Consider the following 121896-nt stretch of genomic DNA (forward strand, 5'->3'; position numbering starts at 1 on the left):
TTCTGCCTGCTCCAGGGGTAGAATGTAATTAATGCTGAGCATTACATTTGAAGGTTTTGTAATTTCATATTGCACAAGCATCTTGCCATGTTCACACCTGCTGTCGAATAATTACATCTTTAGTTTCAATCAGCCTCTGATTGCCATGCTTATTGAGAGGCAGCAAGGTTAACATACCGGTGTAATTATGTTTACTGTTAATAACACAAATTGAATTGACTTAATTGCTTGAATCAGACATCACCTCCCTTTCCCCAGATCATCTTCACAGCTGTTTCAGCAGCTGCTGGTAAACTGGTGCCCTTGGGTGGCACCTCTGCAGCTGATTATAGGAAAGAAAGCTGATAAAGGTAGTGAATGACACAAATATAGATCCAAAGAACCTATTGCAAGAGATTGTTTGACTGGGAGGGAATGGGCTCCAGGTCCAGTGGGGAAGAACCTCTAATAAGTACATCCAGAATGGAATAACTTCAAAATGGCTAAAACCATTTAGAATGTAGATATTTCTCACAACCATAAATAGATTGGTAGATTCAGAGTCTTGAACAAAGTAATTGTTGTATATTAGGCTTTAGAACAGAGCTATGTAACAGAACTGTTATCCTAGTGTCTATTATCACTGGATAACATTGCACTAGAGATGGGCACAAACCAGGAAAATTCTGAACTGTGCGGTTTGTGGTTTGTCACGTTTCATCACGAACCACGGACCATGAACTTTCACAAACTTGCCCTGGTTTGTGAACCGGTTCGTTTGGTTCGTAAAAATGTCACTTCTGGGTCAGCAGAAGGTCTACAGAGAGCCCATCCCCCCATTGCCTAGGAAACTGATTGATCAGCGCCAAGCTGTCTGCAGTGACAAACCAAAATATGAACCAAACAAATTGGGCTAAAATTTGTCACAGTTTGTGAGACATGAGCTCCCACGAACCACCAGTTCACAAACCACAAACCGGCCCAGTTCATGATGAGCTTTGGTTCGTATTTCAGTTCGTGCCCACCTCTACATTGCACATATAATGGAAGTTGAGTTACAGTATTTTTTCCTCCTGCTGTGGCATATTTTTTAATGAGTGCCCTGTGCTTCCACTGGTCAGCTTTAGTGCAAACTAAGTGTCATTTCCCCCCTGGTTATTAGAGTGTGGAGTGATGATAGGTGATGAATCTGTGAATTTTGCACTATCATTTTCCATTGGAACTAAATTTAATGTGATTATGCTAGGAATTTCATTTTCAGACAGTATCGAAAGTCAAATGAAAGTCTGGTTGAAAGGATGTTACTAACAAACTTCTCCCTAAGGTTGCCAGCATACAGGTGGTGTCTGGGGATCTCCTGAAATTACAATTGATCTCCAGATGAGAGGGATCAGTTCCCCTGGAGAAAATCGCTGCTTTGGAAGGTGGACTCTGTGACATTATACCCTGCTGGGGTCCCTTACCTCCCCAAATAACTGCCTTCTCCAGGATCTACTCCAGGTTGGCAACTCTACTTCTCTCTCTCAAGATTAGTTGAAATGGTCTGTTCTTATACACACACCACTTTGTTTTGGTACTAACAAAATGTTTATTGTTATGATAGGGGTGGGGTATGTGTAGCAGGAGGGTCGAGGCAAAACATACTCCTCACAGTTTTGAGGAGGTTGGGGGGAGTCCTGAGAACAATGGCAAAAGGCCCCTCATATTACTGGTGACAGGGAAAAGTGCATTCATTGTTGGAGTGGCCAACTAGTAGGTGGCAGAAGCAGCCACAATAACAGCCATATTCCCTTTCTTCAATAAATCTTCAAGAATAGTACAGTCTCATTTTCCTCCTCTGCCCATCTAGACTGACAGCAATATGATACAGGAATTAAATGCCTTCATTTCAAATTAGCTTTGTTTATCCTTGGTGATATAGTAATAATATCATGGGCTATTTGATGTAGTGATGTTACTAGTTTTCAGTTTGAGCTCTTAGTGGCTGTGAACAGCCCACAGAGATGTAATTCAGGGCGCAGGGCAAAATGTGGTCTTGGGGCTTTCCTCTTTGCCCTGCAAATGTTGCCTGTAGATAACAGTGCACACACAAATACTGCTGCACCACATGGAAATCCAACGATGTCTGAGAAAGAGGGCAGATTTGTATGCTCACCGTAGTGTTTTCTGACTTTCTCCTATCCACAACACATGTCCATTTAATTTGAAAACTCAACTTGACTTTCCCTCATAAACAGCATTTTTAATCTCCCTCCATTTTCTTCTTCAGTCCCTTCCTTCTAATTAATTTGAAAGATAGAGTTTACCACGCACTACCAGTCTACTGATACACAGTTTTCAAACGCCCTTTGATTTTGAATGTCAGGCTTAATTAAGTGTCTTTGATGCAGCTTTTACAGAGGGTGGTCTAGTTTCCAATCATCATCTTAGGGTCCAAAGTAAAATTCATTTGATTCCTCACTTAGTACCCCAACCTAACATCGCCACAGCCACGATTAATTCCAAGTAATGCCCAGTCTCATCAGAAAGAGATTACTAGGAATGGGCTCAGGGATGATTGATGTGCCCTGTGCTAACTTTTTCTGAACTGCTCAGGAAATTTACATGTACGAATGGACTACATTGTAAGTTTTCCCAGTGGGCAAATAGTGGCTCCCTGGGGCGTTTCAGGTTGAGAAAACAACTCGGGGGGGGGGGAGTCTTAAGTCCTTTCCCCCCATGCACCTTTGAGAATATAAGCTTACCCCGTGTTCTTTTTTCTTGCTCAATATGGGAATGTAGAAGACAACACTGGAGAGACGGATCTTGTATTTGCCACAGATATCCAAGTTTCAGGTGTGGGTCTATCATGGGGAGATGCTGTGCATTATATTAATGTGGGGCTTTGGGAGTGGGATCCTGGCTACAGTTTCCATGGGTGCAAGGATTTCTGCCCATTGGGCATGATTACCTTCCCCCTGGATCCTTAAATGCCGCTCAAATCCTGTTTCTGGGAGGAACCCCCCAGGAACAGGATTCCAGGAGACATGGATTGCTGCAGGACAGGAAAGTGGGAAAATTTTTTGCTGGTGGTGAAAATCTTCAAGATCCCTCTCCTCATCTGCCCTCGTCCTGATTGAATTAGTTCTGCACGTGCCTGGGAATAAGCATGGGACTGCCAGCATACATCTGGTCAGCAGGACTGGGGTGGAATATGAAGGACATGGGGACTATGTACCAGTCAATAACATTATGGTCAGCCTTCCAGTCATGGTTTCCAGGACTCATTTGGAGGGGGAACGCACCAGAACGGCGTTCCTGTAGATCTGAAAGGAGGTCACATGGGTTTTGGCCCTGCCCACGTGATTCCTTTTCCTCCCCCCTGCCTCCGCGCTGCCTGTGTCTTTAGCAGCAGGCAGTGGCGGAGGCGGCAGCAGCTGCAGCTGCAGCACCACCACCACCCCATCACCACCTCCTGGATTCCCTAGTAGGAACCCGGGAGGGGAGGCGAGTGGGGGAGCTGAGCGGGGGGTGCGGCTGCGTGGCCCATTCTCCAGGCCTGCAAGAGGTGAGGGCTCTGCAGAGGAGGGTAAGCTGCTTTGAATTCATTCTGCTGCTTTATTTTCATTTGTGACTCGTCAGTGAGTGAGTGAGTGAGTGAGTGAGTGAGTGAGTGAGTGAGTGAGTGAGTGAGTGAGTGAGTGAGAGTGCAAGCCAGGCTACTGGGGCTGGCTCTTCAAAGGAGGGTAAGCTGCTTTGAGTTCATTCTGCTTTACTTTCATTCGAGACTCATGATTGAGTGAGAGTGAGTGAGTGAGTGAGTGCATCCGGACTACTTGGGCTGGCTCTCCAAAGGAGGGTAATCTGCATTGAGTTCATTCTGCTTTACTTTCATTCGAGACTCATGATTGAGTGAGTGAGTGCATCCGGACTACTTGGGTTGGTTCTCCAAAGGAGGGTAAGCTGCTTTGAGTTCATTCTGCTTTATTTTCAGGAAATACCTGGAGATTTTGGGAGAAAGTGGTCTGAGGGGTGGGTGTTGCCTTCTGACACACTTCCGGTGATGCCAGGGGGTATGGCATATGCTAATGAGATATGCTAATGAGTTGTATTAATGAGTTCCTGCAGTTCTTTTTCTACGAAATGACCCCTGATGGTTTCTATGAGAAAAAGGCAGGGGACAGAGGCCCTTTCTAGGCCTGTTTTGGCCTTCAACCAGGCCCAGAAGTAACCATCAGGATACCATGTGACTTGCTTGTTTCTCCCAGGGGTGGCTGCTGGCTGTTGTTCAAAGGCAGTCACCCCACAAAAGCCAGTGTGTTGTAATGGTTAGGGTTTGGGATAGGGTTTCCAGTCCCCCAGTGGGGGCAGGGGATTCCCCACTCCCAGCATCCTCCCCCTGCCACCACTCATCTGGCCAGTAGGGGAAAAGGCATGGATACGGGCCTTCTGGGGCACGCTTCCAGTGCAGCATGATGACATCACTCCCAGGAGTGCTCCCAGGGCCTGTGCAACAATGTCACTCCTGGAAGTGATGCCATCACACTGTGATGGTAAGTGCTAAGTCTTCCCCTTCTGCCAGGAGGGTAAGGAGACCTGACAACCCTAGTTTGAGACTAGGATCTGTGAGACCCATGTTTGCATCCCCTGTCACCCATGATTTTGAGCCAGCTACACCTGCTTAATCTACCTCACAAAGTTAACAAAATAGAAGTGAGGAGAATGAAGTAAGGTGCTTTGGGTCCCCATTAGAGTGAAAAGTGGCATATAAATTAAGTAAATATTTGATTAATATAGCTGAAGATAAGGGGAGCAGATAAAAGTTGGTTACTTAGTGGGTGGGAAGGATAAAGGGATGCAGGAAAGGTGAAGATATGGGGGTTTGCCAGGAGAAGGAAAAGCGGAAATAGCGTGGGGAGTGGGATACAGGTGAAGGTGAGGTGTCCCCCACAAGTTCTTGCAGGTTCCCCACCACAGACTGGACCCAGTTCAGTGGCTGGCATTGCAAAATGGGCCATAGTTTTCCCAGGCAGAAGCTGCCAGAAGGGAAGGAGGAAAAGCTAAGACGAGGGGAAGATAAAGTTAGGTTAGCTAATAGGTGGGAAGGAAAGAAGGAAGCAGGACAAGGGGAGAGTGTATAGGGGCTTTCCAGGAAGGGAAAGAGGAAATAGTGGGGGGAGAGAAATTAGATGTCCCCCCGCAAGTCCTTGCAGGTCCCCCAGTTGTGTTTTGTGTGTGTATACTTTGTGAAATGTCACACACATCTTTATTGGATTACCTTCTTTCCTCAATTTAAAATATTCCTCCCCCTGTTTTTCTTCTTGTACCCATGTGTTTGTACCCATGGGTACAAATTCACTTATGGGTATGTACCCATATTTCTACCAGCTGGAGATGACACTTCATGCATCTGATGATGTGCATTCAGGCTACAGAAAGCTTACACCACAAGATATGTGCTAGTCTTTAAGATGTAACGAGATTCTTTCCTGTTCAGCTGTAACATGGAAATGTGACTTCCTCTCTCAAATATGTCCTGAAAAAAACTAGCAATTTTTTGATCATCCTGCAATTTTCTGATATAGAATGGAACCACTTTACTGCTCAAAAACAGAAATGACAGGAGAAAAGTTACTTTGTGGTGACTTTTTGATCTCAGTTGTTTAAATTCACTTATGGGTAGGTACTCTTTGTTCTCTATGGCTACTATCAAGCATAATGAATAACATTCACCTCTATTCTCTTTTTTTATTATCTTCAAAAACTGTTGTTCCCAAATATATTTTCTGAGAAAAGGTGTTTACAGAAGAGTGCTATAGCTGATGTTACTACTTTGCAAGTTATATTTGGCTTTACCACTTTGTAAATTGCTCTAGGAAATTCAGCATAAAAGCTAAACTATAAGATGAAGAGGCTTTCACTGAAGTGATGAGCAGAAGGCAGACGTCCACCTCCTTAAACACATTTCTAAAATACAGTTCCTAGTTAATAGTTCTATCAGCAGGCACGGTGCAGAGAATGAAGGCTTTTAGGAAGAGGATTTCCCTGCACACAGTAACTCAAAGGAGCATTCATAGCAATCTCGGGCCATTATGTTTAATGGAACTAAAGCCGAGGCTTCTTTGGAAAGGGGATTGTCTTACCATGGTGTGCATAGAGGAAAGAGGCACATATTTTATACTCTGAAAATCTGGGAAGAACCGGCCTGTAGATGTGAGAGGCTAATCAAAGGAGGGGGGGGGGGAGGTATTTTTGGTTATTCTTTACTGAAGAAACTGAACGTGGAAATTTTTTTTGCCATAAATCACTAGGGAAAAGCAATGCAAAGCAGCAACCACTGTGTGCCCCCCATTCCTAAGTCCTTCTGCAGTTATAAGGGGGGGGGTTCCCCATCACTGACTGAAAGTGTAACCCTTTTCTAGCTTTCTCATCATACTTTCCTCTTTCATACTGCTGCCCTTCATCAAGCCCCACCACTGGCCTGTTGAACTCCATGCTTTCTACTGCAGCTGATAGGAATGCTTCAGGAGCAGAAAGTGCTTGGACTCATCCTGAACTCCCTCCCCTTTTAAAACAACAATGGTAGTTATGGTTGCCAAATCCAAGTTGGGAAATTCTGGAAGATTTGCAGAGGGGAGGGCTTGGAGAGGGGAGGAACCTCAGTGGGATATAATGCTAAATAACAACAACAACAGTAATACAGTCCTCTCTCCAAAGCAGCAATTTTTTTTCCAGGGGAACTGATCTCTTTGATCAGAAGATCTGTTATAATTTCAGGAGAACTGCAGGTCTCACCTGAAGGTTAGCAACCCGGGTGTTTAAAACTGTTTATAATGTTTTGTAAGCTGTCTTGGGTGCAGTATTATAGAAAGGTGGGATAGGAATGCTCTACGTGAATAAATGAGTTCCAGTAGAAATTTTTCCCAGGACGGCTACCTGAACTTCTTTTAAGGGGAGGTACTGAATCTGGAATCTTTAGCAGATAAACCACATACTCAGCCACTAAATTGCAGTCTTCAGGCACCATAAAGAGATTCTAAAGCAACAAAACACAATGACAACAGTAGGAATTGCTTGACACCAGAATGTGTGTGTTATGTGCTGCCAAGTCTCCTTTGACCTAGGGCCACCCTATGAATGAAAGATCTCCAAAACGTCCTGTCATTTACAGACTCGCTCAGATCTTGCGAACTGGAGGACATGGTTTCTTTTATTGATTTCAGCCATCTTGCTTTGGGTCTTCCTCTTTTCCTATTGCCTTCATGTTTTCCTAGTATTATTGACTTTCCAGAGAGACTTGTCTTCTCATGATGTCAGGGCCAAACTAAACATGACAGTGTCCATGTAACCACTTTCAGGACAGTGCTGCCCTTTTAAAGCCATTTAAAAATCACTGATAAGCACAGCATTCTAGCCCCCTCCCTGCACCTTTTCAGGTGCTGAAACAGCCATTGGAGTGGGGAGCCATATTGGTGGGGATGATAGGAGAAGAACAAGAGCACCTCAGCCTGCTGCGCTGCAGGCCCAATCAACTTCATGACCTTGCGGCATTTAAAATGACTTTAAAATGGAGGCACCATTCTCATGGTGGCCACATGGACACTGTAACATGTAGTTTTGCCCTCACTTGCTGAATAATTAGCACTGTGAGTTAGTCAGCACTTGGTGGGTAGATCAACGCAGGGCTCTTTTCTACCTCAATTCCGCAGGTGTTGTTTGAGTATTCACTGTTCTCTTGTAGGCTGCCTATTTACATAGGTCAGCACAGTTCAATGCCATTGTCAGCTACCAGGGTGAAAATTATCATGACAATATTCCATGGCAACTCATTAGGGATCAGATTATTTAACCCATGTTTTTCATACAGGCAATAGGTAAATTACAGCTGTGCACTCTTTATTTGTTATTATTAAAATATTTATATGCTGCCTTTTCCCCAATGAGTACCTCACTTCAAGAGGTGTGGAATGAAATATGGATTTATTTATTTAGTTTAAAAACATTACAACCTGCCTTTCCTCATGTTTCAGGGCAGTTTAGAATAATAAAAACATGTAGTTGAAATCAAAATAAAATACTCTCCCAAACCTTCCATGGAGGGATAAGATAACTTTTCATTTATGATGTCTCAAATGTTCTGATAAGGTCTCTGAAAATTTGTGAACATTTTTGTTCTATGTTAATGAAAATCCTGATAGTGTTTGACTTATTGCAAAGATGGATTTTTTTGGGACAGATAATGTTACTTGTTAACTAGAAATATCAAGTGTTTAGAAGTTTGTGTGTGTGTTCATGTTTTAAATTATAGTTGTATAAGCATTATATTGTGTATAATTTACTTCACAGTATTTTAATGCTCTTGCTTATTGGTTTATAGACAATATTTCCTTTGTTATATACTTTATTTTAATTGTTCAGTTGTTGCGTTTCTGTTTATATTTATTTTGTTTTACTTAAAAGCTCCTAATATATGTTTTTTTACAGTTGGAAGTACATTTTACTCCCTTACTAAACAAAATCTGTAGATATAAGTTGTCACCAAATTCGAAGTAATTGTGAGTGAGTACAAAGTGACAAAATTCAGTGGCGAGGTGTGCTGTGGTTTTGTCTGGGATAATATTCCTTATGGCTTGCAGTCCATCTGCATGTGGCATATTGGTGTATAAAGCCTCCACATCCATGGTTGCTAGGATGGTGTCATCTGGTAGGTTGTCAATGGACTGTATTTTCCTGAGGAAGTCAGTGGTGTCCCATAAATAGCTGGGTGTGCTGGTGGCATAGGGCCTGAGGATAGAGTCCATGTATCCTGAGACTTCTACTGTGATAGTGTCTCTTCCTGAGACAATGGGGCATCCTGGGTTACCCGGTTTATGGATTTTGGGTAGTAGGTAGAATTTTCCTGGTCGTGGTTCCTGGGGTGTGTCCGTATGGTTGCATTCTTGTATGTCCACGGGGAGAGTCTTTAATATTTTATTGAGTTCTCTTTTGTATTGCTCCGTAGGATCAGCAGGTAGTATTTTATAGAATGTTGTATTGGAGAGTTGTCTTTCTGCTTCTTGTAGGTAGTTCTGTTTGTCCATGATGACCACTGCTCCGCCTTTGTCAGCTTCCTTGATTACGATGCCAGAATTGTTTTGGAGGCTGTTTATGGCATCTCTTTCTGCATGGCTGAGGTTCTGCTTTAGGTGTTGTTGTTTGTCAATTATTTCAGCCTGGGTACGTCGACGGAAGCATTCAATGTAAAAGGCCAATGAAGAGTTCCGGCCCTCAGGGGGTGTCCATGTGGAATTCTTTTTTCTGGAGTTTTGTAACGATGATTGTGTATTGCTGGGTTGGGAGGGTGATGGCTGCTGTGATGGTGTCTGTTCAGTGCTTTGTTCCTCATTTTGTTCAGCAGAGTAGTTGAAGAATTCTTTCAGTCTTAGGTGTCTGAAATAGGCCTCCAGGTCTCCACAAAGTTGTATGGTTTGTGTGGGTCTGGCTGGGCAAAAAGATAGTCCACATGAGAGGACAGATTCCTCTGCTGGGCTCAGTTCGTGGCTGGAGAGGTTGATGATTAGGGATGTGCATTTCGGCTTTCTGAAAGCCGAAAGAAAGCCGAAACAAAAGTATTTCGGCTTCTTTCAGGTTAGCCGAAACGTTTCGGGCTAAGCCGAAACGTTTCGGCTAGCCGAAAGAAAAAAAGCCGAAACGTTTCGGCTTTAGGCTTTTTCAATGGGAAAATGCCTCCGGCGTCTTCCCGGACGTCTGGGGGAGGCATTTTCCCACCGAATCAGCCCAAAATTGGTGGGGACCTTCCTCTAACCCCTCTCTACAAACCCCCCACGTTTCAGACCGATTGGACTTTGGGGGGCCATGTTACGGCCCCCCAAAGCAGGTCCCCCTATCCTCCCATAAGAAAGCGAAGGAGCAGCATATTGTTAGCATGCTGCTGCTCATCTTCTTCATTATTTCCTATGAGGAAAAATGAAGAAGCAGGCTTCCTTTGCCAGGGGTGGCATTTTGCATGCAAAATGCCCCCTCACCCTCTGGGGCCCTTCTCCCACCCCTCCTCCCACCCCCCACCAAGGCTCAGCCTGCTCCCATTTGGGGGGGCCATTTCATGGCCTCCCCAAGTAGGTGCTCTAAGTAGCTGCTCTAAGTAGCTCCAAGTAGCTGCCACTGACAGCTGGGGGAGGCTTGTCTTGCCAGGGGTGGCATTTTGCATGCAAAATGCCCCCTAACCCTCTGGGGCCCTTCTCCCACCCCCCACCAAGGCTCAGACTGCTCCCACTTGGGGGGGGCATTTCATGGCCTCCCCAAGTAGGTGCTCTCATCTCTACCACTGACAGCTGGGGGAGGCTTGTCTTGCCAGGGGTGGCATTTTGCATGCAAAATGCCCCCCAGCCCTCTGGGGCCCTTCTCCCACACTTCCTCCCACCCCCCACCAAGGCTCAGACTGCTCCCACTTGGGGGGGCCATTTCATGGCCTCCCCAAGTAGGTGCTCTCAGCCCCCAAAGTCCACCCCCTACAGCCCCACACAAACCCAATTCCCCCCAGCTGCCACACACAGACCCAAATCCCCACATTAGCCCCTCACAGACCCAAATCCACCCCCACCTGCCCCCCACCCATAACCCCAGGAACAGGCTGGCAAAGGCCAGCCCTCTCCCTTTGTTCCCTATGCTGGGAACTTCTAAACTCTCTTTCCCTGGGCAATTCTGCACAGCCCAGGGGTGCCACAATGGTGGGCACACTTCTGAGTGCCAGCTGGTCCCTGTGAAAGAGCACCTGAACCACAGACACCCTCCCTCAAATTCCCCCACCACCTACAGAGATGGCTGGCCAGCCAGCCCCATTGTTCCCTATGATGGGAACCAACTGCACAACAAAGAATAAAACAAGAACAACACAAAATAAAGTTTTTAAAAAATTATTTTCTCTCTTCCAAAGTACAAGTAGGCAAAGCATAATGACACATTACACCAGCAGTCCCCCACACAGAAAAATAACACAACTCACTTAACATCAGAGAATCACAAAGCACGATTCCTGTCAAAAACACTTTATTTCTTGAACAGCTTTAGGTTACACAGGAGGGGGCAACACCAAAGGGCATGGAAGCAGTATCTTACACAAAAATAACACAACTCACTTCACATTAACTCACTTCACATTAAAGAATCACCCCAAAAAATTGCTGTCAAAAGCACTTTATTTCTGTAACTGCTTTAGGTTACACAGTAGTAAGGCACAACAGAGCAGGAAAGCAGTGTACTACACAAAAATAACACAACTCACTTCACATCAGAGAATCACACAAACACAATTGCTGTCAAAAACGGTGAAGTGGGTTGTATTATTTTTTGTAGTACATTGCTATCATGCCCTGTTGTGCCCTCCTACTGTGTAACCTAAAGCTGTTCAAGAAATAAAGTGTTTTGCCAGGAATTGTGTTTTTGTGATTCTCTGATGTTAAGTGAGTTGTGTTATTTTTGTGTAAGATAGTGCTGCCATGCCCTTTGGTGTTCCCCCCCTGCTGTGTAACCTAAAGCTGTTCAAGAAATAAAGTGTTTTTGACAGGAATCGTGCTTTGTGATTCTCTGATGTTAAGTGAGTTGTGTTATTTTTCTGTGTGGGGGACTGCTGGTGTAATGTGTCATAATGCTTTGCCTACTTGTACTTTGGAAGGGAGAAAATAATTTTTTAAAAACTTTATTTTGTGTTGTTCTTGTTTTATTCTTTGTTGTGCAGTTGGTTCCCATCATAGGGAACAATGGGGCTGGCTGGCCAGCCATCTCTGTAGGTGGTGGGGGAATTTGAGGGAGGGTGTCTGTGGTTCAGGTGCTCTTTCACAGGGACCAGCTGGCACTCAGAAGTGTGCCCACCATTGTGGCACCCCTGGGCTGTGCAGAATTGCCCAGGGAAAGAGAGTTTAGAAGTTCCCAGCATAGGGAACAAAGGGAGAGGGCTGGCCTTTGCCAGCCTGTTCCTGGGGTTATGGGTGGGGGGCAGGTGGGGGTGGATTTGGGTCTGTGAGGGGCTAATGTGGGGATTTGGGTCTGTGTGTGGCAGCTGGGGGGGAATTGGGTTTGTGTGGGGCTGTAAGGGGTGGACTTTAGGGGCTGAGAGGACCTACTTGGGGAGGCCATGAAATGGCCCCCCCAAGTGGGAGCAGTCTGAGCCTTGGTGGGGGGTGGGAGGAAGTGTGGGAGAAGGGCCCCAGAGGGCTGGGGGGCATTTTGCATGCAAAATGCCACCCCTGGCAAGACAAGCCTCCCCCAGCTGTCAGTGGTAGAGATGAGAGCACCTACTTGGGGAGGCCATGAAATGGCCCCCCCAAGTGGGAGCAGTCTGAGCCTTGGTGGGGGGTGGGAGGAAGGGTAGTAGAAGGGTCCCAGAGGGCTGGGGGGCATTTTGCATGCAAAATGCCACCCCTGGCAAGACAAGCCTCCCCCAGCTGTCAGTGGTAGAGATTAGAGCACCTACTTGGGGAGGCCATGAAATGGCCCCCCCAAGTGGGAGCAGGCTGAGCCTTGGTGGGGGTGGGAGGAGGGGTGGGAGAAGGGCCCCTGAGGGCTGGGGGGCATTTTGCATGCAAAATGCCACCCCTGGCAAGACAAGCCTCCCCCAGCTGTCAGTGGTAGAGATTAGAGCACCTACTTGGGGAGGCCATGAAATGGCCCCCCCAAGTGGGAGCAGGCTGAGCCTTGGTGGGGGTGGGAGGAGGGGTGGGAGAAGGGACCCTGAGGGTAAGGGGGCATTTTGCATGCAAAATGCCACCCCTGGCAAAGGAAGCCTGCTTCTTCATTTTTCCCCATAGGAAATAATGAAGATGAGCAGCAGCATGCTAACAATATGCTGCTCCTTCGCTTTCTTATGGGAGGATAGGGGGACCTGCTTTGGGGGGCCATAACATGGCCCCCCAAAGTCCAATCGGTCTGAAACTTGGGGGGTTTGTAGAGAGGGGTTAGAGGAAGGTCCCCACCAATTTTGGGCTGATTCGGTGGGAAAATGCCTCCCCCAGACGTCCGGGAAGACGCCGGAGGCATTTTCCCATTGAAAAAGCCGAAAGCCGAAAGTAAGCCGAAAGCCGAAAGCCGAAACGGCTGGCCGTTTCGGCTTTCGGCTTATATGAAAGAGAATCCTCTTTCGGCTTTCTGCTTTCGGCTTTAGCCGAAAATTTTTGGCTTGCACACCCCTATTGATGATGTTGCTTGGTGGATCCAAAGTGTTTTTGTTCCCTGTTGCATGCAGGAGTTTTGAGAATTTCTTCTCCTTCTTGTTCTGTAATTCAGTAAATAGAGTGCAATAAATAGTTCCTCTGGTTTTGGTAAACATCTGCCAGTTCCTGGTCTGTGCAGAGGGATTGTTTTTCATGGAAGAGTCTAGTTCAGAGATCTCTTGTTTGATCCATTGTTGAGATTCTTGTGAGTGGGGAAAATGGAATGCAGGGGTGGGGGGAAGTAAAAGCTCCCGTTTCATGGCCCTGATCCAAATCAAGCATGCGTGATGTTTGAAAAATTAGTTCCCCGCAGCTGTCATCTGGCTGCAGGGAAAGAAAGTTGGTTCCAGGAAACCTCGGCCTGACTTGTTAAAAAAAGGTATCGTCTAGTTTGGGCCTCAGCATTATAACACGGGCACTCAATACGCAGCATTACTGGAAGGCCATGGTTTCTATGCCCTACTGGTTGATCCTGCAGGGCAACTGGTTGACCACTTTCTTAAACAGGATGCTAGACCAGAAAGTCCACTAGTCTGATCCAGCAGGGCTCTGCCTATGTTATTGTGACAATAGGCCCACTCCAAATTCAGCAAGATTAGTTCTCTTTGACAGAGCCATGGAAATAAAGCCATGCTACATAATTTATTTTATTTGCCTTATATAATTTAGGCACAGAATTTACTGCCATCACTGCAGAACCTGGATGTTTTTCTTTGGTGCAGAACCCAAAAGATGAGTATGTGCATGTTTGTTCATTTACATTATTTATAGTCTGCCTTTCTCATGACACTCAAAGCAGATTATACAGTGTGAGTCAGTACAGTCAATTTCAAGAATATTTTAATAAGCAACATAATGGGGTCTATAAACATCAATTTGCAAGGATTTAAAACCAGCAGAAATATAGTACAGAGTTGGAGAAATGCTGAAACAGAGCATAAGCAATTTTAGGAACGATACATTAAACAACATAAAACAACCTAGAACTACCTGGTAGGATCATACACAAAGCAACAGATAGCAAACTGTAGTACATGGCTGTAAAGTCTATGATCCCTATCCCTCGAATGATGTTTCCCCCTGAGACCACTTCCTTACAGTACTGAATGTTACAGAGTTGTGTGGGGTCACCAGTCCACATCTCCCCACAATAATGTCTACTAAAAGAAACATGATGTAATGTCATTGTGCTCAGTATTTCTCTGCCCCCATTTAATTGGTCTGTGCTTGCAGGAACTGGGGAGATGTGTCAAGTTTCTGGTCTGCTACAGGTCAGTTGTGTAGGAATCTAGAATGTACTGTGGTATCAAAGTTTTGATCTGCAACATGCAAGCAGAAAAATAGCACAATTGTGTTTCCATAAGATCTTATGCAATGCCTAGTGCTTTCCTTCCTATACCTAATTTGTATGCACTTGCCATCAAGTCACAGTAAGCCAGTAAGGGGCTTTCAAGACAAGTGAGAAGCAGAGATGGTTTGCCATTACCTTCCTCTGCAGAGTCCCTATATCTAATAGTGTCCAGTAATTTCTTACACAATGTCTTTCACAATGTGCAATACTAGCACAAGAGGCTAGTATTAAGTATTGAGCCTTGTCCTCATAGTGATTTCAGCCAGGCAGTGATTTCAGCTTGTGTAACTTTATTGCAAATACTATATACACGCGCTCCCAAAGGAGCCAGATATATACACCCCAAACGAAGCCCCCTTTTAGTAACCCCCCAATGAGAACACAGACAACTAGGCAACAGCTCTCCAGGATCTTAAGGAGATGTCTTTCATATCATCTACTGCTAGATCTTTTTAATTGGAGGTGCTGGGGATTGAACTCGAGGTCTTCTGCATGAAAACCAGATGCTCTGCCAGTGACCCACGGCTCCACCCCATGATATGCCAAGATAGGCCATCCATGTCACTTCAAACATGATGCATGTAGTGGTAATCACCAAGAATATAGCAACTAAATGTGGAATGTGTGATGTAGAATGGTGTGAAATAGGCTTGAAGTATGAAAGAAACTGCTCAGGTATGACTGTCACCCATCCTTGTTCTGGCAATGTGATTTCCTATGGGGTTTTTTTTTCAAGCACAGATGGTTGGAGAATCAGATCATCCTGAAGACACATCTGACCGACCCAGATGGACTGAAAGAACACACCTTAGCCCTGCTGAAGATCCCCTCAAATAAGCTGACAACCATACTTAGCCCATAGTCCCAAACCAGGCACTCGTGAGCACAGAAGAAGGTAGAAAGCTTCAGCAGAACTCACAACCAACCCACTCTTGATATGATGTCAGGTCAGAGGCAATGCCAAAAACCTGTTGAGCGGGGAAGAACAGGGGGATGGAAAGACACCTCTGAGCTCCCCATTTTCCTTATCAAAGAGATTACAAGGGCTGCCTTTGAAATGGAAAGGACAGTATGAGAAGCCCTGTGCTGGAAGCTGGGAGGTCCATCATCACCAGCAGCCAAGAGAGCTTTTGTTCTTCCACTGTTCAGCCTTTGTCTCCAATATGATGTTGGCAGTGGCATTCAGAAAGAAAAGATTCACCTGTTTAATTTTTGCATTAGCGGCAGATATTAAAGGCAAAGGAGCAGAGACCTGACTTCTTTACAAGGACTGCTATAGTGTTGTGGTTAAGTGGTTGGGTTGCAAATCAGCACTCTGCTGGTTCTAATCCCACTTCTGTCATGAGCTTAGGTGGCTTTGGGTAAGCCACTCCTCTCAGCCCCAGTTTCCCAGGTGTATTGTGGGGATAATGATAGCCCTGGCATTGTTCTCTGCTCTGAGTAGGGCACTAATCTGTCTAGAAGAGTGGTATATAAGTGCAGTTATTTTGCTGGATCAGAACCATGATATTTCCTCCTTCTATGTCTCCCTTTTAAATGATTGTACCCGACCTTGGATTTTTTTACTGGGTTTGTTATAGCATTTCTAACATTAATTTACAAATCTTCTGAAGTCACAGAAATTAATTTCTCCCTTGTTGGGGAGACTGTTTGATCTGAAAGCGATTTTCACAGTATCTTGAAGTGTTTTATTTGAGTGTTCAGTTTAATCAAAACTATATCCATGTGTTCTCAGCTGAAAAAAATGCACACGGTGAAATAATTTACTGCAAACCATCAGGTATTTTTTTAATAATGAGATCTGAAGGACAGGTTTGTTCATATATTCACCCCTTGATCTTCCAGGATTTTGTAACCATTGCCATAGAACATGTGGACTCACCAAGAGTGTCAAGGATTTATTAGAACCTTTATCTGCTAAAATAACTACAAGTGCTAGCAAAAAGCTTGATGAAAATGCTCAGGCATATAATGGATCTTACAGGTGGCTTCCCAGGTCAAAGAAAAAAAAAATCCCAGTCTGAAAAAAATGTTTTCTTCCTCTGAACTTATACCATGCAAGTGATAGATTGACACAGAATATCCTCAAATAAAATCAGTTGCACTTATTAGCTTTGTAGAATGTTGTGTCACCAATAAAATATCCCATTTTCTCATAAAAATAATGATTTGTCTCTTTTATTCTGTTCTAACCCTCGCCTCTCATGCTGAGATAAAGTTCTGACTATATCTAGCCTAATCACATGGCCTGGCTAAATTCATATGAAAGTACAATAAGCCATTTAAAAAACCCGTAACAGCACAGCACATTGTTTTCAAGAAGATGGGAGGGTACAGAAAGTTCTAGTTTCTTTCTCAACTCATACACACATTCATAACCCCATCATACAGCTCAGGGTAGGATTTTTTTTCAATTAAATAATATTTTGATCTATGTTTCAATTAAAATGACAAAGTTAGTTGTAGATTTTCTGTCAGTGCTACACCTCTGAAGATGCCAGTCACAGCTGCTGGCGAAACATCAGGAACTACAATGCCAAGACCACGGCCATACAGCCCGGAAAACCCACAACTAACATTCTCCTGCCGTGAAAGCCTTTGCCAATATAAAGTGACAAACATGAAACACATCATAGGTAAAAGCAACAAACAGCCAGTAAGATTCCACAGCTCACTAAAACAGCAGGAATCAACAAAATTCCTTCAATTTAAAGATCCAGAGGAGTTAGCTGTGTTAGTCTGTAGTAGCAAAATAGAAGAGTCCAGTAGCACCTTTAAAACTAACCAACTTTACTGTAGCATAAGCTTTTGAGAATCACAGTTCTGTTCATCAGATGCATGGAGGGGAAGAAGAAACTGGTCAGATATATAAATGGAGAGGGGAGGGGGGAGTAGATGCAATCAGTAGCTTCTGATAATAGGATCAGTTTGCTTCTGATAATGAAATCAGTTAATTCTGATAATGAGATAACCATTCATAGTCCCTATTCAATACAAGCCTGACTCTGTCAAATTTGCATATGAATTCCAGCTCAGCAGCTTCCCGTTGGATTCTGTTTTTGAAAGGTTTCTGTTGAACTACAGTGACCTTTAAGTCCTTGGTGGAATGTCCTGAATCCTGATAGATTGAAGTGTTCTCCCACTGGTTTCTGGATGTTGCCATTTTTAATGTCAAATTTGTGTCCATTTATTCTTTTGTGCAGAGGTTGGCTGGTTTGTCCAATGTACAGAGCAGATGAACATTGTTGGCACATGAGGGCATATATCATGTTGGAGAATGAGCAGCTGTAAGAGCCAGAGATAGTGTAGTTGACACCATTGGGTCCTGTAATTGTATTTCCTGGGTAGATATGAGGGCAGTCTCCCACAAGAAAAGTGTTTTTGCCATATATCAAAGGAATCACTGATCAGATGGGAAAGCTTATGAAAAAGCACAGCTTACAAACGGTATTCAGACCCACCAGAAAAATACAACAGATGCTACGTTCAGCAAAAGACACTAGAGACCCCCTTTCCTCTGCAGGAGTATACCGTATACCCTGCAGCTATGGACAAGTTTACATTGGGACCACAAAGCGTAGCATCCAGACAAGAATAAAAGAACATGAAAGACACTGCAGACTTGGCCATCCTGAAAAATCAGCAGTGGCTGAACATAGCCTCACTCAAAAAGGACACAGTATCCTATTCCAGGACACTAAAATACTTGACAACACTTCCAACTACTTTGTCAGACTGCACAGGGAAGCCATTGAAATTCACAAGCATAAGCACAATTTCAACAGGAAAGAAGAGACTTTAAGAATGAATAGAGCACTGTTTCCAGTCCTGAAAAACACCAGGCTAACAAAACACTCTATACCCGACAATAACCCTGCAGAGAAGATTAGCACATCAAGCACCAATCCATATGCAAAAGAACTTCCTCAGGATACAGTGAAGCCTCCTTCCATTAGCATTCCACACCCTGGGAAACTCTTACAGGATGACTCAGCCCAAGCACAACCCTCCTGAGTAGATATAAATGACCTGCCAACATCTTTTCCACACTGTGACACAGAGATCTCTGTCTTTTGGTGCTACACCTCTGAAGATGCCAGCCACAGCTGCTGGCGAAACATCAGGAACTACAATGCCAAGACCATGGCTATACAGCCCGGAAAATCCACAACAACCAGTCCTTTGACGATATCCAAGGTCCAGAACGCCTTGTATTCTGACCACGGGGTTAATGTAGTTTCAGACAATCACTCCAGTCGACCGTAAAGATCACAGAATATGAATAGTCCTTTTATATTTCTTGCAATACAAGCCAATTTTTCTGTGATGACAATTCCTCTAACGGGTGGTCTAGATCCTTATCAAGCCCATTTCAAAAATTTCTTTTTCAAAGAATACAGTCACTGGGAAGAAATACAGCAAATCAATAATAATATCTCACATGTGGTCTTGATAAATTACACTATGTACAATATACACAATAATACCATAGTTACAAACATAAAGACACTTACTTGAAATACATTCAATCATATCTCTTGAGTATCCAATAATACATCCATTTCCTGTGCCACTACTATGATTGTCCTTCTCACTTAACTGTTATATACGAAAACACCCGACCACACCTTCTTGCTGTGGAGAGTCTCCATTTAAAGTGATCGCTACAAAATTGCTGAATTACCCCAAGAAGCATGAAAAATCATTAGTCATGTTTAAACCTCTGGGTATCAGACTGTTCAATTTATAAATCCAAAAGGTCTCCTTCTTGCAGAGTTCCCTCATGGCAATTGCTGGGACCCTCGTATTCACCCTAAATAATACAGTAAATCGCATGTCCATTTCTCCATGCTTTTTTCCTACATAATGTTGTACTAGTGGAGCTTCTAATACACAGTTTTTAATTCTAGACTGGTGTTAATTTAACTTGATCCTAATCGAACGAATGGTACTGCCCACATATAATAGCCCACACGGACACCTTAAGAGATATACTACACCTTCCGTACTGCAATTAACAAAATCACGTGTGGTCCAAATGCCAAGATGTTCTACTTCGTCCTTTGTCATGATTAGGGAACATTGTTTGCATCTTCCACATCTGTGTAAGCCTGTGGGGAGACCTGTATCATCATTCTTATTATTATGGTGGAGATCTGAGTGAATGATAACATCCCTGATATTGCAAATTCTTCTGAAAGCTATTAACAGAGGTGCCTGGCAGCCAGGAATATCATTAACAATTGGCCAATATTTTAGAATAGCTCATCTGATGGAATTAGCCCTATTGCTGTAATCAAAGACTCCTACCAAACGTTCCGTTTTTGCACGTTCCCTAGATGTTAACAGATCCAATCTATTTGTATTCGTTTGCACGTTGTTTTGCCCTACTCAAAACGCTACTTGTATAACCCCGTTCCTTAAAGTCCTCCAGCATTCTATTGCTTTCAATATCAAAATCAGCTACATTTCTTTTAACCCAGAGAAATTGACCAAACGGTAAATTAGATCTCAAATGTCCGGGATGGAATGATCTATAGTGCAAAACAGAATTTTTGTCAGTTTTTTTCTTGTAGGGATGCACTGCTCATGTGCCATCATCTGCACGGTAAACTGTTACATCTAAGTAGTTCACCATTTGCCCATTTGATTGCCAGGTGAATTTTATATTTGGATGAATACGATTCATCCAATCCCCCAGTTCAGCAATATTTATGGTTTCATTCACCACCAAAAATAAATCGTCAATAAAACAAACAAAGATAAGGATGCCATTCCAATTCGGATTATTTGCAGGATTACAAAAGTAAGCGCGTTCTAATCTGCCCATAAATAGGTTCGCGACGCTCGGTGCCACAGAGCAGCCCATAGTGACGCCCCTTACCTGTAGAAAAAATCTATCCTCAACTCGAAAGTAATTGTTTTCCAGTACTATCTCCAAAAGAGATATCCAAAAAAAGGTAGGTGGACTTGAGTCTTCCCTTTGTTCTAGTGTTTCCATAACCACTGCTCTTGCCTCCTTATGAGGAATGTTAGTGTACAATGAGGAGACATCGAGGGTAATGAAATTTGCGCCACAAGGTAGCTTGAAGCCCTCAAACCTTCGTATAAAGTTTCTAGTGTCCAGCAAAAAAGTTGGTAGTTTCCTTACAAAACCCTGTAGGAAATAATCCAAATATCTGGACAGCAGCTCCAAAATCGAATTACTCCCAGAAACTATTGGGCGTCCCGGTGGAGGAAAACCCTCCTTATGAATTTTTGGCAAAATATACAGAACTGACGTTCTTGGGGACAGATTAATTAACCCCTTATGTATAGATTCTGTAATATACCCTAAGGCCAAAGCCTCATCCACTGTAACCTTAATTAGGAAACTGATCTTCTTGACTGGGTCTGAGGGGATTGGTTTATAATTATCCTCATCCGTGAGCCGTTTGTTTATTTCTGCCATGTAATCACATTTGTTCATTACTACTATGGCACCCCCCTTATCCGCTTCTTTAATAATGATGGAATCATCTAATGCCAAATTCCGTAACACTGTTCTCTCTACTCCTGGCATGTTATTAAACTTAGGTCCCTCTCTGGCTTCAATTGATGTTATTTTATTTATTTTATTTTATTTTTTCAAAAGTCTGTATGTGGATATTATTGACATTTGGGGTGAAAGTAGAGTGAGTCCGGAGACCCATATCCTGTCATGCTGTTGATGTGGTCTCTCCAAAGAAGGATCTCAATTTAATCTGGTTGAACACATCAACCCTGGTTTGAAAATCATTGTAATGTTCAGTGGCTAGGTGTGCTGTGGTTTTGTCTGGCATAATATTCCTGATGGCTTGCAGTCCATCTGCATGTGAGATATTGGTGTACAGAGCCTCCACATCCATGGTTGCTAGGATGGTGTCATCCGGTAGGTTGTCAATGGACTGTGTTTTCCTGAGAAAGTCAGTGGTGTCCCGTAAATAGCTGGGTGTGCTGGTGGCATAGGGCCTGAGGATAGAGTCTGTATATCCTGAGACTCCTACTGTGATAGTGCTAATTCCTGAAACAATGAGGCGTCCTGGGTTACCTGGTTTGTGGATTTTGGGTAATAGGTAGAATGTTCCTGGTTGTGGCTCCTGGGGTGTGTCCGTATGGATACGTTCTTGTATGTCCATGGGGAGTGTCTTTAATATTTTATTGAGTTCTCTTTTGTATTGCTCCATAGGGTCAGAAGGTAGTGTTTTATAGAATGTTGTGTTGGAGAGTTGTCTCTCTGCTTCCTGTATGTAGTTATGTTTATCCATGATGACAACTGCGCCGCCTTTGTCAGCTTCCTTGATTACGATGCCATAGCCTCTCCCGATTTCCTTCTTTTCTATCCTTCCCTCCCATCAGCCAACATACCTTTATCTGCTCCCTGTTTTTTCAGCTTCCCCTCCTTCCTTCCTCCTGACAACTCCTACATGGGAAAACTGGCCCACAGGTATACTGCCATCCGCCAGACTAGGTTCAGTTTTATCCTCACATCAACCCTTTGAGAAAGGTTAGGCTGAAAATGTATAACTGGTCCAAAGTCATCCAGTGAGCTTCCATGGCAGAGTGGTGATTCAAACCTGAGTCTTCCAGATCTTATTCTGAAACTAAGTCTGCTGGCTTTTCTGAGGTGAAGGCTATTAGACAATAGCAAGCCAGTGCTGGGTGAATAATGCAAGTTGCATGGTATCAAGTTACCAGTGGTTGCTGCCAGGCATGGCCCCAATGAATCTTCCCTCAAAGGCCAAAACAGCCTTGAAAAGCCTCCTCTGCCCCAACTTTTACTGACAGAAACTGAGGCCCAAAGGCTGGCATACTGGTATGGTTGCCTAGCAACCCCCATTATGGCTGCTGCAGAGAGCATTTGTTTCTTAAATGTACAGGCACTTTTTCTGTTATTTCTTGGGGGCAGTTAACTCTGATTTTTTTTAAAAAAATTCAGGTTTTTCTGCAAACCTGGGGCTTTTCCTAGGCTTATAGAAATATATGTCTTGACTGTCCATGGCTCCTGTCTCTAGAAATATGTATCCCCAGATGGGGCCATGTTGAGAATTACGTATATTGATGGACTGGATGATATATTTGTTGCAATGTTGTTATTTTTAATTTCTGTGACAGTGATTGCATTGAATTTTATATGTATAATCCCTTTGAATCTGTCTGGAATTCTTGTTAATGTTTGCGTAAAAGACTATGAACTGGATATTAAATTTTTGCAGTGGTCATATTTTCTGTAATTTTATTCAGAGCTCAGAGAGAGAAATGATTATTGGAATCCACTGGTTCCTTCCAAATTATAAGAATAATATAGGATATATCCAACCAAAAATGCTATTATTAGGGTTGCCAGGTCCCCTTACCCTTCTGACGGGAAGAAGGGACCCGGTACTTACCTTTTTGTTTTTTCTTCACATGTGTGCCCCCAGTCCTGCACAATGATGTAACCAAATTGGCCTGGTGTGAAGTGGGCCTGTTCCCCTACCTTCCCCCCCCCCCCCCGCCACTGACCAGGTGAGTGGTGGCAGGGGGCAGAGGGTGAAAGCAGGTAATCCCCTGCACCCTCAGGGGGAACAGCAACCCTAGCTATTATGGAATCATGGGACCCACATATACAAAAGCCATGTGGATAGTAGGGGCTGTAGTTAGGAGGGGAACTGAGTGACATTGAATGAAAAAGCTGGCTATATTGAATCCACTGAGGTTCTAAAGCAATAAAGCCAGAATAATGTTGGAGTAAGAGAATATAAATTGCCACTCAGCTTTACGTATGTTTCAGATGTTTTAAGTACACAGTTAAGATTTTTCATATGTGTATTGAAATTGTTATATAGGAATCTATAGGTTAGGAAAGACCTGGTATAGGAAGGGTTAAATGGCTAGTCCTGCATCCATGTAGGGAGACCCTTTTTAGAATCTTGAGAGAAGGAATAGCAGGAAAGACAGTTAAGAAGCTGACAGTTAAAGTCTGACAGTTGAGAAATTATAGTTGGAGATATGACAGAGAGATGGTTTAACAGCTAGTGCTGAGGGGAGTTTGTTACAATTCTAAGAGATTAGATAAAGTTAGAACTCTAGGAGATTAGATTAGATAAAGGCAGCAGTGGGGGTGGGTGGTAAGATAGGGGTCAATGAAGCTCCTACCTAGACTCGCAATCTAGGCAAACAGGCAGTAGCAGAATGAATTATTGCTGGCCCTGTTTTGCTGCAGGGGCATTGAAGGTTTATTCATAAAACGTGGCAGGGTCTCCTCTATTCCCTCCTATTCCTTGCAATTATGAGTTTAACAGACTACAGACACTGGCCAAACAATGGATGACACAGTTCAAGGGTTCTGAGATGCCAGTATTACCAATATTAAAGCTCTCAAACCCAGCATGTCTCCAATGCAGATATCTGTATAATATAGTTGGAGGTCACATGATGCAAGCAACTTGTTAAAAGAGGTTGAGATCCAGTCAGTATCTGGATTGGAGACCTTCATAAGCTACCACGAATTCCACAACAGAAGACAGGAAACAAATGAGACTAGACAAACAAACAAACAAACAAGATTTGAGTCTAGTAGCATCTTTAAGGTGCTACTGGACTTGAATCTTTTTCTTCAGCTGCAGACCAGCATGGCTATCCACCTGAATCTAATAACAAACAATATCCAATGCTGAAGCGCTTACATTATATTACAGATTGACGCTGGATACCCATCTGTTTCTAGGCACAATTCAAAGTGGTAGTTCTTATCTTTAAGGCCTTAAATGGTTTGGAGCCAGAATACCTGAAGGACCATCCCCTCTTGTATTATCCAGCCCACCAGACAAGATCCTCTACTTGCAGAGGTGAGAAAAGTGGCAACCTGTAAGAGGGCTTTTTCAGTGATGGTGCTTGTTACAACCCCCTTTCTTTCATGTAGTTAGATTCTGCCTTCAACCCTCTTCTTACACCCTCTAGGTAGATTGCTGCCACCAGGAATTATATTCCAAAATAGTTAATTTAAATTTCCCCTTTAATAACGCGCCCAAACATCAGGCTCCTTCATGGGACTATGTGGCCCATGATGGGATATAGGAATGAGATATAGGAATAACATATACTCTGGGATGAACAAAAAACCCCAAAATAAATGTTTATTTTTAGAAGAAGCGTATCGGTTTCACACTATTACTTAAGCACGATGGTTTGGTTTCAAAGATAATTATCCATTCTTAAAGTTGCTTTACATAGGCTCAGTCACACAGATATATATAACTTTCTCTCTCAGGTGCACATACAGTTTTCCTGCTTTAGATAGAATGAATGTTTTCTCTGAGACGCATGAAGTTCAGACTTCCACACAGGCTGTATTTCTCTCAGAAATTCATAGACACTCTCAGGATGCACACAGCTTGCCTGTCTAAACCAGAGTGCCTCTTTTCTCTCTGCCCAGTAACTAAAAACTGCAGTTTACTCTAGAGCACTGCTACTGTCCAATCAGATTTCACTCCAATCATACTTTTTAACTCCACCCATACTTTCAGTCATCAACCAATCATCTCACTCACTCACCCCTTTCTTTCACTCCCACTCTTCATCTGTATCACACCAAGCATTTAAAAAAAACATACACACACTTAAAATTATTACAGAGCTTTACTGCTGGAATGCCCTCCCAGCTGACATTTGCCCGACTGAGTAGCACCTACCTTATCTTTCTTTACGTATCATGCCAAAACACTTCTTTTTAACCAGGTGTCCAACTCTGAGATGACCTTCCCTGTTCTTGAGCTCAGAAGGACCCCGGCACAACTGGCGGGAGACTGGCATGGACAACGAGGAATGTCACACCAGGCTTTTAACTAAAAGAGTCCATCTTTTTTAGCCATTTTAATGGTCTGCTTGTAGCCTGAAGACTCTTACGAATATCATTTTAGACTGCTCAATGTCTGCTAATGTTCTTTTATGCCCCCAGCTTGTTTTTAATAATATTTTAATGGATTTTCTTTCATTGTTTTAGTTGTGAGCTGCTTTGAGCAGGTCTGTGGAGAGGCAGCTTATAAATTGTCTAAATAAATAAAGAGATTGCATGGAGTACCCTTGAAACACATTAGGTGTGTGCCAAAATTGTAATGCATAATGAGACTGCACCTCCAAATCTTCTATGACATCTCCAGGGTTCTGTGGTAAATGCAGTTCATGCTAAGACAGTTTTGCTTAGGGCAACAACATTTGTGCTAGCCTTGGCTGCAGATAATGTGTATAGATCATAGGACTGGATGGTGTGGAGAAATGTCATCTAACCCCATAGAAAACTTGCATAAAAATATAAGAGGAATGTTTGGATTTTGCACTGTGTTAAGGCTCAGATATAAATCTAAAACAGATTTTCTACCACAGGCAGATCAAACCCTTTAAGATCAAGTTTTTCTAGCTAGCTGTCAGGCTACCAGAGTGGGGAGAATGGCAAAAGATAGGTGTGAGGTGAAACTTACCAGAGTCTCAATTTAGGAAGACACCAAATACTGGATTCAGCACTCCATTAATCAAGGCAGAAACACTGGCAAAATAAAAGAAAGTTCATTAAAGTTTGCATTCCCAAATAAATTGATGCACAGCAGATTATCTCTGACAATGCATGCCACACAAGGCATGCCCACTATCTTACATATGAACAAATAATCAAAAAAATATTTAGAATATCAAGTTACTTCTACAAGAATAAAACATCTATTCAGAAAACCTTTAAAAGACTGGCCATTTCCACATGTCCTCAAAGGGACAACCCACTCACTGAACATTTGTGTGGCCCCTATGAGGTAACTAGTTTAGCCCAGTAGGGAAGAGTCAGTAGTTGGAGCCAGGCAGTTGAAGAAGAAGCTGGTTGCTGGGGAGCTGAATAATAATTAATATGCTCTCATCACCTTGAATAAGGTAATCAGAAATGCTGTATGTGAACAATATGACTAAAAGTAGTGTTTGTGTATTCTGTTTGGTTGTTGTTACTGGGATTGTATTATTTTTGCAGGGCTGTAATTCCCCAAGAAGAGGACAGAAGCCTGGGTTCAAGTTGCTTCAAACTGGAAGGATAGTGAATAAGGACTCTATCAGTGGGATCCGACAAGTTGAACTACCTTTTCAAAGACAATGTTGACTGAAAGTTTCTGTATGGTTGCGCTTAAAAGTTTAATTAAAGAAAAAAATAGTTGTATTGTATTAATTGTTTAAAAGTGTTTTTAAAATGTCTTAACTTATAATTGTGTGAAAGTTTGCTTCCTAAGCTCCGTAGAACCCATACAAAGAGAAGGTACACTTGTGGCCTTTCTCCTTCACTCTAAACGCCTCCAATTTCAAAGCGATAGCAAGCTGTTTGGCTTCCTTTTTTTTGGTGCCTTTTATGAGAACACAATTTCCTGCACTTTCCTACGTCCCTGAAAAGGCGCTGAAAAAAGGAAGCCAAACAGCCTGCTACCGCTTTGAAACTGGAGGCATTTGAAGTGAAGGAGAAAAGCCGCCAGCATTCAATGAGTGAGCCATCCCTTTAAGGATGTGTGGAAACAGCCATTGACAAGTAGTACAGTCTACTAAGTGATATTTTTGACACTTCTATGGCACTTCCTGTTATCTTATTGAATCCCAAGAGGGGTATATTCGTGAGAGAGAGTGAGGAGTGCTGTTGAATCAGAGTCACAACATTCAGACACTTTCAAGGCCATCTCTTGCTGTAAGTCATGGTGCTCCAGAACACCCCCATCTCCCACTATCCACAACTAAACTCCTAATTTTGCAAGGCCATTACATGAAGATGAAAAGCAAAGCAAAGCAAAGGAGGAAAGCAGCCAAGACTCAACCCAGCATGCCTTTCAGCAGAACCAAAGTAAGGGTCTAAGTAAAACCATATAATGGAGAGAAATTTTTGCTTGGCAATAGGTTAATGGGGAGTTCCCACAAGACAAGACAATGCAGGCAAAGAGTCATGTAACCAATTCGAAGTTTTTTGAGAGTAGAGACCTTCTCCCATGCTGGGATGCAAAGGGGGGGGGTGTCTAATGGTGCCTAAAGGATGAAGGGATCCTTTTAAAGGCCAATCGTGCATCTTGGATAGTCGAGTTTATCTGTAAGAATCACCCACACAGTAGTTGTGTCCCCCCCGCCCCCGGTGTGCTCACTGCTGCTGCAAATGCAGAAGAGTATACAATAGGAATGGAGTGTCCACATGGAAGTACTCTCTGGGCATTTCTCAGGATCTCCTCATACCCATTCCCCCTGACCCCATGTCAACCAGAGGGCTTCTAAAAAATCAGTAGTAGCTACTTCACAATATAGCAACTACTGATATTGTTTAAAAGCCAGCAAAAAACCCCACCAGGGATATGGGAACAAGATGTTAGGTGGAACGGGATACCAAGGAACAGTGCTGTCAATGTGGGTTGAAAGGTTAAAAAATCCACACCATCCCACCACATGTTGGTGGCCATACTCCCTTTGACTATGATCTTTCCAGAAAGAATATACCAAGGCAGGTTGGGAAAACCCATAGGGAAGCAGGGGAAAGGCAGAAAGTGGACAATTGTATGGCAATTTTGGGGGAAAGCTTTCATCTGGGAGGTAAGGTAGACTTGCATGTTTGTACGGATGCAGCCTTGTCTAAACATGAGGAAAACCTGTGGTGCCAAGATGAGTGCTGCAAACTGTAGCCAACAGGCATGTATGGGAGAAGGAAGTAGGTCAGCCGTCTGAGAGAGAACAGGAGTTATTATGAACTGTCTTGCAAAAAAGGAAACAAAACTTGCAGGAGGTGAAGATGAAACCTTGTAACATCTATGTGTCATCTTTTGTACAAGGAAGGGGGAGAGGGAATCTGAGGTAAAATTCTGGCTCCAAACAGAGGCTCACATCACTGTAGTTGTGATAAGTAATGTGATAAGTATTTTAATTCTATGACTCAGCTTTAGTTCTTTATCTGGTTTTCTTTCTCCTACTTACAGGAAAAGTATGTTACAGCGTTTCCCGAGGCAGAAAAGCCTAAACATTAACTTGCCCCCTCTTCTAATGTCAGTTTAATCAGTTGGTTTTAAATGTAAATTAACTGTGAACGGCAGCCTGATATGGTTGAAAGCTTTGAATTCTTTGAGAAGGGGGGGGGACATCATATAGTGAAGCAGACTGCTGCTCACTGCCTTCTGAAGATGTCATACTGCCTCCCACCAAGTTGCTAAGCGACAGCTTGAGGGAGTTTCTGTCACGTTGGCCTAAGGGGGAGAGAGCTTGGACTCTTTAGTTTGTGTCAGGGAGGGAGAGATCTCCAAGTGAAACAGGGGAGGTGTATGAGAGAAAAATCCTCTGCCACCATATGTGGTGCCGGCCTGGAGCCCATGCTACACACATTGCACTGTCTCCAAGTTCAAAGTTCTGTTCACAACTACAGAGCACTTGTACAATCTATGTACAGTGTACACTTGGTTTTTCTTTTTACGTGCATTGGGTACTTTTCAATGCAAGTCCAATGCATTTAAGCAGGTACTGTTCCCCAGTTTCATTTGCAAAATGAACACACATCCACTCACAAATAGAGGCACACATGTACATACAGGATGTATGTGCATTCACTGTAATGTGTGAACAGGGCTTTAAAGGGGACGTGAGCTGTGTACATATGACTGTGATTGCACAGCATGGAAAAGAGAATGGGGAGTTTGCTTCCCAACTCCTTTCTAGAAATAACATTTACTGCAAATACATCCTCGCTCTATATCCTACTGGGGTCCTTACAGCAGCAGCACTTCACACTTACTAGAATCCCCTCAGATCAGAATATACAGATTTATGTTGGTTTAGTTGACGCATAGGAAAAAACATGAAGTTGCTGACAAACAATAAAACATTTATTTCTAAAGATAATAGTTGTCCTAGAGATGAAAGAATAGAGAAGTAGTTTATACTTTACCTTGTTATTGGAGATCAATACCAAGCAGAAATTGGACCTTCAAGTCCTTCTCCCTTTCCTTAGCCGGAGATGTATTGTGGAATTCAATGCACATAGCTCTTGCTAGCTCCTTGTTAAAGACACCATACAGCAGCTTTGATTATGTTTTATGGGTAAAACTGCGTTACCATTTTCCAGGACACTGCTGCTCAGAGGTAGGAAGTTTTCACAGCCTACTCTGACCACCTTAGAGAGTCCCCATTGCCTCCTGCAGCCAACCAGAGCCAGTTTGGTGTAGTGGTTAAGAGCGCAGGACTCTAATCTGGAGAATCGGGTTTGATTCCCCACTCCTCCACTTGAAGCCAGCTGGGTGACCTTGAGTCAGTTACAGCTTCTAGCTCTCTCAGCCCCACCCACCTCACAGGGTGTTTTGTTGTGGGGATAATAATAACATACTTTCTAAACTGCTCTGAGTGGGTGTTAAGTCATCCTGAAGAGCGGTATATAAACCAAATGTTGTTGTTGTGGTCCTTTCAGCCACAGCCATAACAGATGATTATATTGAATTGTATCTACCAGTTATGACAGAAGATTCTGACTCTACACAAGATTTTCATGTACCCTAGGATCAATTTTTACACCTGCGCTGTCTTTTTAGACCTCTCGTGTTTGAGGTTTGCCCTGTTAAGGCAGAACAGCATAACATGATTGCCTTCATTGAACAACCAGTGTCATAACTTTCTTCACAACCACAGGGGCTAGCAGCCCCAGCGCCAGGGTTACCGGCACCTGAGGCCATCCTTGCGCGCAGAGCGCCCCCCCCAGACTGCACGATGACATCATCACGTGATGACGTCATCACGCAGTGATGCCGGGGGCATTGGCCGGCAGGTGGCTGGGGTGGCATGAGGATGCTGCCCGCGCTCCGCATACTGCCCCGGCTGCCTGCCGTCCCTGGCCCGCAGCTGCTGTGCCTGCCCAGGGGCATGTGGCGGTGGTGGCATGGGGCTGGCCAGCAGCGGTGCTGCATGCGCCTCTGCCCCCAGCACCCTCTCTGGCACCCCCTCTGGCCCTGCAATGCCTGTGGCCCCCGCCTCACTGCCTCAACGGTGGCGCCAGCCCTGGGGGCTAGAACCCTTAAAAACCTGGGTGTCTGAATATGTGGTCAGCCTGTTAAAAAATCTCAATGTATAACCTGTGGGCTGTCACATTTGTGGCCCAGCAGACCCAGTCCAGCACCACCAGTCACAGAAGCAAGGGTGAAGCAAGGATCTGTACAGGAACTGTCCAAAGGAACTTTTCAGCTAGGGAAGAGTCAGGATCTAGAGAGCAGGAAATGAGTCAGCAAAGGCACTGTCTAAAGACAATCATTAACTAAGCATTGGAAATATTCATAGGAGTGATCATAGTGAGCTTCATGCCCCAGCCTTCTTGCTGTCCTAGGGTGGGGGCTGATTCTGGCATTACTCAGATCTTAGTTCCCTCTTCCCAGGTACAGCTCTGTGATAGAAAGCCCTGAACAGATAAGGAGGCATTCCATCTAGATTCAGTTCTGCATGGACTTGCCTCATGCCCACATCTGTAATTTTTAAGGATTGTAGGGGGGGCATGCCTAGAGATTCTGGAGAGCCTGAATTCTGGTGATCAGGTGGTGAGATCTTCTTTGGAGGTGGTCTTGGAGCAGATCTCGACACTGGTGAGGATGTGCTCAGGAAATCCCAACTTGGCAGACTGCTGGCATTGTTGGCTTTTCATAATCAATCGTGCATTAGACTGGTGAGAGGAAGCATGGATTGGTTCCTTCCTTCCCCAACACATAACCAGTACTATCAGAGCTGTCTATCGAAACCAGTACCGATCAATTATTGGAACAAGGAGGGAAACCTAACTTCTACCACCACCATCACTTTCACAGTGGTCAGCGCTATTAAAGAACAAATAATCTATTGAGTAAATCATAAATCATCCCAATTTATGTGCAACCCCCATTATAGAAGACAGCATGGGAACTATGCACACTCCATGAAGTAAATAAAAAATGAAATAAAGTATTCTACCCATGTGAAACTATGGCTGAAAGTAGCACAGTGGATCTGAGATTCTCTGCATAGAATAATATGGAGAAATATACTAATTTTGATATCTGATGAAAGGAGCTTGCCGCAGCCCTCAGCAGTTGTCGTTTCCCATGCCATTGGAGGACTTTCCCAAGCTTAAAATCAACAATGGCCAAATCGCTACAATAGCATTACAATGAAACATTGCCACAATCTACAAGCTCCTCTGAATTCCTGGCTTTCATTTTTGTAAAGTAAGTCTAGGCCATTTTGTTCCAGAGATATATGAGGAATGTTTACACTGAGAAGGGCAGAAAACTTACCTTAAAAAAAGAAAGCTGTGAAGTCAGAGGAGCTGGTAAACCATGGCAACAGATTGTTATAATGTTATTATGCTGAAACAATGTGGCAATTGTCATTTTTTTAAAAAAGCCCCCTTTCCCTGCTCTGGTGGTAGTGGGGAATGCCAGATGCAGGGAAAATTGCCATCTTGACACTCCATTACTGTTGCAAATGCCTCTGTATTTGGAGCGGTAGCAAGAGCTGCAGAGAGGATTGTTGCTATGTGAAAGCAGCCTAGACTGGATTTATTATATTTGTTGAAGCCAGTGGCAATAGCAATTCAATTTGTGCAGTAAAAACAGCTTTGTACCTATGAGAAGCTTGACATGCCACATGACTACCAGTACTCAGAGTTGGTACTCTCTTTTGGTTTTCTTCAGTCATTGACTCCAAGAAATATAATTGTTTCCTGTTTTTCCACACTCATAATTCTAGGAGGTCCTGCTAGGGCAGAGAATGGGCTGTGTTTCATCTGAACTGGAAGCCAATTGTGGACAGTGCTAAAAAGAAGACAAGGGGCTATGTTCAGATCTCCAAAGGAGATGCGTTGTTTGCCCTGGAACCCTCCTACTGTATTCACTGTATGTATGTCAAGACCGGTTGTCGTCGTCGTCGTCTTCTTCCCCTGTTCTTGGACCTAGGTATTGAACAATAAGGCTCAAAGAAAACTTACATAGAACCTGTGTCTAGAAACTCCTCCCTTCAACACTTCTCTGCAGCCTCTAGAAACTGAGCAACAAAATAAGTGCATTTGGAATCAGAATCCTATAAGAGGAACTGGACCTTCTGCTCTGATGTCACTAAAGGAAACATTATCCATATATCAAAACATGGCCTAATCCATTTTAGCCTAAACTGAAGCACATAAGGGCATTGCAGGAGAATATGTACAAGAGAGCCTACCAACTGGAGGGGACAGGGACATAACTGATCTGAAAAGTGGATCCTGCAGACAGCCCCATAATACCAGTGAACAGGGGCAGTTAAATCGTACATGCATAAAGATCCTACATAACTTTGGTCTAACCAAGGATTCCAAACTGGAAGGGTGTTTACTCTTAGATGGAAGGCCCAAGTTCAAGCGGAGAGCATGTACGCCGAGCATCAAAATGGGTATAGCTCTTATCTCTAGCATAAATCAGTTTGGTCACCTGTTTTCTACATTGATTTACCATGGAAGAAAAAATATCTTCCGCCTGAAGATTTATAAGAGATAACTTATAAGAGATAACTTCTATTCAAAGAGCCTGGAGCCACAGAAACTGATAGGAGTCCTTGAGGGTTAGGCTTACCAAGCTACCCTCAGGGGCAAGACTGGTTGTAATTATTCATGGAAACATATTCTGATCTCATAGCCTACTTGTATTGATAAACTGAAGAAAATTTGAGAAAACATTCTCCAGCAGACCCATCCAGCATAACATGCCTGAGCCCTTCCCATGGACCAGTTCAGCTAAACTGCAAATAATGGCAGTTTAAATCCCAGAGCAGTGCTTAAGTTCTAAAATAGAGGATGCCAAGGTCCAATCCTTCCTGAAGTAATATTCTCTCTCATGGAAGCTTGCCACCTTTGTCCTAATTCAGCTGGCAAGGCAGCTTCAGCCCTTGCTGGGCAGGAAAAAATCTTGCCAATGTGGTACATGGCCTGGTAACATCTAGATTAAACTTCTGCAGTGCACTGTATGTGGGGCTCCCCTTGAAGAATGTCTTGAAGCTACAGTTGGTACAAAATGCTGGGCCATAGAGACCACATAATTGCAGTCTTGTTCCACTACCACTGACCCTCAATTTGCTTCCAGGCCCAATTCAAGGTGCTGTTATTGATCTTTAAAGCCTTGTATGGCTTGGGCCAGTGTATCTTAAGGACTGTCTTCTTCCATAAGAAGCTGATAATCAATTCTGGTCATCTTTGGAGGCTTTACTTCAGGTGCCCCCACCATCTGAGGCTAGATGGACTGCAACTCAAGAAAGGGTCTTCTTGGACATGGCACCAAAATTATGGAATTTCCTCCCTGGAGAGATTTATCTGACCCCTTCAATCATGTTTTAAATTTAAAAAATTACTTTACAAATGCACAAAAATATCCAGTTCTTAGTTAGGCACTTTGGCTATATTCTGAGGTGCCACTGTTCCAAGCACAGTGATACTTGCAATACATATAAATAAATGTTCCAGAGTTGAGTTTTAGCAGCATCTGAATAAGGTGTAACATAATCCTCAAAGAATAAGCTAGCATTGCATTCCACAAAGCACTTCCTCAGGCTGAATGTTGAACAAGTCAAAATCAAAATCAACCGGTCAGTACTCTTTGAATAAGGAATGTTCCTATGGCCAAGAATTCTGGGGCTTTTGGAGAATAATATCTCCTTGTTCAATCTCCATGCTACTTTGAATATTATTATTAAAACTTAATCACATAAAGTTGTCAAGCAACTACACTATAATCAGTGTTTAATATTTTATCAGAATTTCTGCAGAACTGGACTGAGGAACTTGTGAGAAACAATAGCTAAACATTTGGCATGATGTAGACATTTAAGGAATGCTTTTTAAAATCTTCTTGGCTACAAAATTATGTTAAATTTGCCATATTGTTGATATGAATTTGTCACTGAAGGGCAATGAATATCCCCCCTGCACAGGATATGTTTCCAATTACTTCTGCTTAAGAAAGAGCATGGAAGGGTCCTACTAGTTTATACTTTACCCAGGGTCCACTAGTGTCTTAACATGACCTTTCCATAGGTGCTCAAATCTGAACAGTCTGAAATTGAGCTTTCTAGGAACAGCTTTGCTCTTTTATTCTGCTCAGTGTATAAACAGGTACAGTGTTTGGGGTGGGGTGGAGAGTAGCACAAGAACATACTTTTCTTGTTTTGGAGTATGCATTTGTTCTTGGCTTGACATGTTCATAACATGTAACTTAACTTTGTAACCAGCCAAAATAAGCCTAAGTAAGGCCAATTCTCACTACAGGTGAGGATCATTTTGACATGCAGTCATAGGAGAAGGAGGAGCCAGATACTAGATTAGGACAGTTATGGGAACTGCATTTGTTTGCAAGAGCAAATGCTACTCGATGCAGGCTCAATGGCAGCCATGTTGTAAATATGCTGGGGACAATTGCTGCCCAAGACATTAATGAAAGAAGAACTATTGCTCAATATGATTGTAAGCCTAAAGCTAGGTGTGGCTTGTACATTATAGTGATCTGTATCAAAGCAAATCATTACTCAAATTCAGATGATATCTAATGGAACTTTTCAGTTGTAAACTCACACCATGATGTAGATCGATATAACCTGGTATCCCAAAGTCTATAGGAAATGTAAAATGTGATTTTTGGTAGAATGTTCTGCTACAATTTTGTTTAAAGCTCTTTATGTGAGTGCCTGTGTGCACCCTGATACTGTCTCTGTCATTGTATTTTTTGGTTTACTTGTGAGGAAGTGCCTGCATGCACCCTTATACTGATATTACCCCTTTGTCATTGTATTTTTTTGGGATTACTTGTGAGGAAGTGCCTGCGTGCACCCTTATATTGGTATTACCCCTTTTGGTGCCTGTGTGCACCTTGGTGTTCATTGGACTTGCATTTATTGGCATGGTTGTAGTTTAGGTATATACAATTTGACGTTTAATTAGTATACACCAATTGTGATATTTATTATATTCACACTTTTGATATATTTCTGTTTCTGTGGCTTCATTGTGTGCTCATTGTATGCTTTTCATTTTGAAGCTTCAGTTTTCTTTTTTCCTAAAGCTCTTTAAGGCAAGTATTTTCACTGCCAAACTCAGCAGCCTCAAGTAAAAACCAACTAGAGATGTTGTAATATACTCCCCCCTAAATCAATGCACTTTTGAAGATCAGCCACTGATTGTTACGTGCTAGCAAAAAGGTGTGGTGTCCACTGACATGATCAGCTTCCAGTGTGGAAACATCCAGACTAGACTGGCTCCAGCAAATCACTAAACACATACAAAATGAGAAATACCTGGACAGCTTCTAAAGTAATTTCTTTGGTTCAGTCTCCATCCCACCCTGCATCTCAGCATCCAGGCATACATGAAAATTAGTTGACTGCTATCTCATCTTCTGCCCACTGTGAACAGCAGCGGGGCCCCACACGTTCATCACTTCATCAGTGCTCTTGGTCTTGTGTTCTGTTAATTAAAGAGAAAACGGCCTTCCAAAGAGACTTTTGGCTCTGCCCTTCTAGGCGTAGATATGATTTATCACATTTCTCACCCAGATCTGCAGAGGCACAAGGAGGAGGATACCTGAAGAAAACCCAAAGAGCCAAACTAGACAAGCTGTTTTGTTGTAGGCTCAGATGGGTTAAGGTGGTTGTTTAAGGCACGTTTTAACTACATAGGAACATTTCCCCACTATGTACAAAGACTTGTTCTTTAAAGGGGGGAAAAACCTGCTGAAAGGAAATATTTTGTGATTTATGGGAATAAGATATAGGAAAGACTGTTTTTTTTAAAAAATGGTTGCTGTAAAAAGCAGCACATTAATTTTAGAAGAACAAAGAAAAGCAAAACTTTTTTATATAAGCTAAGTAAACTTTCCGCTGTCATATTACGGATTCAGTTTAAATAAGCTCTCAGAACCCCAATCTACCACAATCAGGCAAAACCAAAACCTACAATCATTGCAATTCCAATCAGACATTTTAATCTTGAAGAAAGTCACTGTGGCTATAGGAAAGACATGAAAACTCATTCGGCTGCTGTGCATCAGATAATTAACTGGTGAGGGCTAGATTTGCTGCAAACTGGGGAGAAATAGGGCAAAAGGTGCCAGACAATGCGAGAAGGCTAAGTGGCAAATTTGCAGGAGTGCCCATAAATATTCATCGGTCTAAGTACCCAAGGTCCGTTGTGTCTGGAATGGGGTTTCTGATGCAGCCATCCCAAGTGATGTCTGTGAGACGACAAAGCTACATCCCAGTCATTCTCATCAGCAACGAGTAGATCAGAATTGTCATGACAGCAAGAGCTGGTGATTAAGAGCTGTGAGTCAGTCAGGAAGAGCCTATAACGGGACAAAAATGGACAAAGAGTTATCACAAATAAAAGGTACAGGCTCTGGGCAAGGCGTCAACTCCTTATAGCATTTGTTCCTTTGTCTTTAATAACAGTTTGATCTCTTGGCTCGTGGAAATGCTTGCCTCCATCCTTCCACTGCTTTATTTCTGCAGGAAATAAAGGCCCAAGAGCATTTCTTGTGATCAACTGGCATCCACAAAGTCTCCTTCCGTTATCTAATGTTTATTTATTTTGACATTTATACCCTAATTTTCTCTCCAATGGAGACCTAAAGCAGCTTACAGAGTCATGCTGGAAAGGTAGATCCTTAATCTGATCTAGCAGGGTTTGTTTTACGATTTTATGACACTACCGTCGAAATAATCCCCAGATCCAGGGAGCGCACAGCTCTGTCAACTTTCCCAGTGGAGAGAACAGCCCTTTCTCATCCCAATGTACAGCTGTTTTGATCTGATGTGGTTCGAAGCATAAAGAGCAGGACTGCAAATAGCAACTGGCACAGCAGGCAAAGATCTCTTGTCAAAGGTCAAGTTTTATATGCAATCACTGTCTGATACTCGTGTATCGATCTTGTCTAAGCCAGAGCAAAAGGTGGGGGGGCAACCAAAAGATATGTTTCCATATGTAAAAAGACAACCAACAGCAAAGTATGCATATACTCCTTGCTTCAGCATTTGAACACCCTGCTGTGATCTTAGTAAGTCTCAGGAAAGCAATGAGGTACTGTAGGCTTATTCCCATGTGCTTGATGGGCTACTGAATCCGAAAGAGAACATGTTGAAGGCAAACCAGCAAGAAACTCTCAGTAGTGCAGTTTTACTTCTAAAATGCACGTGTGCATACTCACTCCTCGAGCTGAAGGTGTTGGCTGGAGGACAGGCTGAATTAGGTGTGACTTCAGCATCTGCTTTGTGGCTGCCTTGCAGCAACTGCAAAAGTATTAATTAGGAAGGTGAAAGACAGAGAGAGAGAGAGAGAGAGAGAGAGAGAGGCTGTTTTAGTTTTTAGCCAGTTTTTTGCAATGATCTGAAGGACCTTTCAGATGAGTTTAAGGGTGCCACGGATGAGGCTGCAAGTTTTGGCATAGTGAAGTTTTCTTTTTACACACACTGAGTTTTTGCTAGAATCTTGCAGGCCATTTGGGTCAATAAACAGTTTGCAATTAAGCAGCACCAAAGTATTTATTTTGGGGACGCAGCGCAACACAATAGCTGCGGTCCTGCAGGGTATCGTGAGGTGGTTTCCAGGGAGAGGGACTACAGAGAAAGGAGGAGGAGGAATTGTAGTGGTGCTGTGTTGATGAAGCCCTGAACAGGCTCAATGGCTGACTAATCTGATGTCAACACACCCCACATTAATAGTAAGGGAGCAAATCAGACAAGCATACACATCACAAAAAAGAAAGAGAGCCCACGTTCTCTACACAGCTATGTAGTTGTGTGTTCATGTTACTGTAAACCTGTTGCTTCCATTAGAGCTGCCATCCTCCAGGTGGATCCTGGAGATGCCTAGGAATTAGAGATCCAGGTGATGACTCTGAAACCCTATAAATAAGTGAAGTTAATCCCCTTCTAAGGGGATCCTTGGCTGTGACCTGCTTCTCTTTGGGTAAGATACGTTCTTGGACTCAGGTCTCTTTTAATGATCTATATAGTTATTATGGATGGTATTATTTTCTGTATGATTTTCTGTATTTTCTAATATTAAGGATGCTGAATAATCATGTTTTAATAAAGGCTTCTATAATTGTATTTACTTGGGTACAATACCAGGTAATGAACCTAAAATGTTATTTGAGGTCTACCTCTTGCTAGGAGTTAAATGATTTGATACAGGAAACTAATTAGATGCTGGGCTTCTTAAGAGCATGCCTATATGTGAATCAGGCATGATCTGAGTCATCCAGAACAACATGCTTGAGAATAGTGAGTATAGTGGTCTCTAGGCCCCTCTGGTAGAAGTCCTCAGAGTGGACACAGGGTGGTGGGAATGGCCAGTGGGCCCAGTGCCTTACCTGAAGGGAGCAGACAACCAAGAACATGTTCCAGAATCTTCTGCTGTGAACTGAGGTGGGCAAGAGTCTTTCAAAAGTAAAAAGTTCGAAAAGAAGGCATGCAAAGGATAGCATATTGGACTAGTACTACGCATAAAGTCATAAAATGTATTTAATTTAAGATCCACTTTTCAAGAACTCAGAGTGGGTTATACAAAGAAGGTCAAAGAATTAAAGCTTCATCACACAAAAGTCAAAAACATAAGTACGCTATTGATTAATGGAGCTAGTGGAGTCCAGGCACGACTGAGAGGTGGCTGTCTGCTTTCTACTTTCTTGCAACTTCAGTAATGGCAGTTGGAAGTTCGAAGGAAGGAGTCCTCTGCTGGAACTGTGTCCAGGTATGATGGAAGATCTGGTTACTTCAGAACAGAGAAACGACAGGTTCATTATTTATATGCGTGCCATTAAGTCGGAGCTGACTTACGGCAACCCTTGCGGGGGTTTTCAAGGCATATGAGGAGCAGAGGTGGGTTGCCACGGCCTTCCTCTGCAGAGCAACCCCAGTCTTCCTTGGTGGTCTCCCTTTCAAGTACTGACCCAACTCAGCTTCCGAGACCTGAAAAGATTAGGCTAAACCATGCCATTCTGCCACTGGTTCATTATTTACTCCTCTGAAAATGGTTTACCTACCTTCATTATAAAGTTCTTCAACTTGACACTTGTAATGACTGGCTTTCTTTTAGCAGAGAAGGTGAGAATGTTTTATTCTCATTTTTCTTCCTTGTCAAAGATCAACTGATTGGCAGATCTGGGGTTTCAAGTAATGAATAAATTTCAAACATTTGCGATAAATCTAACTGAAAAGTCTGCTGGGGAAGAGATATTTCTGTTGCGTTTGGTTTCAATTCTCAGTCCACTTGCTGTAGAGTAAGCCCTCAGTCAATTAACGGGGGCTACTCAAGAAAATGGATCGGACTGTCCAACTTCAGTCTTCAGGCCACTATAACAATAACATTCTATTTATATACCGTGCTTCAGGACAACTTAACACCCACTCAGGGTGGTTTACAAAGTATGTTATTATTATCCCCACAACAATCACCTTGTGAGGTTGGTGGGGCTGAGAGAGCTCTGAGAGAGCTGGCTTCAAGCTGGCTTCACCCAGCTGGCTTCAAGCAGAGGAGTGGGGAATCAAACCCAGTTTTCCAGTCTAGAGTCCCTGTTACCAGACTGCTCTTTTTGAATGGGGAATTAGCTAGCAGTCTGGAACTAAATTTAGTGCGGATCTTAACCAATATATACCGGGGTCCCTCTCCAGATGCTCATGCAATAAAGAGGCAGACTAAATAACAATAAGAACGTGTTTTACTAAATAATGTGGCGTATGCCTAAACTAGCACACACATACAAGGTTACACACAAGAGCTAGGAAAACAGTGTAGGAAAATAGAGACGGTTGCATTAGCGGGATAGCCCACTTGAGAGCGATGAAGCTGGGTATACTCACAATCCCGACGTGGAGCAAAGACGTAGCAGCGAGAGGAGATGGTCTAATGCCTGCACTAGATCCAATATAGAGTGACAGCAAGGAGTCTGGATAGGAATGGCACGCGCACCATGTGGCCTGGGAGGCCGGCTTAAATACCCCAAAACATACCCTGGGGCTGGTGCAGTTCCCAGTGGTTCTCATGGGTGAAACAAAGGCTTTAATGGCTCTACAACTACCCCAGATGGGCCACTTTAGAAATCTGATTATATTATTGTGACACCTTGGGAAGAGGGGACAAAGGAGGGAGGGGGAGATCTGGGCGTGTTGAATGGATGTTCCACCAAACTGGGCTTGTCCTGATGTCATCATCTCTGGAATGCGGAGGTTGCTTTGGGATGCATCCACTAAGTGCTTGGGATGGCCGGCACTCAGCTTCCATTGCGGGGCGGCTGTTAAGATATGCAGAGCGGGTTGAGGTTCGCCGCTGCGGACGTGGTCTGCTCACTTCTCCGAAATGGCTTCTCTCAGCAGGCTGTTCAGGCTGGTCTTCAGGCTGCCTGGGAACATGACTGCCGGCTGGGCATGACTGGGGCTGCTAGCAGGCTGCCTGGTAGTGAGGGCGAGCTTGGTGACCGGCCCGTGGGAGGCTCCCGGCAGGAACTGACCAGGGGGTGCCTGGCCAGGCTCACTGAGGGCTTTCCCTGGCTGGCACCGTGCTGCTAACAGCATGGCTCTGGACCCAGATGAGGCAGGAAACAGTATAAACAACATTTACTCCATGGAGGCAGGAAACAGTATAAACAACATAGTCCATAGCAGAGACAGGAACAGGCATAGTCCATAGCAGATAACAATGCAGGCAGGAGACAGACACGTGTAGGGTAACCAGGCAACAGGTCTTTAGTGTGTCTTTAAACAGCAATGCAGGAAACTGACACAGTTCATTGCAGGCCTTAGAACAGGAGAGGGGGGCGCTCCTTGGCAACATCCCCTTGCTCTTAATCACTACACCAAACTGGCTTGTGTGTGTGTGTGTGTGTGGACCACAATCAACTGTCTGAAGAGTTAAGGGCACTTAAAAGGAAAGAGCTTCCTGAGTAAGGGCATATTCTAGCCACAAAAGCACATCAAGTCAATCTAGACTCCTATTGCCTTTCAAATTAGTTTTAAATAGATAAGGAACTTAATTTTTATCAAGTGATATCACATTAAAAGTGCAATTGGATATGACAGTCTCTTTATGGAAATGAATAGATTGATCATCCAGAGCTGTGTAGTTGTTTCTTTCCCTGGGCTGGAACTGTGCTTATAATGATGAATAGATGAACACAGTCTACTTCAGTGGCACTTGGATATATTAGACTGTCAAACTAAGGTTTGGGAGATTTAGGTTCCAATCCACTCTCTGCCATGTAGCTCAATGGGTGACCTTGGGTCACAATCTCTCAGCCTAACCTAATTCACTGGGTTATTGTGAGGATACAACGGAGGAGAAGAGAATGATGTAAGTCACTTGGAGCTCCCATTGAGCAGAGAGGTGGGGTATGAACAAAGTGAATAAAATGAGGATCTCCTGTAATTAAGGATTACTGGATTGGCGGAAAGACCTGTATTGCTACTTATGCAAAGCTTAGCCGCGATTAATGCATACATATAAAAGTATGTGAGTTGATGGCATGGCTTGTGCAATTTGAGATTCAGTATAAAACTTCTTGCTTGTTTTTACTTAGAATCTTTAATAGCTCTTGTGAAAGATTCTATATTGACTCCCACAGATTTAGACCTCCAGTCTCGGACTGGATTGACTCCAGTCTAGAGTTAGACCTCCAGTCTTAGAAAAGATTAAATTCAAAGCCAACAGACAGAAAAGAGCAAACAAATTCTTCAGAACTGCTCGCCGCAGAGCCTCCATTCTGTTCTAAGATAACTTGAATACATAAAAAGCAAAATAAGCCCCTATTCAGGATAAAAAACCTCACGTACAATTTCTGTGGCTGGCAGCCAAATCACTACTATAGTCATGTTCAAGTGTCCAGTGAGACTTTTCTTTGAACAGCAGACCTCTGTTTCATATCAAAAATTGCTTTTGAAAGTCCCTTCAGTTGCTACCTTCCGTGGAGGGATGAGGTGAGAGCGCTTTCTGCAAAACACAAAACCAGAGCAGTCTAAGGCATGCAGAACTAATAGCACATTTCTTTGCACCTGGTGTATATATTTATGGATAACATTAAAGGATTAGCAGGAACACCTCTATATACCATATGTACCTGTGGTAGGCTTGCCAGGTTCCTACTGGTGGTGGGTAAACTTGAGGTGATTAGTCTCAATGCCTGGTGACTGCTGTGAATTTTGGGGAGGAGGTAGGCTGCCCAGAGATTGCATGCCATTGTCAGCCAGCAAGGGCAAATGGCTGCATGCACGTGCCCCCACACAATTACATTGCTTCCAGTTACACCAGAAGGGACTGCATTGTGTGAGGACCTTGGTGCAGGAGTTCACATGTGCAAAGGAAATACTCTTGTATGTACCATCCACTCCTTTACCCTCCTAATCTCCCAACGGTTGACAGGCGACTCTAATGTGTGAGGTTCCCTATAATTAGTTGAGAGGTGTCCGTGCTGCCATCTTTTTTTTTAACCACAGGTATCCTTCAGCTTTCTAATAAGCAGCCCTCAGAGACAGCAGACTGTTGCTCAGATGTGAAAGATGGATGGAATATAGGCTTCTCCGGTTCCCATCATGGGTGACTGATCCACCGTCCCCAGTTCCTGTTTCCCACTGCTGTTCCTGTGGTTAGTGGAAGAAAAATAATGGAAAAAATAGCTGTCAGCAACAGCATGACATCACTTCTGGGGAAAACCCAGAAATGATGTCATGCCTTTCTAGGAAATACTAGAAACTTAATGTTTTTACCATAGAGTTTCTAGTGATTCCTACAGGGACATGATGTAACACTGTCACTGACAGAGCTCCAATGTCCCACACCCCCTCCCCTGTGGACTTTTGCAAGGCCTGGCAACCCTAAAGGAATATCTCACCATTTCCCCAAAAGACTGCTTCTCTTATGTTACAGGCAGCTCAAAGTTTCTAAGTACCAAGAATGTCCATTCAAAGAGTAAGTAAGAGCCAATCATCTCTTCTTTGGCATCGTCTGTGAAGAGTATTTTTCTTAAAAAATATCTATCCCACTTTTTTCTAATATAATTAAAGATAGGATTCAGTAAGTGTGAAGGTTGAGATCTTAAATGATGTCGAAGAAGAGGTAGTGTGAAGTAAGGCTTGACCAGTATAGTCTCTACCACAACTCTCCACCTGAAAGATTTAATCCAAGTGGATTCTGAGTGCAGTAAGTTCAGCATCTGTGAGGTAAACAACAAAAAAAGAATAGTAACAGTAAAGCAGGTTTGGAAAAAGGTGTATTAAGAGTGGAGAAAACCTAGAAAGAGGATAATTACAGCATGATGTTGTGTGGAAGCTCTCAAAAAAGTTCTCCAGTTTGGAAGCCAAGGTAGAGAAAAACCTCAATGGAGCAACAGTCAGAGACTGCAACACCCAAAGGCACCTTGCTTGTGGGAATAGGCCATGTCCAGGCTGCTTCTCCTCCCCCATACTCACTTGGAAGACAGGCACCAGCTCAACAGAGCCTTGGTTTGGTGGAAGGAGGCCAGCCCCTGCCAAGGCAACCCCCAGGCCAGGTTGAGCCCCAGCCAGTGGTGTTGACCACAAGGAGGCAGGAGTGGCTGGCTGAAGACCCCTAGTGGACAGGCCAGCTTGGGAGCAAGTGGCAAGCATGGCTACCTGAAGAGGAAAGTTTGGGGCCATCACACAACAAGGTGCAACCCCTGGAAGCTGCAAATTCTGCAACAAAGCAGAGGATTCTGAGAGGAGAGTGGTGCCCCCCGCCAACACACTGCTGTGCAAGGGCCCAAAGAAGCAGCCAGGCCTGCCCAGCAGCATCGATGAGCGGCTGAGTTCTGGGTGCAGGACACATTTATGAAGTGCATCTTTGTAGGCACCTATGGTAAAATCCCATTTTCTCATTTCAGTTTTCATCATGGCTTCTTGCTATGAAGTGTATCAAGGCTTTGTCAGAAATTATTGTTTTATGCTCTGTATCAGTTTCATATCAAATGTTAAGCTTCCCAGAGTAAGAAACTTGCTTTTTGTTACTATCAGGGATAGCCAAATGGTAGGCTGGATCAGTCCTGGAGCAATTTCTCCTTGTACTAGTGACCCTACCAAATTTTACTTAATTATTTGGTAAGAAAGATGTTGCCTACAAAACTTAACACAGAACTAAACTTCTGCACACACCAGTGATGCAAATTCAGTGTGCAGCTGAATAACTGTATTGCTCAATGTGGCTGAACTGATGGTGTTGATAGGATATGAGTCTCAGGCCCTTAGATAATACATGCATGTAGAGCTGGATTGGGTTCTTTATTATTCCTGATATTGTTGCTACTAAATGGAAACTTGTTGACAATTTACCATTGCTTTTAATTGCGACAAGTTAGGTTGCTGCTTATCGTGTAATGGCAGGAATCCTCCCAGTAATGTTCTCTGTCTCCCTACCCTCACTCAGGATGCAATAAGAACACTTTCCTGAGAGCAAGCCCCACTAAATAGAATAAGACTTACCTCTGAGTAGAACTGCTTAGTATTGTTCTCTCAAGGGAGCAGTGGGTGGAAAATGGGTGGGACAGCATGTGGAAGTCACTCCCTGTTTCAGAAGAGGAAGTGACAACATGACAGTCTAGGAATGTAAAAAATCTCTATGGTAAGAGAATAGAGATTTCTGAAATTCTGAGTGTGTTATGACAGTGACTTCCTGGGGATTGCCAGCCAAGAGTTGGGATCCTTACAAGTAAGGTTTCCAAACTACAGGTAGATCTGGAGATCTCCCAGACTTCCAACTGCTTTCCAGACTACAGTTCCCCTGGAGAAAATGGTCCATTCCCTGATCCAACTCTCCCCTCCCCAGGCTCTATCCTGAAATCTCCAGGAATTACCCAACCCAGAGTTGGCAACCCTATCTATAGGCCTGCCTAGATTGGCAAAATATGCCTCCTTTCAAATGTTACAAAAGAAAACAAAATATTTTCATTATTACTTCTCTTGTTTCAAAATTCAGTTAGTTTCTCTGCTGTATCCTGCACTCTATCTGTCATAAAAATCCCCTCCCCCCGCCCACAAAAGGTTGAAACAGAGCATTTAAAATGGACTTGGCTAGTAATTGAATGAGAGACCTCCATCGAAGACCGGGGTTGCAGAGGCAGGCAATGGCAAACCACCTCTGTTAGTCTCTTGCCAGGAAAACCTCACCAGGGGTTGCCATGAGTCAGCTGTGACTTGAGGGCACTCTCCACCACCACAATACAATAATTTAAGCTAAGGGAGGTTATGAGTCTCAACTGTTCCAGAATACTCCAGTTTTGGAAAATGTGCTACTCCCCTCCTTCATGCTATCTAACCTAGAGAAAACAACAAGATGATAAAGTATAAGAAGCCCAACTGTAATAGTTTCTCAAAACACTCATGTTCTTAATCCTTATAGCTAGATTTTTCAAAAGATTGGTTTTTTGGCAGGGCAGAATGGCACATTATTTAAAATTCAAATCTAATCAAGAAAAACAGAGACCATTTATTTGTTATGCTATGCAGCTTAATAACTACACAGACAAGGAATCCCAGATTTTACTAAGATAGTCAACATTTAGAGTGATTTAAGAAATCTCAGATGTTTCTGGAGCCCTGTGGGTGTAGCTTGTGTCAAATCTCTTAATGAATTCTAATTCACTTCTTTCACATTAGCTTCCCCCTTTGAAGACTTTAAATAGGCAAAACAATATTATAAACACTGAAGGGTTCTCCCACTGGTTTTTGTATATTGTCATTTCAATGTCAATTTTTTACTGATTTATGTTTTTGTATAGGGACTGGACCCATTGGCCTTGGCAGATAGCAGGACATTGTTGACACATGATGATGTGTATCACACTGGAAAGTGAGCAAGTGGATGATCCAGAGATGCTAGAACAAACATTTTTAGGTCTTCTAACGGTGTTGCCAAAGTGTAGATTGCAGTGGTTCTCCAACAAAGTGCCCTTGGGAGCCATGACACCCACTGGAACGTTACTTGGTGCCCACTTGCTTTTTCCCAAAGCATCTCATCAAAGCTAGGAGCCAGTCCTGTTTTTCCTCCACCTTATTGAACCCAGAGGTGCTTGAGAAGAACCTAGGAGGTATCACCTTTGTGTCTGCAGAGAGCACCCGTTCAGAAACAGCAGCCTCCATTATAGGACAACATTTGGCTTGAAACCTCCTAACATTTTGTGGAATTCGGCCTCATTCTGAGATTGAACATAGCCCCCACAGCAGCCATTTTATGATAGGTCCGCTCACCTCATACTAGCCATTTTTTGGTGGGGTGGTATTCCATGCCTCCTCTTACAATTTCAAATGTGCCCTCATGATCAGCAAAATTGGGAATCACCTGTCTTGGGACACAGTTGGCAATCTGGTTTCTTGTAGGATATGGTATCGGGGCTAGTGTCTCTGTTTGGTGGCCCAGCACTATTGGTAAGAAACTGTTTTAGGTTGAGGGGGGGCTGTCTGTAGGCAAAGGGGAATCTGCCACCCGAGGGCTATGTGAGAGAAATAGTATTAACCATGATGGGCTGTAGCTCACTGACGACACATGGGACTGGCTTGAGAAGGGAACTGCAGGCAACAGCCATAGTATTCTGTTATCATCTCCTTGGGGCCTGTCTTGTAGTAGGCTATTTCTGAGTACCATTTCAGGTTTGTTTCTTCATTTCATTGGGAGGATAATATAATTCCAAAGAATGTCTGTTGCAAAACCTTCAGGCTTGAGTCCTTGTCTTAAAGAAACTGGAGCCACTGCATTGCATCTGAAGTGGGCTCTAGTGCTTGAAACCTATATTGGAACAAAATCCTTTCTTTAATTAAGGTGCCACCTATTTATGTAATTGGTTTATGCCCAATTAAGTGCCATATAAACATTATCTGTTTAAATGGCTTTTCTCAGGAGTAAGTGGAGACAGTTTGTGGCTCTGGTTATTTGCCTTCCTCTTTGCTCACGCTCCTTTCATTTAATACTGAAGTTCTACTGTTCTCTAAAATAAAATTCCTTCTTCCAGCTATTATCAATCCACCCAATTTCCTGTTTCCTTCTTTCTCTCACCATAACCTATTTCTCATTTAAGTTTTCATCTGTTCATAACGAGCCCTAGGATAGTTTCATTTAGTAAAATTAGAGATGTCCGTCTTGCATAATCAAAACCTTGTCATTATCATCACCGGAGTCTGTGAAACAGGTGGAGAGTGTTACAGTCGCATGAACGTTGAAAAGGAAATTGCCAAAGCATTTAAGATCCAGTGTACTTGTGCTGGCCTCTTGAAATATTGTTGTTGAAACCTCTTTTGCATTGAATTCATTTGTTAACTACATATTGTACGGCCTCAGTCAGTTATGGCTGTGCTGTCGACACATTACCCTATCAGGTCCATACTAACCCATGGCTGGCCCCCTAGGCTTTCAGGTATTTTGGGCCCCCTCTGGCACTTCAGTCTTTCACCCCACTACAGCAGACAGCCTGGCCCTGGTACGAGAGGTACTAGATTGCAGTACGTAGCCCTATATCCATTTTGAGGGTCTCCTGAAGAATTTTATTCAAATTTTTAAAGATATTTTATTGCGCAAGTAGAACTCTTTGGGAAAGCATATTTTGGGGGTATATTTGTTCAATACAGTAATATTTTGGTGAATAATTTTTAATTTTTAATATATATATATATATATATATATATATATATATATATATATATATATATATATATATATATATATATATATATACTTTATGGATAATTGATGTATTGTCGAAGGCGTTCGCGGCTGGAGAACGATGGTTGTTGTGGGTTTTCCGGGCTGTATTGCCGTGGTCTTGGCATTGTAGTTCCTGACGTTTCACCAGCAGCTGTGGCTGGCATCTTCAGAGGTGTAGCACTAAAAGACCAGAGTCCAGCAGTCTTTTGGTGCTACACCTCTGAAGATGCCGGCCACAGCTGCTGGCAAAACGTCAGGAACTACAATGCCAAGACCACGGCAATACAGCCCAGAAAACCCACAACAACCATTTATGGATAATTGTTTTAATATGAGACAATTTGTTTCACTTCAATAAGGAAACAGTTAATAATCTTATTAACAGAGGTTATATAAGAGAATCAATTAATTGTGATTTATGTGGGGGTGTGCCTAAGCAAAAAAAAATTGACGGGCCCCTAGTCCCTGCGGGGCCCCTAGGCTTCAGCCTAGGCCAAATCCACACACACTCACCATCCACTTATCTTGCGCAGTCATGGCAGTTGGGTTCATTCTGCTACCATGCTGTGCATCATCACATTCACCCTCCCAGTGCGTCCCAGTGCAGTAGCAGCAAGAGGTGAGCCGGGGAGCCAAATGGCCAGCCAAGGCAAGAAAGTGCACCCTTTTCTTTCTTTCTTTCTTTCTTTCTTTCTTTCTTTCTTTCTTTCTTTCTTTCTTTCTTTCTTTCTTTCTTTCTTTCTTTCTTTCTTTCTTTCTTTCTTTCTTCTCAATATCTTTCCCTCCCTTCCTTTCCTTCCCTGTCTTTCCCTCCCTTTCCTTCCCCCCCTTCTTCCTTCTTTATTTCCATGTCTTTTATATTTTCAGTAAATACGTTGGCTTTGCCAGGTCCAACTCGAAAAATACCTGGGGACTTCGGGGTGGAGCCAGGAGACTTTTGGGGTGGTGCCACTTTTGTGATGTCACTTCCAGTTCAAAGGTCAGGTGATGGCACTTCCCAAGCCCCACCCCTTCTGATGATGTCACTTTCAGGATACTCCCCCAAACCTGCCTCTTTTTCTGAAGTCACTTCAATGCATCATGTCTTGCAGCTCTCAAACATCTGATGTTTATTCTATGTGCCTCTTATATTAAGCAAGTTTGGCCACCCCTACTGTAGGGTATGTGCACACTCTCTCTCTTTGTTTTAAGCCAGGAATTATTTTGCTGTGTTGAAACATTACTTATTATTCCTTCCTGGCTTTAAAAGCCAGAAAAGGGTTAAATGGCTGCTTTCCCCTTCCTTCCTCAGTGGTATGACCATACTCTTTTATTTTTTTTCAAAGCTAGGAAAGTGTTGTAATGTTACTCCTAATTTCTCCTGACTTTAAAAGCCAGGTAAGGGTTAAATGGCTGCTTTTCCCTCCCTCGGGTTTTGCAAATCAAAGCGGAAAGGAGGGAAAGAAGCTGCAGCATTTTACCCCTTTCCTGGCTTGGCTTTTTTAAAACAGCAAGGAAGAAAAAAAGAGGTGAGTGGGGGGGAATATTTAATATTTAATACACACACACACACACACACACACACACACACACACTTTAAGGTTGTTAATTAACCCCTTTTGTTCCCTTGGCTTTTAAAAAATAAATAAATGAGAGTGGTACATGTTTTCCCCTGGAACTCTGCCACTGATTGCTTCTCCAGTGGGCAAAGGACAGCCCAGTCTGCAAAGAGGGGGGATGGGTTCCAACGCTGCAACATTACTACACATGTTCAAAGTTAAAAAAAAAAGTGTGACATGAATTGCAAAGCCCCGAAAGCCCGAAACTACACTATGGCTTCAAAGCCAGTCTAAAATGAAAAACAAGATGCCAAATCGAAATGGCCTTAGACAGTGTGGAATGTTGGGGTGCGATGCCGAAGCCACTACGATTGAGGCGAATGCTCATAAATGGCGGTTTAAACCATAAGTGTGAAAAGGACCCAGGTAGAGTATCCACTTGTGGACTAAGGTGAACCTATTTCTCAACCAAGATCCAAATGTCATATAGTCCTGCACACCAATATAAATAGCTATCCTCTGCTGGTTTGTGTGTTTGTCTCCTGTTCTTTCCAGCCCAGAGTACTACTTTCTATGGAGTGGAAATGCTATTCTAATTTTTTAATCTTAGGAAATAATAATTTTTAGACATATTATTTGGAAAGCAAAGCTTAAAAGACAAGTTGTTTCTCACTGATATAAATTAAGGGTCAACCAACTGCTTGTTCATTAGTGACATGATAGTTTAATTTTTGACAGGCTATAATTTTTAAAAAAACATCAAAGAGAAAAGGAAATATTAATGGAATGCAAAATAAATCCCCAAAGAGAACCTAGCAGCCTGACACACTGCAAACAGTGGCTTGCATTACATCCTCTAAACAGGCAACCTGTAACTGGCCAATTACAGGAGCCATCCCACGTCACAAAAACCTTTATTACTGTTTGATGGGGTCTGTAGTGCAATTGGGGGCTGGTAGAATGATAAGCTGCTCAAAGGAGGAAGTTGGGTAAGCAGCCAATTGAATGAAGGAAATAGATAAACAGCCAATGGCAGCAGCTATGTCAGTGCTCGGGAAGGGTCAGATCCCAGTATTTGCACAAGGAGATAAATCCTTTCGTATTGACTGCAACTGTAGCTTTTATGCTAGATCTGATCAGCAGCTGACAGCATATCGTCTTACACAATTGTTTTTATCAGTAAGTCAAACTAACTTTATTTTCTCATGGCTTTTCCCAGCTCAATGACTTTCTCTATACTCAGATCTGAACTTAAAGGCATAAGCTTGTAGGTGCAATTATGTAACAGAACACCACAGGGGACTTCTTTCTCTAGGGCTGCAAGACAAATGCAGACAGGTCATTTAGTACAAAAAGCAATAATCAGTACTGACTGGCAATAATATCTGAACTACTTCTTCTATAAAGTGTTCTGCTCTGTTAGTTCTGACTCTGTGAACTTTTGACCCCCACTTATCCTCTTCTTCTTGATATATTCCCAACTACTGCTGTTTGTTTACCTATCTGTACTTGTTTCCGCCAGCCTGTTATTCATAATCCCCAAAGCACCAACACCACCAGCAAATCCATTTTGTCTAGAAACAGAGACTGTTTGTCTTGGATAGCCATTGGCAGTATCAGACAACTGTTTCTGCATGATGGCTAGTGACACTTTGTTGGAAGTTAAGAGATCTTTCATGGAGATCATCTCGCCGGACATTCTGCGTCCATCTGTGTCACTTTCAATGACACCGTCTGACTCGATGGAAATGTTGCGCTGGCTCGTAACAGTCCCTGGCACAACAGCGTTCCTTCTCGACCTAAAGAGTTTTCTTTGGCATCTTTGGCAGAACTTGCATTCCAGTTTCTTTAATATCCAGTTGATAGACTGTTTGATGACGATGGAGATCACATTGAACAAGGAATAGATGCAACACACCCCCATGAGTATGAAGATGAAATTACCAAATTGGTAGAGGCCCTGGCTATCATACTGAGCATTCTGGCTGCTGACCAGATCACCAAAACCAATAGTGCTGAAGGCCACAAAGCAAAAATAAAGAGAATCAAAGTAACTCCATCCTTCAATTGGTGTGTACATAGCAGAGGCACAACAGGAAATTATGAGAGATGCGAGGCACAAGATAAGCATAACATAGTACACGGACGGCTTCCATCCTGCTAAGCTGTCCACTTCAGGGTTCCTAGAGGTTTGCCGGGTGTCTTGAGGAAGAATGCCCTTCCTCCTTAGTTGTCTCTCATGGCAGGACTTCATGATATATGCTATGATGGTGATCAAACGCTCCAGGAATAGGTTGAAGAACAAAATGGTCCCCGCACAGCCTACTAGGCCATAAAATATCAGGAAAAGCTTGCCTGCAATGGTGGCTGGTGTGGTCATACCAAAACCTGGAAGACAAAATTTGGGGAAAAGCCATGTAAAAATCATCAACACTTTCTCAGCTGCAGTATGTTTCAACAGCAAAAAAGACCCATGTAGACTTACTAAGTAACCTCTTATGTAAGTTGTAATAAATATCTAAGTACTATTTAATTACAATTCATAAATCCTTTAAATACACAGTGAGTAATTCAGACTTGCATTGAAAGAACCTTAAGGCATTCCAACTCTCAGTAGGAATAATAATTTATACGCGTGCAATATTACAACAGACCCTGCAACATTCAATCAATATACATAAAGTGCTAGTGCTAAAGTGCTATTGAGAAAATTTATATTATTGTACATTCATATTAAAGTGCAAATGCATAATCAGCACAATAAGTCCTTCAAACATAATATTCAAGGGTCATAAGCACTATGTATCCAAATAGTGAGGGGAAAACAGTCCAAAAGTTCCAAGACGATCCAAATAATCCTCTTGGTTCTCTTCTCTCCTCTTCCTCTGATGGGTTGTCTAGATCAGGGTTAATCCCATTTCAATCTTCATCTTTCTCAAACAGCACGCCGTCAATTGAGCTAAGAGCTCAACTGGTATATTCTCTCAGAAAAATTTCCTATGAATGGCAACTTTGACGGTTGCAGTATTTTTTCTCTTGAGATTCCTCACATCCATTTCCCTATTTGTTGTTTGTCCATGTTTTCATTTTTGTTTCTATGTGCTTCTCAAACCAAAGCTGATCTAATTTGAAGAAGCATGGAGAAATGATGAAGAAACCATGGAAGGACAAAAAATGGATGTCAAGAAGCTCAGAGAAAAACTTCTGCAGGTTAGTACTTAAACACACCTGCGTGTGAAAAGACTCTTATAAGAAAGGCTGAAATGCTCCCTCCACACCACTTTTTTAAAAAACATCTAGCTTGATGAAGCGGTCTGGGGAAGTCAAAAGTTTGCAGTCTATTTTGCAATTTTTGGTTGGTCCTAATTAAAGATATTATACCACTTTCAGTTAAAGATGGTTACTCTTAAGCTTACATTTTATGGCTCTGGAGAATTTGGAGAGGAGAATGTATCCAAAGTCTAGGCTATCCAAAGGCCAATTTGTTGTTTAACACCCCCACCTTCCTTTTTACTGTGCTAGCTATGTATTAGGTAACTTTTTTTAGTGTGATATTAGTCCCTTTACCTAAGAAATGCTAAGCAAGTTTACTCTGCATCCTTGTCTGCTCTTTTCTCATCAAGCATTTCTGCCTCACCATGAGAAAGATGTTCACATGAGGGTGAATATTAAGTTAAGTATATTATACGTTATTAGCCCAATGCATTCTTTGGAATGATGCTTTTAAATTACGTACTCAAAGAGTTTAATCATTCACTATAAAGGAATGGGCAGTATTGCAGTTCTTCTTTGCACTTGGCTTTAGTTGAAAGGTCTGTGTCTGTCGCTTTTGGTGCATCGTGATGTATATTTCTATGTCAGATTGATGCCAATGAATGCAGGCATTACTGTGTTTTGTACCTTGGTTGTTTTTCATCTTGATAGGGGCATTATATTTGAATAGTTAAACCAACATGATCAGCATCTGATCAGCTTTCTTATTTCCAAAGGAATTTAGAAACAAAGAGCTGGTAAGGACCTCAAGGGTCATCTAGTCCAACCCCCTGCACAGTGCTACCTCCCCTCCTCCCCCAGTGACCCCCTGTTCTATGCCCAGAGGAAAGCAAAAAACCTTCAGGATCCTTGGCCAATTTGGTTTGGAGGAAAATTCCTTCCTGACCACAAACTGGCAATCGGCATTATCCTGGCATATAAGAGAGGGTCACGGAAGCCAAGCACTGGCTCATCCCTTCATGCCCTCCCTCTCCCAATCTGCATACATTCATACTGAATATTGCTGTCAGGTAGCCATCTAGCCTCTTCTTCAAGGAAGGAGAACCCACCACCTCCCAAGGACGCCTATTTCACTGAGGAACTGCTCTGTCAGGAAGTTCTTCCTAATGTTTAGCCAAATACTCTGGGTTAATTTTAACTCATTGGTTCTAGTCCAATCCTCTGGAGCAGCAGAAAACAATTTTGCTCCATCCTGTATGTGACAGCCCTTCACATACTTGAAAATGGCTATCACATCACCTCTGTTGTCTCCTCTCCAAGCTAGACACGCCCAGCTTCATCAACCTTTCCCCACAGGACTTCGTTTCCAGACCCCTCACCATCTTCGTTGCCCTCCTCTTGAAATGTTCCAGCTTGTCAACATCCTTCTTAAACTGTGGGCCCCAAACATTTTGTTTCCACTTTTCTGTAAAAGTTGGTGGAAACCCACTGCTGAAGACATCAGATACATAAATATAGCAGACTGTGTAACTGTACTGTTTACACTTTTTTCATACCTTGATTATTGTTACTGGCACTGCAATCCCAAGCAGAAGTACATCCTTCTAAGCCCACTAACTTCAGAACTATGGAACTTTGCTTAGGTTTTCCCTGTGATTTTATCGTGGAAACTGATGGACAATTGCTGGTTCAGCAAATAGATTTTACGGTTCCATACAGACTGCACCTCCATTGCCAAGCTCCTGTAATGCCTCAATGTTAAGGCTTTGGCTAGAGAGAATGGCACAGAAATGATAGCTTCTTGATTTGGAAAAAAAGCAGAGCTTCCGAGAGCTATGAGTTTCTGGTGGGACTTAGCTGAAAGATGAATTTTACTTTTTGGAAATCTGACGCATGTTTAGGGTTGTATTGCCTGCTTTAGGATATTTTTGCTTCCAGTTGGGTCTCTTTGTGTGTTAGTAAAGAGGCATATACTGCAGGGAAAGTCTCGAATGTTCTCTCATGAAAAGATACCAGACCTCATAAAAAGGCCCCCCTGAAACTTTGTACGATTCTGGGAAAATGGGAAGTTGACCTTCCTTTCATAGCAATAAACCATCAACAAATCCCCCAGTACTAAAACATATTAGTGTAATTATTTTAATTCATTTTCATATCCTCTTACAGAGAACACTGACAAGATTTGCACCACAGTGATGGCGTTCTTTCATCTTTTTATTCAAGCAAAGAAAAATCACTCACATTTACATGTTGGGCTATTTAAAAAGATTCTGAGCTTAAATGGCATACATGCACACGCTTTTTGTAAGCATCTGTTGTACTTTGGATGAGGCACAGAGACACTTGACAACTGGCTAATTAGCTGCTCAATTAAGCCACACACAAAAAAGGGAAAGAAATCTCCCAGCAGTGGACAAAACACTTTCACCTATTTATTTCCAATGTCTGTCAACACAGAGATAAATTAAGAATATGGAAATAAAATGAAATTAAATCAACCGGAGGTCTGGAAAGGCTGCAAAGCTCTTGTACTTTTTAAAGGCTGAAAGAAAAAAAAAGAGGGGGAAGATACTCTTCTTTTTCGCATATACAGAACGGTTAGTGCTAAGCTACATCCATTTTCTTTCACAGAAAATGAGTTCATTTGAACTACAATCTTAAGAACAGAAGAAGAGCCCTTCTGGTTCACACCAAGTGGTCTATCAGATCAAGCATGCTGTTTCACCCAGCGGCCAACCAGTTGCTCTAGAGGGCCAACCAGCAGGGCGCAGAGGCCGAGGCCAAGTGATGTTGCCTCCTAGCACTGGTGTTCAGAGTTTCACTGCCTCTGAATATGGAGGTTCCCTTAATTTACTATGGCTAACAGCCATTGATGGGCTTGTCCTCCAAGAATCTGTTTAATCACGTCTAAAAGCCATCTATGCTCATGGCTATCACTACAACCCGTGGAAGTGAAGATAATTCCACTTTGAGTCAAGAAGTATTTTTTTTTTGTCTGTCCTGAACTTATTGTCCCTCAACTACACTGGGTATAGGGTTGCCAGTTCCCTACACCCCTGTGAGCAGGGGACCTGGCACTTACCTTATGTCTCCTGGGAGTCTTTACCTTGTGCACATGCTATGGGCGCTTGTGCAATGACATCATTTCTGGGAAGTGACATCATCACTCTGGCCATGGGCATGCTTCTGTACTTTGTGCAGGGCAAATTCAGCCCATTTGGGGCCAAAACTGGCCCCAGCAAAACATGGGAGCACGTCCAAGGCTGGCGTGATGATGTCACTTTGGGAAGTGACATTGTTGTGTCCTGCCAGGAACACGCCTAGTGCATGCTTTCCTGGGTTGCCTGCAGTGGAGGGCAATTACCGGTGTATGTGTGTTACAATGATAACTCGCAGCAATTGGTGGGCAATGGGGCAAATCCCTGGGAGACTGCCCGCCACCAGTGGGCAACTGGGAAGCCTAAATGGGTACCCCAAGTTCTAGTATCATAGGAAAGGGAGAAAAAGTTCTCTCTATCCACTTTCTCCACCCCATGAATAATTTTACAAACCTCTATCATGTCCTCCCTTAGCTGTCTTTTTCTAGACTGAAAAGCCCCAGATTTTTCAACCTTGTGTCACTTCCTCATATCATGTCATTACAAATTATACCTAATGGAAATACAAACTGTTTCAAGTGATGTCATCGCATTAGGATAACGCTCTAGGATTTGTCCCAAACTCTATAGTTTAACCACAGACTTTGGAATGAACCCTAAAGTGTTTCCCGATGCAAAGATAGCACTTCCAATTTTGTGGAAGAAATTATGTCACATGTTTATAGGCCAGCACTTACCATTTCTCCCTGGTGGGAATGGTGCCAGGGGTGTGGGCATGAGGAATTGCCTGAAAATCTCCAGTGGGAGACCTGTCTCCCCATCCTCCCCCCAGGGGGAACTATAGCGCTCATCCAAATTAGGCCCTGTATAGCTGCTTTTTACAGTTAAAGAAAACATTGTAACATTGTTTTCCTTTCTTCTTTTTTTTCATTTTCATTTTTAAACTTTTCTACCACAATTCTGGCTTGCCCTTATGTGCATTTGGCTTCTCTTTCTTTGTTTGACGTTTAGGGGCAGACACACAAAGTTGGATACCCATCAAGTTGATTTTTACTGAAATCTTTTTGTATAGCAAGTAAATAAAAAGTACTGTTAGTTGGCTGGCACTGCAGAAGGAAGTGTGCCAGTTATAAACAGTTTCACACATACACCCTCCTACATCTGAATTATGCAGTGACAGCCACCATGTGGCAGCTACACCTTGGAAAAAATGATCCTGAGCCTGAATAAATGTTTGAGGATTTCATAAGATGGGGCTATGGGAGAGAATTTACGCATCTACTGTATTTATTAACCACTTCAATATACAATATTCAAAGTGGTTAACTGCAAAATAAAACTAAAATCATAATTGTAACAAATCTCTGTTTTATAATAGTTTTTTGTTTGTATGGACTTTTTTTTTAATATAAAAGAACATTCAGAACCTTCCGATCCATTCCCTGAAGTTTGAAGTGGTGGAGTCCATTCTACCACCTCAAGTACTACCTCATTCACTTGCATATGTGAACCAGCCTTAAAACTGCAATAAATCAATATTAATAATAACATAATAATAACATTTGATTTTTATGTTGCCCTTTAGTACAATTTAACACCCACTCAGAGTGGTTTACAATGTATGTCATTATTATCCCGACAACAATCATGCTGTGAGGTAGGTGGGGCTGAGAGAGCTCCAAGAATATTAGGAATATTCTTGCTAGTATGGAATCCCTTGATAACACAGCTACTTATTTGTCTGATATCACAGTCCTGCAGCTCAGCCAGAGATTTTGCCTGGGCCTGTCTGCTTTTCCAGCCAGTCCTTCTACAAATATTAATGCTATAACCCCTTTTGGGCCTCCTGGTACACTAATACATCAGTACATGAAATATTTCAGAGTTCTTTCCTATCAAGTTCTCTTCAACAAATTCTGACTGTAACTATTGGAATGAAAAGAATTATGACTGGAATTGATTTTGATCCATTCACTTTTTTTTAAAAAAACATTTTTTCTTTTAATGTCACTGCAAGCCTAACTGATCTAATATTACAATGAAAGCTACAGTAGTAAATTATTTCCTTATCTTGTCCTGTAGTTTTCCACAGTGAGTATACTGAGAAAGGGTGAATTAAGATGTAACAATAACAACAACATTGAGATTTGTTAATGATCAACAGAGGAAAGAGGCATTAGGCTTGCCATTTGCCTGTCCATTGTGGGCAAATCCCTGTTCAGTTTGCTAGAGCCCACTGTATTTTTTCACACACCGGGCTTGGTTGCTAGTCACAATCATAATCTGAAGTTCATTTAAATGGCTGGATGTGCCTTTTGTAACAAATGGATCTGTGTATCATCCCTCAGGGTCACCACTCTGCCCTTACAAAAGACTAGTTACCCATAGCCTCACCTGGATTGGTGCCATTATACTTTCCCCCCTATTTATATGCCATCGTTTAGCTTTAAACAAGGCCTCTAAAGCAGTTGACACTTAAAACAGGAACACTAAATTAAATAAGAAATTGAGGATCAGGAGAAAAAAATGGCCAGACATTTTAGGAATTCCAGTTGTCTGCTGGTGGCGGGCAATCTCCTAGGGGTTTGCTTCACTACCTGCTGTTCTCTGGCAAATTGGTAGAAGGTGACAACCCCCTTGTGATAACCTGCCACCAGCAGGCAACCTGGGAAAGTGTGCACCAGGCATGCTTCCCAAAGTGACATCATTGCACCTTGCCAGGAGCGCATGCATGTTTTGCATGCAAGGAGGACCTGGTAAGTCCTGGATCCTGCCCTCCCCCCCATCGGGAGGGTATAGAGACCTGCGAACCCTATGTTTCTGTCATCTTTACCAAAGAGATCAGGGGAAATTCCAAGAGCATCACCCAGAAGTGATGTCATATCCTCCCCAAATCCTCCCCTCCCAAGGTACTGCTCTCAAAATTTCATGGCTCTTGCTGAGGCAGTGCTGCCAACCCTAGAATCAATTCGGGGGGGGTGGGAATCCTGTGGTAAAAAAGCAAATGTACAATAAATATGTAAGGTCAAGAATGTACATCACAGCCAACTGGAAAGAAAAAAGGTAAAGACCTAAGAACCTTGCTGGATCAGACCATCTGTCCATCTAATCCAGCACTGCATTTCACACAGTGGTCAACCAGTTGTCCTGAAGAGCCAACAAACACGGCACAGAAGCCGGGCCTTCCCCTGATGTTGCCTCCCAGTGCTGGTATTAAGCAGGGCTTTTTTTCAGCAGGAACACGGTGGAACGGAGTTCTGGAACCTCTTGAAAATGGTCACATGCCTGTTGGCCCCGCCCCCTGACCTCCAGACAGAGGGGAGTTGAGATTGCCCTCTGTCTGGAGATCAGGAGGCAGGGCCACCGGCCGTGTGACCATTTTCTCCGAGGGCAACCCATGGAGTTCCACCACCTCTTTTCCCAGAAAAAAAGCCCTGGTATTAAGTGTTTTTTTCCTCCGAACAAAGAAGTTCCCTTGAGTAGCCACTGATGGAGCCAGCTTCTGTGAATTCTTCTAATTCCCTTTTAAAGCCATGTATGCTTATCACTAGGCACATTGGAAATGAATCACACAATTTAATTAGTCATAGAAGAAAGAAGTACTTCCTTTATCCAATTTGAAACTACTGTCCATCAACGTCATTGAGTTCTAGGATTATGGAAGAAGAAAAAAATTCTTTAAATGTAATAGACTTGTTTAACAGAGTTCAGAATGTGTCCTATCTAACAAAATTAACACAGCATTACAGATAGCAGAAAAATTCTGAGGCTGCATCAATAACCTTGTGGGAAATGGGGCTCCATTTATTACATGATAAATTCCAAGGAAGATTATTTGCATACTTATACAAGCTTTGTAAACTTGACTTTTCTGTTACTATCAATATGTTTTTGCAATACAAAATGCAACTATGCAATGAAGAAGGATTTGGACAATAAGTACAAACGATTAAAAAATAATATATGACATTTTTCAATTTCCATGACCCTGAGCCATATAGATACCATATTCACTCTTCAGCATTTTATAATTCATTGGATATAGAACTCTGAAAATGGCACCATATGAATTCCCTGTGGCCCTGATGCTGATTCAGTTAGGACAACTTTCCTACCAAAAATTATCCATCAAGGGCTTTTCCAGATATAGCCATTATATTTGTAATTTGGCAGGTCAACAAATACTGAAACTGCAGTGAATAAAACTTTACTTTGTGACAGTTATTCAAAGATGAGGGCATGGAAAAACTAAAAAGTCAAAATTACGTGTAGCCAAGTGGAAATAAAATGCCCCTCCCATGCATACTTTTAAGCTTTAAAAAATTCCTTCAGTCCATCATCTATATGGCTGTTTAAACAGAAATAGATCAAATATATTAGAAGTGTAAAAATTCCAGCTTAAGAGAAAGGTGGTGATGGAATCACTATATTCAATCCAAAGCTTCTTTGCCAGTTTCTTGGCTGTTTTTAGTTTATGGTTAAAAGAGTAATACTGTATAAGAATTCACTATGTATCGAATGATGTAGTCATAGGTTTTTCTTATTAAAGAATGAAGCATTTGTAATTGTGTGCTAAGCTGAAAAAGAAAGCACCCAAAGCAATCCCTACATCTGAAAGAAATGTTATGAGAAATAGCGATAATACTTTCAGGGCTGCAGATGTCACCTGCGACTTGAGATGTGAGAAAAGTAATGAATTCATAGATTGTGAAAAGAAGATATGCACCATTGGCTTCGAATTCAGGTTTCCTTTCCGAGACACAAAAGACATTGCACTGCCACTAATGCAATGCATGCTAAACCAAAACCTGAATCAGTGCCTGGAAAATGAATGAGGGTGAAGAAACTGAAACTGGATCCAGAGAAGACTGAAGTGATGCTATTTTGGAATGCTGTTTACCTGTAACTGATGGATGATTGTCACTGGCAACTGTTCTAGCATATTGTCAGCTGTACGGATTGTCTGCCACTGATGGGATGGTTTGGGGGCTGAGCTATCTTCAGCCTCATGCAGGAGATGTTCATACCAGTAAAACTATGTGCTGGCCATGTACAATATTTAGTTGGTTATATTTACACACGTCTTTAATTCCAAATAGTGATCCAAGGTGGCTTACACTGCTCTTCCCTTCTCCAGTTTATCCTCACAACAACCATGTGAGGTAGGCTGAGAGCATGTGACTACCCCAAACTCACCTAGCAAGCATCCATCATAGAGTGGGGTTTCAAACCTGGTTCTCCCAGATCCTAGACTGACACTAACCAATACAGTGAAACAAGTCACTTTTACTTTATGGAAGCTAAACTCCAAAATCAGGCTACTATGATAAGAGGAAAAATAATCTGCTTTTAGACTTGCATATATTAAGAATCTTCCTCCCCTCCAAATATGCCATTTTCTCTAGGTGGAGATATTTTAAATTGACATATATAAAGTCCAATTTGGTTACAGAAATACCTTTATAAGAGGAAAATCAATATCCCTTGGAACCTGTGACAGATTTGAACCAACAGAGAAATTACTGGCACTATAAATACACTCCCCGACCTTACTCAAAATGGGGCCTGTTAAACACCAATTCCATTCAATGAAGCAAAACATAGCACACAGGTGGAGAAATTGGGGTGCAATTATATCCACATTACTATGTTCCTGTGAAATAGCAACATCACATGACTGCAGAGGTGCTTGGTTTTGATTTTCTCTTTAAATTAGCTCCCTCTTTTCCTGCAGATTCAAGCCAAAAAATGTTATCTATTGCATAGCTATTCCCTACTTCAGTGGTTCCCATCCTATTGGCCAGGAACGCCCCCACCCCGGGAGGGGCTCTTGTGTTATTACAAGGTGACTGCAAATTCATCCAGCTTGGACAGGTTTCAGCCTTCCCTCACCTGTGTCTGCTCATTGGGCTTGCCTCTATGACAGCCCCCCCCCAACTCTGTGTAGGGCCAGCTGCCAATGGGCTTCATCAACTCGTTGGTTTGTCACAGTGCAGCCATGCCTTCCCAACTGGAATCACTTGCTACAGGCCCTGACAGAGAGCCCTCAGGCCAGCCTCAGTCCGAGGTTCCCAACTGTTCACCAGACTGGGCCTCCAACTGTGCACTGGCTCAGTCAGGCCTTCTGCCTGTTCACAAGAAGTACTCCTCATGAGAGGCTTAGATGGAGTATATTGGCCCCCAATGTCCCCCCATCTCCAGCAGCAGCTAGAAATGCCAGCACCTTTACTGGAGACATGGGAAACAACCCTTTAGGGTGCCCCTCTTTGGTCAATGGCTTCCTTGAGGGCCTGTCTCCTGGTTTCCCCAGCCCCTCATATATCTCTGCCAGTTCAGGCAGGTTCATACTGAAGGGGCCTAATGCATGAGCCAATTAGAGGTGGAAAGAAATAAGCTTTTACTTGACAAGCACCACTTCAAACTGTTGTGTGGTAACAGCTGTAATCCATATTGCAAATGTAACTAGCCCAGATTAATTTTGGAGTGCCTTTTCATTAAAAGATGTTTTGTTCCTTGCCTAAGTTTAAAAATACAGAAAACTCCACAAAATACAAACCAGGGCATGTAAGTCAAAAATATCAACCAAAATGCAATAGCTAGAAGCTAGATAAAAACACACGTTTGCATCATGCAGATCTATAAAAAATGTAGAGCACGGGGTAGGACCCCAGCAAACTCAGATAAATAGCAGGCAGGAATATTGTGTTCTGTTTCAGTTATTACATTTCATAAAGGATATGAACAAGCAAGTATATAAGAAAAGCCAGAGGAAATTGATTACGTTTAGTTTTCAGAAACAGATATTGAAAGATAACATGGTGACCATTTCTTCCCCTACCACTGGGGGGGGGGGTGCTTTTTAAAAAAACTAGCAATTGAATATCATTATAACAATTTCTGTGGATATTTTGTGAATTCCCAGCTTTCATTTATAAATAAAAGTCACTAGGCCCTGTTGTTATGGAGATATAAGGGAAAAGGCATATCTTATCAATAAAAGAGGTTACAGACATACTTTTAAAAAAAGTAAAACCTGGGAGTTCAGAGAACCTGATACACAGATTGTTATAATGTTATGACACTATTCAATTGCTGGTTTTTAAAACACTGAAAAGTTTTTGCGGCATGGGTGGTGGTAGACACTGCTGGAGGACTGGGGCAAGGAAAGTAGGGAAACCTGCCATGTGGAAACTGTACCATCAACAGGGAAAATACACAAGTGCCTGGAGATGATAATGGAATGGATGGGGGCCACTAAACTGAAGCTCAATCTAAACAGGACTACGGTGGTGCTGACAAAGCTGCTTGAGGACAAAGGAGTCAGATGGTCCTGGACAGGATTTTATTTATTTATTTACATTATTTATAGTCCTTCTTTCTCACTGATACTCAACGCAGATGACACAGTGTAAGTCAGTACAGTCAATTTCAAAGACATTTCAATAAATATGTAATAGGGCAAATACAAGCAAATTTGCATAGATTTATCACGGGCAAAAATCCAATATTGGATAACTACAACAGACCTGCCCAGAAGGACCATACTTACAGCAATAGCAGCAAAGTCTATATTTACTCCTTATTCCCTTACTGATGCATCTCTCTGAGAGCATTTCTTTACAGTATAGCCCTCCTATCTGAGTGAAAAGCCCTCTTGAAATAATTCAGTTTTCCATAGTTTCCAGAATCTAGGAGAATGGGAGCTTTCTTAACCTCTTCAGATAGGCCATTCCATAAAGTGGGGCCTCCACAGAAGCCCTATTCACACTGGGACTTTAAAGCATTTCAGTATCTGTTCTGCTTCTCATGTTTGCAGGAGTTTCACACTTGCAAGGTAGTCATGGGAGCAGAAGCGATGTTTGTCTGCAGCATCCCCAATTTTTCCCCCTGTGGAAATACCACGAGTTTATTTTGAAGCTGCTGCCGAGTTGCGGCTGGCGCGATTAATGTCCGTGTGAACTCTATACTCCCCTTCTGCTTCTCTTCTCCCCCCTCTCCTTTTCCCTGGGAGCTGATTGGTCTGTGCGGAATTAACCATGCCCATCCTCCTCGGCTCTCTGAACTCATCTGCCATTTTTTTTTAGTAAAGTGAGGTAAGGGTCATAAGGCTGCTTCTCCATTGCCTTCCTTCCTCCTGGCTATGCTCGCATTCTCTTATCCCCCCCCCCCCCAAAAGTCAGGAACAATTCCTAAGCTTGCTGCTAATTCTGGCTTTAAAAGCTAGGAAAAGGTTAAATGGCTGCTTTCCCCCTTCCTCCCTCAAGGGTATGCTGGCACACTCTCTTTTTTTTAAAGCCAGGAATGATGGGAGGGAAAGCAGCAGCAGCAGCATTTTAACCCTTTCCTGGCTTGGCTTTTAAAAAAAATATAAATGAGAGTCATACATGTTTTCCCCCAGAACTCTGCCACCAATTGCCTCTCTAGTGGGCAGGGGACAGCCCAATCAGCAAAAGCAGGGGTGGGGATGGGTTTCAACATTGCAACATTTCTACACATGCTCAAAGTTAAAAAAAAATGTGTGACGTGAATTGCAAAGCCCCAAAAGCCCAAAACTGCACCGAGGCTTCGAAGTGGGTCGGAAATGAAGCACAGATGCCAAATCGAAACTGCAGCGGACAGTATGAAATGAACAGGTGCAATGCTGAAGACACTGTGATCAGGGCGAATGCTCAGAAATGGCAGTTTAAACTGTAAGTGCAAAAAGGGCCAGAGAATGCACATGTATGGGCAGCTGTTGCTTTTGCCCATGTGCAAAGTGGAGAGAGGTGGTCCTGTAGATAAGATGGACCAAGGCCATAAAGAGCTTTGTATGTGATAGTCAATACCTAGAATTGAACCTGGTAGCTGAGAGGTAGCCACTGGTGTGACTGCAGAATGGCAATAATATTCCTGGCTCCTCCTGCCTCTTGATAAAAACCGAGCTGCAGCATTCTGCACCAATGGAGTCTCTGAGTAAATTTAGAGGGGAGACCTCTGTACAGTGCATTACAACAATCGTCTCGATGTTACCATAGCATAGATCCAGGTGGCCAAATCAGCTGTGTCGAATTAGGGGGCCATCTTCCAGGTTAGAAAGAATTCGTGGAAAGTATTTTTTGCAGCTGTCTTCACTTGCTTTTCTAGTAGTAGCAGCACTAGTTCCAGTATCACTCCTAAGTTTGTGACTAAGACTGAAAGAGTCAGACAAACTTCACTGAAAGTAGGGAGTACAACTCCTTCAAGATCTCTGCCTTCCCAACCAGCATCACTTCTATCTAGGGTTGCCAGGTCCCCCTGTACTCCTGGGCAGGAGGTGGGGGCCCAGCACCTACCTTCTTGGTGTTTCTCAGTCATGTGCGCAAAGTGCGCACACGACCCCGGGCCTGCGCAATAATGTCACTTGCAGGAAGTGACATCATCATGCAGGCCATGGCTGCCCTCCTGCACTCCACGGAGGGCCTGATTTGGGCTGCAGCCACCCTCCTGAACTCCATGGAGGGCCCGATTTGGGCCTGAATAGGGCTGAATTTGGCCTGGATCAGGCCTGAATCAGCCTGGAATGGACTGCTGCAGTGCAGGGGAGTACCCTGGCCACCCGCATCCATGCTCCAATGATTGGCTGCTCAGATAGTTAGATCCCCTGCCTGCGGATCTGGACATCTGCTCAAAGCTTGTGCTGATAGTTATAAATCCTCAAGTCACGCTTTTACTATACCCTCTTGAATGATACACATTGCACATTATGTGTGTGTGGCGGGGGTACATTTGCAATACTTGCATCCTAAAATGGATATTAATGCACTGTCCTTGATACTATCATGACTGCTAAGGTGTATTGATTATTCCTTTTCATAAAACTGTCTCTAATTTCACCATATTCAAAGTGTCAGTACTTTGTCCAAAATTTGGGGAACAGAAGTGGTGATGGAAGGGTGGGAAGTAGGGTTGCCAACTCCCAGTTGGGAAATTTCTGGAGATATGGGGGTGAAGCCTGGGGAGGGCAGTATTTGGGGAGGAGAGGGGCCTCAGCAGGCTATAATGCCATAGAGTCCACCCTCCAAAGCAGCCATTTTCTCCAGGGGAAATCATCTCTATAGTCTGGAAATCAGTTGTAATTCTGGCAGATCTCTAGGTCCTACCTGAGCTCCCCTTCACTGGCAGTTTTCAAGAAGAGGCTGGATGAATACTTGTCAGAGATGCTTTAGGCTGATCCTGCACTGGGCAGGGGGTTGGACTAGATGGTCTGTATGGCCCCTTCCAACTCTATGATTCTATGATACCTGGAGGTTGACACCTCTAGTGGCCAGCCAGCAGCGGGGGATGGGATTTCACTTCTCCAGAAAGTCCTCACAGGACTAGTAATAGTAGTGGCAGCAGTAGTAGTCATTGTATTAGTTTATTTCAAATAATTCAACATCCCATTGGCTTCGGACCATGTAAAGCACACAAATACTGCCATCTATTCCATCCTCTCCTTGAGGCCACGGCAGCCCAAAATTTCGTCACACCCAGCGTTATTCCAAAATCAGCATCATCCAACAAAAAAGCCACGGAAGAAGAAGGTAATAATAATAGTAATAAAGTGGAAGAAGACATATCTAGGAAATTCTAATGTTTTTCTACCTCCTTTTATTTCCACAAAATTTGCATTTTGTCCTATTGTCAGTGGATAAGCTGAATATTGTTCCCGTTTCCTTTCTGACTTCAATAATTTGAAAGCACTTGGCACAGGCTTCCACAACCTTTTCTACAGGCTGAGGATACCTGCGATTTGTTTATGGTGTATTATCATCCTCAAATAAACCATATAATCCAAATCAATCTAATATCAAAATGAGGGATATATCCACCAGGGAGCTGGACCTCTTGTACGTGACGAGCGTTTTTGCTCAACCTAGCTCAATGTTGTTTACTCTGAGGGGTAGCAGCTCTATAAGGCTTCAGGCAGAAGTCTGTCTCAGACCTGTAATAGTATGCTTTGAAACTCCCAAGGATTGAACCTGAGACCTCAGGTGTGATACCAGTGAGTTATATGATCTTTTAATCTGATAACATTCAACTGTGACATCCATAAATGAATACAGTTTGCTAGATAAGGCTTGCCAATGCTGTGCAGGTGCATCTGAGCCTGCTGAATTGCATTGAATTTGCTTGTTTTAAAAATGTATTTGCCCAGCAGAGTATTCCAAGCCTGAAATCCTTCTGGAATTTGCAGTTTGTTCCTACCTGCTTTGTGATACTCCAAATGCGATAGCTCTACTGTGTCTGCTCTCGTTAGAAAAATGTGAAACTCCGTGGAATAAAGTATAATGTTAGAGCGTTCATTTATCAAAACAAATATAGTACAGAGGAGACTTTTAAAAACAAAACACTTCATCTTAAAAAATCTCAACTCTGGTAGCTTTTTTAAACTGCTCGCTAAAGAGAAACAGCATGATGTGAATTCCACTGAGCATGCAGAACATGTACCAAGATGTCCCCTTTCTCTATTCTGGCAGTTCTGTACAGCTGGGTAGATTGCTCAGTGGACTCCAGTGATTCACTTCTGGGTCACAAAACTCTGCCCATGATTGCCAAAAATTTCTTCAGGACTTTAACTGTAAATAGCTCAGAGAAGCAGTCTGACTCCCTGGTGGGAAATGCCCTTCACTTCAGCGGACACTTGATTGTTGTTGAATTCTGTATTTGCCACATGTCTCTCTGTAGTCTACTGTTTTCCTAATGGCTCGTAGGCGCTTTCACATGGAGGCTTCTCTCTGCTTTGGCTTCCAAAATGCAGCTCTTTTTAATAAAATCATCACAAGATGCTATGCGCTAATAGTCCTTTCCCCTTTCTTTTAGTACTCTTTCAAACCTGCTTTGCTCCAATCTTTTTGGGAAGAGCCCAGTCCCAGCACATTATCATTCCATCTGGATAGAAAGGTGCATATTTTATTGCATTAGTGCCATCTTCCTGCCATCAACCTCTTGAGGCCACCATTTTACCAGCTGTGCCACCAGAGGGCTTTAAAAAAGAAAACTGGTATGTGTGACAGTATTACAACACTATAGCAATTACAGATTTTTTTTTAAGCCTTAAAAAAGCCCTCTGGTGGTGTGGCAGGGAAAAATGTAGGTGAATGGCAGCTGATGAGGGAAGGTGCAGAGAAAACTCCAGCATAGAAGCTCCACTGCCAGTGCAAATAAATGCCTCTGTGTTCACAGAAGCGTTCAGTGCAACACAGAGAATCCCTGCCATATGGAAGCAGTCTTAGTGGCTTTGTTTTTTATATATTACTTTGGTGTGGGTTTTACATTTTTCATATCTGTACTTCTCTTTTGTATAGCTTAACTGTTAATGGATTTTCAGATAGATCGTAGACTGTCTTGAAAGTTATGCTTAGCATTTGTATGATGCTTTTAAGGTTTTCAAAGTATTTCACATCTGGTTGTTGTGGGTTTTCCGGGCTGTATTGCCGTGGTCTTGGCATTGTAGTTCCTGACATTTCGTCAGCAGCTGTGGCTGGCATCTTCAGAGGTGTAGCACCAAAAGACAGAGATCTCTCAGTGTCTCACACTGTGTCTCAGATCTCACACTGAGAGATCTCTGTCTTTTGGTGCTACACCTCTGAAGATGCCAGCCACAGCTGCTGGCGAAACGTCAGGAACTACAATGCCAAGACCACGGCAATACAGCCCGGAAAACCCACAACAACCATTGTTCTCCGGCCGTGAAAGCCTTCGACAATACATATTTCACATCTATTCACTTGTTGCTGTCAGTACAACAGCTCTAGAAGGTAGGTATTATTTTCTCTCTATGGCGGATGGAGAGAAGGGGGACTGAAGCTGAGAGTAACTTGCTTAAAGCCAGCTAGTGGATTCATGGCAAGGAGATGACATCTGAACTGAGAATTTCCTGATTCATAGCTCAGTGTCAGAAGAGTGCTAATATGTACAATTTCAGCATTTTAAAGGATCCTAGATTATTGAAACAATGAATCATAAATTGAGAAAGAAAGAAAGAAGTTCACATCTTAGCACATAATTCAGTAATACACTTGGGGCTGGGGGAAGCAGTACAGGGAAGTTGCCAACAGCCTGGGTGAACTGTCCCTTTAATAAAGGCTTAATCCTGTATTATTTACCAGCAGATGCTACTTACCTCCAGGCCATGGAAGTCTTCACCTGCCCATTTCCCCACACTAAGCCTCTATTAAAGGGACAGGACACCCCCCCTCCCCCGGGTTGTTGGCAAGCCCAAATGCAGCTCTTAATCCCTCTCAATCTTTTCCTTGATAATCTCTTAGCTTCAAGTCAATACATGATAATGGGTTGGGTCCAAAGGAAAGTTTCCACTGATGGAATGGGGAGGACTCTTTTCACAGATATTTCCCTCCTTGCTGCAGCCCTTCAAGACCCCACCTGGGCTGTTCCTGGGGATCCCACCCCCCAGGACAAGCTCTTCCTGGGGCTCCAGTGGCAGAAAGGAAGTCAGTCTGCTGATGGAAATCACATCCATCACTGCGAATTTTCGACTGGATCCAAACCCAATGTATATAGAAGATTCAAAGTGACTCGCTCACTATTGCAACAACCCCTTAATGTAGGCCAGAATTATTATCCCTATGTTGAAAATGGCAAGGAGGCTTACGTAAGGGCACTTCATGATATTTAAACCAGGGGCTTCATAGCATCCCCAATTCTGCTGTACACCATTGAATCTGCTGCCTTAAGTGAATTTGGGAGTCTGACCGTACTTTCCACTGCTCATCCTTCATTGTCCTTTGGAATAAGTGAATCTGCCACACTGCCTTCTTGGGGTTTCTCTGGCACATGGCTAGCAATGGAATCCAGCTGCTAAAAAAGATTGTCCACAACAATATCCTTACGATTACGGAAGAATGTATCTGGTGAATTAAAATGTGACACTCATATAGAAAATGAAAGCCCAGCCCCAAGTTTCTAAAATCATGTTTTACCAGAAGGAACACGAGAAGTGTGCTCAACACTGCATATAAAAATGCAACTCTATCCACCAAAAACATCTGTATACTTCTGCCTGCAAAGCCAAGCTTTCCATGTAGGGCGAATTAAGGTCAAACCAAACAAATGTCCATCAAGTAAAATATCTATTCAGATCTTATCAGGGCTTTTTTTCTGAGAAAAGAGGTGGTGGAACACAGGACCGCACAATGACATCACTTTAGGTCAGCTGGAACAAGGGGGGAGTTTTTTAAAGTTTAAATCACCCTCGGCGAAAATGGTCACGTGGCCGGTGGCCCCGCCCCCTGATCTTCAGGCAGAGGGGAGTTTAGATTGCCCTCTGCGCCACTGCGCAGAGGTCAATCTAATCTCCTCTCTGTCTGGAGATCAGGGGGCGGAGCCACCAGCCATGTGACCATTTTCAAGAGGTGCCGGAACTCCATTCCACCACGTTCCTGCTGAAAAAAAGCCCTGGATCTTATCATAAGCGTTCAAAAGTAAGGGAAGAGAAAAATAGGTATCAGTTTTAATTTGTCATGGTTCAATCCAGGCAGACCTGATAAATTAGCTAGTGAACAGAAAGAAACATCAGTAATTAGCAGCCCCTAGATGAACTTGCTACAATCCTACCTTTACCCGTCAAATGTAGAAAAAACTATTTTTTTAATGGAAACCCATTATCACCACAGTGTGCTAACTGCTCCACTCTGGCTCACTTCTCTGCCCCATCTGCTCTTTTCCAAATGTCCTACTCCATGAAACTCAAATCTTATTGGCACATGAAGATATGAATAATTTAGAATATTAATTATATGTTGGGAGGACCTGCAAATAAATGTGCTCAGGGTGTCTCAGCCTCTCACTGAAAAGATAAAGCATGGGTTGCTTTATCTGATTCCAGGTTCAGTACCCTTTTTCTAGCTCTTTCCCTTGAACAGACAAGAGTCTTCTGCTAAATCTTCTCCATGTCACCCTCGGCATAGCTCTGCTGGATGTGCCTTGGAAGATGAAAAGAAATACTCAAACCCAAAGCCCCTGGTGGGAGAAAGCAAAAGAAATTTAATTGTCTCGACAGACAGACAGTACTCAATTTGTCACTACAAGCTGTCTTCTTGGAGGAGACATCGGCGCATCTGATTTTTCCGAAGAAAGGTGCAAGTGTCCTGGGTGGCACCCCTCAGAATTCTTCTGTATGTTATAGACAGCACTGAAAGTAAAGTAACCGGGAGTTCCTCTTGTCACACTTCCGGAAGAAGCTGGCCATCCCCCTTACTGCGTGTGGCATGTGCTCTAGATGGGGGGGGGTAATCATGTTTTCATGGGGGAGAGGCTCACATTACAGCAGAAGCACAAAATCAAGAAGTGCAACTCATTCAAGCATCTGCATCTGTTTGCCTTGGTATAGCGGTCAGTGTGTGGGATTAGGATCTGGGGCAACAAGGCTGAAATCCCCACTCTGCCATGAAACTTGACCTTGTGTCAGTCCTCCTCTTTCAGCATAGTCTACCTTATGTTTTATTTTTTATTTATGCCCCTTCCGCCATTTAATCCTAACCACAACAACTCTGTGAAGTAGGTTAGACTGAGAGTGTGTGACTGGCCCAAGGTCACCCAGAAAGCTTCCATGCTACAGCAGTAATTTGAACTCGAGTCTCCCGGATCCTAGTCTGACATTGCATTACAATGCTGGCTTTCATAGGGTTGTTATGAGGATAAAGGAAACAAGGGAGAATGGTATCCACCACCCCGAACACCCTTGGAGGATGGGTGAGCTAAAAACATGTACTAACTGTGGGTGTCAAAGGTACGTCCTTGCGGTTATGCAACTGACTCTCCATGGGAGAGGAGCCGTCACCTCTGGAAAAGCCTTGTTGTCTCTGGCTGACACCCACTTCGCTTCAGCAGGCAGAAGCACACAGACCAGGGCTTTAGATGCGGAATCCAATGGATAGGCAAATTTGAGATGGGGAAATTTAACTTCACTCTGCAAATAAATAAAATCCTCTAACTCAGAATCATTATGGACATTTTCTTTAGTGAAGCTGTGATGCTGTGGAAGGGAATAGGCAGTATGCTGCCATGACTGTCTTGAAAAGGCAGTGTGAGTGAATGTAGTGCAGCACTGAGAGCTGGGGCAGGCAAAGTTGTTGGCCCAAGAGCCGAATGAAATGCAGCATCTACCCAGTGTGCCAGCAAACAAAATGGGATGAGGAGAGACAAGGTTTGCCCTTGGCCAAATTTCTGTAACCCATAGCCTATTGCATTGTTTATTGAATGTCCGAGCCACTCATGTTACTGACTTCCACTGTTCAATCCACCTTGAGTCTCAGTGAGAAAGGCGATCTCTAAATAACAAAATAAAAAAAAAATAGAAAAGCATACATGAATGCTGCACATCCCAAACTCAATTAATTATCAAGAACAGTAAACAAGCAAACAAAAACCCCAGTTCACATAAGCTCACTGAATTATCATACAATAATTTATTTTTACTATCCTTCACAATGAATTGGATTTTGGTTCTATGGCTTGTTAAGAGCTATAAGTTGTTAAGAGCGTGGGACTCTAATCTGGAGAACCAGGTTTGATTCCCCACTCCTTCACCTGAAGCCAGCTGGGTGACCTTGGGCTAGTCACAGCTCTCTGGAGCTCTCTCAGCCCCACCCAACTCATAGGGTGTTTGTTGTGGGGATAATAATAACATACTTTGTAAACCACTCTGAGTGGGCATTAAGTTGTCCTGAAGGGCAGTGTATAAATAGAATGTTATTATTATTGTCGTAGTATAAAAAGAGTGAGCTGCCTGCTCCTAAAATCTCACCTCAACCACAAACTCTGTAAGGGAACCATAGGCAAGCCACACACTTTCAGCCTCCCCCTCACCCCACAGCAATGTGGAGATAATTAAATAAGGTTGTGTTGTTTAGTGGTTAGAGTGTCAGACTAGGACCTGAGAGTTCCAGTTCTGAATCATCGCTCTGATGGGCAGTCACTCTTCTCAGTACAACCTACCTCCCATGATGGTTATTGTGAGGATAAAATGGAAGAGGGGAGAATGATATTGGAAGCCATTTTGGGTTCTTAATACTAGCCTAATTGACACAAGGGCTGTTACACAAATTACTTTGATGACATCGATGAAGTCCTTTGAATACTGAGGACATGTTACAAATACTAAGAGTTCTTACTGTTGGCACTAACTGGTAAGACTCTGGCAAATTTTGTGCATCAGCTAGACTGTAGTTTTCCCCTTGCTCTTCATGTCCAACACCTTCCAAAAAACCCCCCCAAACCAATCAGGAAATATCAATGCTGCTGACAAAGTGCATTGTAATCCCCTAAGATCACAGGGGTGTTATTTATAACGCAATCCAGCATCTATGGGGCCTTCAAGAAATAGACACTGAAACTCATCAGAGACCTAGCCCTGCTGAGCTAGTGTTTCTCTGTTTTCATCCCTGCGGCTTTCTCAGTCCGGAGTATGCATTTCTCCTGCTTGTTGCCTGTAGCAACACCTAGGTGAATGTGCCTACCGCGATGCCACCCAGCAGTGGGTGCTTTGCCAGCGCAGGCAGTACAAGAAGCATGCCAAAGGAGCTCAATGTTCTGAACCTTCCCTGCCACAAGAGATGAAATAATCCCCCAATCCTCCTCCCCAAATTGATAATTAATAAAGAGAAGTAGTAAGGACAGCATGCAAATATCCAATTTGTTTGGGAACAATTTTTATTATCTGTACCAGAGAAGGACAGATCAAGCTCCAGGGATCTACAATGCAACAAGCAGGATTTGCTGAAGAGTTTGTGGTTTCTTCCACCATGTATAGGACATGGCAGGGTGAAGGATGGTGTGGTCCCTGGGAGAAGCTAGACTTCCCTGCTTAGAAAAGACAGCAGAGGACTTGCAGGGCAAGTCTAAGCAGTCACATCCTTTTATGGAAGACAATGGGTTTTGAAGTGTGTAACTACTTAGGATGGCACTGTTGGTGTAACAAAAAATGTATAGTTTTACCAGGGTGAGTCTTGGGATTCTCCTTCTTTAGCTACCCTGCTTTTGAGTGCAAAGGGGTCTTTTAACTTGTGCAAAGGGGGGTAAATAAGAGCACAGACAGACATGACATAAATCTCCATTGGTCTTTAAAAGGTAATTTGCAGGCACCTAGCCACAATTCCAATTGGTGCCACATGGGAAAGGGAGAGGGAATATAGTCCTTCAACCCCTGCTTGGTATTACTAATTGAAACTGAACTTCCTGCAGTGTTAGTTATGTATTTAAGGGGGAAAGGGCTGTCCTTGGTACAGCCCATGGAGAGTAAATACACATGGAACTGTGTGTAAGAGCTTAGTGAGAGCTAGCGTGGTGTAGTGGTTAAGCAAGGGTTTGGGGGACCCAGATTCAAATCCTCACTCTGCCATGGAAATTTGCTGGGTGACCTTGGGCCAGTCACAACTCTCAGCCTAGCCTACCTCATAGGGTTGTTGTTATGTGGATAAAATAGAGGAAGTAAGCATGATACAGTAAGCTCTTCTGAATCCACATCGGCAAGAAAAGTAGGGCATAACTGTAACTAAATGAACTAAATAGGTATGATCACATTGGTGTGATCAGAACCCTACATTTCCCAGGTTACCAATCACTTATGCAAAACAAATGCATGTCCGCTAGATTTCAGTTCACAAGTGACACTGAATGCATGCAGGGCAGGGGGGAACGACTTGGTGAACATTCATTCTATCCAAACGGTAAGCTGGGAACAATCCTTTGAGTTCTATGCTACATGGCTTCTGAGAGTCTTTCTACACAAAACACCTCAGCGCGTGTTCATCAAGTGAAGGGAGAATGCAATGTTAGCCGGGAAGCACAGTTTAAAAAGACAGAGCCTGTGGAGATTGCTCCTCAGAGGGTTTGTTAATTTCATCTTTGCCTCCCTAAGGCTCTGTCAATTTCACCTATCCAGTTAAAACTGTGCGGGATCGCAACCAGAGGGCAGCAGGAATGGAAATGTGCTTGGAGCTGCCTTCCAGAGCCAGGCTTGGACCTGGAGAGGTTATAATGGGCTGAAGTTTCCCATTTGGCATTTTACAGCCCCTTCACATAGCTCCAGTATATAGCAAATCTTTGCCCTGTCACTGGCTCTGTCTTTTGAAATTACCCTTCCCGGCTACCATTGTGTCAGTCCTTGGCAGCTAGATCCCCAAGTCCCGCACAGCAAGCACTCAGGTGCATTGGCTGAAGTAACTTTTATTAGTGATCCATACAGTTCAACGTGTTCACACAAAGGTGAACACAAAGCAATTGGCGGAAGTGACTATTCAAAAATGAGCAGTGCTAATTATAAGGAAACTTCCTGCCCTTTGGGTCCGTTAATATTCTGGCACGAAACCCCCAAAGAGTTACATGGGAACTGATTCGTTTAGGCTAGACATAGTACAGAATTAAATCATCTCAGTCTCTGAGAAAAGATACATCGCTGGCTGCCTGCAGCTTGCATCCAAGGACACTTACTGTAGAAGCGAAAGTAAATACCTTCAACAGATAACAGATAATCCCCACTGGCTCCCCTGTACGTTTCATGTTAGCAGTTTACACACTCTCAGATGATTAGTACAGTGTACAGAATACAATCTCAGCAAACATTTATGATCAGCACAAAATGCAAAACACATTACTGGCAGGTATGCAGGCAGGCATACCTGACACGTATCCCCTGATACGTCAGATGTCTCATGTACTGAGATTCTGAGACGTAATGAGGATTCTCATTTCTACTCTACACTTCTGCCAAGGAGTTCAGGGTAGTATATATGCTTCTCCCTTTCTCTATTTCCCCCCTAAACCCTGTGAGGTAGATTAAGCACACAGAGAGAACATGACTGGCCTAAGGTCTTCCTCTGAGTTTTATGGCTGAGTGAGGATTTTAAAACCAAGAATTCCCAATCCTCACCCAGCATGCTAACACCTACCCCACAATGGCTCTTGCAACATTTTATTTATTTAGAATTTTTGTATAATGCCTCTCCAGACCATCTTGAGGCGATAAAACAAAAGCAAATGATAAAAACAATACAAACAAGTTGCTGCAATAAAAACATACACAAAACAACCCAAGTCAATAAAAAAACCAAGCCAATAGTATCAGTCAATAAAAATATTCCCAGATACAATAGCACATAAAATGGAGCAGTTTAAAATATGGCTAAAACAGTCCTTGGGCTCGGAGCATATAATAAATGATCTAAAAAGGGGAAACCCCTAAGTTAAAAAGCTGGGTACAGTATTGGTCTGTTGCCTAAAGGAGAGTACAGTAAGCATCAAGTGAGCCTCAAGGGGAAGGACATTGTAAAGGAGAGGTGCCACCACTGAAAATGCTTTGGTTACCACTCGCGTTATGTCTGGAGGGCTTGAGAAGAGAATCTCAGCTGGTGGGCTGGACAATACAGGAAGAGGTGCTCTTTCAAGTAACCTGTTCCTAAGTCATTTAGGATCTTACAGTTAAGAACCAGCAGTTTGAATTGTGCCTGGAAACAAATGGGCAGTCTATGTAATTCTTTCAACACAAGGATGGTACAATCCCTGTATCCAGCCCCTGACAATAACCTGGCTCATTACATTCTGAACCGACTGGAGTTTCCAAACAGTTTCCAAAGACAGCTCCATGAAGGGTACATAAAGTAATCTAACTCGAATGTGATCAAACCGTGGATCATTGTTGTGTTTGTGACCCTTTTCATAATGGATTATTCTTCCTGCAGGATACGTACAAGCAACCTCAAGTGCAGAGAAGCAGGCATTTGAAAACCTTGCTGGTGCATGGCAGAGAAAAGAAGTCTTATCCTTCTCTGGCATTGTAAATAGTTTACACTGGGACCCCTTTCAGATTAAAGCCTTCCCAGTTGAGACTTGAATTGCTAGAAACTGCACCTAAGCACGTAACTCCATTAGGTATATTTCAGCTGGATTTCAAAAGTTCCTAATCTTAGGTGAAAACTGAAATCAGATCTAAAATTTAAATCAAAACAGAATTTTTATTCCACGGAGACATACAAATAATAAATACCTGTAGGGGGCCATAGTTCTCTTACCTAATTAAAATGATGCTATCGTCCCAAATGGTGTGACTTGATAAGGTTTGCTAGCTTCTCAGAAAAGAAGGACTTACAGCAACAGGAAACAGTAACAGGAAACAATACATCCTGGCTAGCAAGACTATACTCTCTATAAAACCAGAGCATAAGAAGCCCTGAAATATACTTGAATCATGCTTACTAACACCATATATCTCATATTTTTATGACTGCAAAACACACTTTATTTAAAAATTACCTTCTGCTTTTGTAGAATTACAAAACTGGAAGGTAACTGAAGGACAGATAGAATCAGTCAAGTTCTATAAAGCTGCAGAATTTCGCAATAAAATTCTCACCTTTTAAAACCCTCAGTGAAGGTGACTCTACATATACTCTGATCCACTAGAGGGTTTCTGTAAAAAGAAGGGATTTCCATCAGCGGAATGTATCTGTCTTTCCTCCTCCCACTGCAGCCCCAAATGCCCCCTGAAATGATGCTCCTGCGGGATGGGGACCTCAAAGAAAGCACAACATAGTGGAAGTCAGAGGTTTGCAGCCAGAGGGGGGAAATGGAGAAAACGGTTCCCCTCCACTTGCAGAAACTCTCCAATGGATTCAAGCCCACATATTTCATCCGTCAACTCTTGAACTACAAAGTATTTTTCAACTCAGCAGCATTTTAATTTATAAAATCTGCAGCCTGATCCAATGCTGATCTAATCAATGGGCTTAGGCACACTTAACTGTGCAAAGGATTACACGCTTAGCTGAGTCTTCCATTACTTGATGGATACATTTAAAATGATGGATTCACGACTCATGTTCTCAAGGATCTTTGTCCCCCCCAAAAGCTTGTTTGAACTTTGGACTTCCAAAATAAACATACTCACTTGCATCATTAAAAAGAAATTAACAAAATCTGTTAGCATCTCATTAAAACATGAGAAATGTCCTCATTAGAAAATATTCCGCCTAGAAATCATTTCTGATTTTTTTTATCTACTGCTCTTTCTCCCCTTGCTCTCAAGCCCTCTTTCATCCCTGATGGAAACCTATAAAACCCACTTGATTACAGTATACTTATGCGCATAGCAACTAAGTGCAATGGCATCACACACACACACACTCTCTCTCTCTCTCTACAGGATTACACTAGCAAACAGTTGACATTTAAAGAACAGGGGGGGAAAGTGAAGTGCAACTTTTGCAAAAAAAAAAAAAAAGTATGTGTGTAGCGGTTAGAATATCAGACTAGGATATGGGAGGCCAAGGCTTGAATCTCCACTCTGCCGTGGCAGCTTGCTGGGGGACAGTCACACACCCTTAGCCTCACCTACCTCACAAAGTTGTTGTGAGAATAAAATGGAAGAAGAGAGAATGAAGCTCATTGGGTGAAAATGGGCCAGTCTCATTCTTTCAGTCTTACGTACTGCAGAAGATTGCTGTGAAAATAAAATGGGGGTATCCCCACATACTGCCCTTGGATGAAGGGAAGAGGACCATGCCTTCCTATAGTATTTGGCTGGAACACAGTTTGGGTGGGAAGCCATGCTCTGGGATCCAGCTACAGGTGGCCTACTTGTCTTTAGAAGACTTGTATCAAAACGATTTCAATTTCATTTTTGCTTTAATTCCCCCAGACGCACTCACAGCTGTGTTCCATTTGTGAAATTTTGTAGCAATTTTTTTTAAAGGAGTCAAACCAATCCAACAAGGGGGAAAATTCCATTTTTAAAATAATAAATGTTACTGTTTAAAAGCTTGTATATGTTTTTTCTTGAGGGTCTGCTTATCTGCCAGTATGCCATGAAAACAGTGGAGCCATTTTTTTTATCTTTAATTCTTATCTCATTTCATGCTCCGGCACAGGGCAGCAACAACACAGAGGCAGAATGCTGCTGGGAAGAGTTAATTTCCTCCAACAGCTGTATAACCACTAAGAACAATAACCATAATTTATTTGGTAGCATATGGAATCTTAATTAAAAGAACCCTAAAGGAAGCATTATATCAACTCCACAGGTATACTTTATACCGGAAACAGATGCCTTCCAGACAAAATATTTCCACAAATCCTAGATGGGGGAAACGAGTACAGTGAAGGCTATAATCTCTCTCTTTATCAACAGGGCTTCATATTTCCTTCAAGGTTCTGGTGCTCACTTGTGGCAGAAACCAGGATGGGATGAGGGAGGAGGAGAAGGGAGACTTCTGAGGAAAATGCCCTCTGGGCTCATGGTGGTCCAAATTCCACACTCTCTCTGGTCCCACCTTTTATTTGTGTAAACTCTCTCAACCATCCACAAATAGCAAAAAAGGGAGACATAAGCTTTATTTAACTGGTCGGTAGTGTGTAACCTTTGTGTTCCCTAAAGAGTTCTTATTTGTGACTCTACAGGAATAATATGTACTTAATTGTGAGGTAAGTATACCCTCTTTCACAGTTATTTTGACTTGACAGACAAGATACAGATGGAACTGAACGAGAAACATTTGTTTACAGAAAATAAGGTATTTCACAGTAAAAGTTTAGTGTGGAATAATCTATATGGACTGTACAAATGGCTCTGAACTGCACTCCACAGAGGTTATATGTTTCATGCATTGTGAGTTAGAACTGAGGCTTAGTTAGCTGAATACAAACACTGAGGGGAGATTTGATTCCTTTTTTCTCCAGACAGGGTTCCTCAGTGCTCAGAGTTCACTGTAAGCTTTTTACTGTACCTTACAGGCTTAAACTCAGGTTCTAGGTTGCTTCTTTACCTCACAGAGATCCTGGTAACTGAACATGTACCCAAAAGTTATATTGGATGGGCTCTTCATAGAGTTCTTGTCTATTTAACAGTTTCCTTCCCTGACATGACCCCCAAATCCTAACTAAAAGCCAAAATAAAAAGCCTGATTATACTGATGGCCTTATCTAGGGCTGCAGTTCCCCTGCCTGAAGGTAAAAGTAGCTCTTCTCTGTTCCTAAGCTGAGGCTGGCTCACTCCATCCATCCAGTGGAGTTCCAGGGGCTCTGACTCACTGACAATCACTGGGATTTGCATGACGCCTAAATCACCAGAATTAGTTCAGAGCCCTGGAGGATAGGCAGGACTTCAGGATGACTGCCACACTTACCTTCAAAACCCTTCAAGACCTGGAGCCCAACTTGTGTCTTAATGTTCTGGGGCCCAAAGAGGGTCTAAAATGTTTGAAATACATAAACTGAAGCATTCAGAAAATACAGCAAAACATATCAAGAACTGCCAAGAATAACACATTTATAACATTTGATTTATATACCGCCCTTCAGGACAACTTAATGCCCACTCAGGGTGGCTTACAAAGTGTGTTATTATTATCCTCACAACAATCACCCTGTGAGGTGGGTGGGGCTGAGAGAGCTCTGAGAGAGCTGCAACTGATCCAAGGTCACCCAGCTGGCTTCAAGCGGAGGAGTAGGGAATCAAAACCGGTTCTCCAGATTAGAGTCCTGCTGCTCTTAACCACCACATCAAACTGGCATAAAATGCATAAAATATAGGAGATCTATGTGTTAATATACATGCTATTTGAACCACTAGCAATTTAAGAATCTTCTCTGTTTGGAAGCATTCAATATCAGTATGGCATTATGGCACACAGTGCAATCCTAAAGAGATTTATACCATTTTAGACCATTGAAATCAGTGGGTTTAGAAGGGTGTGGCTGTGCTCAGGATCACACTGTAAAATGTTGCTTTCTAGATGTTCTTCTTTTTGAATGATTTCCTTTTTTAAAAAAATCATTCAAAAAGAATTAGCAATTAGCTAATTTTATCTAGGGTTATCCAAAAGTTCCGGTCAAAGTCCACCAAAATTCCAACCCATTTAGTGTTATTATACTCCTACTATTTGTATTCAGTATGTATCTATGCTTACATGGCCTTAACTTTATTGTTATTCAGAAATGATGATATCTAACACATTAGCCAGAGAACCAGGAGCCAAAGGACTGTACTCCATCTGCTGCCTGGGACGAATACTACAAAGGGTTGGATCCAAGAGTCAAGGTACATGTTATGATGGCCACAGGTCCAACCTGTGGCTGCTGATACCATTTTAGAATTCAGCCATTTAAGAATTGCCACGAGGGCCCAATCTGCCCCACTCCTTAGCAAGTGCTGAAACAGCCCCCTCTACAATTACTTCAGCACTTGGAAAGGTGCTGGGGGTGGACAAGATTGCATAGTGCTGCTGGCTTATTCAGAATTGGATCCTCATGGCAATTTTTAAATGGCTAAATTCTCCATTCTTTATAGTGAAAAATGTTTTTGAAGACCCCCCCCCCCCAATCTGGCCACACTGATCCATGCTATTCTATCTTCACTGCCCATTAGTTTCTGGGTCCAATTCAAGGTGCTTGTGCTTACTGTTACCCAGGGCTTTTTTTCTGGGAAAAGAGGTGGTAGAACTCAGTGAGTTGCCCTCAGAGAAAATGGTCACATGGCTGGTGGTCCCGCCCCCTGATTTCCAGACAGAGGGGAGTTTAGATTGCCCTCCATGCCGCAGCACGGAGGGCAATCTAAACTCCCCTCTATCTGGAGATCAGGGGGCGGGACCACCAGCCATGTGACCATTTTCAAGAGGTTCTGGAACTCCGTTCCACCGCGTTCCAGATTTTAAAAAGCCCTGCTGTTACCTGAGACTCACATCTGTGCAGCTGCTTCAATCTTCCCAGCCGGTCTACTTTTAGTACCTCCCTTGCCCAAAGCACACTTGGCAACAGCCTAGGTTTCTGCCTTTTCTGTAGCTGCCTCATGCATCTATAACAGCCTCCTGGAAGAGGTCAGAAGGCTCATACATGAAGCTGCCTTATAATGAATCAGACCATCAATCCATCAAGGTCAGTATTGTTTCCTTAGACTGGCAGTGGCTCCCCATGGTCTCAGGTGGAACTCTTACACATCACCTACTCCCTGGTCATTTTAACTGGAGATGTTGGGGATTGAACCTGGGACATTCTGCATGCAACGCAGAAGCTCTTCAACTGAGCCACAGCTCCTCCCTTCCTGGTTCCTACCCTCTCAGCTTTCTGGTGAGACTGCAAAACACAAGCTGTTTTTACAGTGCTGTTACCCACTCTGGGTTCTGAAATTCCCTGGAGAAAGGTGAACATATGAATATTTCCAATTAATAAATAAATGTGGATTCTAACCCGAGTAAATAATTGAGGAAGCATGTTACCAAAGCAGTAAAGTTTTTGTTCATGTATATTACAGGAGAAACAAAATTTGTCTTTCTCCACATGGTAAACAAAGGCTAGTTAGAAACTGCTGAAAGACAAGAACTCCAGAGTTGACCCTAGGTAGCTCTCTCTTGCTGAAGCATAATTCTGCAATGTACACCTGGATGACAGACCTCAGGGGCCAAGTGCTGTGTTCTGTCTAGCAGTACTGGTTACAAACCACAAGCCTGCTAGCTGACTGCTTGAAAAGGCAGCTAAAAAAACTTCTTCGTACATGGCCCTCCTCTATGGATTTACTGATCTACATTTGTGGACCTTGTTCAGATTCAATTACACATGCTGCTATTCCGTGAGTGTTCCACGGGCCAAAAGATAACAGCTCATAGGCAGGCCCAAACACCTCTTGCTCCAGAATGATGTAATTTACAGTGGTGTTCACTGAAAGACTGATGCCATTTTTTCCTCAGAGTACCTGGATTGTTCACTCTTTTTATGTATATTGTCCTCTCAAAGCATCTGGACAGATCCAAGTGGAAAAATTGAGCATTTGGGATGATGGCATATAACATCGCTGTTTTTTGCTGCCATCCAGGAAGCTCATTGGTTTCAATGGGCTTAGATTGGAGTAACTCTTCTTAAGATTGCGCCGTAAATTACTTACATCTTGTAAGCAAACTATTGTTTATTATGATATCAGAATGTGGTCAATGGCTTGGATCCAATGGAGCGTTTCTGCAGGTGAGGGAATTTCCAACTACAGAGTGTGAATTTCTTGCCCCTCTCTTTCCTCTGCAGCCACTGAAAACGCTGCTCCTTTGGGACAGTGGGGTGGATCCTACCCTACCACTGCATTGCACAAAGTTTATTTTTATTTATTTATTAAAATATTTATGCCCCACCTTTCCTTTTGGCTCAATTTCAAAGCCTTCCTCCAATCTAAGGAGACTCCCTCCAACTTCTGGCAACTTAAATAGTTCTTCCGTTGGAGGAAGAGTCACTTAAGTTGAAGGAAGGCTCCTGGGGGGGTGATTGGATCTACCCCAATAGACCCCCGGAGCAGCACTGGGGGGCATTTGAGGCTGCAGTGGGAGCGGGAAGGCAAGCGTGCACATGCTCCGTTGGATCCAAGCCAATGCCTATGGTTTTAAGAGTGACTGCAGACTCTTGCTTTTTCCATTCTCCCCCTCCTCAGGCTGTTATTTGACAGCAGGAAAGCAAATTGATTGCTTCCTGTAATAGCTTCTTGATGTTCCAGAACAAGCATGCAATATTACTTCTTACACTTAAACCATCATGGAAATTTGACTAAAACCCTTTTTTGGGGGGGAACACCCAGATTGGAACAAACTTAAGACATTTTTATTGCCCCAAGAAAAAAAGGCACTTAAAGTATCAAACAGGTACACTTTTATAGCAATTGGAGGGCGGGGGGTACAACCAAAGCCTTACAGAGCCCTAGGATCAGCTCCACAACTGCTCTCTCTGTGTTCTTGATTAATGCTGGAGACAGATTGAAATAACTGCTGGCTCTTGTATTTTCAGCAGCAGATCAACCATTCTTTGTCCCAGGAGCCTGAGATCTTCTGGCATCAAGCATGATCTAATCTAATTAAGACTTTGACACACTGCAGCTTGGGCCTTTGTCGTGAAGTCCACTGGCACCTTTTCCTTTCTTCCCGCTCCCGTCCACCCTTTCCTTTTTTCTTAACATCCATCTTGAAGATAAATTCTGAATAACTGAGAAAAGATTGTTCTTTGCATTGTCATGTTTTGGTTGGCCCTTATAACGTATGTGACAACTGTCTTGATTAACCAGAGACAATCCCTCTGCCTTGATGCTGTTTTTCTCTTTTGAAACTGACAGATACATAAAGGCTAAATTGTGTAATGGTAAAATGGAATTTTTCTACCTCCACCCCCTCCAACTGGAGTTCACTGATCTCCATGAAATACTGCTCCTGGGGGACAGGAGACCCTTATGAATGACATGAGGAAGGTCTGAGGTAGGAAGGAGGAATCAGTGAAAATTGGAGACTTGGTCTGGAGCCAACCACAGAATTTGGTTAGGGGCTTCAAGGGGATTTAAGCCATCAAGCACTGCTTGGTTTCATTAATTAAAAACAAGTTCTCCACACTGCTCTTAGTGAGAAAAAAAGAGCACATTAAAAAAACTCAAGTGTTCCCCTCTTCTAAACATGAATAAAGCATGGGCTCAGTGAGCTAAATTAGGGCTAAGTGCCCTCTCCTCTTCCTGCCCAACTACATATTGTTCCCCACCATGGATTGCACTCTGAACATGACTTCACATTACATCTCATGATGTGTCCCCACAAACAGAACACACATAATCTGTTCTGACCTAAGCACTGCTGATAATTTTGGAAGAAGCCTGCAGACTTCCCAAGGAGACTCTAGCTGTGCCATCCTAAGTAGAGTTACACCCTACTTATCCCTTGAAGCTAAATCCAGAGGCACAGAGTGGTAAGCGGCAGTACTGCAGCCCAAGCTCTGCTCACGACCTGAGTTCGATCCTGGCGGAAGCTGGGTTTAGGTAACCAGCTCAAGGTTGACTTGAGCTCAGGTCATCAGCCTTCCATCCTTCCGAGGTCGGTAAAATGAGTACCCAGTTTCCTGGGGGTAAAGTGTAGATGGCTGGGGAAGGCAATGGCAAACCACCCCGTAACAAAAAGTCTGCCAAGAAAACGTCATGATGCAATATCCCCCCATAGGTCAGTAATAACTCGGTGCTTGCACAAGGATTACCTTTACCTTTACTCTGTTTAGGATTATACCACAATACTGAGTTGCTGGCCCACTCTTCTGGGGAACACATGTCCCCCATTGATCTTTTGCTGTTGTTTTATCATTAGCTGTGAGTGGGACATTCAATTTAAAATATAAAACAGTTGCAGCACACTTTGTGTACAGCCTGTTTGGATTACAACCATCCACACTGGCCTTCATTTCTGTTGTGTCTCCCGGGGAACCTTAAATTGATTTTCCTCCCCTTTATTCTGTGACATTACAAACACGCTTACTTCTACTCCCTTGCTGAAGGAACAAATAAAGCAAAAAATGTAATGCAATTTGGAGGGTACCCCCCACCCTTAAGAGGCTTTGTTCTATTAAACCCTGAAGGGAAACTAATACAAGTGGAACATTTAAGCTGTTAACAGAATTCTGTCCCCTAAGAAAACATGCACAGGCACTACATATGCCATTAATTGGCTTGCAAAATCAATTAAGGAGGAGGCTTGAATAGAACTAATGCATCTCTCTAAATCAAGTGACATGTTTTCTGGCAAAATGCTTTTCAAGTAAAGTCATGTAAGTGTTCAACACAAGAGCATTTTGATGCAATAAAAAAGAAGTGGTAGGGGCTGTGGCTCAGTGGAAGAGCCTCTGCTTTGCATGCTGAAGGACCCAGGTTCAATCCCCCAACATCTCCAATTAAGGATCAAGTTGTAAGTTCTGTGAAAGACCTCTGCCTGAGACCCTGGAGAACCCATGTTCGTGACTGTGCTGACCTTGATGGGCTGATTCAATATAAAGCAGCTTTGTATTCTTTTCTCTTGCCAGTATGGACTCAGCACCAGCCAGTCTCCACTACCCAATTCTCCTTACCAGCAATTGGGATGAGAAGAGACGTAGTAGTGCAAAGGCATGCCCGGTACCCCAAGAGGAATCCACAACGCATGTCTTTTATCAGACTATACTCACTTCTCTCCAAGGGAGGCCGGAGCCCTCTTCTTCAACAGCTGTCAGGCCTTTCCTAAGATTGTGGAAGTCCCAAGAGCTGAATGTTCACGTGAGGTCCACCTTCAGAGGTGCATATATATTTATATTATATTGTTATTAGGTGGGGTGACCCAGGCTGGCCCGACCTACAGAAGAGGCTTGCCCCAGCATGCAAGCCAGCTCACCCTGAGGGGCATCAAGGGAGCTAGCTGAACAAGCCGTGGGCCAGACTAGCCTAGACACTCCTACCTCAAGGTGGGGATGGCCCACCTTCTTGGTGCCACCTTGTCCAGGCAAGGGATCCCACTGGACTGGCAGCAGGTCAGCAGTCTGCAGTGAGGCCTAAAAGGCTGCACTCTGGATGAGCTGGAGTGGAGGCAGCTGTTAGAGACAGAGGAAAAGGGGGGGGGGAGTGACGTCTAAGTCCCGTCCTAGGTGTTGGCCATGGCTCTAGCACTGAAGGAGTTAATAAATGCTTTGGATTGGCCCACGAGTCTGGGATGCAGGGACACCCCCTTCCAGCTTGCTGCAAGCGCAGTTTTTGCCTCCACCCAGGAGTATGCTGGGCAGGCTGCGTATGGCTGTTGGCTCAACTGTGGGTGTGGCCACAGATGGCCTAAAGTGGAATAGTCTATTTTCCTCTCTGGCATGCAAATGGGGTGGTTTAGTCTTAATGGGTGGAGCTTTTTAAAATTAAATTTTGTTCCATGAAAGAAATTAGTGTTAGTCTGAAGGAGGCTGTGAGAGCCGCCCTGCTTCGCCACAGAGCTCATGTCTTTGTGATCCTTTATACCCCTGCCTTTAATAAAAGGAAGTTGCTACAAGCCTGCTTATCTCTGCTGGGCGTATAATTATGCATTACATAGTCCTTCCATACCTTGCACGACTACCCCAGTTCTGTCATCCAGGCAGGCTCTGGCAGATCCATGCTCAGAATTTAATTCCCAGGAACATCCAGGTCCAATCCAGATTGGGATCATGGCATGTAGGAAGAGAGGGATTATGCCTTTACCCCATGCCATCTTCCCCCTTGTTGCTACTTGTTCTCTTCAGTGGAATTCTGGCCTGGGTTTGAAACTGGGTAAACCACACTTGTTCAGAAGCGCCACAAGCAGAGGCCTCTGAGAGCCAATAAAAACTCAACAAGGAGCTACTAGTTGTCCAAAGATGTCTCGGACTCTGATTCTTTGTTGCAAAGGCACAGCATTGGGGAAAAAGGGTAGAAGAGAGGACCCATTGCTATTTCCGTTGCTAAGGTGTGGGAGTCAGTTTCCAATTTCAAACCATGAAGTCTAATTGGAGATAACCAGTCATCAACTACAACATGTGTTGCTAAGGCCTGATGAAATCAGCCAATTCATTATTACTTCACTTTCCCATTGTTTAGTGGCTTTTAGATATCAAGTGCTGGAAAAAAATTACCTATTAGGAACTTGAGATGAGACGGTAATCATTCCTTGTTGCCAATGGCTGAGGGGATTGCTCCATTACTCTCCTCTTCAGCCTGGCTATTAGTCAAGTTAGTAGTCTGAGTGGAAAAGAAGGGGGGGGGATCAGGAGGAGGAAAGGCATCCATGGGCTATATGTTGATTCGTTCTGTTGTTCAAACAAAATGCATCCAACCTTACATGCATAGAAGGAGCATGAGATTTCCCCCATGCTCCCCACAGTTCTGGCAGCTCTTTCCAATCCCCGGAAAGAATGTTCCTTGGGTTGTGGGACTTGCACAAAGGAACAGCCTCTCCTGTCTCTTTTGTCAGGAGAGCGGCGCTTGCAGAAGACAAAGAAGAAACCATTTTGCCCCTTCCTTCTATGCTCTGTTCCTCTGTGCAGGTCCCACAACTCCAGAAATGACCATCCCAGGGGTTTGAAGGGGCTGTCATATTGGACAGGAAAATGGGAGGATTAGCATTTTGTGCCTATAATAGCCAAAGAGAGCAGATCCTTCTCTTTGAGAGATCCCAAAGGCACAGCCAATGGAGCAGAAGGCAGATCCAATGATCTGAAATTACTCTTGATCCCAAGGTTAGATATTCACAGACCAATGTTACTTGGAAGGAAATGGATATGATCACTTAGCTTCCAGAATTTTAACTGGAGTTTGTTGTATGGCATATATAACTTTGGTACTCTTCCACTTTCAATGATTTCCATTTTCCTGTGTGTTTCTAGGCCCTGTGCAGGGAGCTGATTTTGACCTTTAAAACCCTAAACAGTCAAAGCCCGAGCTATCTGAAGGACTTCCTCTATGAATGTTTTCTGAACTCTTGGATCAAGATCTGAAGCCCTCCTCGGTGTCCTTTTAACTGGAGTTTGTTGTACAGTGCACAGAGCTCAAGGGCTATTCCATTTTCAGTCATTTCCATTTGCCAGGGCGTTTTTAGGCCCTGGCCAAGGTGCTGATTCAGTTGTGGAGCTTAAGACTCTGAAAGGCCCTTTTGAAGGAGACCTCTACAGTCTCTTCTTGCTTTTCAGTGTACAAAATTTAGTGGTTCTAGACGGTGTTTAGTACAAGCTGATTTTTAAATTGTTGAATTCTGTTGATTGGCTAGTGTTTGCAGTCTATTTTACTGACTGACAGTTTATTTATTTATTTAAAATATTTATACTTTTGCTTTTTGTTTTTTTACTTCATTTGTACCCTACCTTTCTCTCCTTTGGGAACCCAAAGTGGCTCACGTTGTTCTCTTCTCCTCCATTTTAGCCTCACAGCAACCCTGTGCGTTAGGTTAGGCTGATGTGTGACTGGCCCAAAGTCCCCCAGCAAGCTTCCCAGGCAGAGTGCACATTCGAATCTGGTTCTCCCAGATTCTAACCCAACACTCTAACCACTACACTATACTAGCTCTAGAATTAAAAGCTTAAACATTAGTTTAAAATGATTGTCACAAAACATTAGAACAATTGAATATTTATATAAACTAAAATAGCACCGACAAAAAAGTCCAAAGATATTAGCAGCAATTCAGACTTTAAAAAGCAGTATAAGGGAAGCAAACCAGCCCAGAGAGCAATATAACAAGTTCACTATCAGAGGCAAAATGACAACTCACTCAAAATTAGAACTATCAAAGCTTCACCTGGTACCTAAACACAGACAGAAGTCACCAGACAAACCTCAAGGGGGAAAGAGAGTTCAGTAGTCATAGGGCTACCACAAAAATGGACTCTGCTCGGGACATCACCCATCTCACCTCAAAGACGGGACATCCTGAAAAGAGGTCACAGGAGCCCCTACAAGTGAAATTACACATGTTGGAATTCATGCAGGTAAAGGGGATGCAGAAACAAGGGTGCCGGTCCTCACCCCACCTATGCACACACACAGTTTATGTGTGTAGGATGTATACATGCATAGGCTCTGTCCCCAAGATTGGGAATATTACAAAAAAAGGTATCCTTTGTCATGGGAATGGAGCCTATCTGCATACATTTCCTATGCATGTAGACTCTATGCTGATGAACTGGTAATTGCATGAGGGGGGGGGCAACATGCAATTACCAGAGCCACCCCCCATGCATGTCTATTTCAATGTGTTGTACACGGACAGATTCCATAGGATCTTAATGCATGGGCAGGTTCACACAGGAAGAGACGGTCTTTCAGATCATATAGAGCTTTAAAGGCCAAGTCTGGCACTTTCAGTTGCACCTGGAAACAAACTAACAGCCAACGTAGTTCTTTTAATACAGAGCTAAAGTGATCACAGTGGCATGTCCCTACTCCCATGACAGCATAGTATTTTGGCTCAGTTGCAGTTTCTGAGATGTCTTCAAAGGCAGTCCCTCCAAGAGCATGTTACAGCAATCAAGCTCTGATGTGATTGAAGTAGGAGTGTAGCCGAGTCTTGTCTTTTCCAGCAAAAGGTAAAGCTGGAGCACCCCAAGAGAAGGTGCGCTGAGCCCTAGATGCCTCTTCTGCAACTAAAGACAGGGCTGACTCTAAAAGTACCACCAGATTGCAAACCTGCTCCCTTAGGAAAACAGCTACCCCATCTCAAATAAATTATTTTGTTGTTTTATATGATTTTATTGTTACTGTCTTGACAAGGTCTTCCTGGCAGAAGGCCAAAACAAAAAAATCTTATATAGATGCTGATATGGCCCCTCCCCATATGTGAGTCAGGGCCCAGGGCCCCATCCCCTCCCGCCCTGATTCAAAAGGGCCTGGCTGCTGCTCCTGGAAAGTTTGCAGCCATGGTGAGAAGAGAATGGGCCATGGCCCAGTGGCAGAGCAGCAGCTTTGCATGCAGAAGGTCCCAAGTTCAATTCCCGGCTTCTTAGGTTAAAAGGACCAAGTGATGTGAAATCTCCCTGCCTGAGAGTGGCTACCAGACAGAGGAGATAGAACTATCTGACTCAAGACCTCTATGGAAGGAGGAAGAGAAGGTTGGCAGTTTCCTTCTCTGGTCTGTAAGTCATGTCCTTACAGGTACATTAATGAAAAGCTTTCAAAATGCCTTTCTTCCTAAACTAGATTAACTCTGTGCATTTTCTAGCACTATGAGGCCAATGAAGTAATGCAGCCCAACTGCTTTTTAATAGGTATCCACAGAGGCAAGCTTTTACGCTGTGTCTAGTGGGCTTCTGTGCTGTTCTCGAGAAAACACTTCTGGCAAAGCAAATCCAAACCAACTACAGTTGTGCGGCTTCCTGGGAAAGAACTGTCTTGGAATTGCCTCTGGATTGACTGTTCTGCATTATTTTGCACACGTCCAGGCAGTCAGCCCTAAACCCTTTGAAGTTCCTAATTGTTCTTATGGCTGGTGGGAAGAAGTTTTGTGCAAAGTCCAGCACAGCCTTCAGATATTCATCCTGCTGTGAGAAGTGGGACACCCACAGAACAACAATCCCCCCCCCTCCAAATTTTATTCATAGATGCAAACTTTAAAAGTGGGAAGTCTTGCCTTGGGAAAAACAAGGAATAAGAGCAGCTTCAGAATGTCCTTCAAATCCTGACAATTCCTTAGCCCTTTCCAGAACTATTTCCTTCTGCGAAAGGGAAAAAAAAAATCTGTTTGATGACCTTTCTAATGTACCAGGTCCAGATATCTTTTCTTCTTGTATGCTTTCAGTCCTAGTAATAATTGGTGTTAGCTTTTAGATGTAAATAGATGAAGCTTCCGAATACAGCGATGCAGTTTTAAAAGAGCTAATTGTCTCTTTACAGCCGTAAGCTCCAGTCAGTGAATTGAAAGGGTCATGAGAACTAATGGGATAATGTTGCCAGGTTGCTGAGAGCATATACCGGAGAAAAGGGCAGGGGGGAAAGGAGAGAGGGAGGTCTAAATGGAAGGTTAGTGGCTAATGCTTCTATGAGGCTATTAAGTTATTACTCTTTATAGAGTACCAGAGCATAAGCATTTTTGGGAACCCTTCCAAACATCAAACATGAAGAGGCCAAGGGGATTGGATCCAACCAGTTTTTCTGCTTAGGTGTAAAAGAAAAAAAGTATCATCTTTGACCACTAGAAATGCTTTGCTGAGAATCATGGGACTTGCACGTATAAAAATCACGTGGGATGGAGGCTGTCATATGCTAGGAAATAGGGTGAGATTGAGAAGAAATAATGGCTGGATTGAACCCTTTGGCTAGATCAGGGATGCACAGAAACCAGCGAGGTATTCTTTGGCACTGCATGGTATGGTGAACATTCAAGAGGCACTGAATAATAGTTTAAATTTTACTTGTGACCACATACGGTTTTCAGACAGAGGTACAAAAATGGGCCTCTGCCAGAGCAGTAAGAAGAAGAGAAATGGTACCCACATGCACCATATACCGCTTGCTTTGCTGCTGTCCCCACGGCTTCCGGGCATGCCCGTGTATTGCACAGCCCTCTTTAAAAGGTTTTCCCCATTTCTTTTTTCAAGTTATGATATAGTACTACACTATACCTTGTTAAAGGGAAATAGCTCTTTAAAAGGCTGAAAGACAAGGAAGGAACACAGAGCTTTGTCCCACCTTCTCCTGATGACAGCTGCAGGGCGCTGTCTAAACAGGTGCCCCACTTTCAGTCACCTCTCAGTTTCCCTTTTACTTTGGAGAAAATGAGTTCTCTGGAGTAAAGGAGAACAAACGGGGGCCAGACTAGTAATGCAGAGAGACTGGTCACAATGTCCCCATATGCATACTGCCACACTTACCAGAAATGTTAGTCACAGATCCTTAGCCAGAAGTCCACATAGCCCAAACTCCCGTCACAAAAAAGAAATGTCCGCTAATACTCTGAAGAAACAGAACAATCTTCCTTCCCCGTATGTTCTCCTCCTCTGGCTCCATTATAATTTCTTTCCCAAGGTGTGAAATCTTGGGCAGAGCAAAAATTGGATGTCTGGTGTTTGTTCAGAAGATGATTAGCTAACATTTGAGCCATTCTTTTGTTAAAAAAATATGAAGGAGTACAGTCTAATAAAAACTGGGATTACACTCTTCTTTCTGACAGAAGATGAGGGCTCTGGGATTTGCACATAAGGGTTAACAAGATCCTCATATAGTTTTTAAGATATGCTAGCACAAGACTATAGGAATGCTGTTGCAAAAACCAATGGTCACTTTTTAAAAATCATTCTGTTTATCTGGTCTTGAGAGGCAATGCCAACTTTAGTTGTCAGTAAACACAGTGGGGGGAAGGAGATGAGACTGAGCATCGTTGAAAATATGTCCATAATTTGCTGCAAAGAATCTTACCAGACTCGTCACATTCCACAAAGACGAAGCTGCTTTTGCCACTTGGTGTGTGCTCAACCAACAGCTGAACGTGGCTCTCCAGCAAGCATGCCTTTTACACAATACACACTTGTTGCATTCACACATCACATTTTTAGGCATACACTTAAAACTGTAAAGTGTGAATGGAAAAGGTACACCTTATAGATACATTTGCCAAGAAGGCAGCATTGGAAAGACACTAAAGTTTAAAAATAGTATATCCTTCCTCCCCTTTTGCTCTCCTTTTCAAATACGTTCACCTCACACAGTGTGTCTCATCCTTAAGACAATGTATTTTTACTTTATAAAGCACCCAATGACCACTGTTTGTTCTATCTTCTGGCTTCTCACAGGGCTATAAATCAGCTCTTACTTTAATATCGAACAGCTCATGTAAGTGACTTTCTCAGGAGGCAGACTGGCAAAGCTGAGAGCGTCATACGCCTATACATTATTTTACAGGCATTTCTAAAAAAACATTTTCAAGTATAGAGGCTATGGGTGAACTTTGCACTAAATGAGGAAGATAGCTATGCTATAATGTGAGCAAGGAATGCTCCTAAGCAGAAATCCTACTCAGGGAGACTGCTGCTGCAGTATTGACAGAGTGCTCCCTACAAACATCCAAACTAGACTTAAGTCCAATGGCACTTTAAAGACTAACAACATTTATTCCAATATGAGCTTTTGTAAGTCATTGCTCACTTCTTCAGATAGGTACGGAAATCAAATTCAGAATCCCGCTTATTAGACCGGTTACGCAGGAGGGAGAGGAGTTAAGGCAAAGGGTTAATTCCATTAGTAGCATATGTATCAGATCTTCCATGTTTCTAAGCTCCCAAACCACGCCAGTCCCAGCCTAGCATCTTGCATTGCTTGATAGATGACCAAGTATCGACCTTACACTCTTCCTCAATATTTAAACCTGAGTTCGCACCATTCTCTTTTACATAGTATTGTGGGAACATTCAGAGATTTCATTCAGAGATTTAAGTCCCTTCTAATCTAAAGATAAGTCACATTCTGACAGCTCCAGGGTAAAGAATCGAAGGCTTTAAAAACAATTTGCTGCTATACAGCTTTTTCCCCTTCTTCCGGTTTTTGAAAATGTTGCCACTTAACATTTAAAAGTCAACATTTGATATAACGGGAACTTTTGCGCCTTTGTATGTCTGGGGCACCTGATCAGCGTTAATTAGTACACTGATTATGACAGCCAATTACATTTACATCTACCTCAAGGCATATAGTCAAAACGTGTCCTGTTTAATTACCTTTCCCTCTCTTAAACACTACCAAATGCTCCTGGCTGAGGTTACCTTGCAGGGCCTTTCTCTTTTCTTTTAACTGCATTAATCAGTGAAGGCACGTCTGCAGCAAAAGGTCTGGGGTGTTGTTCTCTAGGCTTTGTAGGCATCATTCTTTATTAACTACCAGAGAGAGAGATTCTTACCTTAGATGGCAAAGGGCAAGAAAGTTTTAACTTCAGACTCTTTCTGAAGTTTTGGAGGCATTCAGCAGAACTGCTAGGTTAAAAAAAAATGTGAATAAAGAGGAAGACCCTTGAACTAAAAGATATCTCTTAATAGGGACATCCCTTGTTTTCAGATGGGGTGTTGGATAATGGCCTTTCAGTTTTATTTTAAAGGTTTTTTTTTAACAATTCTGGATATTTAGCTTAGATAAAAATAGATTCTTTTAAATCCTCCTGGCTTAAGATTTTTGACTCAAAGCTTCCTCTTATTGGTTTAAGTCCAGATGTTAAGGAACTTGGACCCACAGGAGTAAATTAAGAAATGTATCCAGGAGATGGACTATTTGAGTACATGTTTTTGTGCCCGTAGGATTTATTTTTCCTTATTTTTTGGAATTCCTCCACCTGGATCCCTTCCTATGACATCTTGAATGCCCCAAATTATTTTGGAGATATTTTTACTGTCTCAATTAAATGTGCAGTCCACCCTTGGCAGGTTAATAAGGATCCCAACTGATACACACACCAAAAGGAGATGTTTACATATACTAGCAAAGGAATGTTTTGATTGCTCCCTCCCCCTCCCCCCCCTAATTGCCTCTTCCCTCTGCTCTTCTGTGTTTGTCCAGTCTCTGTATCAGGCATCTGACGAAGAGAACTTGATTCTCGAAAGCTTATGCTAAAATAAAATTGGTTAGTCTTAAAGGTGCTACTGGACTCTTTTTGCTTTTTCAGAGGGTTTCTGTGATTGTTCTTTAGGGAAGATTGGTATGTTGGTCCACATTTTATTGGAATGTGCATTGTGACTATTTAAAACATATTTTTAATGCATTATCTGGATAACATTTTTTATCTTGTTACGGTTGCTAATTTTTTAAAAATTGTTTTGGTATTCAATCTAAAAGATGTTATTTATCTGATAAGAGGTTGTGACTGCTCAAGGTATTTAATCAAAAGAGCTTCAATCTGATGAAAGGAAAGGAGAGGAAAGGAAATGATGCCCCTCATTTTCAGATAAGGAGCAGAGACACAATCATTTTCACCCTCAAAGTGAATGTATCAAGAAAAATTAGGGCTACTCTGCATCTTTCATTTTAATGCATACATCTGTTTCAGGTAGACACCTAAACAATGTACAGTGTGATTGTTGCAAAGATGTGTCTGAAAATTCATATGCTATTCAGGGATGTGGGGTTGATGAGGATTATGAATTATTTGAGATTTCCATTGCTAGAAAGATCAACAATAACAGGAGTCCTGCAGCACCCTAAAGACTTGTAAGTTCTTATTCTGACAAACTTTCCTGGTTTAGAGGTGAGCTCCAGTCCATGAAAGATTATGCTAAATTAAAAAACCTTTTAGTCTTTTATATTGTCCACAAGACTCCTTTTATTTTTTTGCCACAACACACAGACAATCCAGTGCAGAGTTACTCCAGACTAACCCTGTGGATTTAGACTGCTGTCATAGTACAGGGCTGCACTGTAACATGGCTACCTTTCTAGAATTAGAAACAGCAAACACAGTTGTGGAAGTCCTCTATGGTCAGCTTGGTTCTATCATATGCCATGTGCAGGGCTGGCACACCCATTGAGGCCAGGTAGGCGGTGGCCTCAGGGCGCGGGGTGCCGGAGGGGCGCCAGAGGAGGTGCGGGGGGCGGAAGCATGCACCATGGAGCTGCAGCCTCCTAGCCCTCCCGCTTCATGCCACCGCCACCAGCCCATGCCCCCGGCTGGGCACAGCAGCCGCGGGCGGACATCTGCGGCGGTGCAGGGCAACTGAGCGGGAGAGCTCAGAGGCTACCTGCATGCTGTCCCAGCCGCCCGCTGTAGCGATTGGGCTGGCGGCATGCGCGTGCACCTATGATGACATCACACGTGGCATCATTACACAGTCCGGTGTGTGTGTGTGCGCGTGCACGGGTGCATGGGGGGGGGCCTGCTGCGAGTGACAAAAACCTTGGCGCCGCTGCTGGCCATGTGTAAACTGCGCACAAAGATATGTTAAAACAGCATGGGAAATGATCCTGCCAAACCCCAACATACATAGATTTATTCTATGGCAGTCTATTTCAGGGTCTTTTGTACTTCATCCAAATCAAAAAGCACCTATGCTTAAGACATGTGCCTCTTCAATATTTCCAGTCCAGTATTTCTACAAACTATAATGAGGATGATGATATGAACAAACAGGAGTACCATATGCTATCCAGAATGTTGGAATCACCTGTTTGTGGCCCTAGATGTTCAAAATCTGATGTACATCAGTTGGAAACTTAAAACTGTATAAATGAAGTCCTGTTACTTTAGATTTGTGACTCTGATTTGCCTTCCTTAGTACGCCGTTTGAACAAACAAATGGCTGGGTTTCTCACAATGAATGAACTTACTTCCAGGGCTGAAACTTTAGGAGTCATCACTGCTAACTCACTGTTTCTCTGCACACAGGGTCTTGAGTGTTACCGTTGTTGAGGTTGCAGGACATAATTCCCTCCCCCCCATCATAGAAATATAGAGCTGAAAATTCATAGGTATGTACCCCTCACCTCCCCCAGCGATCCCTGCTCTATGTCCAGAGGAAGGCAAAAAGACTCCAGGATCCCCGGCCATTCTGGCCTGGAGGAAAATTCCTTCTTGACCCCAAAGTGGCGATCAGCATTACCCTGGGCACATAAGAAAGGGCCATGAGAGCCCAGCATTGGCTCATCCCTTCATGCCCTCCCTCTCCCAATCTGCTTATATTCATACTGAGTAAGCTGCAACAAAAGCCGTGATAAACTAACTAGTAAATGATTTATAATACAATTAAAGGTTTACCAAACACCATTCAATAGTACTAAATAGAAGGAAAGTGAATACATATAAGTTGGTTACATATACATAAGGCAAAGCATATTTCAAAACAGCAATAATATTACAAATTTCCTATATTGATATAAAGTGCTTGTGCTTGTAATTGACAACAACTTGTCTACAACGTAACTAAAGGTAGGTCCAAAGGAATTTTAAAAATCTTTTCTGACAGTGCAGATATACCCATTTCATTTCTTCATCCTGGCAGTTATTATATCAAGGTAAACAACTCATCCAAAGATAAATAACCCTTCATTTAGTCACCATCAGCAACCGTCCTCCATACTGGGCATGTGAAACGGGTGGATTTGCTGGCTTCCCGTCGCAGTTATCATTGAAATATCATCATTTTTGTCTATTATTGTGAAGTTGGACTGATATGCAGAAGACCATATATATCTGCACCGTCAGAAAAGATTTTTAAAATTCCTTACCGTAATACTCTCTTGTTTCTTTGGGATTTACATTCATACTGAGTCACAGAAATCATTGCTGTCAGGTGGCCATCTAATCTCTTCTTAAATTCCTCCAAGGAAGGAGAGCCCACCACCTCCCGAGGAAGCCTGTTCCACTGAGGAACTGCTCTGTCAGGATGTTCTTCCTAATGTTTAGCCAAAAACTCCTTTGATTTAATTTTAACCAACTGGTTTTGATCCAAACCTCTGGAGCAACAGAAAACAACTCTATCCATCCTCTATGTGACAGCCCTTCAAATACTTGAAGAGGGTTATCATATCACCTGTCACCTCCTCTCCAGGCTAAACATACCCAGATCTTTCAACCTTTCCTCACAGGACTTGGTCTCCAGACCCCTCACCATCAACCCACCTCAAAAGCTCCCAGGGAGTCAGATGGCGGCCTAGCATCCCTTCCCACAGGGTTGTTGTGTGACCCTGTTCATTCAGAACTAGAAGCCCCATCTCTGGGATCAGAAACATTCCAAAAAGCAGAAAATTTGAGTCCAGTAGCACCTTAAAAACGAACAGTATTAGAAGTTTTGACTCACAAAAGCTTATATCCTGGATTTTTTTGTCAATTTTTAAGGTCCTACTGGAGTCAGTTTTTGTTCTACTGCTATAGACGTGGCTACTCACCTGAAACATTCTGAAAAGCAAGGTTCCTGATAAGTGGAAGGAACCCAAGCATTTACATCTCCTGCCCACATACTCTATGCTCACAAGCAAGTGACTATGCATCTGCAGGAAGCAGGGCCCCCTCTAGGAGTGTTGATTTCAATGTACATAAACTGTTGCATCTGGAAGGCTTGTGAGAGTGAAAAAGCAAGGAAAGAAGCAATTACATTTCTGTATATAAAGCTACTCATATTGATCTATGTATTACTCTGAGTGCCTTATTTTCTTACATCTGCAGCTCTATTAAAATGTTTACTACCTCCATATAGAGCCATGGCAATTTTCTAGGGAATGTTACTACTCTCTGCTAAGGTTGTTTATTTTCTGCAAACTCATTTTCTTCAATTACAAATGCAAAAAAAAATGTCTGGGCATTGTAAAAACTGAGATGCAAAGAGCTCTTTGCTTTGTGGCACAGAAAAGTCAAATTATCCTGTTTAAGGAAACGAAGACAGAAAAAGGAAGAAAATTTAGTTTCAGGAGCTCAAGACAGCCATCTCTAACCCACGGTTACAGAAAAACCAATGGAAATGAAGGCTTTGGTGAAAAGTTAGGACGGGGAAAGGAAGCCTGCACATTATGTAGTATTTTATGCCATAAATGAGTTTGAATTTTATTTCTGAAAGCCTTTTTGTGACATGGACTGTGGTCTGGTTTAAATGTGATGCAGCCGAGGCAAGAGAATGTCACTTATGGGACTGTGCACTGATGCAGCATCTTGCGTACAAGGGGCCACCACCCTTGGAAAGTCCCACAGGAAAGAGCTTTTGCCTCACCACCATCAGGTTTAAATCAAAGCAGAACTGAAATTCATTGTGGGAGATAAAATCCAAACGGATCTGATGCTTCCTTGCCTTCAAACTCGTAACAAGGAATACATTCCCATATTCCCAAACAGTAACTTTTTATTAAGGTAGGGGCAAGGGTAAGAAATGAGCCATATTCCTTGAGCAATGGTTCATATGGCAACACAAAACTGCAAACCACCAAGAAAAATAAGCTTTCCTGGACCAGAGCCCACTTCATCCCATGAAAGGGGGAAAAAACCCACATTGTAAACAGAAGGGACAAAGAACCATGAAACAGTCAGAACAGAGTGAGATGTAATTATACAAAACATGATTACACCTCTGGAATGATTAGTTAGACAAGAGGTTAGAGTGCAGGTATATGCGCGTCCCGGTTGGCTTCAATTATCAAAACCGAGCCAAGGTGGAAGGGTTAACCTTGACTCAGTTTTGAACATCGAAACCAATGCCATCATTCTGCTACTAACATTTAAAAGGAGGGAGAAGATGCATCCTTTAAAAACATGCCCGTTTTCCTTTAAAAATGCTAACAAAATAAGGGAGCCCAGTTTCAACTGGTGAAACCAAGTGGAAGTTGAAGGGCTGAAACCTGTTTCCCTGCCCTGCCACGGCTCCAAGCAAAGAGGGGCTGTGCCCGTAGTTTCCATTTCATAGACAGAGATGCATGAATCTGGTTTGTGCGAGCCCTTAGCTCTAACCTAATCCCCCTACAAAGTGAGCAGAGTTTAAATTCTCTCTGATGCACAGCCAAAGAAACATCCAAGCTGGAGTCAGAACCCCACATGGCCTTGATGATACAGGTGCAGGTGCTAAAAACCCGACTCACAAAACTCAGTCCATGTCTCGAACAATATACATGCACATCAGCTGATGATATCTGTTTAGAATACCAGCCTGATACTTCCCTGTCCTTGCTATTAGGAAATTCGTGCTATGGGTAAATCCAAGCTATTACTTAGTGCAGCTGACTGTTTTCCAATGAATATGCCTATTTATTGAATAATTCCTAAGTTACATACATACAGAGCTGCCAACTTTTCAGCTGGCGAGTTTTTGTCTTTTTAACAACCACTTGATGTTCAAAGGCTGGCAGGCCGTAATGTTTATCTCCATGGTGTGTTATGCTTCAGCTGTTGGTTTCTGCAAATTGAGGCACTGTAAGAGGCAACAGAAAAGGCCCAATTTCTTTAAAAAAAAATCAGTTGGCAACACTACATGCCTGGCTCTTTAATAATCAGACAACGACATGTGAAGAAAAGAGGACAGGAGGGAAAAAAAACCCTTGGTATAGTATCTTTACCAATATATTCAGGCACAGGCAAAATGTGATGTTGACACATCCCAAAGAGATGAGATCATAGTTCAAGGACCTCAGAGAGCTGATAGTCAGATGGTACCGCTGCAGCAGGTTTCACAAATGTAACAATAGTCTCAATTCCAAGAATGGAAGGAACAAAAAGGAAAAGATCTAAAAATGTAATTTCATCAGAAATATACAATGAACTATATGAAGCCTGTCTAAAGTGCACAGCCTTCCTAGAAAAGCTTTAACAAACATGTTTTTCAGGTTAGAAGAAAATATGCTAGCCTTTCAAGCAGCATAAGGTTCCTTCCTATGCAGGGCTGCCAGGCCACAGCTGGCAACCTCCAGGAGGAAGGGGAGGGAGGGCTGGCTCCGTGGTGTTGCACCAGCGCACTGACGTCACTTCCAGTACAAAATGGAAGTGATCTCTTTAGATGTTTTAGGTTTTTGAAAAAGCTTTATGGTTTTATCATGGAACTTTTGTAAAATGCGAGAACATCCCCGTGTCATGTCTGGTTTTTATGGGAAGTGAGGATCACTACTCTCCCCTCATTTCCTTCCGCGGGCACCTGAGGCACCGATGGGCAATGAGCCTGGATACTACAGTGGAAGCCCTGGCATCCCTTTCTATATCTCACATGTGAACAGTTAAAAGACAGGAGTTGGAGGGACTGTACTGCTCCTTTCCACCAAATCTTCCTCCAGTGGCAAAGGGCTTTCTTTGATGGAGACAGCCTTTTTTCAGCAGAGAAAGACTTGGTGGGAGGAAGTTGGGCTCAGCTTAGTGAGAGATTCATAGGATCCAACCCATCAGACACTTTCCTTAACAATTTGGCTACATCATTCCCGTTTTGGCCTCCTCTGATTCTTTGATATGAGTATTTGGATGTATTAATGGGCTCTTTTCTCCCATCTAATTTTCTAAATAGAATTAGTTTTCCCATCGGGAGTTTTTAACCCCTTTTTTGCATGCTTCCCAGCTTTGTTCCATCGACTGAATGTTGAAAGCACGCACTCAAAACCATCATAAGATGTCGCTGATTTGGGTCTCTACATTCCAAAGGGATATATATCCTGTGTATTTTCTTTGGTGGTCCAAGGCAGCTTCATGAGTTCATCATTAATGTGTATGATTTAACCAGGTTTGCAAGAGATGCGGGGTTTCCCCAGAATTTGTAAAGCATTTTACCAAGAGACCAAAGTACTTAAACTGTGTGTGTGCGTGCGCATGAATGTTCAACTCCATCTATACTTTTCTTGCATTTTAACAACCCTCAGTTGGTTTTTAAACCAAAGTAAATTAACTTGCATTAAATTCCATTCCATTTAATTCCATGAAATTACCTTCCAGTAGTTGCCACACTGTAGAGTGAAATGTATACGTCCCTCCCTAATTTAAAGGGCTTTCAGATCTCAAAACTTCCTTCCCAGGCATATCATTATATAAGGCAGTTGAAAAAACCAGGAAGGCCTCCTCAATTCTGCCATTTCACAAATTGCATAAAACAGAATTCCTCAAGAGGGCATTCTCTATAAAGGGAATTAAGCTGTAGTATAAGGGAATGGAAGGGGGTACTTTATTAAAAGAAATAGGATTGTAGCCTACTCTACGGTTATTGCATGTATTATCTTGTTCTTACTGCATGGCTTTCTACTTTTGTGAATTCATTTTTGCACTAAGATGATGATATTATTATTATTATTATTATTATTATTATTATTATTATTATTATTATTATTATTAGAATTATCTGAAACAATAAAAATAAGCAGAGGTCACGTGTTATTATTTTTTTTTATAGATTTTTATTTTTTTTAATTACTAAACTCAAAAAACTACAAAAGGGAAAAAGGGAGAACAAGGGGAAAGGGAAAGAACAACATATAAAAAACACACACTACAACTACAACTACAAGTCTTGCATTCCCTTCATAATACAGTTATTTAAAGTTAAACTTTCTAATATGCCATTAGATTGGTAGACCTTACAAACTACAGTCAGGATCAGGTCTTCTTCCCCCCTCCCCTGCGTCTCGGCCGCAGCTCTCTCTCTGAACAGCTATAGTAGCTGCGCTCACTGCCTCCTTCCCCCTCCCCCCTTCAGATTCTGGATCTTCTCCTTGCTGAAACTCTTGATGATTAAACACAAAGTCCCTCAGCTGTGCTTCTGATGTTATCTTGTAGGCTTGATCTTTATAACTGAACCAGATGCCTTCCGGAAATAACCATTTGTATTTTATTTCACGCTTCCTCAGAAGAGCTGCATGTTATTATTGATTGGCCTCGCTAAGCCGATACAAGTTTCCACTAGAGACCTAAGTATCAACCAGATATCGGCGTAATATGCACGCTGTTCCAAGTAGTGCCATCTTTTGCAGTTCTGTAGGTGTTATGTCAGAAAGCTGCAGTTTTTCCATATGAATTGCAAAGTTTTTCGAGATGGTTCCAAGTGCCCCGATGACAATGGGGACTACTGTTGCATTCTTCTTCCATAGTCGGGTGGTTTCTATTGCCAGATCTCTATATTTAATCATTATTTCTTGTTCTTTTTCTTCGACTCTGGCATCCCCAGGAATTGCAATGTTGATCCAGACTTTTTGATGTTCCACGACTGTTATGTCTGGTGTATTAAGTTCAAGATGCCGATCAGTTTGAATCCTGAAATCCCACAAGATCTTGACTTGGTAATTTTCTAGCACCTTTTCCACCTGATGTTCCCATGAATTCTTTGATACTGGCAAATTATACTTTTTACACAATGACCAATGAATCAGCTTTGCGACCCTGCCATGTCTAGCATCTGTGCAATTTTGCTGCGTTTTGCTGCATTCGGAGATAAGGTGGGACACAGTTTCATCTTTTTCCTGGCAAAGTCGACATTTTGGATTTTCACTGATTTTCTGAATTTTGGCTTTCATAACATTTGTTTGCAATGCTTGTTCTTGTGCTGTGAAGATCAGACCTTCAGTTTCTTTCTTGATTGTTCCCATCTTCAACCATGCCCAAGTTAGGCTGTTGTCACTTTTTCCTTCAATATTTTTTAGATTTGCCAATGTAAGGGTTTGTTCTTCCAGCCATTTAATCTATCCTCAAACTGTTTCTTCTTGTATTCAGCCTTTGTTTCGGTTGTCTCCGTTTTTACAGCCTGAAGTAATTTTTCTGTACTTCTACTGATGTAATCATTCAGGCCTCTCTTTTCTTCTTCCACTACCTGATGTACTTGTAACAGTCCTCTTCTATCAATTTTTTGTGGTAAATATAGCCTGTCAACATCACTTTTTGGGTGTAAAGAGTGATACATGTTCATTAGTTTTTGTGTTTTTCGATCAAATTTTTCTAAATCGCTTTGTGTCCAATCTATTATTCCAGCTGGATATCTGATCACTGGAATTCCCCATGTATTTATGGCTTTGATTGTATTTCCACCATTTATTTTTGACTCCAGAATTTTTTGTATTCTCTTGATATATTCTTTCTGAGTCAGTTCTTTTACTTTCACATGCAGGATGTTATCTGATTCTAATATTCCAAGATATTTATAATGTTAATTGTTTGATAATGATTTCATAATGTTGCCATTTTCAAGTTCTATTCAGTCAATATTTTTTACCTTTCCTCACTGCATGGAGAGTACTGCACATTTGTCTAAGCCAAATTTCATTTGAATATCATCACTGTACATTTTCACTGTATTAAGCAATGATTCAAGTTCAGTAGGACTCTTTGCATACAATTTCAAATCATCCATGTACAGGAGATGGTTTATTTTCCCAGCCTGATCAGAAATATAATAACCCATTTTTGTTTTCTCTAGGACCATTTCAAGGGGAATAATGAGATGTTGAATAATAAAGGCGACAAGGAGACCCCTTGAAATATACCTCTTTTGATACGAACTTCCCCAGTTTCTTCACCATAGGCCATTAAGATAGTTTTCCATTTTTGCATATTTTCCTTAAGGAACAGCTTGCTGTTTTCACTAATTCCAAAAATTTCCAGGCAGGTATTAATCCAACTGTGTGGCAGTGAATCAAATGCTTTTTTGTAGTCAATCCATGCCATATTATTATTATAATGACCACCTACTCCCCAATAATAATAATGCATTTCTGCCCTCATCAGGACCACAAATGCAGCTAGTAGATTTAAAATATACATAATAAAAACACATCTTAAAACATACAATTAAAATAATTAAAAACAAGCAAAAATACACCTACAAAAACATTGGAATAAATTAAAACATAGGGCAGGAAGGAGGGATCACTGAGGGAAGGCCAGATGAAAAAAGCCTTTACCCTCTGTTGGAAGATGGTAACAGAAGGGGACAGGAAAGTCTTTCTGGGGAGGAAATTCCAGAGATTTGGGGCCATGAGCAAGAAGGCTCTCTCTCCTGGGCTTTCACCCGCCTAATCTCAGAAAGTGGAAGCACTTTAAACAGGGCCTCCAAAGATGACTGTAGTGGTGGGTTAGGGAGCAGGTGGTTGTTCAGGTAGGCTGGTCCCAAGCCGTACGGGGCTTTAAAGGTCAACGGCAGCATGTTGAATAGCGCCCACAAACAACCTGGGAACCAGTGTAGGTGGGCCAAGACTGGAGTAATATGGTTCCTACAACGCACTCCAGTCAATACCCTGGCTGCAGCATTCTGCACCAAGTGAAGTTTCCAAACACTTTTCAAGGGCAGTCCCATATAGACTGCACTACAGTAATCTAATCAAGATGCAAACCAGAGCATACACTCTAGTGGTCAGATCTTTTGTGCCCAGGAAAGGTTACAGCTGGCTAACCAGCCCAAACTAGAAAAAAGCAATCCTGGCCATAAGCAGAGGTAAGCTTGGGTCCCAGAGAACCCTCAAATTACAGAACTTTTCCTTCAAGGCAAGTGCAACCCCATCCAGAACAACTTACGTCCCTACTCAGACCTTCTGCTCACAGTAGCACTTCTGTCTCACTAGGATTAAGTTTCAGTTTATTAGCTTATTACAGTTTGTTCAACTCCAAAACCACCTCCAAGCACCAATGTAGGGTTTCTGCAGCCTCCCTGGAGTTGGGGGGAGGGGGGGAAAGAGAGCAAGAGTGAGAGCACGAGAGAGAGAACAGTTCCACCTGCCTTCACTGTGCAGAAAATTGTAGTTTCTTTGTCACCATCACCACTACAGAGTATGCTTTAAAATGAGCTAAGGGGCAACCTGAGCCCTAGCACCTGTCACATCTGATATATTTTTGCATTGTTTCTAATTTTTGTCACCCTAGTCCTATTGCACTGCTTATTAGATCTTATTAGATCTATTTGACTGTGTTGTTTTGCACAGCATAATCCACCTTGAGTCTCAGTGAGAAAGGAGAGGTATAAATGAAGTAAATAAATAAAATAAAAATTATAGCACAGAATCACAAAGGTAGTAGGACTCTGGGACGGGCAAGAGCTTTCAAACAGCAGAGTAACTATAACGCAGAAGTACAGAAGGCCCCAGGTTCAATCCCTCATATCTCCAAAAGTTGCAGATAATTGCTATTAGGAAATCCCTTCCTCTGCCTGAGGCCCTGGAGAGCCTTTGGCACTCAACATGGACAGGACTAAGCAAGAGGGACTGATTGTCCTACTTAGTATAAGGCAGCTTTATATGTTCAAGAATCTCCCAGCCTCCTTTCCATCTTGCTTTCCTCTAGTGCACTCTGTTGACATAACCTGACTGAAAAGTTACCTTGGCAATTTGTCTGCCATTCCCCAACCTCCTCCCTCATAGGATGATGCCAGACATTTCAAATAGCACAGATTTCCCCATCCAGGCAGGCTCTTTCCACACAAACATGGTCAGGTTCAACACAGGAGATGCACCCATCTGTGTTGTCCACATGTCATGGGAACATTGTTGACACGACTGATGTGCTGCGGGAAGCTGACCCACAGATCCTCTCACAGGGGTCATTTGCCATCTTTAAACAGCCACTGCACCTGTGATATTGCAGAACCAGCCGCTGTGTCCTCCTGTCCCAAAGCTTCATCCTTTTCCTATTAGGCTTCCCATATTGTTCCTCCATACAACATGTGTGTGCACATGTCATGAACTCCAGTTTCCAAAACTCTGCTCACGGCCAGAATAGGTTTCTCACACTGGCCAAATGAAAATGCATCTTGCAAAACAACCATAATTTAATTAAATTACTGTTTTTTCCCCCTCACCCACACTCACTTTTTCCCCTTATATCTCCCAGTGTTTCTGATATTCTCAGCATGGATTAGACTTTTTGCTTTCAACTAGAAAAGCAATTTTCCCTACAGGAAATAGGATTGTTTGGTTCTATACATGACACTGCCCTGAACATTGCCGTATTACTGTGCATCCCATTATGTGGTGTTAACCTCCAATTGCAGAGTGTTACTTAGCTTACGTTGATCTTGGCAGAGGGTATATGTATGCCCTCGGTTTAGATGTCATGGTATCCAGGTTTTCATGTCACAGTGCGCTGAGCAAACAGTTCATGGAATGTCACCAGTAGCGCATACTGCTTGATCCCAATATGCCATATCTCGGAAAGAAAGGTCTGTTCTCCTTTTCAGGGACTGGAATTGCTATGATTAGGACCTCTCTAGACAGATAAATAAGACTGCTGTACTACTAGAACATCAGGTGGGAACACAGATGCAAGAACAGGAATTAGTCTAATTTAAATATAAACCTGCTCAATCCTAAACAGAGTGGATAACTCTTAAAGCAAGATGCATGTATGCAGAGAAAAGACTGTACAAGCTGGGGTGGTATTCATTTCTACCTTCCAGTTTGGCCATCACATTCAAACCAAGTAAACAGGATTTACAATGCTATAAAATGGCTCTGACTCAGGATTCAGCAAATCTATGAGGAGAGAAAGTCCACAGATGTTGACAATCACCAAAACCTAGGTACAAGTTTAGACGGGTAGCTATGTTGGTCTAATGCAGAGCAACAAGATTTTGAGCCCAGTAGCACCCTAGAGACCAACAAGATTTTCAGGGTCTACACTTTTGAGAGATAAAGCTCCCTTTTTCAGATACCAAAGAAGGGTGTTCTGAATCTTGAAAGCTCATACCCTGAAAATCTTTTTTGGTCTCTAAGGTGTCATTGGACTCAAGTCCAGCAAAACCTGGTATAGTTATACATTTTCTCATAGTATACACAACTGGAGTATGAGCGATGGATTAAAGGGGGCATTCTAAATATAACAGACTGACAGCACAGTCCTAACCAGAGTTTCATCCTTCTAAACCCATTGTTTCAGTGGACTCAGAAGTGTGAAACTTTGTTTAGGATTGCACTGATAGGGATACACAGGGCAATCGTAAGGACACTTTCCTGAAGGAAAGAGACCATGGAGTAGACTTGAGTACCATGGCCAAGGCAAGATTAAGATTCAAGTCCAGTAGCACCTTAAAGAGCAATGAGATTTCCAGGGTACAAGCTTTCAAGAGTCAATCCGTGGGAGCTTGACTCCTGAAAGCTTATAACCTGAAATCTTATTGATCTTGAAGGTACTATTGGACTCAAATCTTGCTCTTCTACTTTAGATAAACAGGGCTACCTACCTGAAACTATCTTCATGGTCAAGGCAATTAATTCCCTACCAGAAAACAGATCCATCATGTTCTAAGGACCTCACTGGCTATCCCTCATAGTGCTTACTACAGTAGCCGAGCTTTGAAACTACACAGTTATGTTTCCTTTGACTTCTTTCTGTAGTGGAATATCAATCAATCAGAATCGTTCTGCTGCACTATTCTTTTCAGATGTCACAGCAGGCACAAAGAAGTTTTCTATACAAGAATCAGAGTCCATCAATGGCTGCTATTAGATTAAACATCAGCCCGTTTTCAGGAATATAAAAGGAGGTTTGCATAAGATTTCTCCAGTGCATGGGGAAACTCTGTATATGCACACCTTGAAACAGAAGAGGATCTCAACCACGATAGATGTAGGAAAATCATTTGATAAATGGCTGAGCCGCACAAGAAAATCAGCACTACACAGATTACTTTAAAAGAATTTGTTGATTGCACTGCCCAAGCTATCTTCCAACAACTGCCCATGTTAAATACACATTAGGAGTATTGACTACTGGCTACTTCCAAATCCAGCCCTAGTCCAATTGAGAAAGTCAGCCAAGGGCTTCAACAGAAGCTTCTGAGGATGGGAAATGGAGGGAGGATGGAATGGAGGGAAAGACGGGGCTTTTTTTGAACTTCTACAGACATTTTACTTGATTGGTAAACCATCAGAATCAGTATTTACAAAATTAAATTCTTCACCAATTTTGGTAAATTGTTTTTTTAAAGTACTCTTTTATTTATCAAGATAGTTTCAGGTGGGTAGCCTTGCTGTTCTGCAGTCAAAGAGCAAGGTCTGGGTCTTTAAGGTGTGACTGGATCTGGATCATGCTCCTTATTTTTCAAGTATCTGGAAGTTCTCAAAACAGAGGGGAGAGAAAATCAGAAGGTTTTTTTTTTTTTTTAAAAGAGGAAACTGGTTTTGGGATCACCTCTTCTATTTGAGAATCCTGCCCAAATCTTTGCCCAGAAACAACCTAAACCATTAAATGCATGGGGAGACTACAACGGTGAGGGAAAGATATTCTGTGCATGCTCAGAGGTACCTATTCTTTCTGTGACATCAATGTCTCTTCCTTGACCTCAGTTGCTGAATATATAGCATGACAGGTCAACATCAGTATACAGTGGTGGATCTTTCTAAAGATTCCAAAGAATAGGCCAAGCTCCGTTCTTGAACAATTCTGATTCCGCCAAGCACTGTTGCTGGATTTCTTAAGTGTACTTCCTGGCAACATGATGATGGCTCATAATTAGGATGAATTTTAGATAATGAATCTCAATAGTGAAGTGAGGCGCATCTCTGAGAGTTCATTATTAAGACTGTGCGCTCTGAGTCTATTGAAGAGGCTGCTAGAGTATCATTTGGATGTAATTTCTGCTTGCATTCTGTACCACTGCATTGTTTCTTAGCAATTAGTTCTCTCAACATTCCAGCAATCCTGGCACACCTTGACTAGCTCACTTGAGAGACCAATGAAGACACCAAGGTCAAGACGCTCTGTAAAGGATAATGCTTTAAGGTATAACAGCACTCACTCCAGAGCTGGCTTGGACACCGATGGGTTGCACTTTCACCTCTTTGTACAAGACAAAACCAAAATTCCAAGTCAAATGAGAAGCCAGGTAGTGCTTACAACTGTAGTCTGACTCGACAGTGTTACTCAAAATGCCAGAATACCACTGATAAGGCAGGATGCAAATATATTATCACACAGAGACCTGCTGATCAGCACCTACCAAGAAATGCAACTGTCTGGGAAAAGGTAGGGGAATACACACATACACACAGGACAAACACAAAATCTACTTTTTAACATTTTGGATCAAGCAAAAGGAGTTAAGACATGATATCCTGTAACTCAAATCTGTTTGGTCATACAAGATCAGACGTGTTACAAATGAGACCTGCACAGCTGCTGCTACCATGGACACTGCAAAGAGGCAATTCCAGATTAGTTTCAATGCCTTCAATTACTAGGCTCATTTTCAGTAGACTCCCCATGGAGTTTGAAAATGATAGACAAAAACGGAATGACTGAATATGAAGGGAGGAAACAACATACCCCAACTCCCATCTAATACTTCATTAACATCACAGATCAGGGTTGTGGCTCTGCAAACCATAAGCATCACAGCAGACATCTAAAAACTCAAAAGAGAAAAGACACATTATAAAGTATAGGCTTGGATCCCACGACATCCCCCCTGTTGTGGGCTGGGCCAGCCCAAGCAGAGTCCTCAAAGTCCAGTCCAAAGTCAACACACAAGTCCCAAGCCAGAGGTGAGTCCAAAGCTACAGGAGCAAGACCAGGTTCAAGGGAGCAGTAGCAGGAATCCAGCCCATTGCTTCTACACCTGGCAGTTCCTCTAGACTGGCTTTTATAACCAGGCATGGTTTGCAGCCAGCTGCTTGGGCTCTATCCTGATGATACTCATTGTCACTATCCACAAGCAGCTGGCGTTGACCCAGGAGGCAAGCACTGCCGCATCTCTCCTGCAGTTCCACTCTCTGCCTTCGTCTGCAGTGCTTTGTGGCTGTGGACAAATCTGGGGGTGGGGTGTGTGGAAGCCCCTGGCTGGGCTTCACCTGTGGTGTTGGAAATCCCTGGCTGAGCTTCCTCCGTGGTGTTGGAAGCCCATGGCTGGGCTTCACCTGTGGTGCTGGGGCTGGAGGGTGCCGGTGGCTCTGCCTCAGCTTCTGGCTGTGGACTCTGATTAACCAGCAGTTGTTCTTCCTGATTGGCGGCTTCTGCTGAGTCAGGGCTGGCTACACGGAGCTCCTCTTCTCCTGAGGAGTCAGGGCTGGCTACATGAGGCTCCGCTCCTCCTGAGAAGCCCTCACTTTCATGGAGCCCAGACTGGGCCATGACACCTCCCCTCGCGCTTTCCTATGGCTGTTGTGGAGGCTGTCTTCTGCTCTGACACTCACTTCCTCTGCCTGCCTGCATAAGAGTGCCTTGAAAGACACTGATCTTGTGAATGTGGAAGTGCCAGCACTGTAGGAAGCGACTGCAACAGCCAGAAAGAAGCACGAAGGGACTTATCTTCATTTATTTATTTATTTCAAATTTCTATTCTGCCCTCCCCGTGAGCGGGCTCAGGGCAGATAACATATTAAAATACAATTAAAAATTCATCTACATTAAAATTTTTTCAAAACAGTGTATTAATACATGTTTAAAACAGGATGGTGGACAGCCTTCACAGGGTGGGTTAAGATTTTAGATACGATCCAAACCATAATACCGATGAACACTTCACCACAGGTCAACATTGTGCACCTGAAGACAGAGCTACAGTCAACTTGAAAACCATGAACATTCTCTTAAATGGGGTTTTGAGATTGTGGTGTTTTGAACCATACATGAAACACCATCAATTCTTCAAAACTGTCTACTATACTGTGGAAAATGTTAGAAAAAGAAGGCAAATATACCACGTACAAGTCTGTATCATGTACAAGGACTGGGGTTTACACCACAGCCCTGACAACTATAGATAAACAGACTATATTTACATATGTGGGGCAGAACGTTTTCCATGAGAAAATATAGCATTGGAAAAATTTCCTGCTGGGCAGCTGTACCTCTTGGCAGCTCTTAACTGAGGGTTCTGAGCTGCCATCCTGGGCTCTCATCTTTTGAGAACTGGCTGTTCTGACACTGTGTGTGCGTGTGTGTGTGAGAGAGAGTGTGTGTGTGAGAGAGAGTGTGTGTGTCAGAGTGAGTGACCGCACACACGCGCCAGGAGGTTCCCCTCTGATCTGTGATGACTCTTTAAAGGAAGATGGACAGAAGGGGCTTGGCCTCTTTGCAAGCCATCCTGCCCTCTCTCCCTTGGATTTAATAGTTTGCTGCTGGTATTTCTAAAGGCCCTTGCTGTGGCCTTGCGGCAGCTGCTGGTTGACAAAGCTGGGAAGGAATTTGTTTTATTATTTTTATTTATACCCTACCTTTTCTGTCCAATGGGGACCCAAAGCAGCTCACATTAATTTTCCTCTCCTTTATTTTATCCTCACAAGAAGTCTGTTGGGTAGCTAAGGCTGAGAGTGTGCGACTGGCCCAGAGTCACCGAGCACACTTCCACGGCAGAGCAAGGATTTGAACCTGGGTTTCCCAGATCCTAGTCTGACACTCTAACTGCTATACCACTCTGACCCACGGCAGCAATTGGCCAAAGACTCTTGGCTTCTCGCCTTCATGCCAGCAAAGGAAACTTTACCTTTATTTATCATCATAACTGGCTAGATGGCATTTAGGCATTGGCCAAGGTTAGGGCTATGCAAGATCTCAAAAGGGCAGCAAGGGTGTGTGTGTGTCCTCTAAACAGACTTAGGGGAGATGAATATGGCAGCCACCTCCAGGGTCAGCATGCTGACCACGTTTCCAAGAGGCCAGTGACAGGCATGAATAGCAGTGTCTACCATTCCCCACCTTATAACTAGTTCTCTTGCTATCAGCAGTCAGGCTGGCAACAGCACCTGTTCCCCATCCATGCTGTGTCAAGATATGAAGGATGTGCAACCAATAAAGTGATGGCCTGATTTACCACACTCTGGTGTTTCTGTGGCTTCTTTTTCTCCTTCCTTCTTGGCAGGTCTCCACTCCAGCTGCAAGACGCAGTTTGGTGTGGATGGTACACACATCCAATTTGTCTGATACCACCTCTGTTTAATATTTTCAGCAAGGTGAGTAGCGTTGAAATACAAATTGTCAAATTGCCTTTAGCATCTTATTAACTCGGAACGGAAGGGCCAAGGAATATTAGCATAAGCTGACACAAGTTCCCACTACCATTTATTATCCTTCTAAGTAGTACAAACAGAATCAGGAAGTGGTCCCCATGTGCACCTTATGCCAGAGAGATAAGCCATTTCCTTCTGCCATGGAAACGTATTTTGATGTTGAAAACAAAATCTTCAAACTGTGAAATATTAGAGTACAATAGCACATTCACTTTTGAAAACTTAGAAGGGATACAAGATTAAAAGTTAGAGCAAGCACCATCTCCCCTAGAACCAGTTCTTTATGTTAGTGGTTTAAGTGAGGCCAGAGAAACATGTTCAACACTGTGGCTTCATGTCAAAATCAGCAAGGGGCACTTACTGACAATGAATAAGACAAAAGAAATAGAAGAGGCATTTTGCACATTAACAATGCAATCCAAAGCAGAGTTCCGCCTTTCTAAACCCATTGCAAAGAACTTAGAAGGGTGGAACTCTGTTAAGGATTGCACTAAAAACACTGTAACATTACTAGAGCACGGCCCCCACAAGTTAAGAACTGGCAACTCCCCTTGATTTTAATGGAGCGTTAAGGCCAAGCTATATCTGACATTGGATTTCCTTGCTTAGCAGTCCAGTGTGAATTTTGCCCCAAAAAGCAGCCAGGGGGAGGGGCTTACATGTATCTGGCCCAAGGTGGTAGGGAAAGGAGAGGGTTGGATCCAACAAGTTTTTCCGCTGGTGAATAAGTAAGGGAAGGGTCCCCTTTGACTGCCAAAAAGTCTTATGTTTGGGATAACGGGAACTGCAAGGACAAAGGCCATGTGGGATTGGGACTGTGATAAGAAGGGAATTGACCAGGACAGAGCAAAAGGCTGGCTAGATGCAACCCAGTGCTTAATTCCCAAACACCCACCACCTCGCTTTTCTCAGTAAAAATAGGCTGCTTTAAGTCTTGGTAGGGAAAAAAGTGTCACTGGAAAACAAGATCAAGATCATTCATACTATGGTATTCTCCATTACTATGTATAGATGTGAACACTGAACAATGAAGAAAGCTGACAGGAAGAAAAACAAGTAACTTGAAATATGATATTGAAATATGAGGAGAGTTTTAGGGATACCATCCATGGTCAAAAAAGATAAGTGGGTTCTAGAGCAAATCAATCCTGAATTCTCCCTAGCCGCTTAATCAACACAATTGTAGCTATCGTTTTCTCACATCATGAGAAGACTCATTTGAAAAGACAATAATGCTAGGAAAGGTGGAAGGTAGGAGGAAACAACCATATTTGTTTCCTCCAACGTAACTGCTTTTTTATTACATGTCAGGAGTTTCAGACATGAAATCCAGCACCACGTGTAACTTGGGCCCTCCTACTTACATCTCGCCCACTAAAATCAAAAGAAGAAATGTGCTCATCATTAGATAACCGCACTCTTATTTGTTACATTTCTAGGACGAGCAAAGCTGTACCATCTATGGACCTTTGTTTAGTAAGAATATAAGATATTCTGGGTTGCCGCCTATGATTCTCTTCCTCCACGTATTCCTCCAGCAAAGACTAATTTTCTTCATCAAAGAGAGCCTTTCTTCATTGAAGTCATCCTCCATTGGAGGAATTCTCTCTGTTGAAGACAGCCTTTGTGGAAAAAACTCACAGAATCCAACTTAGAAGGGAGTCACAAGAGCCCTCGTATATAAAATCTATACACATATACGCATATGCTACAATCAGAAAAGGTAGAACTAAGAATCTGTACGGTGTTCAGTAACAGGAAAAATATAGAGTTAGCCATGTTAGTCTGTAGTTGCAAAATAGTAAAGAGTCCTGTAGCACCTTTAAGACTAGACGCAAAAGGGAAACCTCCTGATACAGATGCTGCTAAGAGAGCCAAAGCTCAAGCAGATTAATTTAGGGATACAATGAAACCCTATGAAACATACATAAAGTGTTAATTTCAATATTCCATTACATGTGGTCAATTCCCAATCCAGTTTATACATACACTTTGATACAGTCCCGTTCCCAGTATTTTACAAATAGTCCTAATTTAGTCCTTGTGTTTTTTCTTTCTAGATTGTCCAGAGTGCCCAGAGTTGCTGGTAGTTCTACAAGCCGCTAGTCCTCCTCCAATGGATAGAAAGGGAGCGGCGTTTCAGGATGCTGCAATAGCAACGGTTACGAGCTTCACCGGCTCAGTTACAATAGGCTCGTTTCGAGTCCCGTCTTCTTCTGGCCAAGCTTTAATTTTTTCATTGATTCATTCACCGATCAAGGCTACAAATTAATTCACATGTGTCGGCCAGCGAAGCTCGTAGCCGTTGCTGTTGCAGCATCCTGAAACGCCTCTCCCTTTCTATCCATCGGAGGAGGACTAGCGGCTTGTAGAACTACCAGCAACTCTGGGCATTCTGGACAATCTAGAAAGAAAAAAGAAAAAACACAAGGACTAAATTAGGACTATTTGTAAAATACTGGGAGCGGGACTGTATCAAAGTGTATGTATAAACTGGATTGGGAATTGACCACATGTAATGGAATATTGAAATTAACCCTTTATGTATGTTTCATAGGGTTTCATTGTATCCCTAAATTAATCTGCTTGAGCTTTGGCTCTCTTAGCAGCGTCTGCGCCTTTAAGACTAACCAAGTTTATTGTAGCATAAGCTTTCAGGAACCACAGCTCTCTTCTGCATCTGACGAAGAGAGCTGTGGTTCTTGAAAGCTTATGCTACAATAAACTTGGTTAGTCTTAAAGGCGCTATAGGACTCTTTACTATTTAGGAAAAATATAAATTTTCAGCAATTTGCTTTTACACATAATGAACTTGCAAACAGATGCTAACTCTGAACCCTTTTTAAAAATTAAATAAAATTTCTCAGTATCAATAGCATTTTACAAACACCTAAGAGGTAGCTACAATTCTCTAATATTTCCTGTGCATCTGCATGTATATCTGTCAGTATAACATACACCACTGCATATGTATTACTGACATACAGCATACGATATTTTACCTAGTTTCTCTCATCCTTAGGGTCTACCTCAACAGGGCTGGTGTGACACTTAACACAAGACAGATCAGAAATCTCTCAGAAAATTAAAAGCCCAGTGCAAGCAAATAGGCATCATCCAGGTAGGAATGCGCAACAATCTCCATATTTTAAACAAAGCTTAATGTAATTTCCTGCAGTTTTTTCTGGACCGAAAACAGCAACCAGTTGTTTTCTGCAGATCCACTTTGGAGGTTCCGGTGAAGAAGAAGAGAGGAAACGTGTGTTCTTCTGATGCAAGAACAGAATGAAAACTCTTTGGGGGTGGCGTATGTACATTTCAGAGTCATTGAAGAATGCAGAGAGGGCATCTGACACCTGCAAGCTGTAACGAAATATGCCAGTTCTCAAGCTGATCGTGTTAATCCAAACTCTACAGCAGGGACTAGCAAGACCAGCATGACTCTTCTACATGCCCACACAGCACCTGTTCCATAAACCCCTGCACTAGCTGGGCTGTTGATTGTACTTCTTTCCTCGCACTTCCAGTTAACTATTACAATGGAAAACCAGAAATGGTGGCAGCAGACCTCTGGATAAGCACCGAAATCTTTTACGTATACATTGGTGTATCCAACAAAGAGCTCTGTGGTATATTAAAGAGTTGTGGCATAAGCTTTTCGTGGAACAGAACCCCACTTCATCAGATGAATTTACACAGGGAACTCGTGTATACTAAAACAACCCGGTGGAATGCAACCGGCTGATCCATCTCCCTAGCTTGGATATTTGTCGAAATCTTGGCTTGGGTCCTGGAATATTGTTCCCCTCACACTTCTTTCCAGCTGCTGTGGTGTTCACTTCCTCTCGTACTAGCACTCCATAGCAGCTGGAGAGAAGTATGAGGGGAACGACAGCATAGGGTCCACATGTCAACACTAGATCATCTTATTTTCCTCTCCTCCGAAGATACTGGCCATGTTCAGACATGATGAACACAAAAGCAGCTTGCTGACGCACTCAAGTGGCTTCTCCTCCCTCCTTCCCTCGCACACAGAGAGTGACTGGAAGCTTCCCTGGAGATGGATAGGTAATACGGTGTATGCAAGCAAGCATAACAGCCAGTGATATTTGTGCCCCACGACAGAGGGTTCTGACGATCTCTGAATGCAGCCACGAGCTCTCTTCAGACATCACAAACAAATCCGAGTCAGTTTGTGATGAGTACAACTCTTGTTTTGTTGTCAGGCTCCTGCAATCCTTCCCTCTATTTCTCACATAACATAGCAGCAGAGATTTAGAAAACTGTCCATGTAACTCTGATTTGCAGCCATATTTCAATCTGAGTGTCTTAAAGTGGGGTTGGGTCCCCCCACCCAATAACTAGGATTCTAAACCATTATTAAACTGCATTTTAGAATTTGGGATGGTGGTGTGGGAAGCACAATCAAACACCAATTTGTTGAAAAGCTTGCATGTAGACAATACAGCAAATTGAGTCTTTGATCTTGGCCCATCACATATGAGGAAGAACCAGGAGGAGGAATAAAGGAGTGTACATGCCTGGAAATAAACCTACTTCATGTTCATCATTTATAAACTCTGGTTTATTCAAGGCATCTGAATACAGCTGTAAGCCCTGAAACGTTTGTTTTGGCAAATAAGTCCCGCTGAGCACAGGGGAATTATCTCTAGCTCTGCAATGACAGGACAGGACTCAACTGTTAAATTATTAGGAAATTTTCTTGTGCCCAAGATAAACATATGCAACAAATAATTAGGGGCCTTAACAATCAACCCGAGCAGCTGCTCAGTGGTTTGTAGTCAGATAATCTGTCAAATATCTGGCTCTGTCATCTCCATTATCAACTAAACACAACCGTACACCCACTTGAGTTAACAGTCTTCTCGTCTACTGAGACATCTCTGGGACCAGGAAGGGTTTAATATTCACAGAAAAAATGTCTCAAGGAACCCTATTCCTGGAAAACCTATTAGTGGGAACATCTGGTCCATCGGTCTGAAGACGAACGCCATGCCTGTACAGCTATGAGTGTTGGAAATCAATTGAGTGAATCAGAAAAGGGGATTGTAGTAGGCAGCTACCACAGGGAAAGAAGTGAGGGATGCATTTCTCATTTATGTCAGCTGAGAACAGGAACTGCTCACACACTTCCTAGGCTAAAAGAAAGGAACTCTAAAGCAGAGAGAGCCCAAGCCATACGAAAGTTTGTTCTATAGAAATCATGAGTAAATAGCTTAATCAAGATCAAAAAGAGTCCAGTAGCACCTTTAAGACTAACCAATTTTATTTTATTGTAGCATAAGCTTTCGAGAATCAAGTTCTCTTCATCAGATGCCTGATCCGAACTGGTCAAATACAGAAGAGGAGGGGAGGGGAAAGAACGGGACATATATCACAAGGGGACAGAATGCAATTAGTGTGAAGGCAATCAAAACATTCCTTTGCTTGTAAATGTAAACATCTCCTTTTGGTGTGGAGTCAGTTTGCCGCAGTGAAGGTATACAATTCCTATGTAGTATAAGCCCTCGATAACCACAGCTCTCCCTGCCAGCTGCATCTGACAAAGAGAACTGTGGTCCCCGAAAGCCCACACGCACTCAGGCTGAGATAATTGACAAACAAAGCCCACACCAGGCATCTCTGGGTGTGGATCTATAGCTCTGGATCTATAGCTTAATCAAGCTATCCACAACAACCTCAACAACCTCTTTCCTGGTCAGTGGCCAGGACTCAACCCACCCACCCCCGCCCCGCCCAACAGAAATACTTTGGATTTTTGGCGCCAGCGGGCACTTACATGGAACCTCACTTGCTATGTTGTTGCTCACTCATCTGGTTTGGAGAAATCCTTTTGGTGCTCAGGTCCTTACCATCTTGAATAATCTGGTGTCACCCACAAACCTGGCCATGTCACTGCTCCCTGCCCCTCAATTCCAGATCACTTGCAAACAAATTAACCCACACCCATCCTGTGGAATTCCCACTGCTGACTTCTCTCCGTTGAGAGAACTGCCCATTTACTCCTCTGCTTCCTACCTTCTAACCAGTTGCCAGTAAACAATAAGACCCACCATGTTATCTCAGGAGGCTGCACAAGAACCGTGCTTTGCTCCCGAGCGTAAACATGGCTCACATGGAAGGCTTGTGCTTGCATCACATTTACCTGTCTAGCTCCCAACTCCTGCCTCGGTTGAGAGGTATTCATTCCCCAGTGTTGGTGGGGTGTGTGTGTGTGTGAGAGAGGGGGGGGGACTCAGGAATACAGAAGGAAAAAAGAGAGGAGGAGCTTTTGAGCAGAAAAACAGCCTGTGGACAAAGAGTTAAGGGTATGTGTGTGCAATGCATGCACGCATGCAAACACAATTTGTTGAGCTCTGATCAAACAAGCACCTCTCCTGGTGCAGTCAGCTGTAGCTCAGCTGTAGAGCACGTTTGTTGCATGCTGCTGGTCCCAGGTTCAATCCCACAGATCTCCCCGAGACATGGATGGGAAAAGGCCTTTCTCCGTCTGAGACTTGGAAGAACTATTGTAGAGAGCAGACAATACTAGGCTAGGCAAACCAATGGCCTGCCTCAGGTTATGTCAGCTTCTATGCATTCATTAAAACAAAGAAGGCAGGAGAAAGTTTCAGTCTCAGAAAAGGTTCCTGCAGACTTATTCCAGTGTGCTTGTTGCTTTCCCCAACTACAGTTCAAACCCAGATCTAAGATTTTCAGCAGGAGATAAGTGTGACAATTTAATTGTAGGGTTAGTCAGCTCACTGCTTTGGCAGCACCCCAGGGGCCAACACCCGACAGTATGTGCCGTGGGCATCCCTTTCTGTGCTGTATGGAAAGAATCACAGCAGCTGGAACTGAGGCAGAGCAGCGGCCACAGCGAGGAGCACAGAAGGATGCTGGGGGATGCAGATGAGGAAGAGGGGGAAAGTGTTCAGCAGGGCCAAGGCAGAGATCCCAAGGAACTGTGGCAGAAACCTCTTTGGAGAAAGGGCTGTTGCACCCTTCATCTAATCCATCCTTCTGATCGGGAGCCACGTCTCTCCCCCTCCTCTGCAGACATGAATTTCCATTTGTGGCCTTTTCACTTGCACATCCAAATATTGCTCAGTCCAGGCAAAAAGCTGCACAGAATCTACACTCTAGTCAATAGGAACCGTTTTATATTCCTGTTTTTTTAAAAATGCAAGAAAAACAAGACGCGTACATGTGAAAACAACCTTGAAACTTAAGCACCTAGAGTGGGATTCCTCTTTGCATACCCAACTCCAGAGGCTTGTAGCTATAAAACAAACTGCACGGAACACACTGTTGAGCACAATGCCAAAAGCAGACAGCTGTGCACCTGTACCAGTTTCATAGTCCTCCAGATCTACTAAATGCTGTTATTAGAAAGAGTCATCTGACCAGATAGCATAAAAACTTGTTATATTGTGACGTTCTTTCTTTTTTAAAGAAAAAATCAAACAAGCGTGGGCTTTTTTTTGTTTTTTCAAGAGTGCTCAAGATTGTTCTTTCTCAGGTTTGACACCTCTGGGAAATTGAACTGTTGTCAAGGCAAGGAGGTGAAACGACCAGGAAGGCACTGGAGGGATCACGTGTCATGCAATGTGCTTGGAAAGGTGCTTCAAAGTTTTTGACAACTACTACTGCTGATGAGTGTTAACACAAGGAGGAAAGAGAACATGATGTGCCAGAAGGTAGTTCAGGGATGATATTAGAAAAAGCAAAGATATTGGGGGGAGGGGGAGAAAGAGGGAAGGGTTTATACTAGACCTTCCCTTTCATGCAAATGAACATAAGAAGAGCCCCGCTGGATCAGAGCTGGGGGTCTACCAGTCCACCATCCTGCTTCACAGAGATAGTTCCTGTAGGGAGCTGGGTTGGTTTGCAATAGAGGAGCAAGATTTGAGTCCAGTAGCACCTTAGAGACCAACAAACTTTTGAGAGTCAAAGTGTCTGAAGAAGAGAGCTTTGACTCTTGAAAGCTTACACCCTGAAAATCTTGTTGGTCTCCAAGGTGCCAATCAGCACGGCCAATCAGATGAGAAAGACCCAACAGGAGCAGAGTGCATAAAAGACTTTGCTCTCCTGAAAGATGACAGCTTCCAGCCGCCTTCCCACACAGGAAACCCCACAAGTACATTGCCACAAGTGGACAGGTGTGCATTATAGAGCATGCAACAAGTGCGCCACAGCATGCCCACTCAGAAATCCTGGCTGGACAGATCACCTAGCGTTTGCCTTTCACGCCCTTCCAACGTAGACACGGTACCAGGCCACGCAATCCCGGGCAGAGTTCCTCCCGCCGATCCCAAGGGGCTTAGAAGGGAGACTCTGCCCGGCGTGCCCCCCTGCCGCCCCCCGCAAGAGGGCGCGCTTACTCACCGATGGTGGAGACGACGGTGCCCACGAAGTAGAAGGCGCCAGGGAAGTCCCAGCGCGGCCGCACGTCCTGCACCCGGACGCCGGCCACGTAGGCCACCTCGTACTCGCAGAGGAACTCGCGCAGCTCGGGCAGGCTGAGGTGGTGGCGCTGCGAGAAGTTGTGCAGGCGGGCCTGCCAGCGCTGCTGCGTCTCCCGCTCGCGGGGCAGCTCGAGGGCAGAGAAGACGGCGGCGCCGCACAGCATGTACAGGAGGATGACCGCGGCCAGCAGCACGAAGCGCGCGTTGTCCTCGTTCAGGGCGCCCGGGCCGGGGCAGCAGCAGCACAGCCCGCGGCACGCCATGCCGGAGCCAGGGAGGGAGGCAGGGAGAGCGCGGCGCAGCGCCCCGGCTCTACCCTTGCCGCCCCCCGGGCCCGATCATGGCGCGCCCGCTCGGGTCGCCAGCCAGGCCGGGAGGGGGCTCAGAAGGGCTGCCCGAGCCGGGGAAGGGCGGGAGCGCATGGCCGGGGCCGCGCGTCTAAAGGCGCTTCCGAGGGAGTAAGCCCCATGCAGGGCCGCGTGGCCGAGGGAGCCTGCGCCGCCCTCGCCTCATTCGGCCACGTGGCGGAGCCTTCCCGGGCTTTATTCGAAGCAGAGTCGAGCGCGGGGACGGGCGGACTCCTTCCGCGCGGCGTTTCCAGGGCGCCTCGGCGGGACCCACCGGCTTGTCTCCGGCGCAACACGTCGGCCTCCGCTGGAGGGAGCGCGTCTCGGCGGCCGGACCCGATTCGCCCTCGTCGGGAGAGTTACGGCCGCGGCGGGTGGCGCCAGCTCTCGTGTCCCTGCCTTCGGGGAGGGCGCTGCTTTTGGGTCCAGAGGAAAGAAAG

The 121896-nt window shown here is 43.1% G+C and overlaps 1 protein-coding gene across 1 annotated transcript; it reads right to left on the reverse strand.

Annotated features, from left to right (window-relative positions):
- Positions 1–51250: 51250 nt before the first annotated feature.
- KCNK13 (potassium two pore domain channel subfamily K member 13) lies at positions 51251–121372 on the reverse strand. Its single transcript, XM_054969902.1, has 2 exons — positions 121030–121372; positions 51251–52143 (listed from the first exon to the last, which is right to left on the reverse strand). Exons 1-2 carry the CDS (start codon positions 121370–121372, stop codon positions 51251–51253), a joined length of 1236 nt encoding a protein of 411 aa, XP_054825877.1.
- Between the last annotated feature and the right edge of the window lie 524 nt (positions 121373–121896).

The sequence above is a fragment of the Eublepharis macularius genome, chromosome 2 (genome assembly GCF_028583425.1).
Source record: "Eublepharis macularius isolate TG4126 chromosome 2, MPM_Emac_v1.0, whole genome shotgun sequence".
In the NCBI taxonomy this organism is placed as follows: domain Eukaryota; kingdom Metazoa; phylum Chordata; class Lepidosauria; order Squamata; family Eublepharidae; genus Eublepharis; species Eublepharis macularius.

Excerpts from the sequence above, each read along its gene's own strand:
- KCNK13 (XM_054969902.1), bottom strand. The coding sequence starts at position 121,372 with ATGGCGTGCCGCGGGCTGTGCTGCTGCTGCCCCGGCCCGGGCGCCCTG. Across the intron at positions 52,144-121,029 it reads CACCGTCGTCTCCACCATCG|GTTTTGGTATGACCACACCA; the intron begins GTGAGTAAGCGC and ends TTTGTCTTCCAG.